Source organism: Oryctolagus cuniculus, chromosome 8, assembly GCF_964237555.1.
Source record: "Oryctolagus cuniculus chromosome 8, mOryCun1.1, whole genome shotgun sequence".
Classification (NCBI taxonomy): Eukaryota; Metazoa; Chordata; class Mammalia; order Lagomorpha; family Leporidae; genus Oryctolagus; species Oryctolagus cuniculus.
Window position 1 is genome coordinate 121,909,481 of NC_091439.1, and position 142,236 is coordinate 122,051,716.

Here is a 142,236-nt window from a genome sequence, read left to right on the forward strand (position 1 = left end):
TGTTACTATTTTTTTGACAAGACTGATTTATTTATTTGAAAGGCAGAATGAAGGAGGGGGGAAAGGGAGGGCTGGAGAGAGTGAGGAAGAGGAGACATCCTTCTTCCATCTACTGGTTCAGTCCCTAAATGACTGCAGAAGCCAGGTCTGGGCAAATCCAGGAACTGGGAACTGTATCCAAGTCCCTCACCTGAGTAACAGGGGTCCAAATATTTGAGCCATCATCCGCTGCCTCCCAGGTTCCTTAACAGAGAGTTATGTTGGACACAGAACAGCTAGGACTGGAACCAGCACCCCGAAGTGGGATATGGGCTTCCAAGTGGTGATGGCCTAACCCAGTGCTCCACAACACACGCCCCAACACTATTTTGATGATGGTGCATCTGCTGTAAAATTTAAGAAAACATACACAAAATTTCTTTGGATTTGTCCACATTGAATTTTCCGTGCCATTACTTCTCTCCATTAGTGTGGTTAAACATGAGTTGATACAACAGAGGCCAACTGAAACCTGATTTTAATGAGGACATGCATCTTGTAGAATAAGGCTTAAAAGCCTGTGTTTACTATGGCAAATAAACAGAAGCAGGAATTCACAATAATTATCAATGTTTTCTTTTCTAGCTCTTGGAAATAAAATTAAAACTTTGCAGAAACCCATGTTTTCAGCACATTAACCTTTTTTCAAAAGAAAAATTTTAGTTATTGAAAAATAAAGAGAGTTAAAAGAAAGGGAAACTGTGGCATTAATTTTGGGCATTAATATCAGCATTAGAATGAGACAGTGAAATCAAAGACTAACAAAAGCAAAAGTCTGACACCTCGGTCTATGCTAAAGAGTTAAATAAGGAAGACACTATTGGGCCTGACGAATTCTAAACAGTCTTGAGAACTGAGACAACAAGTATCCATTGCTGTTTTTAGAGCAGGGATTTGGTGCAAGAGTTGAGAAGCTGCTTGGGACACCCACGTGGTATGTGTGAGTATTCATTTGAGTCCTGGCGCCTCCACTGCTGATCCAGCTTCCTGCTAATGTGCACACCTGGAGATCGCTGGTGATGGCTCTGGTGCTTGGGTCCCCACCACCCATATGATGGGGCAGACCCAGATGAAGTTCCAGGTACCTGGCTTTGGCTTGATCCAGCCCTGGCATCTGTGGGCATTTGAGGAATGAATCCCCCTGTGAAGGATCTCCATTTCTCCCCCCACCTTCCTGCTCCTTCTCCCTCTCCTTCTCTCCCTTTCAAATAAAAATGAATATGTATAAGAACAAAATTAATAAACCATTTCCCCAGAATATGATAGATATTTCAACCTGATACGAAAGAGTTGTAAGTGAAAACATTTTGTTCTTTATTTCTGTGTCTTTACACTCCGGACCGACTGGGAGTTGTTCCTTCTGGTACCTACCATGGCAGTGAATTATACTTAATAAATTGGTAGTCAAGGAGATGCATTTGCATGGATCCAGATATTTCAGAACAATCAGTTCTATGTCACGGGTGTGTTTCCGCTCTCTGGCAGATTCCTGGGCGTATGGGACTAGTTGCACTGCGGGTCAGCATCCACTGATCTTTTTGCAGCAGTTTGAGAAGTACGGCAGCTTCTAAACCAGGGCCTCTCTGTGACTCCTGGGGCACTGTGACTCCTGAGGCTCAGCTAGATCCCATTTCATGTAACAAAACTTCAGAAGGAGAGGAGATACGGGAAGAACCATTCCTAAACTGCAGCTGCTCAAAATGTGCTCTGCAGAATAAATGCAAACCATTGATCTTGCACTTGGCTGAGCCAGTTTTGCAAGGCAGAATGAAGGGCAGGCATACACGCAGCCTTGTACTGGTCAACAGTTTTTTGTTTTTATCTTATTATAATAAGTTCTCAGAGTTTCATCCGATTCCCATCATTTTCCCCATTCATTTGCAGAATGTCTCTCGTGTAACAACAGCCATGGCCTGACAAGTCCCTTTACACCCAGTCTCTGCTACAAGGGAAAAGCGGTTGAGGTTTTGTCTGGAGCTTTGTCTCTCCTTCAGTGAACAAAGCTGATCATAGGAGTACGGCTGTAATTATTTCTGAAACTGAAAAAGACTAGTGTTTGAGAAAATGCAACCCCCAATTTCTGTTTCCCTTTTAATTTGCATTTCCCTACTTAAGGCATAAGTTGCACAGATGAGGCAACATAGGCATTGGCTGTCTCCGAGATGCCTTTAATTTCTACTGGGTTAAGCAGGGATTGTTTACAGTGTGGACCTGTGTGTGTGTGTGTGTGTTCCTAGATGGTAATTATTGGTAGAATTCTGAAACAATAGATAGGTCTGATTCATGCTTCACAATAGAGGCATAGTGGTATCATAATGCTGCTTTGTTTAAGAGCTCCGGCCTTCTGGCGTATTTCTAATGGAGAAATTGGTATTTCCGGAGTTGAAATTCAGTGGGAGCCATATGCAAATATAAATGCCTTTATGTTTGAAAAGTGTAAACTTCGAAATATTGCAATCACAGACCACAACAGAGAGCTGCACCGGAAGTGGAGCAGCCAGGACTCGAACCTGCTCCCATGTGGATGCAGGCGCTGCGGGCGGTGGCTTTACCCGCTCCCCCACAGCGCCGGCCCCTCCTGGGAGCCTTTCCCCGTGGGATCCAGCTGTCTGCTGCCATGCCTGGGAAAGCAGAGGGAGACGGCCCAAGGACTCAGGCCCCTGAACCCAGAGTGGAGCACCGGATACAGTCCCGGGCTTCTGCTTCGGCCCGGCCCGGTCCCGGCCTTAGTAGCCACCTGGGGGTTGAACCCCCAGAGGGACGATCCGTGAGAGAGAGCAAGAGGCAAGAAGGGCTCGCGATGCCCGGTGCTCTGCTTCTCTCCCCAAGCAGCTCCAACGGCCAGCGCCGGGCCAGGCAGAAGCCAGGAGGCTTGACCTCCATTCAGGGCGCCCAGGAGGCCAGGAGGCGTGGTCCCTGGGTCACAGGCTGGAGAGGCCGCCCCGCCTGCAGCCCTGGGGCTTCGGACGCTGGACGCGGCAGGCAGCGCGGAGGTGCGTCCCGCGGCGCCACGGCGGCCGCCCATGGGGAGTGCGCCTGCGCCCGGCGCTGTGCCCCGGAAGTGGCCCCTTGTGCCCCGGAAGTGGCCCCTTGTGGCCCGCGGCGCTCAGGTAGGAGTCCTCGCGGGTCCCGTCCGCTGCTGCCGGAGAGCCCGCGCGAGCCGTCGGGAGCCGTCCTGGACGCTGCCGGCGGAGCCTGCGGGAGACCCAGCGCCCCCGGGGTCAGGCCGGGCTCAGAGAGGCTGCGACCCGAGGCTGCCACGCCGTTTCCCGGGCGCGGTTCTCTTCTTCGGCCCTTCATGGAAGCAGCGGCCTTCGCGGGCCCCTGTGCCGCCAGCAGACCGGGCCCCCTTGGCGGTGAGTGATGCGGGGGCTGTTGGGGTTTCCCGCTGCGAGTCTTCGCTGCCGGCGCGTGCCTGTTGCTCTCGGGTCCCGAAGGCGCGGGTGGAGTCGTGGTCTTGCTGTGCGGACGGTCGGTCTGGAACTTTCCCCAGTGTGCGAGCAGCTGTGCCAGAGCAGAGGGGCTCCGTCTCCTCCTGGAGCGGCCCCGCATTCCCGTCTGTTTGCGTTTTGATGGCCCAGCCGCCCTGCTCGAGACCCCCGAGACTGCTGACGGGGAGGAATAAGAGCGAAAACGCTCGTCTGTTTCCTGGTCTAGGAGGACAGTTTCCGGTTAACTGGCATTTGGTGTGATGTTAGCGCTCGGTGGGTTTTCAGTGAGAGGCCATTGTCAAGCCGAGGTTTACCTTCTGTTCCTGATTTGATGATTCCTTTTTTTTTTTTTTTTTTTAATATCGCCAAAGCGGTGGGAGTTTTTGTGAAATAGGTTTTCTGTGTCTATAGGGATACTTTGTGGGCTTTCCCCATGTTTATTCTGTTCTGTGATATATTGATTGTGTATGGTAGCCATCCTTGCATTCCTGGAGTTGCACCCAGCGTGCTAAGCTTTGGTTGTGCTTCAGGAGCGCGTTTGGTAATATTTTGTTAAGGAATGTGACAGCGCAGTCATGACAGATACGTATGTGCCGTTTTCTTTATGATGCATTTGTTTTGGATGTTGGGAAAATGTTGGTCCGAAGGGATGAGATGGAAGATTTTTCCCCTTCGTCTCCTTTTTGGAAGGGTTTGCAAATCACGGGTTTTAACTATCCTTCCCACAGGAGTTCTGTGTTAATAGGCTAGGTGATGCATATAGTATCAAGTTCGATATAAACTCTAGTAGTTGGCCGTGATGTAGTATTTTATTTATAGCTATGTCTCCCCCCCCCTTTTTTTTTTTATAAAGTTCTTATTTGTTTATTTGAAATTCGGAGTTACATGCAGAGAGAGAGAAAGAGAAAGTAAGTCTTTCATCTGCTGGTCCTCTCCAAATTAGCGCAATGATGGGAGCTGAGCAGATCCGGAGCCAGTATTCAGGAGCCAGGGGCCCGGTGGCAGGTTCTCAGAATGGAGCACCAGATAAAGTCCCTGGCTTCTGTTTCAGCCTGGCCCAGCCCTGGCCTTTGTAGCCACCTGGGAGGAGGGCGAACCACCAGATGGGCAATCACTGAGAGAGAGCAAGAGTGCTTGCGATGCCCCATGCACTGCTTCTCTCCCCAAGTGGCTTCAAAGGCCAGCGCCGGGCCAGGCAGAAGCCAGGAGGCAAGAACTCCATTCAGGACTCCCAGGAGGGAAGGAGGCAGGATCCAAGTACCTGGGCCATCAGCGGCTGCCTCCCTGGTTCCCAACCTGGAGTAGCGGGACTGGAATCGGCTCTTGGGCGCCCCACACTGGACGTAGCAGCATGCAGATGTGTCCCATGGCGCCATGGCAGCTGCCTGTGGGGAGTGAATTTGCGCCCTGCGCTGTGACCAGGAATTGTACCCGTAGGTACATCTCCTGCTCAGCCATCCTCAGATGGAAGTCTGCTCCTCATCTGTTCCTGCCCAAAAGCCTGTTCAAGTCTTGAGGAGCCGTCCTCGATGCTGCTGGCGGAGCCTGAGTGAGACCCAGTGCCTCCGGGGTCAGGCCTGAATCAGAGACACTGCAGCCCGGGACAGCCGCATCAGTTACCTTGCCCTTCTGGAAATGTGTAGGCGCGGTCCTCTTCTTGGGCAGTCTGGAAGTCTACCCCTCGGGCCTCGGCTCCTGTTCCAGAGGAGCAGAAACGCTCTTTGGTGAGTTGGGCGCGATGGCCTTGCTGTCGTCACGGGGTAGGTGGGGCCTGGGGTGCAGATAGCAGGCAAGGGGTGTGCATGTGAGGGGTGGAGGGGAGAGGAGGAGGAGAGAGGCGGCCAAGGGAGATTCGGGAGGAGAGAGGAAGGGGGGAGAAGGAAAAGGTGGCGTGAAGGTGGGGTGGCGTGGAAGGAAGGGGAAGGAAGGCGTGTGGGGCAGCGTCGAGGGAGGGCGAGTGTGACAGGAGTGCCGGTGGGCGGGTGGAGGCGGGGGTTGGGAGAGGAAGAACTTTTCCCACGGCCCGGGTTCCGTTTTGGGGGTTTCCTGGCCCTGGCCGGAATCAGTCTTGGCCGCGTCCGTGAGAAGCGGCCTTGACTCCCGGCCTCTCTTCTCTGGGTGGTTCTGAACCGTAATGTGTGTGCGGGAAAACTGGCCTGGGGCACTCGAATTAACTTGCACGTAATCCGGTGAATTTTCACAGACTGCACACAAGGACTAGACAGCAGAAGCTTAGAGAAACCCCAGGAATCCCTTTGTGCTCTGTTCCAGCCTGTCCAAGGTTCTGACACCTCATGGTAAGTACTGGATTGTTTTTTCTTTTTAAAGACTGGTGTGAAAGGCAGAGTTACTGATGAGGCAGTGGTGGAGAGAGAGTCAGTGTATGGGTTCACACCCCAGGTGGCTACGATGTCCTGGGGCTGCGCCAGGCTGAAGCAGAAGCCAGGTACTTTATCCAGGACTCCAGTGTGGGTTCGGGTGCCCAAGTCCTTGGGCCTCTTGCTCTGCTTTCCTGGGCTTGTTAGCAGCCAGCTGGATCACGAGTGCAACCACCTGGGCATTTGGGGGTGGGGGCGGGCCGAGCCGTGGCAGAGTGGATGAAGCTGCTGCCTGAAGTAGCAGCATCCCATATGGGTGGTGGTTCAAGTCCCAGCACCTCCACTTCCGTCCCAGCACCTCCGCTTCCATTCCAGCTCTGCTGTGGCCCGGCCCAGCAGTAGAAGAGTACCCAAGTCCTTGGTCTCCTGCAACTGTTTGGGAATCCTGGAGGAAGCTGCAGGCTCCTGCTTCAAATCTGCTCAGGCTGAAAATGGAGAGAAGTGGAGAAAGTTTACAGGTGGCACTGATGGCTTGATGGAAATGAAGGAGTGAGAATGATGCTAGGGTTTGACTTGAGCTGCTGGTGAAATGGTGGGTCAGTTATTGCAGGGGAAGATAGGGGGCCAGAGCAAGAGGTTTCATGGGGAAATCAGCAGTTTGGTTTTGATACATTGAGTTTCCTGTGTGTGTGGTTGTGGTTGTGTAAGGACAGATGTTGATGGAATGGTATGACTTTTTATTTTAGACAATTGGGATAGATTTAAATCCAGAGTGAATTTCTGGGAGCAGCTATTGCAGTTATGTAGGTGACACGATGAGACTCTGAACTGGGACAGTGGCTGTGCAGGGGGAGGATGTGCAAGGTCTGTGTGAAATAGGACCAGTTGGCCTTAGTGACAGTTCAGTTGTAGCTACTGGTACAACTTAACCAATTGAACTTAGGTAACATTGGTGGTTCAGGATAACTCTTAGTTCTAATGCTTGGTGATTAGTGGTGCCGGCCTGTCAGGAGAAGGAAGAAGGGAGTGAGTGAGCTCAGCCCAGGAGGTGTGGAGTTTTCCGCCTGTGGGCTCTCACAGGGAAGACACCTGGCAGCCTGCCTGGGCCGTGAGCATGGAAAGGGAGACTCACTGCTCCTAGGATGTCAGATGTGTGTATGATTGCTTTGGAACCTTAAGAGTTGCTGCTTTAGCTTCAGACTTAGTAATCTGGGGTTGCATTGAGAAAAACAGCATTGAAAGAAATGCTCCCCAAGGAAATTAGATATTGCATTCTAGGATCACAAAACAGTTAGTGCTTTATGATCCACTTGTTCTGCAATCTTCTACTCTAAAGAAATAAAAATGCAAACAAACATTCACGTGCAAAGATGTTTAAAGTCACCTTAGTTGTAATGAAGAATGGGATAAATGCACAGAAGGTAATCCTCCATGTTAGCATGCTCATTCTAGTGAAGGGGTTATGGTGGCTTTTATCCTCTCCTCTTTGAATGATTGTGATTTACAGTTTTTCAAAACTGAGCATGTCTTCCTTTCTGATGAGGGAGGAAAAATGAAGTTAGGAATAATATATACATGGAAAAGAATAATATATAAGTAAGTAGCAAATTCTGCTGCATCCATAGAGTAAAATGTTAGAAAGCTATTTAGTTTTTTAAGATTGTATGGATGTAAGTAGGTATGTATGTATTTGAGAGGCAGAGTTACAGACAGTGAGAGGGAGAGACAGAGAGAAAGGCCTTCCGTCTGGTGGTTCACTCCCCAAATGGCCACAACGGCTGGAGCTGTGCCGATCCGAAGCCAGGAGCCAGGAGCTTCTTCCTGTCTCCGGCATGACTGCAGGGGCCCAAGGACTTGAGCCATCTTCCCCTGCTTTCCCAGGCCATAGCAGAGAGCTGGATTGGAAGAGGAGCAGCTGGGACTAGAACCGGCGCCCACATGGGATGCAGGCGCTGCAGGCGGAGGATTAACCCACCCACCCACAACGGCAGCCCCGAAAGCTATTTCTTTTGTTATGAAAAGTTTTTAAGTAGGTGGGTAAATGCTTATAAAGTGTTAAGGATCACCTCTTAGTTGAGCCTGTGATTATATGAGCATATACGTCTTCTGTTGGCAAGCTGGCATCAAAAGGGGTTTTCGTGGGATTGATTTTGAATACTTGTTTTCTTATTTTCCAAAATAGTTTTAAATACATTTATTTTCCTTTTTCTTTTTTAATAGATTTTTTGACCTCTCTTTTAACTTGAAAAATTTTGTTCTATTCCTGTTGATGCTACCATTTGAGAAACTACACATATGCTCTACTGTACCAACATACACACATACTTCAGTTTTTCAACTTCTATTTAATAACTATAAATTTCCAAAGCACAATGTTTGGATTATAGCGGCTTTTCCCCCAGTAACATCCATCCCACCCGCAACCATCCCATCCCCCACTCCTCCTCCCATCCCGTTCTTCATCAAAATTCATTTGCAATTCTCTTCATGTATAGAAGATCAAATTAGTATATACTAAGTAAAGATTCCAACAGACTGCACCCACACAGACACACAAAGTATAGAGTACTGTTTGAGTAGTAGTTTTAGCATTCATTCACAGAGTACAACACATTAAGGACAGAGATGTTACATGGGGAGTAAGTGCACAGTGACTCCTGTTGTTGATTTAACAATGGACACTCTTATTGATGACGTCAGTAATCACCAGAGGTTCTTGTCATGAGCTGCCAAGGCTATGGAAGTTCCTCTGGAGTTCACCAACTCTGATCTTCTTTAGACAAGGCCAGAGTCAAAGTGGAAGTTCTCTCCTCCCTTCAGAGAAAAGTACCTCCTCCTTTGCTGGCCTGTTCTTTCCTCTGGGATCTCACTCACAGCGTTCTTAAATTTAGGTCATTTTTTTCTTTTGCCAGAGTGTCTTGACTTCCCATGCCTGAAATACTCTCATGGGCTTTTTAGCCAGATCCGAATGCCTTAGGGGCCGATTCGGAGGCCAGAGTGCTGTTTAGGGCTTTGGCCGTTCTATGAGTCTGCTGTGTATCCTGCTTCCCATGTTGGATTGTTTTCTCCTTTTTAATTCTATCAGTTAGTAGAAGCAGACAGTAGACTTGTTTATGTGATCCCTTTGACATTTAATCCTCTCATTATGATCAATTATGAACTGAAACTGATCACTTTAGACTAGTAAGATGGCATTGGTACATGCCACATTGATGGGATTGAATTGGAATCCCCTGGCACGTTTCTAGCTCTACCATTAAGGGTAAGTCTGAGTGAGCATGTGCCGAACTGTACATCTCCTCCCTCTCTTATTCCCACTCTTATATTTAACAGGGGTCACTTTTCAGTTGAATTTAAACACCTAAGAATAATTGTGTGTAAATTAAAGAGTTCAGCCAATGGTAAGAAGTAGAACAAACAAATACTAAAAGGAATAAAGTAGTAAGGTGTTCCTGGACAGTCAGGACAAGGGCTGATCAAGTCATTGTTTCTCATCTGAGATATTTCTATCACCAAACATTTTCTACCAGTGATATTCAACCTTTTTTTTTTTTAAGATGTATTTATTTATTCATGTGAAAGGCAGAATTACAGAGAGGCAGAGGCAGACAGAGAGGTCTTCCATCTGCTGGTTCACTCCCCAGATGGCCACAATGGTCAGAGCTATGCCGATTCAAAGGCGGGAGCCAGGACCTTCTGGGTCTCCCATGTGGGTGCAGGGGACCAAGGACTTGAGCCATCTTTTGCTGCTTTCCCAGGCCACAGTAGAGAGCTGGATCGGAAGTGGGGCATATGGGATTCGAACCGGCACCCATATGGGATGCCGATGCTGCAGGTGGCAGCTGTATCTGCTACGCCACAGCGCCAGCCCCTCAACCTCTATCGTTTTTACCTTCAGCTTTTGGAACGTTTTCGGCCGTCATTACTTCCAATATTGCCCCTGTTCCTTCCTTTCTTCTAGTATTCCTGCTTTGTGTGTGTCATACCTTTGTAATTGTCCCATAATCTTAGGCATTCCATTAGCGTTTTCCCCATTTCTTTCTTTGGCTTTTAGTTTAGGAAGTTTTTATCGATACACACCCGCTCACGGATTGTCTTCTCTCTAGTGTCTAGTCTGATAATGAGCCCCTCCAAGACATTCTTCGTTTCTGTCTCAGTGGTTGTTTTGATCTGGCGGCCCCTTTTGATTCTTTGAGAGTTTCCATCTATCTGTGTGCATTATTCACGTGGTCCTGTATATCGTCCAATTTTTCTATTACAGTTGTGTTAATAACCCAGTCAGACAGCTCCAGAATCTTTGCCATGGTAGGGCCTGGTTTTGATGCTTGCTTTGTCTCTTCAGACTGCATTTTTCTTGCTTTAACTTTTTTTTTTTTTTTTTTCTGAAAGCTGGACACAATGTATCAGGTAATAGAAAGCAAAGTAAGCAGGTCACTTAGTGTGAGGTTTATGTTCCTCTGGGTGGGAGTTAGGCTATTTAATGTTTGCTTTGCTGTAGGTATCAGAGGTTTCATTTTCCTTTTGGGCCTTTATTTTGGTGTCTCGCACTCTTTTTTGGGGTTTCCCTAGAAATTCCTTCTTAAATAGAACCTGTGTCTGGTATAGATCTGGAGCCCGGGTGATGTGCTAAAGTATTGAAGGAAGAAAGCATGTATAATCTTAGGATTGAATATTTGGTTTCATTGGCCTACACCCCTAGCCTGTAGCTTTCACAATACTTTTCTAGCCTTTTTCTTTGCTCTTTTATCCCCTGTGTAAGACAGCAAGTCTTCCAGGGGCAGGAGTTGGTTAATTGCCCTTCCCCAAGGTCGATTAGGCTCTAAGGTAGAGTGGTCTCCTTGTTCTCAAGTGGAGAACATATAGGCAGGGCTATTTCAAAATGATGGCCTTTCCTCTCCCCTGCGGTCTGTATATGTATGTGTGGTGTACATGGCCCGTAATTTCTTTCTTCAGTCTTCAGGAGAGCGGCATTTTGGTTGATTGCCTATCTTTGCTGTTGTGAAATGAGCTGCAGTAAATATGACTCTTCCATATGCTGATTTCCTTTCCCTTGTGTATATTCCCCGGGGTGGAACGGCTGGTTTGTCTATATTCAGGTTTCTGAGGTTTCTCATACTGTCTCCCACAGTGGCTATACCAGTTTACATTCCCACCAACAGCGGAGCAGGCCGCCTTTCCCCCCCTGACATCCTCAAGGCTGTTGTAGTATCGCTGTGCATTTCCCTGATGGCTAGTGACCCTGAGCATTTTTGCATGTGTTTGTTGGCCATTTGGATTTCCTTTCTTGAACCATGCCTGCGGAAGTCCTTGGCCCGTTTCTTGAGTGGGTGGTTTGTTTTGCTGCTGTTGAGTTTCTTGAAAACCTCTGGTAGTGAATCCTTTACCAGCTGCATACTTTGCAGATAATTTCTCCCATTCTGTTAGTTGCCTCTGCGCTTTGCCGAGTGTTTTGCTTGCAGTGCAGAAGCTTCTCAATTTGGTTTTTTGCTTTTTGCCCTCTTCTATTCCTTTCTTTAATCTGTTGTGATTCTCAGCTAGTGGACATCCTTGGTTGAAATGGTCCCCAGAGCCTGTATTTTCTTTGTAGCTATGTGGACGGGATTGGTCCTAGACGTTCTTTCTGAGCCACGGCACTGTCTGCGTATACAAAGGCTGTTGATTTTCTATCCTGCCACTTTACCAAACTCTACTCTGAGTTTCGATAGTCTCTCAGTGGAGTCGTGTGGATCTCCTCTGTATGGAATCATGTCCTCTGCCAATAGTGATAGTTTGACTTCCTCCCTCCCAATTTGTATCTAACGTTGAGAAAGGAGAGAAAAAGTACCAACGTGATAACGGGCACGTAGAAAATGCCAAGAGGGACCTTTACGTATTCTATCGTGCTTTGTGGAAGACACGGTTTGTCCTAGTTCAAGCATGCTCCATCCATTAAATGCAGGCCTAGACTGTGGAGGGCGGAGGTTGGGGAGCAGACCTGTGTTCAGTGGAGAACTCTGTAGATCACAGGTGTCTCAAGTCCCTGTGCGAGTGGGTACCCAAGTGTCTGAATAAATAAACTACATTGATTTCCTCATGCGTAAGTCATAGATAATACCACACGGAACGTTTCTAAGGTAGAAGAGAAAGAATGGGTACCAACACCTTTTTTTTTTTTTTTTTTGACAGGCAGAGTGGACAGTGAGAGAGAGAGACAGAGAGAAAGGTCTTCCTTTGCCATTGGTTCACCCTCCAGTGGCTGCCGCTGATCCAAAGGCAGGAGCCAGGTACTTATCCTGGTCTCCCATGCGGGTACAGGGCCCAAGGACTCGGGCCATCCTCTACTGCACTCCTGGGCCATAGCAGAGAGCTGGCCTGGAAGAGGGAGCAACCGGGACAGAATCCGGCACCCTGACCGGGACTAGAACCTGGTGTGCTGGCGCCACTAGGTGGAGGATTAGCCTAGTGAGCGCGCGTTGCCTGCCACCAACACCTTTTCTAAGAGTGAGTTAAATTCCTTTTCAAATTCTATGTTAATAGGGTAGGTAATGTATATAATATCAAATTGTAATGAACTGTAATAGTTGGCCTTGATGTAGTATTTTATTTAAAGCTATGTCTTCCTTTTCTTAATTTTTTATTTTTTTTGAAGATCTTATTTATATGAAATTCAGGGAGGGCTGGAGGGAGGGAGAGAGAGGGGGAGAGAGAGAGAGAGAGAGAGAGAGAGAGAGAGAATCGCTATCGAGAGGTCTTCCATCTGCTGGTCTGCTACCCAATTGGCTGCAATGGGCAGGCCTGAGCGGATCTGAAGCCAGGAGCCAGGAGCCTCCCCGGGGTGTACCGCATGGGTGCAGGGGCCCAAGGATTTGGGCCCTCTTCTGCAGAGAGCTGCACCGGAAGTGGAGCAGCTGGGACTCGAACCTGCGCCCATGTGGATGCAGGCGCTGCGGGCGGTGGCTTTACCCGCTCCCCCACAGCGCCGGCCCCTCCTGGGAGCCTTTCCCCGTGGGATCCAGCTGTCTGCTGCCATGCCTGGGAAAGCAGAGGGAGACGGCCCAAGGACTCAGGCCCCTGAACCCAGAGTGGAGCACCGGATACAGTCCCGGGCTTCTGCTTCGGCCCGGCCCGGTCCCGGCCTTAGTAGCCACCTGGGGGTTGAACCCCCAGAGGGACGATCCGTGAGAGAGAGCAAGAGGCAAGAAGGGCTCGCGATGCCCGGTGCTCTGCTTCTCTCCCCAAGCAGCTCCAACGGCCAGCGCCGGGCCAGGCAGAAGCCAGGAGGCTTGACCTCCATTCAGGGCGCCCAGGAGGCCGGGAGGCGTGGTCCCTGGGTCACAGGCTGGAGAGGCCGCCCCGCCTGCAGCCCTGGGGCTTCGGACGCTGGACGCGGCAGGCAGCGCGGAGGTGCGTCCCGCGGCGCCACGGCGGCCGCCCATGGGGAGTGCGCCTGCGCCCGGCGCTGTGCCCCGGAAGTGGCCCCTTGTGCCCCGGAAGTGGCCCCTTGTGGCCCGCGGCGCTCAGGTAGGAGTCCTCGCGGGTCCCGTCCGCTGCTGCCGGAGAGCCCGCGCGAGCCGTCGGGAGCCGTCCTGGACGCTGCCGGCGGAGCCTGCGGGAGACCCAGCGCCCCCGGGGTCAGGCCGGGCTCAGAGAGGCTGCGGCCCGAGGCTGCCACGCCGTTTCCCGGGCGCGGTTCTCTTCTTCGGCCCTTCGTGGAAGCAGCGGCCTTCGCGGGCCCCTGTGCCGCCAGCAGACCGGGCCCCCTTGGCGGTGAGTGATGCGGGGGCTGTTGGGGTTTCCCGCTGCGAGTCTTCGCTGCCGGCGCGTGCCTGTTGCTCTCGGGTCCCGAAGGCGCGGGTGGAGTCGTGGTCTTGCTGTGCGGACGGTCGGTCTGGAACTTTCCCCAGTGTGCGAGCAGCTGTGCCAGAGCAGAGGGGCTCCGTCTCCTCCTGGAGCGGCCCCGCGTTCCCGTCTGTTTGCGTTTTGATGGCCCAGCCGCCCTGCTCGAGACCCCCGAGACTGCTGACGGGGAGGAATAAGAGCGAAAACGCTCGTCTGTTTCCTGGTCTAGGAGGACAGTTTCCGGTTAACTGGCATTTGGTGTGATGTTAGCGCTCGGTGGGTTTTCAGTGAGAGGCCATTGTCAAGCCGAGGTTTACCTTCTGTTCCTGATTTGATGATTCCTTTTTTTTTTTTTTTTTAATATCGCCAAAGCGGTGGGAGTTTTTGTGAAATAGGTTTTCTGTGTCTATAGGGATACTTTGTGGGCTTTCCCCATGTTTATTCTGTTCTGTGATATATTGATTGTGTATGGTAGCCATCCTTGCATTCCTGGAGTTGCACCCAGCGTGCTAAGCTTTGGTTGTGCTTCAGGAGCGCGTTTGGTAATATTTTGTTAAGGAATGTGACAGCGCAGTCATGACAGATACGTATGTGCCGTTTTCTTTATGATGCATTTGTTTTGGATGTTGGGAAAATGTTGGTCCGAAGGGATGAGATGGAAGATTTTTCCCCTTCGTCTCCTTTTTGGAAGGGTTTGCAAATCACGGGTTTTAACTATCCTTCCCACAGGAGTTCTGTGTTAATAGGCTAGGTGATGCATATAGTATCAAGTTCGATATAAACTCTAGTAGTTGGCCGTGATGTAGTATTTTATTTATAGCTATGTCTCCCCCCCCTTTTTTTTTTTATAAAGTTCTTATTTGTTTATTTGAAATTCGGAGTTACATGCAGAGAGAGAGAAAGAGAAAGTAAGTCTTTCATCTGCTGGTCCTCTCCAAATTAGCGCAATGATGGGAGCTGAGCAGATCCGGAGCCAGTATTCAGGAGCCAGGGGCCCGGTGGCAGGTTCTCAGAATGGAGCACCAGATAAAGTCCCTGGCTTCTGTTTCAGCCTGGCCCAGCCCTGGCCTTTGTAGCCACCTGGGAGGAGGGCGAACCACCAGATGGGCAATCACTGAGAGAGAGCAAGAGTGCTTGCGATGCCCCATGCACTGCTTCTCTCCCCAAGTGGCTTCAAAGGCCAGCGCCGGGCCAGGCAGAAGCCAGGAGGCAAGAACTCCATTCAGGACTCCCAGGAGGGAAGGAGGCAGGATCCAAGTACCTGGGCCATCAGCGGCTGCCTCCCTGGTTCCCAACCTGGAGTAGCGGGACTGGAATCGGCTCTTGGGCGCCCCACACTGGACGTAGCAGCATGCAGATGTGTCCCATGGCGCCATGGCAGCTGCCTGTGGGGAGTGAATTTGCGCCCTGCGCTGTGACCAGGAATTGTACCCGTAGGTACATCTCCTGCTCAGCCATCCTCAGATGGAAGTCTGCTCCTCATCTGTTCCTGCCCAAAAGCCTGTTCAAGTCTTGAGGAGCCGTCCTCGATGCTGCTGGCGGAGCCTGAGTGAGACCCAGTGCCTCCGGGGTCAGGCCTGAATCAGAGACACTGCAGCCCGGGACAGCCGCATCAGTTACCTTGCCCTTCTGGAAATGTGTAGGCGCGATCCTCTTCTTGGGCAGTCTGGAAGTCTACCCCTCGGGCCTCGGCTCCTGTTCCAGAGGAGCAGAAACGCTCTTTGGTGAGTTGGGCGCGATGGCCTTGCTGTCGTCACGGGGTAGGTGGGGCCTGGGGTGCAGATAGCAGGCAAGGGGTGTGCATGTGAGGGGTGGAGGGGAGAGGAGGAGGAGAGAGGCGGCCAAGGGAGATTCGGGAGGAGAGAGGAAGGGGGGAGAAGGAAAAGGTGGCGTGAAGGTGGGGTGGCGTGGAAGGAAGGGGAAGGAAGGCGTGTGGGGCAGCGTCGAGGGAGGGCGAGTGTGACAGGAGTGCCGGTGGGCGGGTGGAGGCGGGGGTTGGGAGAGGAAGAACTTTTCCCACGGCCCGGGTTCCGTTTTGGGGGTTTCCTGGCCCTGGCCGGAATCAGTCTTGGCCGCGTCCGTGAGAAGCGGCCTTGACTCCCGGCCTCTCTTCTCTGGGTGGTTCTGAACCGTAATGTGTGTGCGGGAAAACTGGCCTGGGGCACTCGAATTAACTTGCACGTAATCCGGTGAATTTTCACAGACTGCACACAAGGACTAGACAGCAGAAGCTTAGAGAAACCCCAGGAATCCCTTTGTGCTCTGTTCCAGCCTGTCCAAGGTTCTGACACCTCATGGTAAGTACTGGATTGTTTTTTCTTTTTAAAGACTGGTGTGAAAGGCAGAGTTACTGATGAGGCAGTGGTGGAGAGAGAGTCAGTGTATGGGTTCACACCCCAGGTGGCTACGATGTCCTGGGGCTGCGCCAGGCTGAAGCAGAAGCCAGGTACTTTATCCAGGACTCCAGTGTGGGTTCGGGTGCCCAAGTCCTTGGGCCTCTTGCTCTGCTTTCCTGGGCTTGTTAGCAGCCAGCTGGATCACGAGTGCAACCACCTGGGCATTTGGGGGTGGGGGCGGGCCGAGCCGTGGCAGAGTGGATGAAGCTGCTGCCTGAAGTAGCAGCATCCCATATGGGTGGTGGTTCAAGTCCCAGCACCTCCACTTCCGTCCCAGCACCTCCGCTTCCATTCCAGCTCTGCTGTGGCCCGGCCCAGCAGTAGAAGAGTACCCAAGTCCTTGGTCTCCTGCAACTGTTTGGGAATCCTGGAGGAAGCTGCAGGCTCCTGCTTCAAATCTGCTCAGGCTGAAAATGGAGAGAAGTGGAGAAAGTTTACAGGTGGCACTGATGGCTTGATGGAAATGAAGGAGTGAGAATGATGCTAGGGTTTGACTTGAGCTGCTGGTGAAATGGTGGGTCAGTTATTGCAGGGGAAGATAGGGGGCCAGAGCAAGAGGTTTCATGGGGAAATCAGCAGTTTGGTTTTGATACATTGAGTTTCCTGTGTGTGTGGTTGTGGTTGTGTAAGGACAGATGTTGATGGAATGGTATGACTTTTTATTTTAGACAATTGGGATAGATTTAAATCCAGAGTGAATTTCTGGGAGCAGCTATTGCAGTTATGTAGGTGACACGATGAGACTCTGAACTGGGACAGTGGCTGTGCAGGGGGAGGATGTGCAAGGTCTGTGTGAAATAGGACCAGTTGGCCTTAGTGACAGTTCAGTTGTAGCTACTGGTACAACTTAACCAATTGAACTTAGGTAACATTGGTGGTTCAGGATAACTCTTAGTTCTAATGCTTGGTGATTAGTGGTGCCGGCCTGTCAGGAGAAGGAAGAAGGGAGTGAGTGAGCTCAGCCCAGGAGGTGTGGAGTTTTCCGCCTGTGGGCTCTCACAGGGAAGACACCTGGCAGCCTGCCTGGGCCGTGAGCATGGAAAGGGAGACTCACTGCTCCTAGGATGTCAGATGTGTGTATGATTGCTTTGGAACCTTAAGAGTTGCTGCTTTAGCTTCAGACTTAGTAATCTGGGGTTGCATTGAGAAAAACAGCATTGAAAGAAATGCTCCCCAAGGAAATTAGATATTGCATTCTAGGATCACAAAACAGTTAGTGCTTTATGATCCACTTGTTCTGCAATCTTCTACTCTAAAGAAATAAAAATGCAAACAAACATTCACGTGCAAAGATGTTTAAAGTCACCTTAGTTGTAATGAAGAATGGGATAAATGCACAGAAGGTAATCCTCCATGTTAGCATGCTCATTCTAGTGAAGGGGTTATGGTGGCTTTTATCCTCTCCTCTTTGAATGATTGTGATTTACAGTTTTTCAAAACTGAGCATGTCTTCCTTTCTGATGAGGGAGGAAAAATGAAGTTAGGAATAATATATACATGGAAAAGAATAATATATAAGTAAGTAGCAAATTCTGCTGCATCCATAGAGTAAAATGTTAGAAAGCTATTTAGTTTTTTAAGATTGTATGGATGTAAGTAGGTATGTATGTATTTGAGAGGCAGAGTTACAGACAGTGAGAGGGAGAGACAGAGAGAAAGGCCTTCCGTCTGGTGGTTCACTCCCCAAATGGCCACAACGGCTGGAGCTGTGCCGATCCGAAGCCAGGAGCCAGGAGCTTCTTCCTGTCTCCGGCATGACTGCAGGGGCCCAAGGACTTGAGCCATCTTCCCCTGCTTTCCCAGGCCATAGCAGAGAGCTGGATTGGAAGAGGAGCAGCTGGGACTAGAACCGGCGCCCACATGGGATGCAGGCGCTGCAGGCGGAGGATTAACCCACCCACCCACAACGGCAGCCCCGAAAGCTATTTCTTTTGTTATGAAAAGTTTTTAAGTAGGTGGGTAAATGCTTATAAAGTGTTAAGGATCACCTCTTAGTTGAGCCTGTGATTATATGAGCATATACGTCTTCTGTTGGCAAGCTGGCATCAAAAGGGGTTTTCGTGGGATTGATTTTGAATACTTGTTTTCTTATTTTCCAAAATAGTTTTAAATACATTTATTTTCCTTTTTCTTTTTTAATAGATTTTTTGACCTCTCTTTTAACTTGAAAAATTTTGTTCTATTCCTGTTGATGCTACCATTTGAGAAACTACACATATGCTCTACTGTACCAACATACACACATACTTCAGTTTTTCAACTTCTATTTAATAACTATAAATTTCCAAAGCACAATGTTTGGATTATAGCGGCTTTTCCCCCAGTAACATCCATCCCACCCGCAACCATCCCATCCCCCACTCCTCCTCCCATCCCGTTCTTCATCAAAATTCATTTGCAATTCTCTTCATGTATAGAAGATCAAATTAGTATATACTAAGTAAAGATTCCAACAGACTGCACCCACACAGACACACAAAGTATAGAGTACTGTTTGAGTAGTAGTTTTAGCATTCATTCACAGAGTACAACACATTAAGGACAGAGATGTTACATGGGGAGTAAGTGCACAGTGACTCCTGTTGTTGATTTAACAATGGACACTCTTATTGATGACGTCAGTAATCACCAGAGGTTCTTGTCATGAGCTGCCAAGGCTATGGAAGTTCCTCTGGAGTTCACCAACTCTGATCTTCTTTAGACAAGGCCAGAGTCAAAGTGGAAGTTCTCTCCTCCCTTCAGAGAAAAGTACCTCCTCCTTTGCTGGCCTGTTCTTTCCTCTGGGATCTCACTCACAGCGTTCTTAAATTTAGGTCATTTTTTTCTTTTGCCAGAGTGTCTTGACTTCCCATGCCTGAAATACTCTCATGGGCTTTTTAGCCAGATCCGAATGCCTTAGGGGCCGATTCGGAGGCCAGAGTGCTGTTTAGGGCTTTGGCCATTCTATGAGTCTGCTGTGTATCCTGCTTCCCATGTTGGATTGTTTTCTCCTTTTTAATTCTATCAGTTAGTAGAAGCAGACAGTAGACTTGTTTATGTGATCCCTTTGACATTTAATCCTCTCATTATGATCAATTATGAACTGAAACTGATCACTTTAGACTAGTAAGATGGCATTGGTACATGCCACATTGATGGGATTGAATTGGAATCCCCTGGCACGTTTCTAGCTCTACCATTAAGGGTAAGTCTGAGTGAGCATGTGCCGAACTGTACATCTCCTCCCTCTCTTATTCCCACTCTTATATTTAACAGGGGTCACTTTTCAGTTGAATTTAAACACCTAAGAATAATTGTGTGTAAATTAAAGAGTTCAGCCAATGGTAAGAAGTAGAACAAACAAATACTAAAAGGAATAAAGTAGTAAGGTGTTCCTGGACAGTCAGGACAAGGGCTGATCAAGTCATTGTTTCTCATCTGAGATATTTCTATCACCAAACATTTTCTACCAGTGATATTCAACCTTTTTTTTTTTTAAGATGTATTTATTTATTCATGTGAAAGGCAGAATTACAGAGAGGCAGAGGCAGACAGAGAGGTCTTCCATCTGCTGGTTCACTCCCCAGATGGCCACAATGGTCAGAGCTATGCCGATTCAAAGGCGGGAGCCAGGACCTTCTGGGTCTCCCATGTGGGTGCAGGGGACCAAGGACTTGAGCCATCTTTTGCTGCTTTCCCAGGCCACAGTAGAGAGCTGGATCAGAAGTGGGGCATATGGGATTCGAACCGGCACCCATATGGGATGCCGATGCTGCAGGTGGCAGCTGTATCTGCTACGCCACAGCGCCAGCCCCTCAACCTCTATCGTTTTTACCTTCAGCTTTTGGAACGTTTTCGGCCGTCATTACTTCCAATATTGCCCCTGTTCCTTCCTTTCTTCTAGTATTCCTGCTTTGTGTGTGTCATACCTTTGTAATTGTCCCATAATCTTAGGCATTCCATTAGCGTTTTCCCCATTTCTTTCTTTGGCTTTTAGTTTAGGAAGTTTTTATCGATACACACCCGCTCACGGATTGTCTTCTCTCTAGTGTCTAGTCTGATAATGAGCCCCTCCAAGACATTCTTCGTTTCTGTCTCAGTGGTTGTTTTGATCTGGCGGCCCCTTTTGATTCTTTGAGAGTTTCCATCTATCTGTGTGCATTATTCACGTGGTCCTGTATATCGTCCAATTTTTCTATTACAGTTGTGTTAATAACCCAGTCAGACAGCTCCAGAATCTTTGCCATGGTAGGGCCTGGTTTTGATGCTTGCTTTGTCTCTTCAGACTGCATTTTTCTTGCTTTAACTTTTTTTTTTTTTTTTTTCTGAAAGCTGGACACAATGTATCAGGTAATAGAAAGCAAAGTAAGCAGGTCACTTAGTGTGAGGTTTATGTTCCTCTGGGTGGGAGTTAGGCTATTTAATGTTTGCTTTGCTGTAGGTATCAGAGGTTTCATTTTCCTTTTGGGCCTTTATTTTGGTGTCTCGCACTCTTTTTTGGGGTTTCCCTAGAAATTCCTTCTTAAATAGAACCTGTGTCTGGTATAGATCTGGAGCCCGGGTGATGTGCTAAAGTATTGAAGGAAGAAAGCATGTATAATCTTAGGATTGAATATTTGGTTTCATTGGCCTACACCCCTAGCCTGTAGCTTTCACAATACTTTTCTAGCCTTTTTCTTTGCTCTTTTATCCCCTGTGTAAGACAGCAAGTCTTCCAGGGGCAGGAGTTGGTTAATTGCCCTTCCCCAAGGTCGATTAGGCTCTAAGGTAGAGTGGTCTCCTTGTTCTCAAGTGGAGAACATATAGGCAGGGCTATTTCAAAATGATGGCCTTTCCTCTCCCCTGCGGTCTGTATATGTATGTGTGGTGTACATGGCCCGTAATTTCTTTCTTCAGTCTTCAGGAGAGCGGCATTTTGGTTGATTGCCTATCTTTGCTGTTGTGAAATGAGCTGCAGTAAATATGACTCTTCCATATGCTGATTTCCTTTCCCTTGTGTATATTCCCCGGGGTGGAACGGCTGGTTTGTCTATATTCAGGTTTCTGAGGTTTCTCATACTGTCTCCCACAGTGGCTATACCAGTTTACATTCCCACCAACAGCGGAGCAGGCCGCCTTTCCCCCCCTGACATCCTCAAGGCTGTTGTAGTATCGCTGTGCATTTCCCTGATGGCTAGTGACCCTGAGCATTTTTGCATGTGTTTGTTGGCCATTTGGATTTCCTTTCTTGAACCATGCCTGCGGAAGTCCTTGGCCCGTTTCTTGAGTGGGTGGTTTGTTTTGCTGCTGTTGAGTTTCTTGAAAACCTCTGGTAGTGAATCCTTTACCAGCTGCATACTTTGCAGATAATTTCTCCCATTCTGTTAGTTGCCTCTGCGCTTTGCCGAGTGTTTTGCTTGCAGTGCAGAAGCTTCTCAATTTGGTTTTTTGCTTTTTGCCCTCTTCTATTCCTTTCTTTAATCTGTTGTGATTCTCAGCTAGTGGACATCCTTGGTTGAAATGGTCCCCAGAGCCTGTATTTTCTTTGTAGCTATGTGGACGGGATTGGTCCTAGACGTTCTTTCTGAGCCACGGCACTGTCTGCGTATACAAAGGCTGTTGATTTTCTATCCTGCCACTTTACCAAACTCTACTCTGAGTTTCGATAGTCTCTCAGTGGAGTCGTGTGGATCTCCTCTGTATGGAATCATGTCCTCTGCCAATAGTGATAGTTTGACTTCCTCCCTCCCAATTTGTATCTAACGTTGAGAAAGGAGAGAAAAAGTACCAACGTGATAACGGGCACGTAGAAAATGCCAAGAGGGACCTCAGACGCTACATTTACGTATTCTATCGTGCTTTGTGGAAGACACGGTTTGTCCTAGTTCAAGCATGCTCCATCCATTAAATGCAGGCCTAGACTGTGGAGGGCGGAGGTTGGGGAGCAGACCTGTGTTCAGTGGAGAACTCTGTAGATCACAGGTGTCTCAAGTCCCTGTGCGAGTGGGTACCCAAGTGTCTGAATAAATAAACTACATTGATTTCCTCATGCGTAAGTCATAGATAATACCACACGGAACGTTTCTAAGGTAGAAGAGAAAGAATGGGTACCAACACCTTTTTTTTTTTTTTTTTTTTGACAGGCAGAGTGGACAGTGAGAGAGAGAGACAGAGAGAAAGGTCTTCCTTTGCCATTGGTTCACCCTCCAGTGGCTGCCGCTGATCCAAAGGCAGGAGCCAGGTACTTATCCTGGTCTCCCATGCGGGTACAGGGCCCAAGGACTCGGGCCATCCTCTACTGCACTCCTGGGCCATAGCAGAGAGCTGGCCTGGAAGAGGGAGCAACCGGGACAGAATCCGGCACCCTGACCGGGACTAGAACCTGGTGTGCTGGCGCCACTAGGTGGAGGATTAGCCTAGTGAGCGCGCGTTGCCTGCCACCAACACCTTTTCTAAGAGTGAGTTAAATTCCTTTTCAAATTCTATGTTAATAGGGTAGGTAATGTATATAATATCAAATTGTAATGAACTGTAATAGTTGGCCTTGATGTAGTATTTTATTTAAAGCTATGTCTTCCTTTTCTTAATTTTTTATTTTTTTTGAAGATCTTATTTATATGAAATTCAGGGAGGGCTGGAGGGAGGGAGAGAGAGGGGGAGAGAGAGAGAGAGAGAGAGAGAGAGAGAGAGAATCGCTATCGAGAGGTCTTCCATCTGCTGGTCTGCTACCCAATTGGCTGCAATGGGCAGGCCTGAGCGGATCTGAAGCCAGGAGCCAGGAGCCTCCCCGGGGTGTACCGCATGGGTGCAGGGGCCCAAGGATTTGGGCCCTCTTCTGCAGAGAGCTGCACCGGAAGTGGAGCAGCTGGGACTCGAACCTGCGCCCATGTGGATGCAGGCGCTGCGGGCGGTGGCTTTACCCGCTCCCCCACAGCGCCGGCCCCTCCTGGGAGCCTTTCCCCGTGGGATCCAGCTGTCTGCTGCCATGCCTGGGAAAGCAGAGGGAGACGGCCCAAGGACTCAGGCCCCTGAACCCAGAGTGGAGCACCGGATACAGTCCCGGGCTTCTGCTTCGGCCCGGCCCGGTCCCGGCCTTAGTAGCCACCTGGGGGTTGAACCCCCAGAGGGACGATCCGTGAGAGAGAGCAAGAGGCAAGAAGGGCTCGCGATGCCCGGTGCTCTGCTTCTCTCCCCAAGCAGCTCCAACGGCCAGCGCCGGGCCAGGCAGAAGCCAGGAGGCTTGACCTCCATTCAGGGCGCCCAGGAGGCCGGGAGGCGTGGTCCCTGGGTCACAGGCTGGAGAGGCCGCCCCGCCTGCAGCCCTGGGGCTTCGGACGCTGGACGCGGCAGGCAGCGCGGAGGTGCGTCCCGCGGCGCCACGGCGGCCGCCCATGGGGAGTGCGCCTGCGCCCGGCGCTGTGCCCCGGAAGTGGCCCCTTGTGCCCCGGAAGTGGCCCCTTGTGGCCCGCGGCGCTCAGGTAGGAGTCCTCGCGGGTCCCGTCCGCTGCTGCCGGAGAGCCCGCGCGAGCCGTCGGGAGCCGTCCTGGACGCTGCCGGCGGAGCCTGCGGGAGACCCAGCGCCCCCGGGGTCAGGCCGGGCTCAGAGAGGCTGCGGCCCGAGGCTGCCGCGCCGTTTCCCGGGCGCGGTTCTCTTCTTCGGCCCTTCGTGGAAGCAGCGGCCTTCGCGGGCCCCTGTGCCGCCAGCAGACCGGGCCCCCTTGGCGGTGAGTGATGCGGGGGCTGTTGGGGTTTCCCGCTGCGAGTCTTCGCTGCCGGCGCGTGCCTGTTGCTCTCGGGTCCCGAAGGCGCGGGTGGAGTCGTGGTCTTGCTGTGCGGACGGTCGGTCTGGAACTTTCCCCAGTGTGCGAGCAGCTGTGCCAGAGCAGAGGGGCTCCGTCTCCTCCTGGAGCGGCCCCGCGTTCCCGTCTGTTTGCGTTTTGATGGCCCAGCCGCCCTGCTCGAGACCCCCGAGACTGCTGACGGGGAGGAATAAGAGCGAAAACGCTCGTCTGTTTCCTGGTCTAGGAGGACAGTTTCCGGTTAACTGGCATTTGGTGTGATGTTAGCGCTCGGTGGGTTTTCAGTGAGAGGCCATTGTCAAGCCGAGGTTTACCTTCTGTTCCTGATTTGATGATTCCTTTTTTTTTTTTTTTTTAATATCGCCAAAGCGGTGGGAGTTTTTGTGAAATAGGTTTTCTGTGTCTATAGGGATACTTTGTGGGCTTTCCCCATGTTTATTCTGTTCTGTGATATATTGATTGTGTATGGTAGCCATCCTTGCATTCCTGGAGTTGCACCCAGTGTGCTAAGCTTTGGTTGTGCTTCAGGAGCGCGTTTGGTAATATTTTGTTAAGGAATGTGACAGCGCAGTCATGACAGATACGTATGTGCCGTTTTCTTTATGATGCATTTGTTTTGGATGTTGGGAAAATGTTGGTCCGAAGGGATGAGATGGAAGATTTTTCCCCTTCGTCTCCTTTTTGGAAGGGTTTGCAAATCACGGGTTTTAACTATCCTTCCCACAGGAGTTCTGTGTTAATAGGCCAGGTGATGCATATAGTATCAAGTTCGATATAAACTCTAGTAGTTGGCCGTGATGTAGTATTTTATTTATAGCTATGTCTTCCCCCCCCTTTTTTTTATATAAAGTTCTTATTTGTTTATTTGAAATTCAGAGTTATATGCAGAGAGAGAGAGAGAGAAAGAAAAAGTAAGTCTTCCATCTGCTGGTCCTCTGCAAATTGGCTCAATGATGGGGGCTGAGCAGATCCGGAGCCAGTATTCAGGAGCCAGGGGCCCGGTGGCAGGTTCTCATAATGGGGCACCAGATAAAGTCCCTGGCTTCTGTTTCAGCCTGGCCCAGCCCTGGCCTTTGTAGCCACCTGGGAGGGGGGCGAACCACCAGATGGGCAATTACTGAGAGAGAGCAAGAGTGCTTGCGATGCCCCATGCACTGCTTCTCTCCCCAGGCGGCTTCAAAGGCCAGCGCTGGGCCAGGCAGAAGCCAGGAGGCAAGGACTCCTTTCAGGACTCCCAGGAGGGAAGGAGGCAGGATCCAAGTACCTGGGCCATCAGCGGCTGCCTCCCTGGTTCCCAACCTGGAGTAGCGGGACTGGAATCGGCTCTTGGGCGCCCCACACTGGACGTAGCAGCATGCAGATGTGTCCCATGGCGCCATGGCAGCTGCCTGTGGGGAGTGAATTTGCGCCCTGCGCTGTGACCAGGAATTGTACCCGTAGGTACATCTCCTGCTCAGCCATCCTCAGATGGAAGTCTGCTCCTCATCTGTTCCTGCCCAAAAGCCTGTTCAAGTCTTGAGGAGCCGTCCTCGATGCTGCTGGCGGAGCCTGAGTGAGACCCAGTGCCTCCGGGGTCAGGCCTGAATCAGAGACACTGCAGCCCGGGACAGCCGCATCAGTTACCTTGCCCTTCTGGAAATGTGTAGGCGCGGTCCTCTTCTTGGGCAGTCTGGAAGTCTACCCCTCGGGCCTCGGCTCCTGTTCCAGAGGAGCAGAAACGCTCTTTGGTGAGTTGGGCGCGATGGCCTTGCTGTCGTCACGGGATAGGTGGGGCCTGGGGTGCAGATAGCAGGCAAGGGGTGTGCATGTGAGGGGTGGAGGGGAGAGGAGGAGGAGAGAGGTGGCCAAGGGAGATTTGGGAGGAGAGAGGAAGGGGGGAGAAGGAAAAGGTGGCGTGAAGGTGGGGTGGCGTGGAAGGAAGGGGAAGGAAGGAGTGTGGGGCAGCGTCGAGGGAGGGCGAGTGTGACAGGAGTGCCGGTGGGCGGGTGGAGGCGGGGGTTGGGAGAGGAAGAACTTTTCCCACGGCCCGGGTTCCGTTTTGGGGGTTTCCTGGCCCTGGCCGGAATCAGTCTTGGCCGCGTCTGTGAGAAGCGGCCTTGACTCCTGGCCTCTCTTCTCTGGGTGGTTCTGAACCGTAATGTGTGTGCGGGAACACTGGCCTGGGGCACTCGAATCAACTCGAGGTGATCGTACTGCTGTGGCTTGAACCGACGTCTCTATGAGACTACCTGCCAAAGCAGTGTCTCCATCCTCAGCCTCTACCATGGGATCTACATCTCCGTTTGCATTGCCTCTTAGACACACACTTGAGTGTCCTGCAGGTACCGCAGACTTCCTGTTCCATTCAAACCTGCTCCACACATTGCACTGATCTCTCTATTGGCGGCTCCATCTGACTTGCCTTCCAAGTTGGCAAGCTTGGCAGCACCCTCTTTACCAGCATCTGTCTCCTAGTAGTCACCGAATCTATGTCAGTGGTGTCTCAGGTCCTACACAAGCCCTCAGGCTGAGGCTGCCTGCTGCCAAGTCTCATTGCTCTCCGGATCCTTTCTTCCAGGCTTTTCTGCTTCAGGCCTGCATACCACCTGCATTTCCCTAGAAAGCACAGGGGACTGTCTGATCTTTTCTCATCTCCTCTTGCATACTTTCAAAAGCCCTAATCCCTTAGGGGGGCATTCCAAGGCCTTGTTCTCAGGTCTGTTCACAGCTTCCTTTTCCAAGCTGCACAGCCCCTGCTTCTGTCATGCCAGACTTGCCACTGCTCTGCAGATAGGCAGCCACTACTTGATGTTCCTCAGTGTTTTCAGCTTGAGAAAGTCGTAGCCATGTTTCAAAATATCCAACTCAAGGGTCTTCCTTCTCTGTGATACTTTTCTCTCATCCTCCCAGGCAGGGATACGTTTCCAGAACTTGCATAACACACTGCTTATCTTCGTAAAGCGCTTAACCCATTTTATCAGCATGTATTTGCTAAATACCTGTATCTCATAGAAGACTGTGAGCTTGTCCAGGGCAGGCCTTTTCTCTCTGCTTTCATTCCTGTAGTCCCTGGTACACAGTTGGTATTCAGCCTATGCAGAACTAACAATACACTCACTGGTGGGTCTTGGGACAGGAACTGATGGTTTATGAAGGGTCTGGTCTCAAGAACAAGGGCACGAGGGCCAAGGAAGGAGACAGCAACAGAATCAGCATTCTTGAAGCACTTTCACTTGTCAGGGTTCTTAGTGTACCATCGTCTCATTTCTAAATAACAGCACAAGGAGGGAAAGCAAGAGTTTTACTTAATTATACCACATTGTACTGTTTAATCCTCTTCAAAGCTCTGTGAGGAAGGCACTGCTGATCCCCTTTGAAATAGGAGGCTAAAGGAGGTGGGGACCTGCCCTAGGCCATATATCAAAAACAGTAAAGCCCCAGTTTAAAACCTGCTCTGCTGTGTCCCTCCTGGGGTTGGAACCCCAGGTTCCAGTAGTTCTAGAGGTGGCGTATCAGAGAGGTGTAGCTCATGAAAACCAGTGGTACTTTTCTTTTGGGCTTGTCTTTGTATGGAGCAGAACCACAGGCACTTGTCCTATGTTACTAAGGACCCTTCTTAATAACTCTGTGGCCTCATGCTGTGATTTGTTAATATAGGTCCTGTGTCCTGGTTCCCACCAGTGGTCATCTTTCTTTGAGCTATCGGAGGAGTCTGAGGTGGGCATCTTGCCACCCGGGGACTGGAACTGACTTTTGAGAGGGACCCTTAGGTATGAAAGGAGATTTGCTGGTAGGGTTAAGACCAGAGGGTTTGAGGGGTCCACAAGGTCCCTGGCGATTAGTCTTTGTTTCTTATTTCTTTATTTCAAAGGAAGAGAGAAATATTTCATCCCTTAGTTTCCTTCCCTAGTGCCCACAACAGCTGGAACTGTATCTGAAGCCAGGGCCTGGGAACTCAATCCAAGTCTCCTATGTGAGTGGCAGGGATGTAAGTACTTGAGCCTTCACCTGCTGCCTCCCAGGGTGGATTAGCAGGAAGCTGGAATCAGGACTTCAGCCAGGACTTGATCCTGGGCACTCTAACATGGGCTGTGGGGATTCCAGCAGTGGCTTAGCCACTATACCAGAAGCCATTCCTTGATTAGTCTTCCGTTCCCTCCTTCACAGGGTGGCTGGCTGCTTGGGAGGGGTTTGCATCACCACTGCTAACAGGGCCTGCTGCATAATTTTGTGAGCGCCTTGTTCCTAAGGCAGGGATAAAGTGCCACTAAAGGTACTAAGTCATAAAGCTCTTTCCTTTCTCCCGCATACCTCCTTGGCTCAGCCTCATGTTCTTTGGACTCGCTTACAAACCGAGGATTTTGAGTCACCACCAGCAGAGGTTTACACCCAGTGAAGGCCCTTCTGAGTACCAGCGCTGTGTGATGGCTCCTTTGTGACCATGTAGGCTGCGCCCGTGAGGTTGGCCTTGGCTGCTGAGTATAACCCATTGGCTGTGACTGTATAAGATTACATTGTATTCCAACATAAGCGGTTGCTATTTTGTATGATAATTCTGATATTTCACCATTAAAGCAATGCTGCAGGGAGCAACGTGGATTATCCATACCAGAGCATTCCTGGAACTGTTTTGATGACTTGTGTTAGTTCAGAATCACTAGGTCTTTGCTAGCATTCTGCAGTAGGCAATGGCATTGCAGGCCAGCTCTCTCCCTAGCACAAGGCTGACCGCGTTGAAATTTACACAGGTGTTGAACAGATCTCCGCACCTGCAGTGTGGAAAAGACTAGAGCAGTGCCCTCTTGTGCCTGACTGCCCTTCTTTCTGCCTCTTTGCTTTGTACATTATTAAATGTGCTCTCAAACCTCTAGGACTCACAGCTGAAAATAAAGTAGGTTGGTGGACAGTCACAGACAGCACTGTCCACTCACCAGGCCCAGGTTGTTTCTCCTTAAGCACTGTACCAGATGCCCTACTCCACCCATTAATAACTCTTGTCCTTTCCGAGTTGTTAGCTGTGTCATAAAATTTCTAGATTTCTGAGGGGTTTTGTAAATCTTAAAGTAGAAGATAAGAACTTTTGCTGCCAGTGTTTTGGCTTAGCTGGTAAAGCCGCCCCCCATGATACCAGCGTCCCATATGGACGCTGATTCAGATTCCCAGATCCACTTCCAATCCAGCTCTCTGCTAATGCACTTGGGAGGGCAGCACAAGATAGCCCCAGTGCTTGGGCTCCTGCACCCACGTGGGAAAGCCAGAAGAGGCTCCTGGCCATTGTGGCCATCTGGGGAGTGAACTAGTGTATGGAAGACCTCTCTCTTTCTCTTTCTCTTTCTCTCCCTCTCTTTCTGTAACTGTGCCTTTAAAATAAATAAAATGTTTTTTTTTTTAAAAAAGAACTTTTAACCATTCAAAGAAAGCCTCAAGTAGAAAGAAGAAGAATCTTGCAGACCCACAGTACTCACTGACCTAAAATCTTGCCTGAGATTCTTGTTGAAGTTTGCTGATATTTATAATTTCTGATGATTATAATTTCTGATGATCATCAGAAATGACACATACTGACTTGTGTGAAGTGAGCTAGTAGATATTCTTGGCCTGTGTAAAAGTCACGTCTGCTAGTTTTACAAGATGTAACTGCTACGCTCCTGAGCTACTCGAGAGCTGTTGGGTAGAGATGTTATTACTGGCAGAGTCGTCACACTGCACAGCCCCCGTGGGCATCGTTACGCCCTGTGACTGGCATTTCCAGGGCTAGTGCTGTGCACACTGGGGAGGCCTTACCCACAGGTGGTGTGGTGTCTGCACAATGTCTGCATGATGGTTCTCCCTCATTTGGATGGCTGGTAGGGTTCTGTTAGTACACAGCCCCTCAACTTGTGACTTTTCAAAATTGCTCAAGCACGCGTTTTTGAGTCACCTCGGAGGGGAACAGTTGGGGCCCTGGGGGATTGATTGCCCACTGTTCTAGAGACTAGAACAGACCTACCCTTGCCTCCTGGAACTTTCTCTGAGTTAGAAACCTCTTAGAGTTATTATAAATCCTTGAAATATTTTATTTCATGGTGTATCTTTAAGCAGAGGTATCTTACAATTAGTGCAGCAATCATAGACTTATTTTTATTATATTTTTATTAAGTAGGAGGGAGGAAAGCATTGTTGGTCAGCGCACATGGTGCTTAACGTGGAATCTGGAGGTGGAGATGGTGTTTTCTTACTTACAGAGTTTGTGATTTCCAACTCTCGCCAAGGGTAAACACTAGAATTAGGTCTAGGCTGTGGTTCTAGCTGGTATGCCTCTGTTTCAGATTTCATCTCGCTTCTGCTTGGCATCAAGATTTCCAGCTTTCCAAGGCTGGCCACAAATTCAAATCAAGTGTCTAAACCAGTAGTTAGAGGAAAAGATCCCGCAGTGGTAATGGTACTGCTAAATGAATTATTTGTTGTATATCAGACTCCTCATCACCTAGTTGAAATATCTTTGTGTTTTCTTGTTTTCTGCAATAAAAGTCATTCAGACTTACCGAAACTATACATTTGCATTCCTTCCACATGTGAGACAGTCTTTTTCTAAATCATTGGGCTTCTAAATTCCTGTGGGTAGGGGCTAGTGTTGTGCAGTGGGTCAAGCCACCACCCGTAATGCCAGCATCCCATACTTGTTTTCTTTCTGTAATCCAGTCGTTGAAAAACAAAACCACTCCCAATGCATGAGTCCTATAAAAGCAGTTTCACTTTATTTGAACACTCTAGGGAGAAAATCAGAGGAGTATGTACTGTACCTAAAGAGAAAATCTCTGTCAAATTTTAAATCGAATGGTGGAATAAATTCCATGGCAAAAGTGAAGCAAACAGCTGACCCGCGGCCCCACCGCACTGGAGCCTGGCCTCGCTGTCTACTTGGTACAGACAGCAGGAGCTCCGGAGAAGCCTGGAGCCACATCCCGTGTGCAAGCCTGTGTGGGCTTGGTCTTTGTTTTCTGATTGGTTGGTGCCTGAAGGGAATCCAATCAGAATTGACGCATGCTGTCGAATACCGAGTTTATAAAAAGGGTGCTCAGTGTTGCTGTTTCCCTTTTCTCTTCTTAGCATCCAGCGTCGTGGAGTTCTTTGTTGGAACATGTGCTGAGCACTGGCGCCAAGCCTTCGAACAAGGAGGTGAGCAGCCAAGAGCAACACCTGCAGGAAGGGCCGGGCTGCTGGTGTCGGAGGAGTGGCAGTAGGTTCAACAGGACCCTCAGGTTTGTCCCTCCTCGCCTGGTGAGTCTTCTTGAAATGTTTGTGCGTATCATATGCCGGCCCTGGCCACAGGCAGGGGACACTCGGGCCTTCAGGAGCCAGGGGAAAGGAAGGATAAATTGTGTATTATATTGTATGTTATAAATTGAATGCTGTATATTCAATTTGTATTATATATTATAAATTTCATGTCACATGTTCTAAATAGGCTTTACATTGTATATCGTAAAATGTGTATGTGCTCGGAGGTATCACATACGGTTCCAGAAGGAATGGGCCTACCTGGCTGAATTGTCATGCCAGGATGGGTGAACCAGCAGGTGAGTCATCTTCTGTCGGGTGGGCACTTACGATGCCCAGCGACTGCGTTAATTTCCAGGTTTCTTGTGTTATTTTCTGGATTTATAGTTCTGCTTGGTGGATAGGAGCTGAGAAAACGGATCTAGTCATCCAGAAAGGAAGTTCCTGCTCACAGGCTTTGACTCCTGTTTTTCCTAATTTGCTAAGCTAGTTTATCTCAGTTTACATGGAAGGTTCTGCAACACAGCAGTGATAGCATTGACTGGGAAACCCCCCAAAATGGTTGTATATCGATGTCATTGCCCCACTGAATTGTAATTCTGCCTCTGTGATATCCAGTGTTGCCCTAATTTTATGAAAAAGTTCTTTAGCAAGATATTGTTAGATCGTCTTAACGAATGCGGCTATATGGGGAGACATACGATGTAAACTTCACATATCCCAGTCATATTATTACATTAGCTAGGACTGTGGGGACTCTGTTTATCATCAGAGGCAAGTAGATCAGAGGATGGCACCGAAAGTTTGAGAAGGAAGCATTATTCCCTAAGTATATTTGTTGCAGGTATAAAACTATAAGGTTCTGAATAACTCAATACTGGTTCTTTTTATTTCTAAGTTAGATTTTGAAATATTGAAATCACTTGGATTATGATATTTTTCGGTCGGAGAGGAGAGGGGTATTGTTTCTGCACAGTATCCACAATGGTTGCCATGCCATTGGTTGTGAAACTTTGGTTGACGAAATGAAATCCCTGTTAGTCCGTGTGTTTAAACAACACAGAATTTCAGAATCCCTAGGTATTGTGTTTTGTGGTTTGGTTCTTATAGTATGTGGAGAATCGAGTCTTCCTTCCTGCTGGTTAGCATTCACTAGTGTTGACATCCAAGGATCATTCCTTGGTTTTCATTTTAGGAGATGCTGAGCAGGGACTAATCGGTAACAACCCCTTGAGGCGAGTCATCATGGATGTTCCAGTTTCCTCATTATCCACTCTTGGTGTTCCTCTTAGTCCTGATTATTCAAATCCAGATGTTGAAATGACCCCATGTTCAGTCTAAGTGTTTGTTCTCACTGGTCTTCTCATCCTAGACAGCCTCATCTCTGTACCGTGTTTCAGGAGGGTCTTGGCTTTTTCTCCCATCATTAGCTAGACCTGTTTATGTTGCTCACGGTTTTCTCATTTTGGCTATTTTCAAACTTGATTCCTTGATTCCATAATTCTTTTCCCTCACACACAACAAACCCGGAAAAATCTGTTCTCTTGTTTTCTCATGCTCCCAGTCCACACATGTTCTCTGATAACGTTCACCAGGCATCTCAAAGGCTGGCTGGTCCCCACACCCTTCTGGAAGCCACATGAATACGTGATTCTTTGGCTTTTCGCTTTTGTGTCTCAATTCCTTTTCCACAACCTCTGCTCCTGTGACCACCATAGAACTTTATCATCTCCCATAAGCCTAGCCTCTCCCTAGGCTAGCAACTACTAGTGTACTACTAACAGGAAGTTAAAATTTAGAAACTTTCTGGGGAAATTCCAAAATTAAAGTGGTTTACGCCAAACGTCTTAAGATGCTTTCCCTGTGTTTGACTAGAATCGTATCTATGGGGGGGGGGGAACTAGATGGAGTGTTCACCTCACACAATGCCTTTGTTTTGTTTGTGAGTTATGTACACCTCAGTAATTATGAATGGGAAAACTAAAACTGACTTGCAATTCAATGTTGCAAATATTTGGGAGTTCTGTAGTGAGAGAACAGGCATGGAGTCCAGGAAATCCTTCAATGAATTGGTATATCTGTGGTTTTCAGAGTGCTACTTTAAAGACATTTAAATTATGTTAACATTTTCTTGCAGTGTCACTGGTCGCCTACTGATGAAGCAGGCCCTGCATTTTCCATTCCATAGTTTAATTGGGCTAATTCACAACCTGCCTATAATAGTAGCTATGTTAAATGCACATAGGAATGTGCACACATTGGTGGGAGAATAGCACATAGTCATTTAGGATTCTCGTTTCACTTTTCACTTTCCTGGTTTCCTTCAGATACATTTCCTTTCATGTTGTATTTCTGAGTTTTCAGTTTGAGGGAGGTGGGGTGGGGCGACAATGCATTATGTTACTTGGATATTGTCTTAAATATTCTCTTGATGGAATTCCCGAATCTTTATTTTCAAGATATGAATCTCCTGAAATTTAGTTTAGTCAAGTTGTGAATGTTCTTTTTAAGGATTTATGTATTTGAAAGTCAGACTTCCACAGAGATAGAAGGAGAGGCAGAGAGAGAGAGAGGTCTTCCACCTGCTGGTTCACTCCCCAGTTGGCTGCAAGGGCCGGAACTGTGCCAGTGTGAAGCCAGGAGCCAGGAACCTCTTCTGGGTCTCCCACGTGGGTTCAGGGGCCCAAGGACTTGGGCCGTCTTTCACTGCTTTCCCAGGCCATAGCAGAGAGCTGGATTGGAAGTGGAGCAGCCGGGACTTGAACTGGTGCCCGTGTAGGATGCCAGCACTGCATTTGGTGGCCTCACCCACTATGCCACAGTGCCAGCCCCAATCATGAATGTTTTAGCATCATTTCTGTCCCATAAAGCCTACCAAAACCCCACAATATTAACCTAAGTTCCTTAACTTTTATGATGCATTTTAAGTATAGGAACCTATTTTTGAATGCTTTATTTTTTCCAGCCTTTTCACAGTGTAACTGAGAAACAAAAATTCTATCTATTCAAGGCACGTTCTCTGTGTTTCGATGTGAGTCTGATCTGCATATTGCATTTTCACACAAACCGTTCGACTCTCCTGGTACTTACAGTACACTATGAAAGGATTAGTACAATGAGGCCACTTAACAAATTTATCACTTTTACCGTGTTTTGTAACTTTTTCAAATTTTATTTCTTTATGTATTTTCCCAGACAACTTTTATTTAAGGTATACATACTTTATGCATTCAATAATTGCAGCTTTAGCAGCTGTATTTATTGGTAGCAGTAATTCTTCTACCGTACCTGCCCTCTCATTGACACTCCTATGCTTTTTTTTTTTTTTGACAGGCAGAGTGGACAGTGACAGAGAGAGAGAGAGAGAGAGAGAGAGAGAGAGAGAGAGAGAGAAGGTCTTCCTTTTGCCGTTGGTTCACCCTCCAATGGCCGCCGCGGCTGGCGTGCTGCGCTGATCCAATGGCAGGAGCCAGGTACTTCTCCTGGTCTCCCGTGGGGTACAGGGCCCAAGCACTTGGGCCATCCTCCACTGCACTCCCTGGCCACAGCAGAGAGCTGGACTGGAAGAGGGGCAACCGGGACTAGAACCGGTGCCCATATGGGATGCCGGGCGTCGCAGGTGGAGGATTAACCTAGTGAGCCACGGTGCCGACCCCTGTACATTTCTTTTGAAAGGCAGGAAACAGAGAAAAGGGGAGAGAGGGATAAAGAGAGTAAGGCAGAGACAGACAGGGTGAGCGAGAGGATGAGGGATATCTCATCTCATGCATTATTTCCCTCCTCAGATGTCCTCAGTGGCAGGGCTCTGCCCCAGGTCTCCCACTTTGGCACTGGGGCCCACGTCCTTGGGTCATCTTCTAGTGCTTTCCCAGGCACGTTAGCGGGGAGGGGAATGGTAAGTGGAGCACTTGGGACCTGGTCTGGTGCTTATACGCGATGCTGGCAGTGCCGGTGGAGGCTCAGGCTTTTTTTTACACCCCAGCTCCAGCCCCATCACCATATGTTTGTATCGTTTGACTGCCCTCTCTTCAGTTTCATGCTCCCAGTTCATCACAGACACCATCCTGCTCTCTGACTGTGTTAGTTGGACTTTGTATATTCCACATGGAAGTGTGATCGTGTAGTAGTGCTCATTTCTGTGTGTCTTGTTTCCCTCATGGTCATGTCCTATAGTTCCATACTTTTGGATCCATCTGTGACAAGTAGTAATATTTCCTTTCTTTTTAAGGTTTGGCGAGGATGCCACTGTGTGTGTATCCCATTTTTCCTTATGGGTCCATCAGCAAACATTTGGATTATTTCCATATCGTGGAATTGTGAATGATGCTGAAGTGATGTGGGGGTGCGGACAGTTCATTGAGATGGTGATTTTCTTTTGGATTCATGGTCAATAAAGGTTGTTCCTTTTTAAATTGTATTTGAGGAACTTCCATATTGTTTTTCATAATGGACGGTACAGTGTACCTTCCCTCCAATAATGTGTGTTCGTTTTCTCTACGTTGTGCCCAATACTTGTTATCTCTTAGCTTTTTAACAGTAGCCATTTAACAGATAGGAGATAATAACCATTGTCATCTTGGTTTGCATTTTGCTGATGTTAGCAATGTTCAGAACTTTTTCACATACCCACTGGGTACATTGTATGTCTTTGCTGGAAAACATTGATTCAGTCCTTTGTCCCTTTTTAATTGTATTCTTTGCTTCTTAGTGGTGCACATTCCTTGTATTACTCCCTTGATCGCACATCTGGTTTGCTAACATTCTCTCCTATTCATTGGTTTGCCTTTTCATTTCATTGATCCTTGCTTTACTAGTTTGTTGTAGTTTCATTTCCTTATATTTGCTTTTGCTCTGTGTGCTTAATTGTTAACACATGAGCAACCACTCTTGAGGCTAATGTCAAGGATTTTTCTATTTTATAAGTTGTAAGGGTTCAGATCTTCTGTGTGGACTCTCAGTTCATTTTGAGTTGATTTTAATATGTGGTGTGACAGTGCCGTGCCACAGTTTCAGTTTTGTACATGTGGATAGCTAGGTTGCTTCTGCCTCAGATGTGGGCCCTTACGTCCAGTGACTGCATGTTTGGCAGCCCTGGTGGGCCAGGGTTCCCAGTGTCTTCCGTTGGATCCGTTTAACCAGATGCTGTGGCTGGAGTTGAGCAGGAGCTTGGCAGAAGCTGGCAGAAGCCAGGTTGGCCCTTACTGCTGGCTCGTGGTCCGAGTCCCGTGCCGCCGTCCTAGCTTCAGTGCTCTGATGTTCTGTTCTATCTGTGGTACTAGGTCCCCAGGTGACACTGGGCCTCATTGCACACTGGGGTTGTTAAGTGTACACTCAGCAGACCCGGGTACCCATATCTCAGGCAGAACCAAACTGAGTATCCACATACAGATATCTGAAGCTGTATTATGATGTGGCCCTTATGCCAGAGAAGACAGTGGGCTGGTTGAAGTTAGGGAGGTTGTGGGAGGCACACATGGGGGCATGTGTGGTGATTGGGGAGTAGGAGACCATGCAGGGATGGCGTCAAGACAGGGGACTGTGGCCTCCTTCTCTGGAAGCCAGGGCTATATGAGGCTATGTCAGAGTTTTTTGAAGGATGGATGTTTGGCCTAGTGGGAAAGACAATGCTCAGGATACCAGTGGCAGCCGTGATGGTTTAAGTAGTGGGATTCTTGCTACCACATTGGAGACCATCTCCCAGCTCAGCCTGGGTCAGATCAGCCCTTGTGGGCATTTGGGTAATGAACTGCTAGACGGGTGGGTATCTTTCTCTCTTTGTCTCTCCCCCTCTCCCCTTTATTGTTTCTCTGTGTTTTGTTTTTGAAACCAGTTGCGATATTAAAACGAGGTGGAAAAAAGGGTTTACGGATGATGCTGTATCCTAGTGGCAGTAGATCATTGAGTCATTTCCTAAAGTCACACAGTGGGCTGTGTGTAGCTCACAGTAATCTCTGTTAGATCTTTTATTAGCAAACCAAGTACACGAGCTCAAGGCTCTAAGCGTAAAATAATGTCCAAAGAGAAATGTAGATTTGATCAGTACAAATTTTATATAAGTATTGAAATGTCACACTAGCCCATACATATGTACAACTCTTGTGGATAAAATGTAAGTAAAAATACCAACATGTTACTTGGTGTATAAGGTTAAGGGGTTTTAAATGATTAATGTCACAACTAATATTATGGTATTTGAAAAAGGTTAATCAATACAAAAACATAGCCTGTAAATGACTGAATGGTTCTTTCTTGACGTGCTCAGTCAAAAGGCTATTATGCTGCATTTTGCCGGCGCCGTGGCTCAATAGGCTAATCCTCCACCTTGCGGCGCCGGCACACCGGGTTCTAGTCCCGGTCGGGGCGCCGGATTCTGTCCCGGTTGCCCCTCTTCCAGGCCAGCTCTCTGCTATGGCCAGGGAGTGCAGTGGAGGATGGCCCAGGTGCTTGGGCCCTGCACCCCATGGGAGACCAGGAAAAGCACCTGGCTCCTGGCTCCTGCCAGGATCAGCGCGGTGCGCCGGCTGCAGCGGCGGCCATTGGAGGGTGAACCAGCGGCAAAGGAAGACCTTTCTCTCTCTGTCTCTCTCTCTCACTGTCCACTCTGCCTGTAAAAAAAAAAAAAAAAAAAAAAAAGGCTATTATGCTGCATTTTAAGTTGGTGATGAATATTTATTTTAGATTGTTTCCTTTAATTAAGAAAATGGTAGTATGTTTTCACGTGTATGTGAAATTGAATAGCATCAGAGCAATACAATGAATACGAGATAAGCTTTTTTTCATAATTGAGACTTTATTGGATTTTGAGAATCACTACAGAGACATTTCAGTTTGTATACTATTCTTAACAAACCAAAAATTTAGAAAGTAAGGGCTTGTCATTCTCTTTAAATCTTTTATTATTTTTGAAATAGTGTATTTTTTTTAACTTGCCTCCTAAGAGCTTTATATTTCACTCATAAAGAGTTCAGCTAGTAAGGAAGAATATAGGCAAGGGCCATAAAAATTATCAAACAAACGAAGTCCCATCTTTAGGATCAGTTGTATACTCGAATTGATCACTTTAACTAGTAAGATGGCATTAAGTGTCAAAGGGATCACATAAATAAGACCAAGTGTCTGCTAATAGTAATAGAATTAAAAAGGAGAGAATGATCCAACATGGGAAGCAGGCCACACAGCAGACTCATAGAATGACAAATACCCTGAACAGCACTCTAGCTCAGAGTCAGCCGTTAAGGCATTCGGATCTGGCTAAAAAGCCCATGAGAGCATTCCAGGCATGGAAAGCTGAGACACTGTGGCAAAAAGTCACCCACATGAAAGATCTCTGGGAGTAAGATCCCAGGAGAAAGGAAGGGCTGTCAGAGCGGTCAGTACCTATCTCTGAAGGAAGGAGAGAACTTGCACTTTGATTATGGCCTTGTCTAAATCATGTTGGAGTTTGTGGACTCAAGAGGCTTCCATAGCCTTGGCAGCTCATGACCAAGAGCCTAGGGTGCTCACTGATGTCAAATATAAGAGTGTCAGTTGTTACATCAACAACAGGTGTCGCTGTGCACGTGCTCCCCATGTAGGACCTGTGTCCTTAAAGTGTTGTACTATGAGAATTAACGGTAAAACTAGTCCTCAAACAGTACTTTCAACTTTGTGTGTCTGTGTGGGTGCAGTCTGTTGAAATCTTTACTTTGTATAGAGTTGATCTTCTGTATGTAAAGATAATTAAAAATGAATCTCAATGAAGAATGGGATGGAAGAGGGAGTAGGAGTTGGGATGGTTTGTGGGTGGGAGGGAGGGTATGGGGGGAAGAATGACTATAATCCAAAAGGTGTGCTTACGAGATTTATATTTATTAAATCAGAGGTTTGTATACAAATGTCAGCTACGCTCATACACAGTAAATTTTAAAACGATCATGAATTATTAAAATTATAGTAGCATATCATTCTTTTCTCTCTCTCTTTTTTTTTTTTTTTTTTTTTTGACAGGCAGAGTGGATAGAGAGAGAGGAGAGAGAAAGGTCTTTCTTTTTGCTGTTGGTTCACCCTCCAGTGGCCGCCAGGGCCGTCACGCTGTGGCCGATGCATCATGCTGATCCTGATCCGAAGCCAGGAGCCAGGTGCTTCTCCTGGTCTCCCATGCGGGTGCAGGGCCCAAGCACCCGGGCCATCCTCCACTGCACTCCTGGGCCATAGCAGAGAGCTGGCCTGGAAGAGGGGCAACCGGGACAGAATCCGGCGCCCGGACCGGGACTAGAACCCACGGTGTGCTGGCGCCTCAGGTGGAGGATTAGCCTATTGAGCCACGGCACCGGCCAGCATATCATTCTTAAGAATTTGTTTGACAAAGATATAAAAGAAAGTGTGACAAAACTGTATTTGCAGCAATACTGATACACACAGGCATTATTTTCTTTTTTGTATTTTTTGTTGTTTTCTCATTTTTTAAAAGAAAATTTTAGCTCCCATATATAAAGGAGAACATCTAATATTTGTCTTACTGTGTCTGGATAATTTCACTGAGCGTGAAGTCCTTCAGTTGCAACGATTTTGATAGAAATAACAGCGTTTTAATTTTTTTATGGTTCTGTAGTATTCAGTTCTACATATATGCATCCAGTTTTGCCAGCACCATTTACTGAATAGATTGTACGTTTTTCCAATGTATAGTCTGGGCACTTTCATGAAAAATCAGTTGGCTCTCCCTGTGTGGATTAATTAATTAATTAATTAATTTTCCATGATCATGCTGCTTTGATTGCTATAGCTTTGTAGTAAGCTTTGAAGTCTGGTATTCTGACATGTCCAAGTTGATTTTTTTATTTTGCTAAGGATCATTTTGGCTGTTATTGATATTTTGTGATTTCTTATGGAATTTAGGATTATTTTCTCATTCTGTAAAAAAAATGTCATTGGTGTTTGATAGGAATTTCATTTAACTTGTAGGTTGCTTTATAGGTATTTTAATTATACTAATTCTTGCCATCCATGAGCAAGTTCTATTTTTTTCCATTTTGGGAGTCCTTGATGATTTATTTCTTCAATGTTTTAGAATTTTCATTGTAGATATCTTTTTATTTATTTGGGTACATTTATTCCTAAATGTTTTATTTTTGTCCCTATTATGTATGGGATTAATTTTTAAATTTCATTTTTGGCAAGTTGGTTATTAGAATATAAAGAAGCTACTGTATTTTGTATGTTGATTATGTAACCTGTGACTTTACTGAATTGGTTTTTCATCTTGAAGCATTTTTTGGTGGAGTGTTTAGATTTTTCCATGCACAACATCATGTATTCTACAATGTTGTTGAATTCAGTTATTGTTAATAGTTGTGTTGAGGAATATTTCATGTTATGAATATAAGAGCATGTCATAGAGGCTTAAAAGTTTACCTGTGGAAAATTTCTCTGTTGTTTGCCATGGGGGAATTAGAGTGTAGTACCTGGCAGACTTGTGGACTGACATTGCTGATGAAGTGCATGGGTTCACCCATTGGTTTATCACTGCTTTCTGTGCCCCCCCCCCCCGACTCCCAGTGAGACAGTGAGGCTTCTTACAAGGTTGTGTGCTGAGTGTTGCTGTCCGCAGCATATAAGTAACATGATCTCATGGGATCATTTCAGACATTTGTACCTGCACCTGGGTGATGCAGAGTCTTGTGTGCTGTGAGATGGTGAGTCTGGCTGCACCAGATGACTGCCGGCTGCCCCTCACATGCTGCCAGGCACCACCCAGGACATGTAAGAAAGTAGTTGCCTCCTCTGCAGCTGTCTCAGATGAAGTGCCGTATCTCAGACACCAAGGAAGTCCACATAGAGGTACACACCTTGCTGTGGATGGAGACACAAAGCCTGCTCAAAGACTGGACAGGGGCACATTGAGAAGGGCAACCTTGCCGTGTTCCTGACAGGAAGTAGTCTATAAATCACCGGGCAACAGAGTTGACAGCTGGCAGCTCTCACGGAACTACATCAAGATCCTGTCCGACTTGTCTGGAAAGCACAAACAGATGGCGTCATGTTTGCACAGAGGGTGACCATAAACTGTCCCTTTTTCTACTGCAGTGGGTGTCCAGAGCATGTTAAACACCACACTACAGAAGGAGCCTCTATATTTCCGTGTATGGCGTACAATTAAGAACAAAAGAGAGCTACTGAGGCTGTTAGGCATTCTTCAGCGACTATGTGCAGCCCCCACCCCTGAATGGCAAAGCTGCCCATAGGACAGTCCCATACAAGGTACCTTGGACCCAGTGGAATTATTCATTCACTTGCTTAAGCGTTATTCATTGTTTCATTGAAAGACAAGAAGACAAATTTCCCATTGGCTGGATCACTCCACTTGAGTGGCAAGGGCCCAAATATCTGAGCCATCCTCTGTTGTTTCCCAGGGTATGCTTAAGCAGGAACCTGGATTTGAATGCACGACCAGGTGTTGATCCTCTGTAATTACTCTGTAATGGGATGCTGGCACCAAAGATGATGTCTTTAATTGCCATGCCAAATACAATGTATTGATGCGTTTATATTCTAATTTATTAGAATGGCAGTGTGAGATAGAGAAAAATGTTTCCATCTGTTGACCTCAACCCCGGAGCCTGCAAACATTATGGAAGGGCTAGGCCAAAGTCGGAAGCCAAGAGCTCCATCCACTTCTCTCACGGGGGTGGAGGAGACCTAAGTATCTGACCCAGTGCCTGCTACCCATCAGAGTGTACATTAGCAGGAAACTGGACTGCAAGAAGATTGTACGGAAATCCAGGCACTCTGATATGGGGCGTTGATAACCCAAATGGCATCTTAACAACTCTATCTCAGTTCCTTGGCTATTGTTATATTGTAATGATTTTTTATTTGAAAAAAAAAAAACAAACATTACGGAGGGAGAGATATCGGGATATTGTCCAATCCACTACCTCGCTCTCCAAATGGCTGCGTCAGCTACAGATTAGCCAAGGTGAAGCCAGGAGCAGGAACTCCATCTTCTTCTCCTACATGGGTTGCAGAGGCCTGAGATCTTCAGACATGATCCACTGTCTTTCCTTGCACCTTAGGAGGAAGCTGGAGTGGAAGCATAGCAGCCGGGGCATGACCCAGCACTACAATATGAAATGGAAGCTTTGTTAGCTGACGCCTTACCTGCAGTTCCACAACGTCAGCATTCCCGTCGTTATTTGTAAGAGCGGTCCCACCACAGGACCAAGCAAAATTTCTGGCCCTGTTGGTGTCCACTTCAGAAGTTCATCAAGCTATGCAAACGCTACGCACCCTGGGAAATAGCAAGGTGGACACGTAGAGTGTTCACAGCCAGAGTTTCCTTCAACATCTCCCTGCAGTCCAGTGCTATGTAATCGAATGTGGTGCTCTCTGACTTGCTCTGATCCATTGTGCACATGATGGGACCTATTGTGAGCATCAACAACAAAGTCAGTGGCTTTGCAGGCTGCACTGCTGCCTACTGGCTCACTTCAGGCAAGTCTCATGAGTTTCTCCAGACCCTCTGGACACCACGGATGCCTTCTAGACAGAAGACCACCAGAGATTCAACAATGGTAGGCTTCTTCTGCACACGAAGGTAAGCTGTCATCACCAGGCAACTTTATGGATGGCAACCACCGTGTAGTAGGGTCACATTATAGAGCCTTGTGGATCATTGGGCACTAACTCCTACGGCATTGTGATCTTTCCCAGTAGAGTGCATCTGCCCAGCAATATTCATTGACAGACTATGGAGAGGACATGCCCTTGGGTCGACTGCCATGGCCATCATTAAGACAGGACCCAACCTCTTCCCATGAGTCCTTGTGTTGCTTCTGCCCACTGCTCAGCTGTCATTTCTGTTCCTTGGTATGGACAGCCTAACACTTCTGTTCTTCACCTAGATCAAGCCCAAGTCTTTTGTACTGATGTGGCATGCTTGCCTAGAGCCTGGACATTTACCACACACCTCCCTATATTGTCAGCACCCTAAAATAGCCACTCAGGCAAGACAAGTGGGGAATTGGCATAGCTGTCCCTGACGTAGTAGAAGTATTGTCTGAAATACGCTGAGTCATCTATTAACCCACTCATCAAGCACCTTCTCAAAGCTAGAGGATAGGATTGGAGGCATCCTGCAGATTACCACGACCTCAAGAAGGTCATGCCTCGCTTTGAATTCGCCTTACTTGACATTACCAGGCTGCCCCTGAGAATTTTGCCATTATTGGTGTGGCAAGCATTTTATTGTGTCCCGTGGAGATTTGGGGCCATTTACTTTTTAACTTGAAGGCCAACACTACACCTTTCTGAGACTTCTGTGGGCTGCCTCTGGTCCCCCAGGGCTCGTGGTCTGTGTTAACAGGCTCTGGCTGGCCTTCAGTTGTCATCTAGCATCCACCTGTGACACTATGTTGAGGACATTGTTTCAACTGGTAATCAAGAGGAGGAGGAAAAATGGGCCTCAAACATCAGCATCTGACGCCTTGTGCCAGTCAGTGTGGACCTTAGTCCCATAGGAGGTGAGAGCTTGCAACCTCAAATTTTTGGTGTACGTTTTGAAAAAGGAATTCAGAAAAATTCCTCAGCAAATCCCCATATAACTCCTTCTCCTCAGTGACTCGGTTTCAACCAAGGAAGCCCAGCACATTTTCACTTTGTGATAACACCAACATCCTCACCTCTAGTGAACCCTAAGACCCACCTATCTCACCAGTCACCCACAAGCATGCACCTTGGCGGATAGTTTGTGGTTCTGAGGCTCACATGGGTAAAGGACTTGAACTTAGCTGTGAGCTTTTAGTGACACTACTGTTTGACTCACAGAGAGTTTGGACTACCTCACTCAGCATCATGAGCTGTGTCCTGGCCTCCAGCCACTGGGAATCTCTAGTTAGATGGAAGTGGGCAGAACGTGTGATCATCCTACTGGTCCTTGAGCAGCCCACCCTCACTCAAGGCCATCTTGAAATTCACATGTCCACCAATTCTTGGGACATCACCAATTGCTAGTGGCCTTTGTGTGGCCTCAAACTGGATAGTCCATACCCTTACATTGGAGTACCCCCTTTGGTGGGACACTGTTGATATCTGTGCTACGGGCCTAACCTCACTGACCAACTCTCAGCTATTTTGATTGCCAAAATTCTACTGCCTTTTAATGTAGCAAAACCGCACTATGTATTATCTGCATCCTTGCTTTCATAGTGGAGTCTCCCTGGCTTATATTATTTGGGACATCATAGGCCTGTCGACTTGGATTTCAGCTTGTAGCTTTCCTATTGTATCCAAGTCAGTTGTGGAAGTCCCCAAGGAATGCCTGCTGTGTAGACAAAACTGTCATTCCTCTTTGTTGCACGGTTGCACTTGGAGTGGTGATTATTCACATGCTACCTGGCAAGTGGAATTTATTGACCTGCTGTAGCAAATGGCACGTGCTTCCTGTTATGTAAGCCAACACCAGACTTCTCCTTGCTGCTTTCTTCATGGCTGAAAATGTCATCAGAGTCTAAGTACGTCATCCCTGGTGCATTACACATGGGACCAAAAGTATCTGAAATACTTAGTTCCTGTCCATTTGGTGTATACACAGCGATGGAGTTTCTAGTTCATGTGAAGGTTATGTTTTTTTTTTTTTTTTAATTTTGAAGTTAACAATAATTGTACCTACTTAAGGGCTGCTGTATGATGTTTTGGTACATGTCTGTAATGTGTCCTGATTAAAAATGGGGTGATCAGTATTTCCCTTTGTTTCTCAGTACTTATGATTGAAGTCTTGGGATTTCTTCTGTATGTTCATACAACACATACTCCGTTATTGTGAGCTATCCTCTCCATTATTCTGTGTAACATTAGGAAGTTATTTCTTTGATCTTACTCTGACTTGGTACCCATCATCCAAACTCCTTGCATTTTCCCTCCAACCTCTTACATCCTTTATTAATTAGTATATATTCAGATTGGTGTATTTTAAAGATTTATTTATTTTTATTTGAAAGGCAGAGCTGCAGAGAGAGGGAGAGACAGAGAGATGTTTTCCTTCTGCTCCTTCACTACCCAAATGGCTGCAACAGCTGCAGCAGAGCAAATTCAAAGCCAGGAGCCAGGAGCTTTTTGTGGGTCTCCCAAAGTGGATGTAGGGGCCCAAGCACTAGGGCCACCTTCCATTGCTTTCTCAACCCATAACCAGAGAGCTGGTTCAGAAGAGGAGCAGCAGGGGTAAGAACCGGTGCCCACATGGGATTCTGGCACCACAGGCAGAGCCTTAACCTATCGTGCCACAGCACTGGCCCCCGATTGTTTTTAGCTTGTGTTTGTGAGGGAGTGGGTACAGTATTTGTCTTTCTGTGTCTGGATTGTTTTCACTTACTTCCAGTTCCATACTTCTTGCTTCAAGTGACAGGACTTCATTCTTTTCAAATGGCTGGATAGTATTCCATTTTGCATATATACAACAAACTCCTGACCACTTCGTCTGATGAACTCTCCGCTCATTTTGTTTGCCAAGATACTATTCCCTTTTAGTGAGACAGAAATGCAGTCTACTTTATCTGCATCCTTGCCCTCCTAGTGGGGACTGTGGTATGAGAATGAGTTTCTGCTCCCGAGCATATCTGATTTGGGGACATCTTATGCCTGTCAATTTGGAGTTCTGATTGTGGTTTTCCTATTCCATCCAACCCAGTTGGAAAAGTCCCCCAGGAATGTCTGCTTTGCAGACAAAACTTAAATCATTCCTTTTTCTCCCACGGTGGCATTTGGAGAAGTGGTTACTCTCACATGCCGTTTGGCAGGTGGGTTTTATTGGTCTGCTGTTTCAAGAGGCAAGTGATTATCGTTGTTGATGGGCACACCAGATGCTCCTTGCTTTTTCCTTCATGGCTGAAAATGTGCTTCAAACATGGGACTGTAGATGTATGAACTGCTCCCTGGTGCTTCAGACACGGAGCTATAGATACACAGAACTACTTACACTTAGTTCCTTTCTGTGGGACATGTACCCAGTGGTGGTGTTGCTGGTGCACGGTATGGTTCTGTTTTCTGAAAATTTTGACATTAGCAATAATTTCACATACCTAGGGTCTACAGGATGATGTCTCGGTGCATGTCTGCACTGTGTCCTGTTGAAAAATGGGATAATCAGCATTTCCCTTTCTTTGTCACTATTTTATGACAGAAGGCCTGGAATTTCTTCTGTGTGTTCATGTAACATATACTAGGTTATTGTGAGCTAGTCTCCTCACTGTGCTGTGTAACGATAGGAACTTATTCCATTGATCCGACTCTGATATTGTGCCCCTCGTCGAAACTCCCTTCATCCGCCGCAGTGCCTGCCATCCTTTATTCATCATTATGCAGTCAGGTTCTTAGCTTGCGTATGTGAAGCCGTGCACGTGTTATTTGTCTTTCTGTGTCTGGCCTTTTTCACTTAACATGATATCCTCCAGTTGCATACATTTTGCTGCAAAGGACAGGATTTCATTTTTAAATGGCTGAATAGTATTCCATTTGGTAGATACACAACAAATTCTTGATCTCTTTATCAGATGATGGATTCGTTGGTTGATTCCATAATTTGGCCGTTGTTAACAGTGCTGCAGTAATCATGGTGGAGCAGGTGTCTCTTAGATCCAGTGATTTCATGTCTTTTGGATGTATACAGAGTATTGAGATTGTCGAGTCATATGGCAGTGCTATTCTTAGTTTTTAAGAGATCTCCACGGTGTTTTCCTCAGTGCTTGTACTCATTTGGATTCCCACACTCAGTATAGGAGAGTTCTCCTTTCTCCATATCCTTGCTAGAATTTTTTACTTTTTCTTTTTGATAGGCATTCTAGCGTTATGAGGTGATATCTTTTTGGGGTTTTGATTTGCATTTCTTCTTTAAAAAAAAAAAAAAGATTTACTTGAGAGGCAGAGTTACAGACAGAGAGGTAGGCACACAAAGGTCTTCCATACACTGGTTCAGTCCCCAGATGGCCACATTGGTGAGAGCTGAGCCCATCCAAAACCAGGAGCCAGGAGCTTCTTCCCAGGTGGTTGCAGGGACCCAAGCACTTTGGCCATCTTCCACTGCTTTCCAAGGCCATATGCAGAGAGCTGGATCAGAAGAACAGCCAGGACATGAACCAGTGCTCACATGGAACGCCAGCCCTGTGGGCGTAGGCTTAGCCTAGAATGCTGCAGTGTGGGCCCCTATTTTCATTTCTCTGATGGCTCGTAAGAGTTTTTTTCATATATTTGTTGCTCATTTCCTTTTTTTTTTTTCTTTTGAGAATTGTCTTTTTAGGCCCCTTGTGCCCATTTCTTAACTGTATTGGATGCTTGATTTTGAATTTGTTGAGTTCCTGATATTCTGGCTATTAATCCTTTGTTGGATAAGTAAGTAGTTTGCAAGTATTTTATCCCTTTCCATTGGTGGTTTATTCACTCTGTTACTGTTTTCTTTGCTGTACAGAAGCTTCAGAGTTTGATCTAGTTTTACTTTTGCTACCTGAACTTCTGGGGTTTTAAACAAAAAGTCATTGCCTCTGCCTCTTTTAAGAGGTGTCTCCCTATGTTGTATTCCAGCAATTTCGTATTTTCGGGTCTTTGATCCATCTGAGTTGATTTTTATATGTTGTGAAAGACAGGCATTTAATTTCATTCTTCTATATATGTCTATCTAGTATTGTCAGCACCACTTATTGAAAAGACTTCGGGATTTTCATCAAAAAATCAGGTAGCTGTTATGTATGTATGTTTGTATTTATATATTTTTTTCTCTTTTCATTGATCTTTGTATCTATTTTCATGCCAGTTTCATCCTATTTTAGTTACTATAACTTTGTGAAATCAAGTATTGTTACGCCCCCAGGTGTGTATAGGATCACTTTGACTTCTCTGGGCCTTCTCTGGTTCCATATGAATGTTAGAAGCTTTTTTTCTGACGGTTTAAAGAATGTCATTGGTATTTGGATAGGACTTGCATTGAATCTGTAGATTTCCTAGGGAATATGAAGATTTAAATGTTAATTCTTCTAATTCATGAACAGGGGAAGTCTTCACATTTTCATGTGTCTGACGATTTATTTCAGCAGTGCTTTATAATTTTATTGTGATCTTTCACTTATTTGGTTGTATTTATTACTAAATATTTAATTTTTGTAGCTATTATAAATTTAGGTTTCTTTTTTCCTGTTTCCTACTTTTTATTTAAAATATACAAATTTCATATACTTCATATATAGAGGTTCAGGAAGATGGTGATACTTTCCATTCAACTCTCCATCCCACCTCCACCCTCCTTCCTTTTCCCTCTCCTCTTCCCATGCTTACTTTTTACAAAGATCTTAAACTAACCTTTTCAGAGGATCATTATTGGTGTGTAAGAATGCAACTTTTTTTTTTTTAACATTGATTTGGTATCCTGTGACTTATTGGTTTATCACTTCCAACATATTTTGACTGCGGTGTTTTAAGTTTTTCCGTCTAAAATCAGGTCTTCTGAAAAAACAGGTATTTTGATTTCCTCCTTCCCAATTTTCATCCTTTATTTCTTTACTTTACCTGAGTACTCTGGTGAGTACTTGAGATACTGTATTGACTAAGAATGGTCTATGTGGAGTTCTTATCTTGCTCCAAAACTCTGGTGAAATATTTTCAGCTTTTTCCCATTCAGTATGATATTGGCTATTGTTTATCATTTAGCTTTGATAATTTTGAGCTATATTTCTCCTGTACCTTGTTAGTAGAATTTTTTTTTTATCATTAAGGGATTTTGACGGGAGCATTCCCTTAATTTGTTGAGATGTTCATTTATTTTTTGTTGTTCGTTCTGCTGATGTGATTTCATTGATTTTTTTTTTATAGATGCTGAACCACACTTGCATTCCTGTGATAAAACATACTTCGTCACATTACATGTTGTGTGTGTGTTTGTATATATGCATATATCATACATATGTGTATATATGTATATATCATACATATGTGTATATATATATCATGCGTGTGTGTGTGTGTGTGTGTGTGTATATATATGGTATCTTTTTGATGCATTGTTGCATTCATCACGTTTGCAAAGACTCACAGCCTAGAAAGTGGTTGAAATAAGAAAGCTTGAAATCACTACCCATGCTTTTTCAATCCCAGAAAATCCAAAACATTTTCCCTAGGCCACAGAGTGACAGACTATACTAAAGAAAATATTCAAAACCTAATTCCAGGGACTGGCACCGTGGTGTAGTAGGCTAAACCTCCACGTGCAGCACTGACATCCCATATGGGTACCAGTGCATGTCCTTCCTACTCCTGTTCCATTCGAGCTCTCTGCTATGGCCTGGGAAAGCAGTAGAAGATGGCCCAAGTGCTTGAGCCCCTGCACCCATGTGGGAGACCCGGAGGAAGCTCCTGGATCCTGGATTCAATTCGGCCCACCTTTGGCAGTTGTGGCCATTTGTGGAGGGAAGCAGTGGATTTAAAACCTTTCTCTCTGTCTTTCCCACTCTTTGTCTATAACTCTCTCAATTAACTACATAAATCTTCCCCCCCACCAAAAAAAAAAAAAAAAACTGCTTCCAATGGCAGTAAAGCTTTCTGTATAGATAGAACAATGTGAAATTCCTTCTGTATGGATAAGAATAAGTTGCATGGTCTAGTTTTGTATTCATTCAATAAATGTTTCTTCATATATTTCAAACTGAACCATTAAAAATTCATAAATTGGGAATTTAAGTCAAATGAATACAGTCTCATATAAATTTCAGCCTGTCAATGGACTTCCTTGGATGCTGGAGACTGCCCCTCTGCACCTGGATTCTGGAATCCTTCGGGCGGGTACCCATCCTTCTCTTCTCTGACTTCTCTTTCTATTTACACTCCCCAGATCATTGAGATGATAAATAGCATAGGACTCAGGGGAGATTCTCTATCTCTCTGAATTTCAGATGTCTCATCTGTAGAATTATTTTTAAGTGTTTTTTTTTTAAGGTGGAAGTAATTTAAAGTATAATACCATGATGTACACACTAGGTGCTCCAGAAATTAAAAAAAGTATGTTTACCTCAGGAAAATAAAATTAGGTTTAACTAGGAAACTGAACGTCAAAGAAGGAAAACAAATCATCACTGAACAACAGAACAGCCATTGTAGTTTTTTTGTTTATAAGCTGGGTCCCCTTTTTGTTTTTGAAATCCTTCTTGTGATTCAGCTGACCTTTCCTTTTTTTTATTTTAAGGGTTTTATTTTATTTTCAGTTAGTCTTAACAGATTCAATATAGTTCATAGATACAGTTCTTGGGAATAATAGAGGAAGGAGGAGAATGGGTGGGAGAGTGGATGGGAAGAAGGGTAGGGTGGGAGGTATCACTATGTTCCTAAATTTGTATGTGTGAAATACATGAATTTTGTTTACCTTAAATGAAATCTAATGAAAATGTTAAGTGAACAAATGTCATGTATTTAATATATATGCAGACTTAGGAGCATAGTAATGTTTCTTCCTGGTCTCCCACATGGTGGGCATAGGGGCCAAAAAACCTGGGCCATTCTTTTCTGCTTTCCAAGGCACATTAGGAAGGAGCTGGATCAGAAGTGGAACAACTGCTACTCGAACCAGCATTCGTATGGGGTGCCAGTGCTGCAAGTGGCAGCTTAACTCCCTACACCACAAAGCCAGGCCCAGTTCCCCTTTCATAGCAGCTGTCACAGTTAGAATTTTACATTTTTAGTGGGGTGATTGCATGAATAACCATCTCTGGTGCTCTTCTCTAGCATCAGGGTGTTCATAATGCACCCGTCATCCAGTATTTTGTGTGGTATGAACACTGTGAGTTTTTTAAGAAAGATTTTGTTTAATGAATACAAATTTCATAGGTACATCTTTAGGAATATAGCAGTTCTTGCCCCCATACCCACCCTCCCACCCCCCCCCCAGTCTCATCCCACCTCCTGCTCCTTCGCCCATGCCGTTCTTCATTAATACTAACTTTTACTTATCTTTATATACAGAAGCCCAACTCTATATTAAGTAAAGATTTCAACAGTTTACCCTAATGCACACACACGAAGTATAAAGTACTGTTTGAAGACAAGTTTTACAGTTAATTCTCATAGTACAACTCATTAAGGACAGAGGTCCTACATGGGGAGTAAGTGCACAGTGACTCCTGTAATGTTGATTTAACAGTTGACACTCGTATTGATGACATCAGTAATCACCCGAGGCTCTTGACATGAGCTGCCAAGGCTATGGAGGCATTTTGAGTCCACAAACTCTGGCAGTATTTAGACAAGGCCATAAGCAAAGTGGAAGTTCTCTCCTCCCTTCAAAGAAAAGCTCATCCTTCTTTGATGGCCTCTTCTTTACCCTGGAACCTCATTCACAGACATCCTTCATGGTGATCTTTTTTTTTTTTTTTTTTTTGCCACAGTATCTTGGTTTTCCATGCCTGAAATGCTCTCATGGGCCTTTCAGTCAGATCCAAATGCCTTAAGGGCTGATTCTGAGGTCAGAGTGCTGTTTAGGGCATTTGTCATTATGTGAGTCTGCTGTGTGGACTACTTTCCATGTTGGATCATTCTCTCCTTTTTAATTCTCTCTATTGTCATTAGCAGACACTTGGTCTTGTTTATGTGATTCCTTTGACACTTCATCCTATCTATATGATCAGTTACACACCTAATATGATCACTTTGATTAGTAAGGTGGCATTAGTACCACCCAGCTTCATGTGATTTGGTGTCCCATGGCAAGTTTTTAGCTTTACCCTCAGGGGTAAGTCCATGGGAACTTTTTGCTGAACTGTACATCTCTTCTCTTTCTTATTCCATTTCTTATTTTTTTTAACTGGGATCTATTTTCAAATGGATTTAAACTTCTATGATTAATTCTATGTTAAGTAAAGAGCTCAACCAGTGGCATTAAGTAGAAAAAGAGCATAGTGAAAACAATAAAAGCATAAACTGTTTCTCGACAGTCAAGACAAGGGCTGTTCAAGTCATTGCTTCTCTTAGTGTCAATTTCACTTCTAGAGGTTTCCTTTTAGGTGTCACAGATCAGGGAGAAAGTGATATTTGTCCCTTTGGGACTGGCTTATTTCACTAAGTATGGTGTTTTCAAGATTCCTCCATTTTGTTTCAAATGATGGGATTTTTTTTTTTTTTACTGCAATGTAGTATTCCATAGAGTACATATCCCTTAATTTCTCTATGCAGTTTTCCATTGATTGGCATTTAGGTTAATTCCATGTCTTAGCTATTGTGAATTGAGCTGCAATAAACATGGAGATACAGATAGCTCTTTTGTGTGATGATTTCATTTCTCTTTGGTAACTTACAAGGAGTGGGATGGCTGGGTCATATGGTAGGAATATATTCAGACTTCTGAGGTTTCTCCAAAGTGTCTTCTATAGTGGTTTTCACCAGTTTGCATTCCCACCAACAGTGGATTAGGGTACCTTTTCCCCCACATCCTCACCAGCATTTGTTGTTTGCTGATTTCTTTATGTGAGCCATTCTAACCGGGGTGAGGCGAAACCTCATTGTGGTTTTGATTTGCAGTTCCCTGATGGTTAGTGATCCTAAACATTTTTTCATGTGTCTGTTAGCCATTTGGATTTCCTCTTTTGAAAAATGTTTGTTTAAGTCCTTGGCCCATCTCTTAACTGGGTTGTTTTTTGTTGTTATGGAGTTTCTTGACCTCTTTGTAGATTCTGGTTATTAATCCTTCTTAAGTTATATAGTTTGCAAATAATTTCTCCCATTCCTTTGGTTGCCTCTACACTTTCCTGACTGTTTCTTTCGCCATACAGAAAGTTCTCAATTTGAAGTAATCTTATGTTTAATTTTGGCTTTGACTGCATGCACCTCTGGGGTATTTTCCAAGTACTCTTTGCTTGTGCCAATGTCTTGCAGGGTTTTTCCACTGTTCTCTAATAATTTGATGGTGTTGGGTCATAGATTTACGTCTCCAATCCATGTTGAGTGGATTTTTGTGTAAGGGGATAAGGTAGGGGCCTTGCTTCAAACTTCTGTGTATGGAAGTCGAGTTTTTCCAGCACCATTTCAGGAAGAGACTGTCCTTGCTCCTGGGATCAGTTTTTTGGCTCCTTAATCAAATATAAATTGGTTGTAGATGTGCAGATTGATTTCTGGTGTGTCTAGTCTGTGTGTTTCATTGTTCTATCCATCTGTTTTTGTACCAGTACCAGACTATTTTGATTATAACTGCCTTGGAGTATGTCTGGAAAACTGGTATCGTGCTGCCTCTGGCTTTATTTTTGTTGTATAAGCTGACTTGAGCTATTCGAGGTCTCCTGTGTCTTCATATGCATTTCAGCATCATTTTTCTAGATCTGAGAAGATTGTCTTTGGTGTTTTGATCAGAATTGCACTGAATTTTTAAATTGATTTCAGAAGAATGGACATTTTGATGATATTGCCTCCACCAAACCATGAACATGGAAGGTTTTTCCATTTTTTGGTATCTTCTTCTATTTCTTTCTGTAATGTTTTGTTATTCTCATTGGAGAGATCTGTGACATCCTTGCTTATATTTATTCCAAAGTATTTGACTTTTTGTAGCTATTATGAATGGGTTCGATCTTAGAAGTTCTTTCTCAGCTGGAATTGTTTGTGTATACAAAGGCTGTTGATTTTTGTGTGTTGAATTTATATCCTGCTACTTTACCAAACTCTCCTATAAGTTCCAGTAGAGTCTTGGTGGCATTTTTTTGAATCCCCTACGTATAGAATCATGTCATCTGTAGCTAGGAAATTTTGATTTCCTCTTTTCTAATTGGTATCCGTTTGATTTCTTTTTCTTGCCTTAAGGCTCTGGCTGAAACTTCCAGGACTATATTGAGTAGCAGTGGTGAGAGTGGCCATCCCTGTCTGGTACTGTATCTCAGTGGGAATGCTTCCAAGTTTTGCCCAATTTGCTTAGAGTTTTCATCATGAATGGCTGTTGTATTTTATGAGATGCTTTCTCTGCATCTATTGAGATAGTCATACGGTTTTTGTCAGCATTTTTCTAATGTGATGTATCACATGGATTGATTTGTGAATGTTAAGCCATCCCTGCATACCAGGGATAAATCCCAGTTGTTCTGGGTGAGTGATCTTTCTGATGTTGGATTCAATTGGCTAGAAGTTGTTGAGGATTTTTGCATGTATGTTTTTCAGGGAAGTTGGCCTGTAATTCTCTTTCTCTGTTGCATCTTTTTCAGGTTTAGGAATTAAGGTGGTGCTGGTTTTGTAGAATGAATTTGGGAGGATTCCCTCTCAACTGTTTTGAATAGCTTCAGAAGAATTGCAGTGAATTCTTCTTTAAATGTCTGGTAGTTTTATTCAGCAGTGCAGCCATCCAGTCCTGGGCTTTTCTTTGTGGGGAGGGCCTTTATTAATGATTCAACTTCTGTCTTGGTTACGAGTCTGTTTAAGTTTCCTATGTCTTCATGCCTCAATTTAGGTAGCTTATATGTGTCTAGGAATTTCTTCTACATTTCCCAGTTTGTTGGTATACAGCTCTTTGTAGTCATTTCTGAGGATTTTGTTTTATTTCTGTGGTGTGTGTTGTCCATTTCCTTTTTCATCTCTAATTTTATTGAATTGGGTCTTTTTTTTTTTGGTTAGTTGGGCAATGGTGTGTCAGTTTTGTTTATTTTTTTTTTAAAGAAATTAGCTCTTCGTTTTGCTGATCTTTTATATTTTTTAATTCAATTTTGTTGATTTCTCCTCTAATTTTTTTCTTGTTTCCTACTAGTTTTGGGTTTGGTTTACTGTTGTTTTTTCCAGATCCTTGAGATGCACGTAGCTCATTTATTTGGTGCTTTTCCAGTTTTGTGATTTCGGCAGCTATTGCTATAAACTTTGTTTTTAACACTGTTTTGCTATATCCCATAAGTTTTGATATGTTATGTTGTTGTCTTCCTTTGTTTCCAGAAATTTTTTGATTTCTCTGTTGACTTGTTGTTTGACCCACTGTTCATTCAGGAGCATGTTGTTCAGTCTCCATGTTTGTATATGCTCTAGAGATTCCTGAGTTGCTGATTTCCAGCTTCATTCCATTGTGGTCTTAGAAGACGCATGGTATGATTTTGATTTTTTTGGAATTTGCTAAAACTTCCTTTATGGCCTCATATGTGGTCAGTCCTAGAGAAAGTTTCATGCACTGCTGATAAGAATGTGTATTCTGCGACTGTAGGGCGAAAAGTTTTCTAGATCTCTGTTAGGTCCATTTGGTGTATAGCGTCGATTAAATCTGCTCTTCTCCTGTTGATGTTCTTTCTGGTTGATCTGTCCATTGCTTAAAGTGGAGTAGTGAAGTTCCCCATTACTATTGCACTGGAGTCTAAGTCTCCCTTTAAATCCTTTAACATTTCTTTTAAATAGCCAGTTGCCCTGTGATTAGGTGCATATATATTTATAGTAGTTACATGTTCCTGTTGAATTGATTCCCCTAATCATTACACAGTGCCCCCCCTTAAAGATTTATTTATTTGATAAAAGATCTGTCTGCACTTCAGTGTTTATTGCAGCTCAATTCACAATAGCTAAAACATGGAATCATCCTAAATGCCCATCAACAGTAGACTGGCTAAAGAAATATGGAATATGTACTCTATAGAATACTATACAGCAGTAAAAAATGAAATTTGGTCATTTGAAACAGAATGGAGGAATCTGGAAAACACCATACTTAGTGAAATAAGCCAGTCCCAAAGGGACAAATATCATATGTTCTCCCTGAGCAGTGACAACTAACTTAGCATCTAAAAGGAAATCTGTAGAAGTGAAATGGACACTATGAGAAACAATGACTCGATCAGTGCTTGTCCTGACTGTCAAGGAAAAACTTACTGTTTTATTCCCTTTAGTATTTTTTTTCTACTTAATACTATTGGTTGAACTCTTTCATTTACACACGAATATTCTTAGGTGTTTAAATTTAACTGAAAAGTGATCCCTGTTAAATATAAGAGTGGGAATAAGAGAGGGAAGAGATGTATAGTTTGGCACATGTTCTCTCGGACTTACCCCAATGGTAGAGCTAGAAATGTTCCATGGGATTCCAAATCAGTCCCATCAAGGTGGCATGTACCAATGCCATCTTACTAGCCAAAGTGATCAGTTGCAGTTCATAATTGATCAAAAAGATAGGATTAAATGTCAAAGGGACCACATAAACAAGACTAGTGTCATAAATAAGAGTGTCAATTGTTATATCAACAACAGGAGTCACTGTACACTTGCTCCCCATGTAGGATCTCTGTCCCTAATATGTTGTACTATGCAAATTAATGGTAAAACTAATCTTCAAACAGTACTATATACATTGTGTATCTGTGTAGGTGCAAACTGTTGAAATCTTAGTATATACCAAGTTGACCTTCTGTACATAAAAATAATTGAAAATGAATCTTGATGAAGAATGGGATAGGAGAGGGAGTGGGAGATGGGAGGAAGGTTATGGGGGGGAAAGCCGCTATAATCCAAAAGTTGTGCTTTCAGAATTTATATTTATATTTAAAAATAAAAGTTTTTAAAAAAGAAAAAAGATTGATTTATTTGAAAGAGTTACATAGAGAGAGGCAGAGGCAGAGAGAGAGAGATCGGGAGAGAGAGAGAGAGAGAGATCGGGAGAGAGCGGTCAGTCAGTCTTCCATCTGCTGGTTCACTCCCCAATTGGCTACAATGACTGGAGCTGCGCTGATGGACTTGGGCCACCTTTCTCCTGCTTTCCCAGGCCATAGCAGAGAGCTGGATTGGAAGTGGAGCAGTGAGGTTTCAAACCGGTGTCCATATGGGATGCTGGCGCTTCAGACCAGGGTGTTAACCCACTGTGCCACAGCACCAAGCCTATCCTTTGTCTCTTTCAACAGTTTTTGTGTTAAAGTCTATTTTGTCTAATATTAGGATGGCTACACTACCTCCTTTTGGATTCTGTTGGCATGGCATATCTTTTTCCACCCTTACACTTTCAGTCTGCATGCATCTTTCTTGATGAGATGTGAATCTTGTAGGCAGCAAATAGATGTTTTTTTAAATCCATTCAGCCAGTCTGTGCCTTTTAATGGGGGAGTTGAGGCCATTTATATTCAAGGTGACTATTGATATGTAATCACTTTTTCCTGCCGTTTTTCCAAAAACATTCCCATTTTTTAGTTTGAATTTTCTTTGAGCTTTCACTGATTGATTTCCTTCCTTCACCTTCTTTCATAGTGATGACAGTGTTTCTGTGTGCGACTCATCCTTAAGCATTTTTTGTTGGGCTGGACAGGTGGCAACAGATTGTTTTAATTTCTCTTTGTTAGGGAAGGTCTTTATTTCATTTTCATTCATAAATGAGATCTTTTTGCAGGGTATAATATTCTGGGATGACAGTTTTTTTCTCTTAAGACTTGGACTAAGTTTCACCATTCTCTCCTAGCTTGTAGGGTTTCTGATGAGATGTCTGCTGTGAGTCTAACTGGAGATTCTCTGAAAGTAATCTGGCGTTTCTCTCATGCATGTTTTAGAATCTTCTCTTTAGGTTTTACTGTGGTGAGTTTGATTACAGTGTGTTGTGGTGAGGGTATTTTTTGGCCATGTCTATTAGATTTCCTGTGTGTTCCCTGTACTTGGATGTCTTTTTATCTCTCCAGACTAGGGAGGTTTCTGTTAATATTTCCCTAAAAAGGCTTTCTAATCCTTTCTCTCTCTCCATGCCTTCAGGAACTCCTAGAACCCAAATGTGTGTGTGTGTGTGTGTGTGTGTGTGTGTGTGTTTATAGTATCCTGTATATTCCCAACCGTGTTTTTTAGGTTTCTAATTTCCTCTTCTTGTCTTTGGTTTGACTGTATTCTTTCCTGTGCTTTGTCTTCTAAGTCTTATAGTCTTTCTTCTGCTTCACCAATTCTATTGTTAAGGCTCTCAGTTGCATTTTTGTATTTGTTCTGTTGAATTCTTCATTTCGTTTGGATTTCTCCTTCTGATCTCAATTTCATGGGAGAAATTTCCTTTCATATGCTGTATGGATTTCAGTAGTTTGTGCGTTTGCTTCTGATTATTTCTGTGTAATCTTATGATCAATTTTTTGAGCTCCGTTTCTTGCATTTCTTCCATCTCATCATCTTCACAATCTAGCATGGAAGCATTGTGTTCTTTTGGGGACTTCATGTTGTCTTCCTCCTTCTTGTTTCTTGAATTGCTGCATTTGTTGTTTGGCATTTGTGGAGATACTCATTGTTCTTTTTTTTTTTTTTCCTTTTTTGCTCTGGTGTGTTTTATATTTGTACTGTGACTGTGTAGATAAGTGGAATGTCTGCTTTTGAATCTCTATAGAGGCTTGTAGTGGATGTGGCCGGAGAGCTCTGTTCAGTTCTCCAGGGTTGAGGGCATGCCTATGTTGACACACCCAGGTTGGGCATGATAAATCTCGCTCTCTCTTTTTTATCAGAAGGGAAAGTTTTTCTGCTCAGGTGAGCTCCTCTCCTTAATGGAGTCCAGTACCTCAGCGCTAGCCCCAGTGGCTATAATATTCATCCACTCTGTCCCAAGGAGCACACAAAGGATCTGTGCAGTCCTCAGTGTAAGTTCAGATTCTCCAGCGATGTCTCTCTCCAGGTAACCAGGAAGCCCTGAGCGTGTGGAGTCTCCCAGTGTGAGTGCCCAGAGTCCCAGCCATGCTCCCTCCCACACTCCCTCAGTTTTTTTCACAGTCCCAGTACAGAAGCCTCACATAGTCACAGGCTCCTATCCCCCTGTTAGTTCTCCCCACCAGTCAGGGTCTGCACTCAACTAGTTGCTGGGCATGGACACAAGCTGGCACAGCTGTTATAAATGTCCCTAATGGCACCTGCTCTATTAGCTTGTTACAGGATGCCATTGTAAAGTGATTGTCCTTTTTCATTTCCCTCCTCTAGTTTAGCCGGTACACTATCCCCCATGGGGTTCCAAGCTGGGTTCCCTCTAGGTTCTTCTTGCAGCTATTTTTGCCACTGGCTTGGGCTGCTGCAGTCTGGTCTCACCCCCACCCCCTTTCCAATGCTGGTGTGTAGGCTCTGCTGCTGGAGACCTGAGCCTGGGCACCCACACCATCTATGTATGTCCACCATGTCCCTTTAATTTTGGTAGTGTTTCCTTTGCTGTTTTCTCCCTAACTCGTCTCTGAGACTATACTCTGTCCACTTTTTTTAAAGCCATCTTCTCCTGGGCTACTCCGCCATCTTGGAACCCAAGACCAAGTACTGTGAATGTGAAAACCAGAGCTTGACCATGTATGGGGCAAGTTCTCTTGCTTTTGAAAGGAGATACAAAATAACAGTGGTGGAAATGTGCTGATGGTGGAATGTGGGGCATGAGAAGAGTGAACACAGAGTACCTGTGTTCAGTTCTGCCTCTGCCTCTGCTTCTAATGCGCATTCTGAGAGGCATCCATTGTTGATTCAAATACTTGGACTCTGCCACCCTCCCAGGAGACTTGGCTGGAGATCCAGGCTTCTGAACTTGGCCAAGTGTAGCCACAGCTGCTGTGGGCATTTGGAGAGTGATCCTGCAGATGGAAAACCACTTTCTTTCCCTATAGATTTCAAAAATTAGAGATAATTGAACAATGTAAAGGAATATGTTGCTGTGTGTTATGGATTGGTTATCAAAGTATTCGGCTCAGGAACTGGTGGGAGTCACCTCATATATTAAAAGTGGTTGGGGTCAGGCTGGTGCCATGGCTCACTATCTAATCCTCTGCCTGCAGCACCAGCACCCGGGTTCTAGTCCTGGTTGGGGCGCCAGTCCAGTCCAACTCTCTGCTGTGGCCCGGGAAGGCAGTGGAGGATGGCCCAAGTGCTTGGGCCCTGCACCCACGTGGGAGACCAGGAGGAAGCACCTGATCCTGGCTTCGGATCGACGCGGCGCACCAGCCGTAGCAGCCATTTGGGGGGTGAACCAACAGTAAAGGAAGACCTTTCTCTGTGTCTCTTTGACTGTTTAACTCTGCCTGTCCAAAAAAAAAGTGGTTGGGGTCCTTGAAAGATGGCACTTTGATATTGAGTGTGATCAGACTATGATGATGAACGGTTTGGCAGGAATAAGAGTATCCTACTTTGGTAATTTCCTCCTAAATTTCCTTTTATTACCACATGAGTCCTAATTATTTGGAATTAGATTCATATGAAGTACCATTTGTTTCTCAGGTATGTTTTATGAGATATGAATTTTCTTCTGTAAACATTGCTTTGTCTCCTTTAGACTGGCAGAGGACAGTGCAGCAGCCAACACACAAAACTACAATTTGCACATGGCTAAAGTCCGTGGTTATCTTACAGCATCCTGGGCACTTGACATCCGTGAAGTGGGAATTGGGTCTCTGCAGCAGGTGCTGCTTCTTGCATTTCCTGTTCATTTCTGTAGAGAGATGGAGGAGCTCCTTTGCTTGAGGTGAGTTCACCTGGAGAGTCATCATGGCTAGAAAGGCTAGTGAGTCTGTCATTTATTTATCTAGGTAGGATACTTTTAACATAATTGCTTTTAGTCTATAGCATTGGATTTTGAACTTAACTATTCATATACGCGTGGTATACTAGATGGCCCATTTAATCAATTGTTCAGACACATTTTTACCTATAAAGGATGATTGCAGATGCTTTCCTAGATTGACATGTATCGTTATGATACTCATACTTCATTTAAATGTATGCAATTCCCAATATATTGTGTAAACTTCTGAAGGTCTCAGTCACCCTGGGTGGAGAATGCTCATGCTTCTATGAACATTATACTGTTGAGCATCATTCTAGACATACTTTGCTATGAAATCAGAGCATTCCTCTTAGTTACTTCGGGAGTCTTTGAATAACTCCGAAGATACTTTCAGTTGATTAGATAAGTGTTAATTTACATCCCCCTTCCTCTCCTAACAACAGTTTTAAAGTATGCATTATTTTGAAATAAAAAATGTTATTTGGGTTTTGCTTAACAAATGTTGGATTGCAGTGCTATTATACACCTTTAGTCTTTATGTATTTAAACACCATGCTTAATACATTGCCTTCATCAATAGTGTCATAAGGTGTATTCTTTCTGTTATCACCTATTTTTTCCAAGGTCACTTTAAAATAAATTTTAGAATGTCTATTCTAATCTCTATTCTAAATCTTATCCATTTGATAATATTTTACTATAATTTTTTTTATATTTTATTTTTTCAATTTTTTTTTAACAGGCAGAGTGGACAGTGAGAGGGAGAGAGAGAGAGAGAGAGAGAGAGAGAGAGAGAGAAGGGTTTTCCTTTACTGTTGGTTCACCCTCCAGTGGCTGCTGCGGCCGCTGCACTGCGCTGATCCGAAGCCAGGAGCCAGGTGCTTCTTCCTGGTCTCCCATGCGGGTGCAGGGCCCAAGCACCCGGGCCATCCTCCACTGCCTTCCTGGGCCACAGCAGAGAGCTGGCCTGGAAGAGGAGCAACCGGGACAGAATCCAGCGCCCAGACTGGGACTAGAACCCGGTGTGCCGGCGCCGCAGGCGGAGGATTAGCCTTTTGATCCACAGCGCCGGCCAATATTTTACTATATTAATGTCTTAATAATAGATGTTGTCCTAAGGTCTTCATGTATGTAACTCATTTAATCTTCACCTTTATTAAGCAAATGCACATCCATTCATCAAAAATGACTTATTGAGCATCTGTGAATGTGCAGAATACTGTGTGCCAAGTGCCAGGACGAATTCAGCAAGGTCCTGGCCTCTCTGGAACTTGAGATCTGAAAAGAGGAAAATACGTGACTGAGGATCATGCAGTAAGCAAACTGGTTCATTTAATTATGCATCTTTTTCTGTTTGTAATTATGCAAGATTGTGGTTTAACCGTAATTATAGCCAAATAATTATGGTATTAACCAAGATTACGGTTCTAATCCAATTGTGTGCTTTTTAAGAATAGAGGGGAATCTCTTGCATTCCTTCATCTCATAGTGCTAAACAAATAGATATCAATATGTAATGATGGTTACAGGAATGCTTTTATGAAACACCATAACCTGAGAGTTGTTGGAATTACCTAGTGGGATTTCAGGGGGCTAGAACAGATCACCCAACAAATGGAGTTTGCTGATAAGGGAATTACTCATACACAAATGGAAGTAGCGTTGATTAGGAGCAGTCAGACATCTAGGTTTCCAAATAGCCTCAGTGAGCTCTGTTAAGACTGAAACATTCAGTTGAACTCTAGGGCTGTTCAGTACCTCTAACACTTGAAACGTGGATTCAGAAGGAAAGCAGGCATGGTGTTTTAGTAAAACATGGAGATAAAAATTCTGGTAGTCTTTTTATGAAATATGTTAAAAAATTCTTCTAGAAAGCAGAGACTGCCTGAAACATTATATGTCAATTTGGTAAACAATGGCAATAATGAGATCTTCCCCAAAACACTCCATGACACTTTAAATGTCAGTCTTTCCTGTCTATATTTGGCAAAGCAATGATCTTATTATTACTACATATCTGATTAATTATAGTAGTGCATCTAGAAGTGAAGTCCAGAAAGTAATGCCCTAGAATGAAATGTTGGTCTCAGTAGTAGGAGATGGCAACCAGTCTGTTGTTTCCAGCTCCTTCTGTAGCACCAGTTTTGCTTTAGCTGAGCCATTCACCTTTAAAACAGCCCAAACTGGGTTCAGAAAGGTAGCAAAAGGAATGACAGGAAAGGCTGAAAACCTGAGAGCAAGGGCAGCTTCTGGGTTCTCATTGCAAATGTGTGGACCCTGAAAATCGTTATGAAGTAAGGGAGCTATTGACGTTAGTGAGCTTGATCATTTCAGGAAAAGTGGCAATGAAAGCTCTGTATGCCTTTTCACATCATGAGGTGTTTCACTAGGCATTCTGTGAAATGACATTTTTAAAGGTTGACATGCATTTTGTTCATTCCCTGTCAGCTAGCATCTTTAGCACAAATTCTTAGAGCTTTATATCATCTATGTGTTGCTGTACACTCTTGTGGGGTTTTCAATGTCCTATTTTATTTATTTAGTTGAAATTTAGAATGACTAAGGACAGAGGGAGAGAGAGGGATGGAGAGAGAGAGAGAGAGAGAGAGAGAGAGAGATATGTATACCTCAAAACCAGTGGTTCACTACCCAAATATCTACAATAGACAGCACTGGACCAAGTCAGATCAAGATCCTAGAACTACGGCAGGGCTTCCCACGTAAGTAGCTAGGGGCCCAAGTCCTTGGACCATAGTCCATTGCTTTTCTAGGTTCTTTAGTAAGGGGCTAGATAGAAGGGCAGCTGGATCTCAAATCAGCATTCCAATATGGAGTGTGGCATCACAAGTGGTGGTGGACTAATCCACTGCAACATCAAGCAAACTTGTCTCAACCTCCTGTGCTGGGAGGCTTCCCTTATGTAGAAGACATTTAAACCAAACGCTGAGGAGTCACGGCTGACATCCACACATTGCTCTACACAGAAAATGCAGCATTCTAAGAGTGTGGTGGGCCGCTGGTCTGGATTAGCTATCACTCAGTTTTTCTTATCATAGGTAGAGGAATGAACACCTGTTGCAGTTGAGCCCATCAACATCAGAAGTTGAGACTTAAACCACACCTGAACTTTGAGTGAGATGCTTTTCCTAGTGTTGTCAATCTGAGAAGCCAGCCTCTATGGGAAAGCTTAAGCAGAGTATACTCACCCATGAAATTTGGATTTTGCTACATTCAAACAGAGAATATCAACAGTAAGTATTTTTTGTTCTGTCTGTTTACTTTTTGAAAGTCCGAGTGATGCACATATGCATACATATACACATATATGCACACACGGAGGGGATAGAGAAAGAGAGGTAGGTAGATAGGTAGATAGATAGAGATATCAAAAATCTGTTCCCTCCTCCAAATGCCTGCAACAGCTAGGTCTGGGCCAGGCTGAAAAAAAGGATCATGGATCTACCCCCGGGTCTCCCACATGGGTAGCAATGAGCCCAAGAGCTTGGGGCATGATCCATCAGTCTCACAGGTACGTTTGCAGGGAGCTGGATTGGAAGCAGAGCAGCTGGGACTTGTACCACCATTTTGACTTGGGCATCACAAATGGTGGCTTAACCCACTGTGACACCAGGCTGACTCAATGAGTGTTTTGTTTCTCATGCAAATTTGTAGATAGCTAGAGTGGGTCTCTTTCACAGTTCTCATTCTGCCATTGGAGGGCTAGTGGCTACCCTGGACTCTTAAGATTAACTCAGAATCATTCACACTACCTTTCGCCAACGTTTCCATATTTGCCATGTCTCATGGCCAAGCCAGAGAGTACAGTTGTCTCTCTGGTCCTTGAGGATCGGTTGCACTCACCTGTGGATAATAAATTCCAAAGATACTCACATTCCTTATGTATAATGGTATATTACTTCCATTTCATCTGGTCATATATTCCTGCATACTCTAGACCAACTCTGGATGACATTATAATATCTAGTACAGTGTAAATCGTTAACTATTTTGGGGGGAGGACTGACAAGAAAAAGAATCTTTACATGTTGTTATCTTTCACTTTACTTGGGTAGGCCGAAACTTTACCTTGTAGCCTGAAACTGTCAGAGACAATATTGTGTGAGTGAATGACCATGGGTAACGTTAAGTATTTGACCTGTTTTTGACCCAGTAGTTGTCATTTGCCAGCCTTGTAACAGATCACAATTTACTCTTGGGCACCACTATTGAAGACTCCCCCAGCTCAGAGAGTTGTTGATTTCTTTCAAGTTTAAGCTCTCTTGAAAAATATCATGATTTGTTTTCATCCATACCATCTCACGTTGGAGATTTCTCCAAATTTATGTCAATTCCATATTTTTCTAAACCACAGCTTGCCATTTCTTTGAGGTATTATCTGGGAGAATTTTGATCTGAAAACTTGGGCAGGAAGGTTTTTAAAAATGTAGTATTTTGCTTAGAGTGTATAAAAAGGCTCATAGTAGAACAAGGGTTCCACACCTGTCTTGTTAATCATTTTCTCACTATATAAACATACGTGCTGAACGGAAGCTGCCTTTATAATTAGAATGCAGTGAAGCTTCTTCTGATCATTATCACGACCCTGTTTTAAAATATAGGCTCAGAGACCATTAGCATCATAGGGTACATATTCCCACAGAGACATTTTTCCCTTCTGCTTCCATTTGCAATTTCATTTCAATTGTAGTGTTTAATATTTTCCCCATGTCTTGTATGTGAAAGAACAGAATGGTGGTAGAATGCTACGCTGTAACGCCTAAATTCCCAACCAGGTGTGACTAATGCTGTCAGGTTTAAATTAAGATGAATTTCTTCAAGCTCACTAAGACTGTGATATTCAGCTTTTCGAGTAGGAAGTTCACATGGGGGATTTCTCAATTCAAGAATATTAACACACTGAGTAACACACTGCTTTGTTGTTTCTAGGTTCTTTATTTGAGTAATTTCATTTAATGTCATGCATTACTGAGGAAGCTGAACTGTGGGCTCGATGGGTATCCCAGTTGTGCTGTAGTTTGACATTTCCATGGTCCCTCCCTTCATTCCCCAGCCAAGGAAGTTCATCCTGTGGCTTCCCAACAGCACATCCAATAAAGTGTTTCTGAACCATTTTCTTTTCACCTTTTGCATCCTTTGAGCAATTGAGTGTCCAGGACACAGGAGATTCCCTTCACATGCTTTCAAAATTTACCCATGTCTGATTGTGTGATTTCTATTTACACTTTCCTCAGGTGTTCCACTATTAGATGATTGACTAAAGAATGGAAGGAAACAGAAGACAGAAGCCTTTATCTTAATCTTTCTTTGCTTAAAGAATCCATCAGGTAAGATCTGTGACTGGTGTGAAACTGAATTTTCTATCTACTCAGAAAAGTATTCAAATGAGCATCAGATCCAGAGAGTCCTTGAGGAATTTGAGGAATTCTGTTTTGATTACTTGTAAATAATCTGTGAAATATCTGAAATTGTATTTCAAGTAATTTTGTTCACTATCACCATAATAAGCATTTATGTTGGAATAACTGTAGAATGGATACTCTCCTCTCTCTTTCAGATTTTTTATTTATATTTTGTAAAATTGGAACAGTAGGGATCCTTCCATTCTGCATCATTGAAAGCCAGCAGTATTTGCTGGTGCCTGTTTTTAAAGTGTACATAGAAAAGCTACCTTGTGTCTATGAGTGTTGACAATTGTGTTCCAGTCTGGCCAAAACCTTGTGACCCAGCAATAAGATCATAATAAACCATCTAGGTAGGAAAATGAGTTGACCTTCTGATAACCCAAGTCAACTTTTGTTACCATGTTACCTATTTTTGTCCTCTATCATTGGATCTATTTTTAAATAAGAGAAACATGGTGTATTTTCAGTTATTTGTATGAAATACATTTTCATCTATGTTTATTTGTTCCCTTTGCTATGCAACTTGTCTCCACAAAGGGACTTAACCAGATCAAAATCTTTTTTTTCAGTTGTCATTCATGTTCTGTGTTTGAAAGACAGAGAGGGTAACAAGTAGAGTTCTTCCATTTGCTGGTTCTTTGCTCAAGTTCCTGGAGTAGTGAGGGGGTAGATTAGGCTGATGCCAGGTTTAAAGAACTCAGCTCAGGTGTCCCACATTGGTGGCAGGGATCCAGGCACTTGAGCCAGCAGTCCTGCCTCCTAGAAGGAGTATATGTAGTAAGGTGGAATGGGCAGTTGATCTGGGACTTGATACTGGCACTGTGGTAGAAGATGCTGGCATCTTAACTGCTGAGCCAAACACCCGTTCTGAATCTGTGTTGTCTTAGAATATTATCTGTGTACCCAAAACCCTGCAAGTATAAACTGGACAACCCCTAATCTAAGTCCATGCAAGAATACTATCTCAAACACCCTTGAAAACTGTCTGCATATGGATATACTTGCTGGAAGCCAAGAGGTAGGTGTGTATTACTTTGTGATAAAGCAGCTCTTCTGATACCCAGCGAGCCCCAGAGCGGGAACCATCCAGCAGAGCGGCAGAGAAACCCTATCTAGACACTGAGAGAATACTTCCAGGGTTTCTGGAGTGCTGTTTGTGGGTCAGGCAGGCATCAGGGATTGAATTATCTTATTCCATGCTTTATCTCACACTTCATCACAACACTTTGAAAGTCATTATCTTCTTTTTACAGATATAAGAACTGAGATGCGGAAATATGAAGTAGTTTGCCAAAACTCAAACATCCATAATCTATCTCCAGTCCCAATTCCAAAGACCCTACTATTTTACCATCTGCCCTTGCCTCCCAGAGGTGAGGTGACAGGAGAGGGTCCCCTGCATCAGCACACAAGCTTAGCTGCAAGAAGAATAGAATGCTATGTACATCTCATTCCAAGTTGGAGAAGTGAAGACCAGGCAGTTACAATATTTGTGTATCCAATTGCCAGTCTACTCTATGAAGACATAAGGAATGGAGTAACTAACACCCTGCTCCCTCAGCACTGTTTCAATAGGCAGTATTGTGAGAAAATCTTTTTCGTGAGACATTGCCTTGAGTAGTTTATGAGCCCAGGGTATTATAGTCATAGCATCACTACATTTCTTCCATCATGATTTTCTTCTCTCATTCCTTTATGCATTTTTGTAGCCAAATTGTGTGTTTAATTTGTGTTTACCGTATTATCCTATCCCCCTCTACTCTGTTTCAATCAACTTGAGAAACAGACATGGGAACTAGGAGATCTGATTTAATGTGTATATTATCATCACCATTAATCGTTTCTTTAGGAAGGCTGAGTAGGATATGCTTTATCGCTTTATCCTCCATTTTGTGATTTCTTTTGCTCATTTCTATAAACTATGGGAATGATGATTAATATTGGGAGCCTGATTTTCCACTGTGATGTTGGAACTCTGCCTTGAATGAAAAGATAGAGGACAGATGCAGCTAGAAGCAGCATTTCAGGGTGCACTTAGATATTTTACAATGGTTTTGATTTGTTCAAAAATGTTCTCAAATAGTATTCATTTTATGGACTTAGTTTTGTGACAGCACTTCCAATTTGGTGTTCCAGAATTGACTCATCTCAATGAAGTACCTGCCCTGTGCCATGGTCCTGAGAGGTAAAATATGACTTCCTATTCTTGCCAGCAGAGGGCAGCAAGGAACACTGGAGCAGGTGCTTGATATCAGCTACTGAGGATGTTTCCCTTGGTGGAGGCAAAAATGAGGGTGTTCAGAGGACCAACATGAGAAAGGATAATTACAGGGATTCAGGAGGGAGACCAGAACATATGGGGAGTGTAAGGGTTCTCCCAAGGGCTCATAACTGCCAGCACAAGTAGACATCTGGAGAGTCATTGATTATAACCTTTTCTTGGTATTGACTGCTATTCCCAGCCTGTCTGATGCCAAGGTGTGGCTGGCTGCCTAAGGTAACAGGCAACTAAAAGCATATCTGGGCACTAATACAGACTGGCTGCCTGTGAGTTATCAACAAGCTGCCCACAGAGGCCGAGGGGTCCAGAAGCAGCCCTGTGAGGGTGAAGGATGAATGGGTGTGAGGGCTCACCAAATCCAGCTGCAGAAGATACTGAGGCCCCGGGTACATGCCAGGAAGATGATTCTGCAAAATATATATACATGCATATGTATATAATACCAAGGATATTTTCCCCTTGTCTTGGGGGTGGGGGGCACTGCTTAGCTATGGAAACACTGTGTGATTTAGGACTTAGAGAGTTCTCACTTTACCAACTGTTAGGTATCTGGCCCCCAGTCACACAACTTCACTGAGCTTCAGTTTCTCCACCTGTCAAATGGAATTACTAATTTTTACCCCAGAAGCTGATGTTGAGGCAAGGGGAGGCTATATATAAACTACCTTGCAAGAAGCTTGACGTTTTGTCGTTGCTCAGTGGATTTGATTGCGTGACATATTCTCCCTCCTTTCTCTTTGGCCATGGACAAACATCCATGATAGTGTTCACTATTTTGGAAAATAATGTCTCCCTGTCTTTTCTAAGCAGCCTTGGTATTAAGCAAGAATTATTCTGTGAGTTAGCTTGCTAAATTTTCTATACTGTTATCCCATTTTATAGTTGCAGCAATCCTTTGAGGTGCACTATCATCTCTGTTGTGCAGGTGGAGACACTGAGACTCTTCTAGAATAACTCCTTTTACCAGCACCCTCTACATGGCGAATGCTGAAGGAGGGGGGGTTCAAAAACTACTTAGTTTGGTTGCAGCCCTCCTGCCAGTGTTGCTACAAAACCTTCTTTCCTGTGTAGATAGTTCATCACCATTTACTTTTTTAGAGGTTTAATTTATATATGTATGTATGTATGTATATATATTTGAGAAAATCAACTTTGAAGAACCCAAGCATAGTGCATCCTTTGTGAGCACTTAGACATTACTATAGCTTATGAGACATAGATAACATCCTCCACTTAATACATTAAAATGAAGTAAATCTTTGCAAACAAGTTTTACTATTAACTCTCATAATCCAACAATTTGAGGACAGAGGTCCTGCATGGGAAGTTAATGCACAGTGACTCCTGTTGTTAATTTCACAATTAACACCCTTATGTGTGATGTGAGAGATCACCCATTTAAACACTTAAGGGGGGAAATTGAATAAAAGAATTTTGTGTTTGTGATATGTTAAAATAACCTTATAATTGACACAGCATCACATTGATACTGTCTCTCCATTTGGTATGTAGGGCCGAAAGGTCAGTGTTCAATGACAGAAGTGAAAATAGACTGCTATGGTCAGAGTTCTTCCCCCACCCACCCAGTTCTCCTGTTGAAGCCCTTACCTCCTTCTCTTTGTGTGCCATGCAAGGACACAGTGTGAAGATGGTTGTCTATAAGCCAGGAAAAGAGGCTGAGTCAGTGGGTCCCCATGCTCTTGGACTTTTCAACCTCCAAAACCGTCAGACAAGTAAACTTCTTTCTTTGACACATTACCTAGCCTAAGGGGTTTTGCTACAAGAACAGAAAATGGGTGAATCATGTATTCATTTTAATGTTGTACATATTATTTTTGTATAAAATATTATATAATTATACTAAAATATGCAAAGAAATAATATTGCACTATAGCTTTGAAATATATTGCCGCTTGGGCAAACTGGAGGGAAGGTTGCTGAAATCTCTCTGTGTTTCTTACAACTGCATGCAAATGAACCATCATCTCAGTTTAATTTTGAAGAATTGAATGATGGTGCCAAAATCTAGAAAACCACTATATCAGTTTGAGAGTTTGTCAGTTATGGCATGAGCCTTAGAACCTTGACATCACAATGATGGGTGATCTTGACTACTGCGGAACCCACAGTCTTCAGGGACTTGTTCATGGTCTCTGTTGAATAGTGTCGACAGAGTCTAGAGTTGTAACACATGGAAAGTAATGTTGTCAGAGCTTCTGGAAGTCATCCGCCAGTCCCCAGCGCAAGGTAGCCTTTTCCTGTACTACTTGTGATCATTTAAGCAGACTGGTCACCCCAGGAGGAGTTCTGTCCTGTTTTCCTTAAAACAGAGGAAGTAATTCCTGACTTTGGTGCTGGTTTCATGAGAAGCTACTTTTGTTCTTTGGTTTAGTGCTACTGAGCTCAAAAGAGCAGGCTTTGTACTGTCAGGGGAGACACTTCCTTGGCTTCATGGCAAAGAGTTTTCTCTGAAAAGATCTCGAAAGAGGCTGTCCTGTTTATGAAAGAGTTTTGTGTTCTGCTCAGTCTAACTGGTTTTACCTATTATGGCCACAGAGCCCCATTGGTACATGGTCCCAACTCAACCAGTTATATCTAAGCCTGGGTGATGTTAAGAAATGTTTGTGGATGTGTCCAGCATTATTTCATGTTGTCTAGCACTTCTCTCCCCTCGCCTCCCAATTTGAACACTAATTTAGATAAGATAGGAAGCATTTTACTAAGTGGGAATCAATGTATCCCTATTATGTAAATTGTCATGCTAACAGGGGACCACGTTACAATGACTTCTTTACCAATCGCTGTGTCATTTTGTTTTACATGTGATAGGCTGAAAATTGCCTTGTGTTCCCTCTTCTGAAACCATGTTGTAAGAGCTTGGTGAGTGACAGCTGTGGTGTCCATCTTAGTGTTCTTTCCAGAGGGCAGTGTGGTAGTTGAATGGAAATACTCTTTAGAGATGTAAACTGCTTTAGAATATCAGGGATATGTGATTTAATTTTCCTTTGAAAAGGCAGAAGACATGCCTGTTGCTTTTACTTAGAATGAATTAGCAGCAGATATGTATGGAGAACTTCACAGTTGAAGATTGCTTTCGATATTTTACTTTAACTTGCACTAAAACCAGGCAGATTGATACTATTGTTCCAGATTACATGTTCTCTTTTATGATACATGCTCCCTTTCATACACAGCCAGTTAGAAACAGTCAGACTCTGAAATTTTCAATAATCTTCAGTACTTTCTTTTTTTATTCTTAAAATCTATCTATTAAGGGATACAAATTTTCATAAGTGCAACTTTAGGAGTATAGTTATTCTTCTCACTATATCAGTCCTCCCACCCACACTCCCATGCCTCATCCCCCTCACTCTCCCCTTCCCAGTTCTATTCTCCATTAAGATTCATTTTCAATTAACTTTGTACATAGAAGACCAACTCTATATTAAGGAAAGATGTCAACAATTTTCACACATACACGCACACATATGCACATACACAAACTGTTTGAAAACTGGTTTTACAGTTAACTCTCAATACAACTCATTGAGGACAGAGGTCCTGCATGGGGAGTCAGTGCACAGTGACTTCTGCTGTTAATTTTTTTTTAACTTTTATTTAATGAATATAAATTTCCAAAGTACGATTTATGGATTACAATGGCTTCCCCCACATACCGTCCCTCCCACCCACTACCCTCCCCTTTCCCACTCCCTCTCCCCTTCCATTCACATCAAGATTCATTTTCGATTATCTTAATATACAGAAGATCAGCTTAGTATACATTAAGTAAGGATTTCAACAGTTTGCTCTCACACAGAAACATAAAGTGAAAAATAATAGATGATATTTTTTAAATGATGATGAAATCAGATCAGACCTATTGTCATGTTTAATCCCAGTGAGAGTCAAGTTGGGAGTTGATAATTTTTTTTTTTTTTTTTTACAGAGGATCAGTTTAGTATACATTAAGTAAAGATTTCAACAGTTTGCACCCCCATAAAAACACAAAGTGAAATATATTGTTTGAGTACTCGTACCAGGGGATTCCAATTCTGCTGTTAATTTAACAATGAACACTCTCATGGATGACGTCAGTGACCACCCGAGGCTCTTGAAATGAGCTGTCTAGGCTATGGAAGCCTTTTTTAATAGAAAACGTTTATTTCATAAATACAGATTTCAAAAGGAAAACTTTTGGATTATAGCGGTTTTTTCCCCTATGGACAAGGCCATAAGCAAAGTGGAAGTTCTCTCTTCCCTTTAGAGATAAGTGCACTCTTCTTTGATTGCCACTTTTTTCCACTGGGGTCTACAGAGATCGTTCGTGTAGACTATGTTTTTGCCACAGTGTCTTGGCTTTCCATGCCTGAAATGCTCTCACAGACTTTTGATCCTCAATACTGCCAAGTGCACACCAGCAGAATCTTTCGTATGCACATTTCTGCTAACTGTGTATTCCACAGAATTTCAGCTTTTTCTTTCTCATGCTCCTCAGACGTGTTGCAGCCTTCGCTTATTGCTGATTGCAAATCCGCATTCCAATTTTTAGATGCTTATGGCAATGGCACCTAGTCTCAGGAAGCAACATTCTTTTTGTTAAAATAATAGAGGTACAACAATGACCAGAAACGGAGAGATTGAAAACCACAGGAATTCCTTGTTACGGACCTGTAGGGCACAGGTTTATTTGGGATTCTCTGGGTCCACTTCATAGGGTCCTCTAAGCTTGGTCCACATGTTGGGAGATTGCTCTGGGCTAGGATCTGCTTCTGAGCTAATTCAGAACATTGTTTGAATCCCCTTACTTGTAGTTGAGGTACCTTCCTCCTCCAGCTGTCACCTGGGGGCTGACTACATCTAGTCTCATGTTTCTGTGTAGCTCCTGCCCATATGACAGATTCATTCTCCCTTGCCCTTCAACTCTTTCTGGCTTCCCCTTCTGTGCCATGTCCTGAGTCAGTGTAGATGATAATCTCTGATTTGGGGACCTCTTGGGGGTTAGTTTAGGCCTCCTAAACTAGGGAATGTACTCTCCCTATTTGAAGGTTCATCACATTCATTCTGTCTTCACAGTCTCTTTTTGCAGATAGCACAGTCATAGGCTGCAATCATTAGGGTGTGCGGCTTTTGGATGGGTTGTTTTAGAACCCTCTGTGTACCACAGACTTTGTGGAAAACATCCCTTCCATCATTCCACCAGCAGTTGTCCATGGTTACCAAGACCTCCGTGTTAGTAAGTCCAATGATGAGTCCTCAGTAACCACCTGCCTTACCTTCCATAGCGTTTGATGGGAGCGATGGCTCCCTTCTTGTTATCCTCTCAGTTCTCCACTTACCTGACACCTCTTGGTCTGAGCGGCTGTCTTCTTTGGCACTCCTGTAAGACGATACTTGCCCTAGGTTCTCCCTTGGATGTGTTCCCTGTCCAACTCTCTCAGTGCCACCTGCTCTTTGAGACCTGTAAAACCTGAAACCCCATTGGCATCTGTAGTTGGAGAGCCTTGTCTGAGGAATTGAGATGACAGTTTTATCATGTGTCACTCCTAATGACTGGCATCAAACTAGTCTGTGACCATTGACTAGCTACTCTTTGGTGTTTGCTGTTGAGCAGGGACGATGATTTTCAAGAGGCTGGGACTTCAGAGGATGCAAGTGCTTCAAAGGGACGTGAACGAAGACTACTGGTGCACGGTCCGATAAAGTTAAGAACGGGTAATAAGAAAACAAAGCATCAGGCTTTTTTGTACAAGGACGTACTGAAAATCTCGAACATTCGGTAGGTGCATATGCTGCATGCTGTCCTGATCATCGTGAAATATATTGTCTCTAACAAAATTCATTTTCATGCACTCTTTCTCAGCAAGTAGCATGTTTTTACTTTGTTTTTGCCAGTGATTTCATTCTTCACTTATTAAACAAGTAGTCATGGAAGTTTTATTCTGTATTGTGCCCCTGTAGACAGTGGAATCAAGAATGGGAGAGACAGGGTTCCTCTCTCTCTCTCTCTCTCTCTCTGAACATTTATTTATTTATTTTAAAGGAAGAGTTAGAGAGAGGTAGAGGCAGTGAGAGAAAGAGAAGGGCGGGGGAGAAAGAGACACAGAGAGAGACAGAGACAGTCTTCCATCTGCTGGTTCACTCTCCAGATGGCAGCAAATGCCGAAGCTGCACCAGTTGGAAGCCAGGATCCAGGATCCAGGATGCAGGATCCAGGAGCTTCTTCCAGATCTTCCACATGGGTACAGGCGCCCAAGGACTTGGGCCATCTTCTAATGCTTTCCCAGGCCATAGCAGAGAGCTGTATTGGATGTTGAGCAGCCGGGACTGGAACTGGCACCCACATGGCATGCTGGCACTGCAGGCAGTGGCTCTACCTGCTACGCCACAGTGCTGGTCCCAGGATTCTTCTTTCTTGAGTCTTGCCTAGAGATGATCAAACTAAGAAAGAGACAATTGAAGATTGTAGTAATGTGCATCTGATAGTAGGAAATAAACAGTGCCATGTGGAGAGTGTCAGAGAAGAGTCCCACTAGGGTGCCTCTGTGAGATGCAACATTGAAACCATTCCTCTGGTGTGAGAAGCAGCCACCTGTTCTATAGACTGGGTGTCCCGATTTGCCTGGCTGAGGGGACTGCAGGCCATCGTGTATGCAGCTTGACCCTTTGGGAGCAGGGCTTCAGCAAGGCTGATGTTTCTGGAGCTCATTGTAATTGACCAGGTCAGAGGTGAGACTGAATAAGTGCTCAGGGTTCTGGTCACAGAGGATCTTGACAGATCCCAGTAAGGGGTTGAGAAATGCCTTTGAAGGGGTTTCCTTATGGAAATGGCCATATCAGGTAAATATTGTAGTATATCATTGTGGCTGCTGGGAGATAATGGATTGGAGAGCTGGCAGCAATATAGGAGGGAGACTATGTCCTGGAGATGATAACCCAGATCACTGATACCAAGGGCCCCAACTTGGGAGGGACAGTGAAAGCAAAAGGTACAGGAGGCAGATTTGGTGTGCCGGTTGGAGATAGACACAAGTGGTCACTCCCACTGTCAGCCTTGAGCACAAATGCAACCAGTACACAGCCTGGAATAAGGCAACTGCTTAATACACGTGTGCAGGGAAGGAGTAGGCAGGAATAGACTGATCTGGACATCTGCTTATCTGCTCCACCTGTGTTTTCATAATTTATGAAATATTATATAAGACAAAGACTAGTTCCACAAACAAAATCTCACCAGGAAGTGAGTAAAGAAAAATAAAAGTTGCCAGTGCTGCCCTCCCCTTGGCTTCCAGTTCTGCCCTGTCCTAGAGCAGAGAAGCAAGACTCAGGCCCAGTTTTATAAAATGCAGTCTCATCTTAGTGACAATCATATGAGGTATGTTGGATCAGGGGTGTGTTAAGCGCAATCTGTGTGTTCAGGATATCTTGTACCTCCTCTTGCCTAATCCTTGCTTTCACTATCTGAGATGGGTCTGTATTCTTGTTTTCCAACAGGCTCTGATGCTAAGAGAGCCCCAGTGGCTGCCTCAAGGTCACCACAGTAGTCGTGGGTCCATGATTTTTTTTTTTTTAAGATTTATTTTATTTATTTGAAAGTCAGTTAGAGAGAGATGTAGAGACAGAGAGAGAGGTCTTCCCTCCATTGGTTCACTCCGTAGATGGCCGCAACAGCCAGAGTTGTGCCGATCTGAAGCCAGGAGCCAGGAGCTTCTTCCAGGTCTCCCACATGGGTGCAGGGGCCCAAGGACTTGGGCCATCTTCTACTGCTATCTCAGGCCATAGCAGAGAGCTGGATTGGAAGAGTAGCAGCCGGAAGTAGAACTGGCGTCCATATGGGATTCCGGTGCTTCAGCAGGCCAGGGCTTTACCCACTGTGCCACAGCGCTGGTCCTGTGAGCCCATGTTTAAAACTAGATCTCTTTATTATAGTACCGGCTCTCACCCAGCTGCCTCAACACTTTGTATTCTTTTGGATCCCATGGCAGATTTTATGACAATTTCATTTCAATCGCTTTAAATCATAGGGAGCCCTGTGGCCAAATCCTTGAACATCCTCCTTAAGGCTTAGAGCTCTTCACGTCTACCACTCACCTGAGAGTTAGATTTGTAAATGAACAAGGCAGCATGCCGGAGGGCGAAAGTGGGGTGGACCAAACCAGTACTGAGCAATATCACTGCTGAAGCTGCGATATTGTCACCTTGTGCTCTCTGCAGAAAAAAATGGGAGGTGTTTTCTTCCCTTATGGATAAGACGTTGAGCACTTGGACTAAGGTACATTTTGTTTTGTGCTTTTATTTTGGCTGCAGTCTGTAGGACACAGTATTTTTTTAAGCCAGAATCTGTGGGGCAGATGATCTGAACCAAATCTTAAGAAGGAAATTTGAGCTGGTGTCATGGCTCATCTGGCTAATCCTCCGCCGGCGGCGCCGGCACCCCGGGTTCTAGTCCCGGTTGGGGCACCCAATTCTGTCCTGGTTGCTCCTCTTCCAGTCCAGCTCTCTGCTGTGGCCCGGGAAGGCAGTGGAGGACGGCCCGGGTGCTTGGGCCCTGCACCCGCATGGGAGACCAGGAAGAAGCACCTGCTCCTGGCTTCGGATTGGCAGAGCACCGGCCATAGCAGCCATTTTGGGGATGAACCAAGGGAAGGAAGACCTTTTTCTCTCTCTCACTGTCTAACTCTGCCTTTAAAAAAAAAAGGAAATTTGAAAGAAGCTGTCTTTAGAGAAGGAGTGGAGAGGGTCCCCCCACCCCGCCAGGATCATTTTGAATATTTATAGCACCTTTCACGGGCTGGAGAAAATCATCAACTTAAAAATTTAGCCTGTTACGGATTTATTGAATTTTGAATCCAGCTTGCAGTTAGTTGCCTTGGCAGTGCCAGCCTCAGTGACTTCACAGGCTTTGTACAGCCCAGGGACCAGACATTCACCATCCCAGCTTTCAAGATGCAAAATTTGTATAAGAATTAAGATTCAAAGGTATTTGTAATATCTGAAACTAAGGTTATTCCGAGATTATGTATGTATAGTCTATCTCTGTGAAGAAGAAAATTTTATAAATAATTCATCCATGATTTAATCTTTGTTCAACCCCTCAGCCACTCTGTTGAAGTCAATCAGATGTGCATGACCAGAGAGTGAGTGATTCTCTTAAGATGTAACACCTTTAAAATACAGAGTATGGCCTCAAGTCCATAGTCAGCATTCAGAAACAGACCAGTCCACCTGTTGCCACTGGCTGCCATTAATCTTGTGTGTGTGGGCCCCTTGTGGGCCAGCCTTCACTGAGCACATGATTTTGTCCAGGTCCACCTGACTCTTGCCTGTGCTGTGCACTGAGAGGGAATAGATGGATGTGAGCTTTTCTTGGTTATGGAACATGGAGGATTGGGGTTTGCTCAGGAGAGGATGTGCTCTCATTACATTTAAGAAAAAAACATCTTGCTTGATGATCTTTTTAGGTACAGCAAAAATATTTACTACAAATATGTCATCCCTGTCAATGAAATATGGATTTCCAAATGCATTGTTGAGGAAGGTGATACCAGTGCCTCCAGGTGCCTGAATATTGGCTGGCCCATGGCGAATTATAGGGCCAAGTTCTTGTAAGTATCACTGCTGAGTCTTGTAATTTTACTTTGATATAGAAGGATATAACCCTTATTGCCTTTTCTAGCAAAGATAGAGAAATGCACCTAAATTTTCTTCCAAACTTGTTTTTTTTGGGGGGGGGGGGATTGGTAAGCATTTTAATTTGACCCTATAATAATCTGCTGCCTCATGCTTTGACTTCCAGCCATGGCACTTGTATGACACATATTTTCCCCAAGAGGTTTTTATGTGCCAATATGTGTGGAGAGAATGAAATGGGAACTGTTGGAATGATTTGCTTTGGTCTGAAGCAATGGTTTTCCAAGGGCTCCATGAGCTACTTGGGGAGTGGGTATTTTGGATTAATAAAAATAGATTTGAGAGAGCAAGGCTCTGGGGCCCCTCTCCAATATCCTCCAGCCTCTAGGTCTAGGCTTTTGTGTGTTTCAACTAGTAGAGTAGATCAATTCAGCTTGAAAAAGTCCTTTTATTCTCCCAAAGTAATGACCTAAAGAAATAATACTTGATATACAAATTAAATTATATCCTGGGTTGCTAGAATTGCTATTTGGTGTCTTCAGTGATACGGCCACCTGAAACAAAGATTTGATTCATGCGATGTGGGTGAGTTTTCCAAGGCCCACTTTGAGGCTGGTATGAGGAAAGGAAACGGGGCTCCATTTCCTAGACATCTTGTGTGTCTGTTTTTGTGTACGCAGGTACCTTGCAACCTCTGCCTGCTGCTCTGAACAGGCACAAACCCAATGTCCTGTGTGTTTTTCACATAGACAGTTCATCCCAGGTGCTTGGTGCTCTTTTTTGCTCTCCTCCTCTCCTCACTCCCTCCAGGTCTGTCAGGTCATATTGAAGTTGATACAATGGAGATATATCCAAACTGTTAATCAACTCAGTTCTGTGATGGAACTGCTTGCAAATATTACTGAGAACAAAGCCATGCTTGTACCACTGTCTGCATGTCTTCTTTGCCATGACAAATTTTCTCCCTAGGTTCTCAGATTCTATTGCTTAATGTCTTCTTAATCTTGCAGGTGATAGGAAGCTGCCTATTTGTGGTGCCTTTGATGAGGAGTTCCACTAGACAGTTTTTTGAATGAGGGAGAAGCGTGGGCACGAGGTGGACATAGGCTATATTGGCTGTGAAGCTATGTAAACACATACAACACATTTACAACAATGCCCAGCACCGAGTACATTTGCTGTTGGCTGTTATCACTCTTATGCAAATTGGCATAAGTAACCCGTGGTGTTCAAGTCCATATGAAGGTGGAAAGCCAAGGAAATGTCCACTTTGCTGTGGAAGCATGTCCTGAGAAGGCATAGAAATGCCGCGTGGGTGAGCTCTCGCTGGTAGAAATAGGAAATGTGGCAGCCCCTGCAGAAAAACCTGTTGCTTCCGTGAGTTCAATGTAGGACGACTGAGCAGGACTGAGCAATTCCACTGTGGAATATAGGTCCAAGAAAAGTGTAAACATACATACACTCTGTTTGTTCCTAACTCTGACTTTTGGGCACAAATGTTCCTAGCAGTGTTGTTCATTAGAGCCAGAAGTTAGCAACAAATTACATGTTCATGACCTGATGAATGGATAGTTATGACATGGTGTAGGATCTGGGGGTGGTGGAGAATAGCGTGTGGCTGCTTACTAGAGATTAGGGTTTACTCTCGGGATAATGAAAATATTCATGAGCAAGGTATTACAGGTGCTGCCGGCACAGGACCCAGTCATATAAATGGTCAGTTTTATTTTCCATGTAGTCAATCACTCCCCAGCTGTTTTGAATGCTAGTAAATTATAAGCCCATGTATGTTTGCGACTGCAGATCTTTTTCACTTTGGATTTCAAATACATTAATGATGTAGCAGAAAGGATATAAAACATTAGTCACCAAACACTAGGTGCTTTGACATCCTTCAGCACATCATAGCACTAAAATTATTTTCTAGGTATTTATTTGACATCTGACAATTCTGCAGCCTCTGTGAAGTACAGTGGTATGGATTTCCCCCCTAAAGTGAGCCCAGAGCATTCCATTCACATGCCCAGTCTCTTCAGTGTGACATAATCTGATCATAATGCTTTTTCCATTTGAATAGCACTTCAAGCTACAGGAGCACTCTGAGGTTTAATGACCTCCACTTTCGATGGTGGATACTGAGACTCCTGTCAGTTCAGTGACTCCTGTGATCACTGAGCTAGCATCCCATAGTTGCAATCCAGGGTTTCATTTCAAGTCAGCTTCTCCTTCCCTTGAAGAACTCTTTCCCATCGCTGTAATGTTGCTGTACAAGAGCAGACTCCACCCAGAGCCCTTGTGTGAGAGGGCACTACTTACGCCTGAGTCCCCGTCACCCACACTTGCCTGCTGCTGTGTTTGTCTGCAATGGTAGTCTTAATCAGATGGAATTAGTCTTTTATGTAGCTTACTATTTTCTCTGACTTCTCTGCTTGCAGTTCGAAGACATTTATGGAAAAATGGGAACGTCTGCTGGACAGGTATTTCTCTAGCATACAGATTTTGAATCTTTCGTTTGTGATAGGAGGCATAAATCTCTGCAAGCAGTGCCCCTACATGATTCCCACTTAAAAATGCTCTTCCCACTTGAAAATACTCTTAGATGATCTTGCAATCCTTGGTTTCTCTACATGTGCTGTAAGTCATGTTCCCTCATTCACATGAGTGTTCTGTTCACTGTTGAAGAAGTTCAAGATGTATCTTTCATCTTTCCCTCCATACAGCCTATGGATCAGAGCTAACAATATTCCCAATATGTATTAAATGTCTATAAATGTAGCTAGTACTGAGCTACTCAGTAGCTGAGTGGATCTACTCAGTGCTCTACTGAGTGAGTCTGAAAGCACCTGTTGCTTCCTACACTTGAAGCCATGAAGGCGGTCCAGATAGGAAAACGTTGAGGGGTGGATCTGCTGCCCAAACCACACATCAAGACACTCCCTGTTATTTTCCAGGCCATGCCGTCTTTCCCAGAATTATTTTCCTACTCATCTGGTTTTGTTGTTGTTCTTGTTTTGGCTTTTTAAAGATTTATTTATTTATCTGTTTGAGAGGTAGAGTTACAGAAAGAAGGAAAGGTGGAGGGTAAGCTCTTCCATCCACTGGTTCACTCCCCAAGTGGCCGCAATGGCTAGAGCTGGGCTGATCTGAAGCTAGGAGCCAGGAGCTTTTTCCTGGTCTACTGTGGAGCTACAGGGGCCCAGGCCTTGGGCCATCTTCTACTGCTTTCGCAGGCCATAGCCAGGAGCTGGATTGGAAGAGGAGCAGCCGGGCCTGGAACCGGTGCCCATATGGGCTGCCGGTGCCACAGGCGGTGATGTTACCTCGTATGCCACAGCGATGCCACTCCTCATCTTTTGACCTTGCTGAGAAGTTCTACAAATCTAAATCTAAATAATATAAAAGTTATTTATAGATGAATATAAATATTTATATCCTGTAAGTATGCTATAGATATCTGTGCACAGAAATGCATATGTATGTCTCTGTATCAGTATATGTATTAGCTACCTCAAACAAGAGTTTCGTGTGTGTGTGTGTGTGTGTGTATATGTGTATATATAGGTACATATCAATGATGAGAAATATATAGAACATTTTGCCACATGAATTGATTTGAAGAGAAACATTAGCTAATTCATTAATTTTTGTTTCTTAATGATTTTGATTAGGTGTATAACTGAGTCGAAAGAGAAAGATCAAAAGCAGACGACAGTTCTACAGATAGAGTCAGATACCGTTAGCAACGTTCCTTATGTAAGTGTGTTTTGGACTCAACATTTTAAATTCCAATTTCCTGACTTTGACTGAAAGAGAGGTAGAGACAATGGGGATAGAGATTTTAGGTAGAGAAACAGATAGAGATCAAGAAGTATGGGAAGAGGAACAATATAATGGAACAGAGGAGAGGAGAGAGGAGGGGATGAGAAGAAGAGGGAGGAGAGAGTGAGATTGGAGTGACAGAGAGAGATGGGAGAGTGAGAGTATTCCGAAGGGAACATGGAGAAATATATCTTCACCTACACATGCAATTTTTTTGTGTACATAAAAAAGTAAATGTTAGGTTATATGAAGCATTGGGAATCCACGATAACTCAGTGCTTATGCTTAGAAAGACTATTTCGTGTTAAATATCCACAGAGTTTCACATTTTCATAAAGTGTTTTTCCCAAGCCAGTATTCTGGGAATTAAATATTTCTCTTCATTTGTCACTACTTTCAAACAGTGTTTTTGTTTGTTCCCAGTTTTTCAATATTTATTTCATGTTAAAATATTTTTATTTATTTGGAAGGAATTTTAAAACCCTGAAATGTGTGAAAGAGTGATAGGACTATCACATCCAAATGTGCTGATTTGATGACATCTTGTCCTATTTTTGTTCCATAATTTATTTTCTCTGTCTGTCTCTTGATATGTGTCTGGATATGCTTCTTTCTGAAGGCAGTTACATATGCTGCATGCCTTTATCTTCGAATACCTGTGTATTCCCAAGATCAAGATATAGTTTAGATAAACACCATACAGTCCTCACCTGGAAATGGAACATTGGTATAAATACTATTGCCACCTGTTGTTCATTTCATGTTCCAATTGATTGTTTGCTCTAGTAATGCTCCCTTTGTGGAACAGAATCCACTCTCTGAGTTAGGTGTTGCATTGAGCTGGTTACGTCCCACACCAAAGTCTGTCAGGATTGAATTAAACTTGGAGGGGTGAACCTTTGGAGAGATCGGTGTGTGTCTTCCTCATTTTTGTATGTTGTAGGGAAGAATATCTTCAGTTGGATCACATTTGATTTCTAAAATCATGACACACTAGCGCAGATCTTCATAACGGTGACCATGATAACACTGATACGCTATTTGACTTTTTTCTTTACAGCAGCTTCAGATCACAAAACATGGTATTCGCAGTGGAAAAAGCCTAGTCCAGCACAGCCATTTCCCAGCAGCTAATCAGAGCCAGGCATCTTTTATGAGCTGTTTTCCATAACCAGAGGAATTGCTTGAAGAAGTTGAAGTGGAGTTCTCCTGTAGGGAGGAGCACCCTTGTCTCAAGCTGCTTTGGTTTTAGTTATGGCAAATGGTTGCTCATCCTGGAATTTTTCAAAATCAATTTCATTTATGTATGGTTTTCATAAAATAATCATACCTAATGCTATTCATTCACACTTGAAAATCTGAGTTTTCTCTAATTTTCTCTTGATTTTATCTTACGGAAACTTGCCATTTCCTGTAGTAAAGTTCTGGTGCCAACCAATTTTCTAATTTGCTTTCATCCAAAAATGTGTAGATTTCAGCTTCACTTTAAAAAAAAAAGATTTATTTATTTTATTTATTTGAAAATCAGACTTACACAGAGAGAGGAAATGCAGAGAGAGAGAGAGAGAGAGAGAGAGGGGTCTTACATCCGATGGTTCACCCCCCAATTGGCTGCAATGGCCAGAGCTGCACGGATCCGAAGCCAGGAGCCAGGAACTTTTTCCAGGTCTCCCACACAGGTGCAGGGGCCTAGGGACTTGGGCCATCCCACTGCTTTCCCAGGCCACAGAGGAGAGCTGGACTGGAAGCGGAGCAGCCAAGTCTTGAACCAGCGCCCATATGGGATGCCAGTACTTCAGGCCAGGGCATTCACCCACTGCACCACAGCGCCAGCCCCTCAGCTTCACTCTTGAAAGGCACTTTTGCTGAACCTGGAAAGAATATCCTAGCTAATATTTCTCTCTCTACGCCTTGCAGATATTCCACTGTGTTCTGGTCACGATGCTTTCTGATAGCTTGAGTGATCCATGGTGACTGTCTTATTTGCCTATTTTTGTGTCCCTGCTTTCAGGATCTGTGCTCCTTCTCTGACTTACAGTAATATGACCACAATGTGCCAAAACATGGCTTTCTTTGAATCTATTTTGTTTGATATTTTCTGAGTTCCTTTAATTTGTAACTTTTTAAAAAAGATTTATTTATTTACTTGAAAGTCAAATTACACAGAGGGAGAAGGAGAGGCGTGGAGAGAGAGAGAGGTCTTCCATCCACTGGTTCACTCCCCAGATGGCCGCAACGCCTGGAGGCACTGCAATCCGAAGCCAGGAGCCAGGAGCTTCCTCCGGGTCTCCCACGTGGGTACAGGGGCCCAAGGACTTGGGCCATCTTCTACTGCTTTCCCAGGCCACAGCAGAGAGCTGGATGGGAAGTGGAGCAGCCAGGACTTGAACTGGCACCCATATGGGATGCCGGCATACAGGCAGCGACCTTACCCGCTATGCCACAGCACCAGCTGCTAATTTGTAACTTTTTATTTTTGTCAAATTTGGGGAAATTTCACAGTGACTGCAAACATTTTTTCCTTCCTGTAGGCAGCAAATAGATGGGTTTTGTTTGTTAATCCATTCAGCCAGTCTGTGTCTTTTAACGGGGGATTTGAAGGCATTTAGATTGAAGATGACTATTAATAAGTAACTACTTTTCCCTGCCATTTTCCCAAAAATATTCCTGTTTTTTACGTTGAATTTCCTTTGAACTTTTACTGAGGGATTTTCTTCCTTTACCTTCTTTTGTAGTGATGACCATGTTTCTGTGTGCAACAAATCCTTAAGCATCTTTTGTGGGGCTGGACGGGTGGTGATAAATTCTTTGAATTTCTGTTTGTTATGGAAGGTCTTTATTTCACCTTCGTTCATAAATGAGATCTTTGCAGGTATAATATTGTTGGATGACATTTTTTTTCTTTTAAGCCTTGGAGTATATCTGGCCATTCTCTCCTAGCTTGTAGGGTTTCTGATGAGATGTCTGCTGTGAGTCTAACTGGAGATCCTCTAAAAGTACCATGACATTTCTCACATGCACATTTTAGAATCTTCTCCTTCTGTTTTACTGTGGTGAGTTTGATTACAATGTGGCATGATGAGGATATTTTCTGGTTATGTCTATTAGGAGTTTCATGTGCTTCCTTACTTGGATGTCCCTTTCTTTCTCCAAATTAGGAAAGTTTTCCGTTACTATTTCATTCAAAAGGCCTTCTAATCTTTTCTCTCTTTCCATGCCTTCAGGAACTTCTAGAACCTGTATGTTGGGTCACTTTATAGTATCTTGTAGATTTCCAACAGTGTTTTTTAGGTTTCTAATTTCCTCTTCTTGTGTTTGGTTTGACTGTATTCTTTCCTGTGCTTTGTCTCCTAAGTCTTATATTCTTTCTTCTTTTTTTTTTTTTTCTACAGGCAGAGTGGGCAGTGAGACAGACAGAGAGAAAGGTCTTCCTTTGCCATTGGTTCACCCTCCAATGGCCGTTGCGGCCGGCACGCTGCAGCCAGCGCACCGCGCCGATCCGAAGGCTGGAGCCAGGTGCTTCTCCTGGTCTCCCTTGGGGTGCAGGGCCCAAGAACTTGGGCCATCCTCTACTGCACTCCCAGGCCACAGCAGAGAGCTGGCCTGGAAGAGGGGCAACCGGGACAGAATCCGGTGCCCCGACCAGGACTAGAACCTGGTGTGCTGGCGCCGCTAGGTGGAGGATTATCCTATTGAGCCGTGGTGCCGGCCCATATTCTTTCTTCTTCACTGATTATGTTGTTAAGGCTCCCCACTGCATTTTTAATTCATTTTATTATATTCTTCATTTCATTTTGATTTCCCTTTAAGGTCTCAATTTCATGGAGGAAATTTTATTTCATGTCCTGTACAGATTTCAGTAGTTTGTGCATTTGTGTCCGATAACTTCTGTGTAATGTTACGATCAATTTTTAAACTTCCATTTCCTACATTTCTTCTGCCTCAATGTATTCACAATCTACTGTTGAAGGGTTTTACTCTTTTCAGGGTGTCATGTCGTGTTCCTTATTCTTGTTTCTTGAATTGGTGGGTTTGTTGTTTGGCATGTGTGGAGATACTTGTTGGTTTCTTCCTTTTCTTCTTCTTCTTCTTCTTCTTCTTCTTCTTCTTCTTCTTCTTCTTCTTCTTCTTCTTTTTTTTTTTTTGGTCTAGTGGATTTTATCTGTGTACTGTGGCTCTGTAGATAAGTGGAATGTCTACTTTAAGTGAATATCTAGCTTGTAGTGGGTGTGATCAGGGAGCTCTGTTCAGTTCTCCAGGGTTAAGGGCATGTCTGAGGTGATACACCCAGGTTTGGCACAGGAAATCTCTCTCTCTGTTTTTTATCAGAAGGGAAATTTTTTCTGCTCAGCTGAGCTCCTCTCCTTAATGGAGACCAGTGCCTTAGCGCTAGCCCCAGTGGCTATAATATTCATCCACTCTGTCGCAGGGAGCACACAAAGGATCTGTGCAGTCCTCAGTGTAAGTTTAGATTCTCCAGCGATGTCTCTCACCAGGTAACCAGGAAGCCCTGAGCATGTGGAGTCTCCCAGTGTGAGTGCCCAAAGTCCCAGCCTCACCGTGGATCCTGCCTCACACCCTCAGTTTTTTTCACAGTCCCAGTAGAGAAGCCTCACAAAGTCACAGGCTCCTATCCCCCTGTTAGTTCTTCCCACTAGTCAGGGGTCTCCACTCAACTAGTTGCTGGGCATGGACACGAGCTGGCACAGCTGTTACATATGTCCAAAATGGCACCTGCTCTATTGGCTTGTTACAGAATGGCATTGTAAAGTGATTGGGGAAAGAGAAATTGTGTCCATACTTTTTTTTCTCTTCTAGTTTGGAAAGTACACTTTCCTCGTTGGGGCTGCAAGCCAAGTTTTCTCTAGGCTCTCTTTGCAGCTTAATCACCAGTGCCTTGGACTACTGCTAGTACTGTCTGGTCTCACCTCACTTTCCAATGCCAGTGCGTAGGCTCTCGGCTGCTGGGCAGGCTCTCGGCTATTGGAGTCCCAAGTTGTGGGCATCCGTGCCATCCACAGGAGGTCCACCATGTCCCTCTAATTTTGGTAGAGTTTCCTCTGGCATTTTCTCCCCAACTCTTCCCTGAGACTACACTCTTTCCACTTTTTAAAAACTATCTTCTCCTGGACTAGGGCAGTAAGCTCTAATTTTTTCAATCGTACCTTTCTTCCTTTTTCAGACTGACTGTTTCCAATTGATGTATTTTCAAATTCATTGTCTTCCATTTGCCATCTCACTTGTGCTTTTTAGTCCACCCACTGCATTGTTCTTTCAGATATTTTTCACAGCTAAAGTTCCCATTTTGAAATATCTTCTGTTTTTGTGCTGGGACAGCCTCTACTTTTTTAAATTTTTTTTTCATTTTCAGCACATTTGTTTTAATGTCTTGGAGCACATAGCTGCTTTTGTTGCATAATTTTCATATGAAACTCTTAGAGATCTGGTCACATTTCCCTGGCCGTTATATATGGAGTAACATCTCATATGGAAAAGAAATGAAACTCATTTCCATATTTTCTAATTATTGAATAGTTTAAATTACATGCTTATAAGCAGTTCCATCTATGTGTTCATAGAGAGAACAGGATCAGAAAAGAAGGCCCATACCCTTGTACTGCTTATTTTGAATTTAATGATTTCCATATACCATGAAAATCCATTATGTTACAAACCAGATAAATTGGAAAAAGATGAGTAATCCTTCAAAAGAGTTTTTTTCCTTAAAAAATTCTGTGAAAGTGTTCATGTACAGTTTTAAAATTCTATGGGTATCTCAAAAAAGAACTCAGATGTCTAGAATTTTCAGCCTTGAATTCTGGGTTCATGGTCTCAATACATTTTGACAATGAAAATCTAAAAGGGGTGATCTGACTAGGAGAAGGTATTCCCTACATAGTGGTTTATGGAGCAAGAATGCCTGTGAGAGCCAGTTCTTACTCTCATTTGACGAGGACTGAATATATGGTATGCAAAGAAATCAATCTAAACATAAAAACACAACTCATCAAGAGAAGGAGAGAGACTGACTCCTTGTTGAACTATTCCCTGCATGATGGAAATAGTCTTTGGGTGTTGGGCTCTTTCTGAATTGAGGTTCTTTCTGTTTGGGCCTAAGCAGTTATATTTTTAGTATCATAACTCCTCTATTAGAAACATGTTAATTAATTGAAATTCTTTCTTCTGGCTTTGTGTTACGTAAAGTAATAAAAATCAGTTATCATTAAGGTTTGGTGCTTCATATGTATTTTGCTTTGTCATTACTCAAACTTTACCCTGAAACCAAGAGTTTCATAATTATGTAACCATATACTTTAACATTCTCCTGTATCAGCAGTTTTTTCTTCTTTTCCCTTTTACAGTCTGGAATTATAACAGTTACCAATTTAGACACAGTGAGTGACGTTATCCATATGGCACTACCAGTGCTAGGATTAAGTGTAAGTAATCTGAAAGATACTTTGAGTTAAATAACAACTTTGGTTTTTGAGATGAATGTATTTTCCCTTTGATCCAGATACATGCACACATGCTTACAGTGTATATTTGTAAAATACAGTTCCGGGCAAAGAGACCAATTGTAGGCAGCAATATATTTTGTCCCCAGAACCATGTGCACATGTGGGAATGGAAAACGTCGGAGATGTATTTGTCTATGTATGGGTATTGCTCTTCTGTTCCGATTTTAAATTTCATGTGAACTGAAAGCCATAATTTAATGAAATTGGAGTATAATTTCAGATTGCTATTGTCATGTATTTTATTTTTTTTGTGTGTATATATATAAATGTATATATATATACACACAAAAATATCTTACATGCTTCCTAATAACCTTGTCTGTTGGATTGCTATTTCTGTATATTCTGGTTTCTCCAATCCCACACCTATCATCTCAGTGTACACAAACCTAATAGACATGTCTAGTTGAATTTTTTTTTTTAATTTTTGAGGGTCGGAGAGGACAGAGATAGCAAGAGGGATGAAGACAGACACAGAGAGAGGAAGACACAGAAATACATAGAGAGGGTGCTCGCCTCTGTTGGTTCAATCTCTGGATGCCCACAGCACCTAAGGGTGGTCTGAAGCTAAGGTCTGGATGCAGGAGTACGATTCAGGTACCCCACGTGGGTGGCAGGAACCCAGTTACTTGAGAATTCATAGCTGCTTCCCAGAATGCACATTAGCAGGGAGCTGGAATCAGGACCTAGAACTTGGATTGGAACCCAGCTATTGTGGCGTGAGTCTCAGGCATCTTCAAACCACCATGCTAAAATCTCACTCCTTGTAAATTTGGACATGAAGAACACCTGCATAAAAGCTGTATGCCTTAGATGCTGATTCAGGGAATGATATATCTGGTGCCTCTAATAAATTATTAAAGAGCAAGATAAGAGTTGAATGAAAGCTTGCTCTTTGGGGAATGTGTGTGCACACCACATACATGTCTTTTTTAAAAACTTGTTTTATTTGAGAGACATAGACAGACAGAAGAGTTTATGTCTATGGTTTCACTCGACAAGTGCCTACAGCAGCAGTAGAGCTGATGCCTGGAGCTGAGAACTTAATCCAGGTCTCTTGTGTAGATGATAGAAAGCCAGCTAAGTCCAGTAAAACACAGCATTCTTCAAAGAGACTGGAGATAGCTGAGAGTGGAATGATCAGGATTAGACTTACCTTTACTAGTGAAGTGGCATAAATATGATTCTTTATTCCTTAGGTCACTTGGGATAATAGCATTGTGATCCTTGTCAAAAGTCATATGGCATGAATCTGGGGTGTAGTCTTGGAGGCTCAGAAAGGGACCGAAGTTATTTCGGTCAGTCCTGTTAACTCGAATAGCATTGGCACTGGTCCCAATTATTTTCTTGTTTGGAAATGTAGAAATGCTAAAGAAATACATCCTTGATCTGGCTAAAAAGCCCATGAGAGTTTCTCAGGCATGGAAAGCCAAGACACTGTGGCAAAAAAATGACCTAAATGGAAGATCTCTGTGAGTGCGATCCCAGTGGAAAGAACAGGCCATCAAAGAAGGAGGCACCTTTCTCTGAAGGGAGGAGAGAACTTTCACTTTGACTCTGGCCTTGTCTAATAAGGCCGGAGTTTGTGAACCCAAGAGGTTTCCATAGCCTTGGCAGCTCATGACAAGAGCCTCGGGTGATTACTGACGTCATAAATAAGAGTGTCAACTGTTAAATCAATAATAGGAGTCACTGTGCACTTGCTGCCCATGTAGGATCTGTGTTTTTAATGTGTTGTACTATGTGAATGAATGGTAAGACTTATCTTCAAACAGTACTTTATGCTTTGTATGTCTGTGTGGGTACAAAGTGTTGAAATCTTTACTTAGTATATACTAAGTTGATCTTCTGTATATAAAGAGAATTAAAAATGAATCTTACTGAAGAGTTGGTTGGGAGAGGGAGTAGGAGATGGGATGGTTTGCGAGTGGGAGGGTGGTTATGGGGGGAAAATGCTTTCAAAATTTATATTTATTAAAGTTTTCTAAAAAACAAAAGAAATACATCCTTGAAGTATGCCCTGACAAAGACTTGTGATACTTAGTTCTTTTTGTCTCTAAGGGCTCAGAAATGGACTACCAATTGTGGGTCTATTCAAACCAGAGAAAGACCTCTTACCCGCTCATCGGTAAGTGTCCAGCAAAATAAAAAATGAAATGTATTGCTTCAAAATGGTAACTATTAATTTCCAGACTATGCATTGTTTGTTCTTAAGCTTAAATATCTTTACAAGGGAGAAAACAACCTCATGTAGTCAGTACTCATTTATAAAAGGAATTGCCAAGTGTATACTCTACCCTGGGTGCCTGACAACATATCTTCATACAGCAATTTAAGTTGTAGTTGGAAAAGAAACTGAAGTTTTATTCTCTGCTTTTCCATGTGGATAGCACAACTGTCTTGGAATAGTCCTTTTTTTTTTCTTTTTTTGTAATGAAATGAAAATGGGGTCGAATTTCATCTCTCCAAACATTTGATTGATGCCCATATACTGGTTTGTATTCCCCTTTCCATTTCTAGTCTCATAGGTAATCTCTATTTTTAAGTCTTGCAAAATCTGTCAGGTCTATGTCCAAGTATACCACTCTCCCTCCTCCTTCCTTTCTTATTCTTTCTTTTAAGTTTTATAATAACATACTTTCAGTTTACTTTAAAATCATATGCTTAACCCTCCACTAAGTAAAAAATTTACCAGTAGTAAGAAAGAACAACAACACTGTTCTAAATAGTAGAGGAACAGGTTATTATTTACAGACAAGGGCTTTAAACAATAATCACATCTCAAAATGTGAATTTTACTCATATACATTAAATTTTTGTACTCTATTTGGTACCACAGATCAAGGAAAGCATATGATATTTGTCTTTTTGGGACTGGCTTATTTAACTAAATATAATGGTTTTCCGATGCATCCATTTTCTTGCAAAAGACAGAATGTTGTTCTTTTTTGTGGTTGAATAGTATGTATATAGCACATTTTCTTTATCCAGTCATTGGTTGATGGACAGTTGGGTTGATTTTATATCCTAGCTATTGTGCAATTGAGCGACAATAAACATGGGGGTACAGATAACTCTTTCATGCACTGATTTCCTTTCCCTTGGTAAATTCCCAGGTGTGGGATGGCTGGGTCACATGATAGGTGTATTTTCCTGTTTTTGAGGAATCTTCATACTGTGTTCCATAATGGCTGTATTAATCTACATTTCCACAGATGTGTATTAGGGTACCTTTTTCCTACGTCCTCACCAACATTTATTGTTGATTTCTGCATGAAAGCCAATTTAATTAAGGTAAGGTGAAACCTCATGGTGGTTTTGTTTGCATGTCTCTGGTAGCTAGTGATCCTGAGGATTTTTCTTGTGTCTCTTGGCCACGTGAATGTCCTCTTTTGAAAAATGCCTGTTCAAGTCCTTTGAGCATTTTGTAGCTGGGTTGCTTGTTTTGTTGTTGTTGAGTTTCTTGAGCTCTTTATAGATTATGGATCTTAATCCTTTATCTGTTGTATAGTTTGCCAGTGTTTTATTCCATTCTGTCGGTTGCTTCTTCACTTTGTTGAGTGTTTCCTTTGTAGAAGCTTCTTACTTTGATGTAATCCCATTTGTGTATTTTTGCTTTGATCTCCTTGCTTCCAGGGTCTTTTTCAAGAGGTGTTTGCCTATGCCAGTGTCTTGCAGAGGTTCTCCAATGTTCTCTAGCAGTTTGATGGTATCATGTCATAGATTGAGATTCTTGATCCATTTTGAGTGGACTTTTGTATAGGGTATATAGGTATATAGGTAGGGTTCTTACCTCATACTTCTGCACATGTATATACAACTTTCCAGCACCATTTGTTGAAGATACTGACCATTCTGTAGGTATTGATTTTAGCTCATTTGTCCAAAGATTAGTTGGTTGTACATGTTGGATTGGTTTATGAAGATTCTATTCTGTTTCATTGATCTATGTATTTATTTTAGTGTCAGATCCAAGCTGTTTTGATTATCAATGCCTTGTAGTATGCTTTTTTAAAAAAAGATTTATTTATTTACTTATTTGAAAGTCAGAGTTTCACAGAGAGAGGAGGGGCAGAGAAAGAGAGAGATCTTCCATCTGATGGTTCACTCCCCAGTTGGCCACAACGGCCGGCGCTGTGCTGATCCAAAGCCAGGAGCCAGTAGCTTCTTCCAGGTCTCCTACGTGGGTGCAGGAGCCCAAGGACTTGGGCCATCTTCTGCTGCTTCTCCAGGCCATAGCAGAGAGCTGGATTGGAAGTGCAGCAGCGGGGTCTTGAACCGGCATCCATATGGGATTCCGGCACTTTAGGCCAGGGTGTTAACCCACTGCACCACAGTGCTGGCCCCTGTAGTATGCTTTTAAATCTAGTATTGTAATGCTCCCAGTTTTGTTTTTGTTGTTTAGTATTGTTTGAGCTTGTTGGGCTCTCTTGTTTTTCTGTATGAATTTTAGCATCATAGTCTCTAGATCTGAGGAGAATGCCTTTGGTATTTTCATTGGATCACATTGAATCTGTAAATTTCTTTCTGTCATATGGACATTATGATGATAAGTCTTCTGATCCATGAACATGGAAGATTTTTCCATTTTTCTCTGTTTTCTATTTCTTTAATGCTCAATAATTTTCATTGTAGAGATCTTTCACCTTCTTGGTTCAGTTTATTTCAAGGTGTTGACATTTTTGTAGCTATTGTGAATGGGACTGATCTTACCAGTTCTTTGTCAGGCTTGGCATTGTCTGGGTACACAAAGTCTATTACTTTTTTGCATTGATTTTATATCCTGCAACTTTACCAAGCTCTCTTATGAGTTCCAGTAGTCTTTTAGTGGAGTTTCTGGTTCCCCTGTGTTTATGAATGTATGTGTGTGTGTGTGTGTGTGTGTGTGTGTATACATGCATGCATGTCATCTGCAAACACATATATATTTATTGTGAAATTATGTCAAGAAGTTATTTGAGCATGATTAAAAATTAAGATAATCACATTCAAACTCCTAAAAGGTTTTTTGATTAACAAACATGTACAGTTCAGCCATTCTTTTTGTTGAATTTTCTAGCACTTGATCTTGAGGTTGTTGATAAAAACATTATACTTCTCCTAAAATAGTTGTTGAATTAACCTATATAAAGAAGAGACCATTCATGAATCATCATGTGTTTCAGTGTCTCTCACAGAAACAAGCCCTGGAAAGGAAGGGAGGCATACTATTTGTCATAGACTTTGTAATATAATGCTGGTGATTTCTATGAAAATCAAACAGTATTACTTACCTGGGCAATCTTCCTATTCTTCTTTCAACAGTCATGTAAAGGAACTAATGTGTAATTTATAATGTTTTCAAGTCACTTACAAAATTTGAAAATAAAGTTTCTGTTCTTTCTGAATGTACTTTGTCAGTCTCAAAATTCAGGAATTGCTAAATACATCTGAGGACAAAAGCCAACCACCTATTTTATGATGTTTCTCCTTAATTTTGACATCTTTGTAACAAGATAGCAATAGAGGCCGGCGCCATGGCTCACTAGGCTAATCCTCCGCCTTGCGGCGCCGGCACAGCGGGTTCTAGTCCTGGTCAGGGCGCCGGATTCTGTCCCGGTTGCCCCTCTTCCAGGCCAGCTCTCTGCTGTGGCCAGGGAGTGCAGTGGAGGATGGCCCAAGTTCTTGGGCCCCGCACCCCATGGGAGACCAGGATAAGTACCTGGCTCCTGCCATCGGATCAGTGCGGTGCGCCAGCCGCAGCGCGCTGGCCACGGCGGCCATTGGAGGGTGAACCAATGGCAAAAAGGAAGACCTTCCTCTCTGTCTCTCTCTCTCTCTCTCTCTCACTGTCCACTCCGTCTGTCAAAAAATAAAAAAAAATTAAAATAAAGATAGCAGTAGAGTTAGTGTGCAAATCAAATACTGTAAATGAATTTATTGAGTAGATGGCATTTGTTTATGTAAAATGTTTTTTCTGGAGGATGATTTGGACCCGAACAATGGCATGCACTGTGACTGGCTCCAAGAAATCCTAAGAGTGTATCTGTCGTTGGTGACTCCTAGCGGTCATTATGGATGTGTGTTTAATATGCTCTCAGTTCCTGATCATCTTTTTCTGTCCTGGTTATGCCGATGGTTTTGTTTTGTTAATATTGCAGTTGTAGAAGCTTCTTTTACCATGAAAGAGACAAGTTGCTATAATTCTTGCTCTGAACAGGGTATTAATGTCCCATGAAATGGAAAATTTAACTAATATGTCAGAAATTGAATAAAGGGAGCTTTCACTTTGTTGTTGAAAAGAAAATCCCTTTGACAGCACAGAATCGTGAAAACATGTTCGAAGTTTAGTTTTTGAGAGGCAAAAATAGACACAGAATGTTAAATTGCTAGTTCTATCCTTAAAGGTCCACGAAGATTGGAGGTGTCCTAGGGCAAGGGCCAGGAGCCAGAAGGCAGGTCATCAGTCCAGTCTTGCACGTGAGTGGCAGGAACATCAGTGTTCAAGACAACAGCTCTGCATCTTAGGGTCTGATCTGCATTTGCAGAGAGCTTCAGTCAGGATCCATGATCAAGGACCAAACCAGGTGGTCCAATGTGGGACAGAGGTGTCTTCATGGACATCCCAATTGCTAATACCCACCAGGAGCAGAGGATCTTGAAAATTTCTTGGGTTGCCAGCAATTTAAAAATGAGAGAGGAAAGCAATGACATTACATGTACTCCGTGAACATCAGTTGGTAGGATGGCTCTGGGTCTCTAACACTCTGCAGCACTCCCTCAGCTAGTGAGCTGTGAGGGGCTCCCGAGAGGGCCAAAGTAGGAGGGAAGTGTAACAGCAGACCATGGCCCCAGTGCTCTTGAGAATCACAGGCTATAAAACTGACAGAGAAATGAAGTCTCTTTTCATGATCTAACATCGTGGGAGAGAGATTCTAGATTACAGCAACTCATGACATATATGGCCCAATCATTTAAAAAATGCAGACCACTGATGTTTACTCATGTTTACTCATATGAGGACGTTAAAAATCTAGTTGGAGTCAAGGCAGATTTTAGCAGGCCTTCTACTTTACAACGGAAATAACAAGTCATCAGTGTGCAGTGCACTGAGGGATCTTGGTCTTCTAAGCTAGGCAATGGGCTACTACTTCTGTTTGCGTTGGAAAGGTCCTCTGCCTGGGTGCCTGCTTTATGCAGTGCCTCCCCAGAGAGAGCACACCTGATGCTCACTCCCAAGACACAGCTCTCTTCCTTGCAGAAGCCCCAGGAGAACTTGAGCTGTCCCCGGTGCTGTACCCACACTGACAACAAGGCATGTTTGATCATACCTGTCACCATCAGCCTGATGTGTATTGAGATTTTTCTCTGCCTAGGGCATGAGTGTCCATATGCTATCCAAGCAAGCTACCATCGAGCTGCCTTTCATAATCAGGAACCGGGGAAGTCCACCTCCGCCCTGAGCATGGAGGATCCCGTTCTGGAGATCTTGTCTGATGGAGGGATCCAGTTCGTGTTGAAGCCCAGGCACATGGCTAAAAGGCAGCGCCGGTGCGGTAAGTCTAATTTCCAGCAGGGTTCTGCTCTCTGCTCATCCATGCATTCCTGAGAAAAAAATTCATGACAGAGAGCTGTTCTCCATGAGGGAGGAGGTGTGCATAAGTACAGGGACCCAGTACTCACCAAGAACCAGGCTTAGAGAAACTGTTCAAAGTCAGAACCCATCTCACTTCCAGGAGGATTGTGGTGGTTCTTCTACATTAGAACTTTTGTGTCCTCTGGATACCCTGAGCATTTGCTCCATAAAATAATGCATGCACAAACTTATGTGTCTGTAGAGAGAAGTTTCTTGTGGCCTGGCATCATGGTACAGTGGGTTAAGCTGCATCCTGCAATCCACATCAGAGCATTGGCTTGAGTCCTGGCTCTCCCAGTTCGGATGAAGCTCGCTGGCTTTATCAGAATGTGCCCGGGAAGGAAGCAGAAAATGACCCAAATACCTGGGTCCTTTGTCTCGCATGTGGGAGACCCAGGTGGAGTTCTAATCTCCAGCCCTGTCCCTGGTTGTTGTGGCCATTTGGGAAAAAAACAAAGTGATGAAAGATGTCTTTCTCTGTGTGTTATTCTGTATTACAAATAAATCTTTACAATGAAGAGCATCATGTGTGAAGGCCTGGAAATGAAGACTAAGCATTCCAGAGGGTAACCCTGAACCTGGAGTGAGAGCAGGAAGTAATCAATGTACTGCATGCCTTAGACTTACCTTATATGGAAGATCTCCAGGATGGTGAGAAACTGTGGCATTGAATTTGGATCTCTTCTGGCTTGGGCTGAAGTGGCTAGGGGGTTGCTTCCTGAATTGATCTCTTCATTATGCCCACGGCATGCTGACTTCCTCCAGGCTTCAGATGCATATCTAGACCAGACATGGACTGAACAGTTACGATCAGGGATGTTTCAGCTTTTTGCTTTCCAGTCTCTCCCTACTTGTCAATATTCTTTTGAGAGACCTTTCTCTGAAGAACAGTTTTTAGTAAGGTGGGAAATATTGTGGCAAGAATATAATGATTTCCACTGTGAATGGTGTTCGTACTTTTCTTGTGAGGATATTCTGTGATTTATATAGCTTATAAATGTGTTTTTGGTCGTAATTTTGAGCATATAGCAATATTCTATAAATGTTGCTCCTATGAAAGATTGTGAATCTGAACTTTGTAAACATCCACAACCCCCATTTGGGCAAGAGAATGCCACCACCAGAAGTATCGCCAGGAGTGTCAGAAAGGCTCAGTGTTTTTGAAGTGAGCTTGTTGAATTATGCAACGTGTCTCATGGAAAATGGCTGCTGTTTCCATTGGTCACAGAAGCAGCATGCGCTCTCAGTAAATAATGTACCTTATGAAAGCCTCAGCTAAGCACCGAAAGTATTTTTGTTTGAGAAAGATTGTAATGGCACTCATCTCTCTCTGTTCCCATATGTTCTGGATGTATAGATTCATATCAAGGTATGGAGCATGATGCTTCATTGCTTAGCTGTGTGACAACTAAGTAGTGGATTATGTCCCAATAGATTTTTAAATAATGAAATCAGGTGAGTCCTAGGTGTACCAGGTTGCGCACGAGTTAAACCATGTATTCTTGCCTGTTTTAAAGAAAGAGTTGGATATGGTAGTATGTATGAGCAGCCTCCTGCATTTGAGATGGCATTTGCTTTTTTCTTGTCTCCTTTTAAAAGGTGGAATTTTGAATGCTTGGTGTTGGATTACTTTGTGACTGCATGCTATCTGGAGAGTACTAACTAACCAGAAAGAGAATGGAGATAAAGTTTACTTTAGGGTGAGGAAACTGATGTGTGGGATCCCTTACACCATTTGATTGTAAATGATTACAGAAGAAAGTAATTCTCTTCACGGTTGTGATGAGTTGTGTGCCATGCTGAGTAATACATTATATTAGTGCAATGAGGTGTAGATAGCATCATTCTTAAACAAGTTGAGTCAAAGGAAAGTCCAAAGAATTGAGTAACTGGACTGGCTGATGAAGTGGCACATCTTGGAGCCTATCCTGGCTTCCTCAGTGATATAGCACCATGAGGATTGCCCTCCCTTGTTTGTCTGATGGTGATGCATTCAGGGGCCCAGAAATGCCAAGAAGATGGCTGATGAATGATATTTGGGGAGGGGGCCGGTGCTGTGGCACAGCGGGTTAAAGCCCTGGCCTGAAGCGCAGCTGTCCCATATGGGCACCAGTTCTTGTCCCGGCTGCTCCTCTTCCGATCCAGCTCTGTGCTATGGCCTGGGAAAGCAGAAGAAGATGACCCAAGTCCTTGGGCCCCTGCACCCATGTGGGAGACCCAGAAAAAGCTCCTGGCTCCTGGCTTCGGGTCAGCATAGCTCTAGCCGTTGTGGCCATCTGGGGAGTGAACCAGTGGATGGAAGTCCTTTCTCTGTCTCTACCTCTCTCTGTAATTCTGTCAAAATTAATCTTAAAAAAAACAAAAAAACAAAAAAACAAAAACAGATTGTTTTTGGCAACTTCACCCATCTGTCTATCACACTGCACCTTGACTCCTCTGGTGCCTTTTATGATATTCAGCATAAATCGGTCATTTAAGAAGAAAAGTTTAGGTGCCTTCTTAAGAAAACGTGCACAGCTGAGCAGTAGATACTCCAAACTCATGTTTTCCTTGGTGATCCTCTTGTCTGTGGAAAATTCCTCTTCAGCGTTCAGCTGGCAGAGCTTGATGGGTAGCTAAAATATAGGCTGTATAGCTTGGCAGGGTGGCACAAGGAACAAGGCCCCACGGGATCCTGCCACTCATTTGGGAACCAAGTGAAGAAGGTGAAATCAAATCACCTGGGGAACAGGTTAAGCTTTGTAACCCTGAAGAGTGAGGGAGGTAGAGGCTGGTTGAGTGATATCAGGGAGCTTGTGTCATGAAGTGCAGATCTCTTTGATGGGAGTGAGTTGCTGGTGGTTGGGCATTCAGACTACCAAACAGGAAATCTCATAGGGAAAGGTGACTTAGCATGAAGTAGATTATGAGACTCCACTTAGTTTGAATGTCAACTGTATTTTTTTGCTTTTCAAATGAGTTCTGACACCTGACTCCACTGGGTAAACTTAAGAGGATGTGTATAACTCAATGTGAGGTGTCTCATTATGCAAAAAAATAAAAAGCAAAAACTGTAGGTAGCACTGCCAGAATTGAACCTGAGCAGCTTCCTCAAGTCTTTATATTTCATTTCTGGTTGATGAATTGATTGTTTGATTTGAGAGACCATCACACACATGCACAAGAGAAGGAGAGAGAGAGAGAGAAAAGAAGAGAAGAGTTGAGTTGAGTTTCCTATCCTCTGATTCACTCCCTAAATGTCAGCCGTGGCCATGGGCCAGGGACAGAACTGGAATCTGGTATTTACATCATGTCTCCTTTGTGACAGGCAGGACTAGAGCTGGAATTTGGGAACTTATTCCATGTTGTGCTTGTGAGAGGTAGGAACCCAAATTTGTTAGCCATGCATACTGCCTCAGAGGGCCTGCATTTGCAAGAAGCTGGAATTGGGAGCCAAAGATGGACATCAGGTCCAGATGCTCTGATATGAGCCTAGGGCATCTTAACAATTAGGCTAAACACCTGATTCTAACTGCCAGCTTATAGGAAATTGGGAAGAAAAGTTCATGAACGTCACGTGGATGGTACTAGCCAATTTCAGATCGTAAGCTCTTGTACACCACAAATGGATCAGTTTCTGTCTTTTCTAAGGCTGGAAACAGTCACCTGTCAAATGGAAAGGGTGGAAACAGAATCTGTCAATGATCCTCTACAGCTAATGGTCTCACTTTCTCCTCAGGCTTTCCCACAAACTGTCTGTCTTGCTGGGGCATTACCAGAAGCCATAATGACCTGCCCCAGGACTCCCCTCCTGCTATTTCGGTGCCAACACTCCTGAGAGTGTCTGGTGTTGAGGACCTGACCCTCACACTCTGGGTAGGTATCATTTTGATCTTCTGAAGCCCTCCTCAGGAGTGAGCGTTCTGAGGGCTTGGTGTCATCATCCAAAAGTGTTTCAAATGAGGCCATCATTTGTCAGTCCCTGGCTTTGGCTGACATGCCTTCTTAATGTGACCTCAAAGAAGAACAGTCAGCTCAGTTATCGTGGTCTTACTTCAAAGGCAACAGGAGAAAGAACCGTTCCGTTTATTCTGCTGGTTTCAGCGATGTTACCCAGTCACCTGCTCACACACAGCAAAAGGAATGTTTCTGAATCTCTTGGAGTCGACATCCCCCCATGTTCCCCTTTTAGCCTCTTCCTTGAAGTGTTCCTTCATTTCCTTTTTGTCTAGATGACTCAAACTTAGAACTCAACGTCCCTCACTGTGGGCGTGGTTTGTATTTCAGATGATTAGATGGATCACCTGCCATTTATGTATCCTTCTATCATAAGAGAATGTGTCAGAGGAAAGCCACAGAACGTGGCCTATGTTATTTCCCAGGAGGGCATTTAAGAGTTGGCACATTGATTGTCCAGCACATCTACATACACTATGCTAGATGTAGGGCATTTTTTGCGAGGTGGGGAGGAATGTATCAAGTTAGTTCCATGCTAGATGGTGCCCCAGCCCTTGCAGCATTCACAAGTTGAAGGAGTTGCTAGGATCCTCATCACTGTGACATCATTCATGGATAAAAGGAAAGCATGAGTAAGGTGATGTCCTATGCCCAAGGTCTCATGAAAAGTAAGGGACCTAATAGATGACAGATTCCTGGAGATACCTGACTGTGACACTCCTGTTCCCCTCTTGGCATGAAGATGAGGCAGAAGGACATGAAAGTCAACAAGTTTGGCAACAAGTGTGGCAACGAGATTTTCCTAGTTGGGAAAGGCCATCAGTACTAGGAAATAATGAGAACAGCATGGTAAAACAGGAGAGAGTGATTCACTAAAAGCTTGAAGCAGAGAAGTTTGGTGTACAAGTTTCATTCCTTGAAAAGGAAACTAGGTTAAAGCCAGCATTCAAAACAATTTAGTGGGTGGACACAGATCAGATGGATGGGTTGAACATATATTTAGAGACACTGAACAAAATTTTCTTCCCTCACTTCAGCTGCTGCTGTGTCAGTTCCCATACTCTTCTCTACAGGGGGCTAGCTTTTGTTCTGGGCTTGTGGATATGAAATGTCCTTTAATTAGCTTTCCTTTTTCTTTTCCACAGGAAGTGATTCGTATTATCAAGCAGAAAGGGCCAAAGACAGAGAATATTTTTCAAAAAGTTGGTGACATAAAGTCATTTATAGCCCTAAAGGAAAGATTTAACACAGGAGATAGAGGCGACTGGGGCAATGAATCGCCACTTGTGTTAGCAACACTGTTAAAGGTAGGGGGATTCTGGCATCATCTATGCACAATATGGAAGCTGTGTGATGGGTTTCATTCCTCGTGACATCTCAAGAAGAGCAATAGGCCTAATCAGTTAAGCGTCTGAGAAACTGAAAAACACATCAGAAACTCCAGGTTGTAGGCAGCTACTCCCTTCATTGGACAGACTCTGCTTGTTAGATAGCTTTCCCAGTCTTCAGACTCCATGCTTGCTGTCCTCATCTGAATGCTCCATGTAGAATTATGCTAGCATAGTTATAATTGCCCAAGCATCTTCCAAATAAACCCTGGTTATTCATATAGAATTTTGGCCAGTACAAATCTCCTGCATTTGCCAGATTTGACAGTGTCTTCCTAATGACATCAGAGTTTCCCAAAGAAACTTTATTTGAAATTTTGAAAACCATTCTAGGTGTTTTCCACAATAAGCAAACATTGCTCTTAAAATGAATTAAAAATACATACAAATGCCAAGAAAATTCCATTCTTTTCATTGCCATTCTTTCCCCTGTCTCTTATGCCTTTGCTTCACATGTGGTGTCAGGACTCTGCTATTTGGAGCTGCCTTCATTTTGACTACTGTTGGCATCTTATGTTCATTTCCATTGTACTTAAGCCAATACTCCTAGTTATAGTTACATAGTAACGAGCCCCAGCACAAAGCTCAGCTTGTGAATCTGACTTTGAAAGTGTTGCAGCAGGCAAAGCTAGGTTAGAAGTTTTAAAATGTTGGGCCTGTGTTTGGCATAGCAGGGTATGCTGGGGGTTGGAATGCTGGCGTCGTATATCAGAGCCCCAATTCAAGTCCTGGCTGCTGTGCTGCTGATCCAGCATCCTGTTAATGCATCTGGGAAGGCAGTGGAAGATGGCCAAGGTACTGAGGTTCTTGCCTCCCATGTGAGAGGCAAGGATGATGCTCTTGGCTTCAACCAGGGTCTGAACTGGATATTGCAGCCATTCATTTATGTAGGATCTCTCTCTGTCTCTCTTCCTCATTCATGAACAGTGTGCGTGTATGTGCATGTGTGTCTCACTCTCTGTGCCTCTGCCCATTGAGCACAGAATTCTCTTTTTTTATTTATTTGAAAGTCAGAATTACAGAGAGAGGAGAGGCAGAGAGAGAGAGAGAGAGAAGTCCTCCATGCGATGGTTCACTCCCCAATTGGCCGCAATGGCCAGAGCTGCAGCGATCTGAAGCCAGGAGCCAGGAGCCTCCTCTGGGTCTCCCACGTGGGTGCAGGGGCCAAAGGACTTGGGCCATCTTCCACTGCTTTCCCAGGCCATAGCAGAGAACCTGGCCGGAAGAGGAGCAGCCGGGCCTTGAACCGGCACCCATACCATATGGGATTCTGGCACTTCAGGCCAAGGCGTTAACCTGCTGCGAAACAGTGCCATCCCTGAGCAAAGAATTCTAAAATCCAAGGTGATGCAAAATACACATGTATTTCAAAATTGTATGGTAAAATCACAAGTATCCAGGTACATTTCTGTAAGGGAAAATTGAATTGTTGGTCATTTCAACAGCTGTGAAACAAAAATCTGGCAATGCCGTAATCACTACAAAAAATATCCTTACATTCTTTGAAACGCTCAGTACACTTGCTCTTTCCTTACCCTCCATCAATGCTTGGCCACATGTTAAATGGTTACACTTCTGTAATGACTTCCGGGCCCACACGTACATCACTCAGATCATAAAAATATACACTAGGTTAGACAGTCACATGTTTGTGTTGTTTCTGTTGTACATGAAGTTGATGCCATTTTTCAACAAGATATAGTGGTTACCCCTCTGAGGACTTTGGAGTCTGATTTTTGATAAATACCATGGGAATCACCTGGAGAGTTGGTCCAGGCTAAACATAAATACAGTCATGGAGTTGGATTTGCCATTGAGCTCCCTAGAAGCAGAGGTGCAACAGCAAATCGTCTTCACATGATCTCCTTGGCTCACAGTGTGACTTCCACAACATGCCCCGTCTAGTCATCCTGCAGCACAGGGAAAGCCAAGAGAGGACACATACCCCACGTGCATGGAAGTAAGTACCCAGCAGACAAAGCTGCTCCTGAGCCATCCCAGACTTCCCCATCATTCAGAGCTCCACACATACTGGACATACTCCTTGGGAGACAGTCAAAGGCTGTAACTACAGTGGGAGAGTATTGGACGCCAGTGACATAGTCAGGGTATAAGAGGGCTTGGATTTTGTCCGTTTTCTTCACTGTTCTATCCCCAGTAGTCCAAACTGGATATGACATAAATGACTACTCAAGAACTACTAGAATGAGTGAGCAATGTCTGGATTATGAACACAACACTTACTGAGAGGCATTTCCTACACTCACTGCTATTGAAAAGTGTCATGGGCCATATAGTGAGACCAGTGGAAAGAAAGCTAGCAAGGGGATATGAACTGGAAATATAAATCCCACCATCTTCTGGTTATATTTGTAAAGAGTTGATCAATGAGCTAGTGAAAAGGAAAGTAGAATGAGGCTATTAGGAGAGTATTTTGCCCCAGGGAACAGACATAGTCAAAATGTCCAGTCCTTACTTCCTATTTTCTGTGAGTACATGTGTGTATATTTAGTTCATTTGGTTCGGAACCTTTGCTGCTAAGACTTAAAAGGATTAGTCTGAAATCAAAATGTGAAGTATGTATGTTTACATGTCCACAGTGCATAATATGATTTAGGATGACCCATAAGCAGATCTGTCAGTTTGTACTATTTTGCTAAAATATAGGCAAAGAAGACTATATAGATTTGTTTTATATATTTGAATGGCAGAGTGAAAGAGAGAGACACGTATGGGTCTGGCAATGTAGCGCAGTGCATTTACCTACTACCTGCAACACAGACAACCTGTATGTGCACTGATTTGAGTCCCAGCTGCTTGGTTCTGGTTGAACTTACCACGAATGGACATGGGAAGGCAGCCAAAGATGGCCCAAATACTGTGGTCCCTGCCACTCACATAGCAGAGCTGGGTGGAGTTCCTGGCTTCCGGATTCAATGTGGACATTTGCAGAGTAAATTCGTGTATGGAAGATTCCTCTCTGTCTCTGTTTCCCTCACTGTCTCTCTGTTTCTTTCTCTCTCTCCTCTCTCCCTCTCTCCCTCTCTCCCTCTCTCCCTCTGTGTGTGTGTGTTTCAACTCCATCTTTTACATAAATAAATAAGCTTACAATGACACAAACACACACACATGCTCATACAGAGATGTCAATCTTCCACATGTTTTCTGAGTGGCCCAGGTTGGGCTGGGCCAACCTGAAGCCAGAACCGAAAACTTGTTTCAGGTCTCTGAAGTAGGGCAGAGCCCCAAGTACTTGGGCAGTTACCCACTGCTTTCTCGGGCACTTTAGCAATGTGCTGGATCAGAAGTAGAGCAGCCAGGAATTGAAGTGACCCTCTGATAAGAGTTGATGGCATCCCTGGCAGCAGATTAATCCACTATGCCATAATAACTACCCTCCAAAAGATGATTGAGACAATAAGATGAGGTTTTTCTTCCCTTCCAAAACTTCTCAGACTGTGTACACCTCTAGAGTAAGTCAGAAGAAATGGAAGCACCCGTTTCTGCATGTACACAATGGTGGGAATTAGAGGCCAAACTCTATGGAGGTCACAGTTTGAACGTCTAGAGAAAAAGCGGAGATTAAATGAAATATTGCAATTAAATGTTTTCTTTGTAATTTCTCAAGTCTATATTTGCCAACAAATTGATATAACTTCTTTTTTAATCTCTATAAGGAGTGTCTTCGAGCCTTTCCTGGCACTCTCTTTTCAACCGACCTCTATGATCAGTGGCTGGATGTTCTTGATAAAGGGAATGACGAGGAGGCCAGAGACATCCAGAGGTGATTCTATATAATTGGTACTGCATTCCAGACATGCCTCAGAAGGCAACCGACATAGTCTGAGAAAAAGATTTTCTGCTCTCGAGCATGAACCACTAGAAGAGTGCACATTGTGAAGAGGGTTCTTGTAGTCCCACACACCACAGCCAGAATCAGAAGACATGTAGACTCTACCATTGTCATTGAGTTCTTATTTCTCCCCAAATGTTATTATGGAGTTGTTGATATTGTACACATTCTGAATGTATGACATCGGTGGGGAGGAAGTCCGCTGGTGTCAGAGACATGCTACAAGAACAGTTGACCACTGGTCTGACCGTCATATTGTCAGAAGCAACTAAGTGCAGATCTCTGTGTGTGCTTATAGAATTGAAGTCAGTCAAGCGCTTTTGTATGTATTCATGCCCGGGATGTGTTTGTTCCATCACTGCTTTAGACTCTTGTCTTGAGGCAGCATTCTTGTACTATTACCTTTCAAAGAAGGGCAATGCTTTCAATTAATTGCTGTTGAATTTCCTCAGTAAGCTCTCACCTGAGAACATTCTGTAACACAACATCTGTTTTTAATATACCTGTGTTCAATTAGATATTTACAAAGTTATCCCAAATGAAAACACATTGTGATTTCAGCAAAAAAAGCATAGGAATTTTTTTTAAGACTTACAGCTCCTTTTGTCTGTATTTTCATTGGATTATGTCAATGGCATTAAAACTACTGTATTTCCTTTTTTTTATCTACAAATTCCTGAGGAAAATGACTTGTTATAAGACTGCATTTTTTTGTGTTTAGGCTTTTAGCCCATCTGCCCAGAACTAACACAGCTCTCATAAGACACTTGTTTTCATCATTATATGCAATCTCATGTAATGCATCATACAATCAGATGACTACATCAAAGTTAGCTTTGTGCATCACCCCGAGCCTTCTGTGTGTCTGGCGATCTACTTCAAGAAGCCCAGCCCTCGAAGATGAAATAAGGAGAAAGGTAATGAGTACCCTGTTTGTTTGTGTTGGAAAAGTGAAAGTCAGGATTTGCATTCTTGCCAAAGAAGCGAGTGATATCAAAATATTAGCCATTCAACTAGGCCACAAAATATGTTGGTCTTCTAATGAGAAATGTTTTTGGACAAGTTACATAGTATTCTTGGAAGTGTAACTGTCATTTAAGAGATAAAACTGGTTCGTATGTGTTACTGTCAAGTGCAAATTTTTGTTAGAATCCAGAATTTCACATTTTTGTGATGTTCACGGTTCACATAGGACTTGTGACTCCTAAATAGGCCAAGTGGAAAAGAGCACCCCATGTTCATCCTTTTGTGTCACAGCTTTCCCTCGTGGAGTTTCTGATTGCAAGTTATCCCAGAATATTTGCAGTTGACCAGAAGTCTAAGAAGAGCTGTATGAAATCCAAAAGAAACATTGGAGAGAGTACCCGGCAAGTCATCGCCACTGCGGGGCAGAGTGCTGCCAGCCCAGGTGAGAGTTCCCTGAGGTGGGATCTTAGGGCCAGCGTGCCAGGTTCTCTGGGAGAATTTCACTCCTTTGCTAAGAACCAGACCGCAAGCCTGCCAGGTGTCACAGGAGAAGCTTGAGTGATGTCCTGTAGCTCAGGGCTAACCCCAAGAGTAATGCCACCCCTCCCATGACTCCACCTGCTCTGTCTTCACAAGGGTAGCACAGATCAGGAGGTTTTATGGTGTCCTGAGACCAAAGCACAGATAAGATGATGTACTTGACTTACCACGCCACTCTTGCAAATGATGTGTGCATCAGAGAGATCGTGTGTTGATCTAGTCTATGGAACCATTTTCTAACCAAATGTAAGTGTAGCCCTTACAAATGAGAGTGCCTCATGTGCTGAGGAAACGTGGACTTAAAGTAGTATGTGACTTCGCTGCTAAACATATTCAGATGAATGCACACTTTTTCATTATAGGTATTTATGATACAACTAGAAACAGTGTGTGCATAGACAAGTTCATTCTTTGAAATGCATTTCCACATACACTTCTGAATTACTCTCTCCCATATAATCAGTGTGTTCCTGTTGAAGCATCGGCGAGGCTTGGTACTCTGTGGTAGCTGACACATCCCAAGTCCCAGTGCTCTTTGAAACCCTTTGAAAGGGAATAGTGTTAGGGATGAACAGAAAAGACCTCATGTCATAGAGGCTTCTTGCCAGTGTTCCAAATTTGGTGCCTTCATGTACCAACGTGTCACCTTTGTATGTTGTGTACATAAATAGTACTCAAAGTTAAAAATAAAAACCTTAGAATAAATGAAAGATAGGGATTTGTTTTGCTCAAGAAAGTAGTACATCTATAAATCATTTTTTCATTAATTGTTCTTTCATAAACTTGTCTTCATGATGTCTCAGAAACTGCAAGACAATCTCCAATATGAGTCAATGATGTTATTCTATCCTTGGCTCCCTGTGGAAAACTAATGGGTACTTTTCCAAAGTACAAGATTCTTCATTTAAATGATTTCAAGGATTAAACCTCAAACTTTCAATTCAAAACAAGAATTGGTTTGATTCACAATGAGTATTCAACTTGGGCATCATTTTCTCAGAGACATACTTTGATATACTTAGTTTGATGATGTCTCAGAACTTAAAGAAACCCACATTGGGAGCAAATGATATTTACATTCCAAACAAATTCTTCTCCTGCAATCAGATACTGAAAAGTGACTGAAAATAGACTAACACTACTTTTGTTTTCTCGTCAATGGAAAAGATGACACTGTCACCGGAGTCTGAACCCATTAAAGGTATGGTGTCTGGCCAGAACTTTCCAAAGGAAAAAGAAGTCAAGCTTGAGCTTGTAAAGGGACCACCTGCGTCTTCTGTCCTCGCAATCTGAGTTACTGAAGAGTACCAAGAGCGTGCTTCCTTTAAATGTCCCTAAAATTCCTTTCACCTAACGCCAAAGGATAGTTTATAAAAGGTTTGCGCCTTGTTATCGATGTGCTTGAAATCTTCAGTTTCTTTCCTGGAAGGATAGAATTCCTTGGTAGAAAATTGCCCACGAGGCACCTACCCTAAGACAAACGTTTTGAATCCAGTTATTCTGTAACTGTCTCACAGTTGCAAAATTCAATCATTGATTTTCAAGATAGATTTTCAGTATTTCTGTCCTTATCCTTTTTGCGCCTCTTAAAGTAATTCTCATGTTTTGTATATAAGTGGAATTTAAATAAAAATAAAACACCTGAAATGAATTTAGAAAGGAATTTTCCTGCTCAAAATATTGAAATGGCCAATAGACAGGTGAACAGATGCTCAGGATCACTAGTCTGCAGGGAGATGCAAATCAAAGCCACAATGATTTTTCACTTCAGCCCAGTTAGATGGCTATCATCCAAAAATCAAAAAGCAATCAATGCTGGTGATGATGTGGGGAAAAGGTACCCTAACCCACTGCTTGTGGGAATGTAAACTAGTAGAACCATTATGGAAGACAGTATGGAGATTCCTCAGAAATCTGAAAATAGATCTACCATATGACTGATCCATTCCACTCCTGGGAATGAACCCAAAGAAAATGAAATCAGCATGTGAAGTGTCATCTGTACCCCCATGTTTATTGCAGCTGAATTCACAACAACTAAGATGTGGAGTCAACCCAGATATCCATCAACTGATAATGGAATTAAGAAAATGTGGTATATACACACTGTGGAATACTCCTCAGCCATAAAAAGAAAAGAATGAAATCCTGTCTTTTGTATAGAAATGGATACAAGTGGGGACCATTAAGCCTAATGATACAAGCCAGTCCCTAAAAGACAAATATATTTATTTTCTCTGCTATGTGGCAGGTGATGTAGAATACAAAAAATACTTAGGAATAAAATGGATACTTTGTGATATGATTGCTCTTCTTAGGCCTTGTGTATACTTGTGTGGAACTGTAGTCTTCCGACTTTGTTACTTGTTGAATATATGGTTAGTGATAAATTAAGCCTGTGACTATAGAGTGGACTGAAAGCTTTTCTTTGTAAAACTTAAAGGAAAAGTAGGGAAGAAAAGGAGGGGGTTGAGAGAGTGAGAGGGGGAGGGGGGAATTATGATTCTCTTCTTAGAACTGTAGCTGTGAAATACACGAAATCTGTTCTCTTTATATTAGTAACAATTCTAAAAAATGATTCAATTTGTGCAGTGGGTTCTCATCGTATCTATTTTCCTTTTCTTCAGTCTAACACTCTCCCAACTGAGCTATTTTGGCTGCCCCCAGTACGTTTTCTTTTTCTTTTCTTCATGAGGTCTCTGAAACCTCAGGAAAATCCCCTTTATGAGTACATGAAGTTGAGATTTCAGAGTTGATTTTACTTGTATCTTACACTGAGATGAGTCTGTTTTCTGAACATATTCTAAAACAGCTTTAGATTTTTCCACAGTGGAATCAATAAAACCAACATGAGAATCGGATCCAATGTCAAAGAATGTGACTGACCCAAACCCTCCACTTGGCAAAAAGGCTAGGCCCGAGTTTCAGATTGGCCTGTGCGTGCCTTCTGAACCTTGTCTTCTGAGTTACTGAAGAGAACAATTGGTGTGGTTCCTAAGCATGTACTTGAATCTTCCTTGCACTGCCTTGAACGCCTGCTACAAACCAACTTGCCAAAATGTATAATTTTCCTAACTGGAATTGAACTCCTCCATTAATAACTCTCTTGCTAGAGAATGACCAGTGTGACTACCAAACTAAGGCAATGGTTTTGACTTCATATTTTTCTTGACTTGGCTTCCACGGGAACACTGACTATGCCGTTTGCCTTTATTTTTCTTGTGCTTATATTTTCTGGAAGGAAAATTACAGTTCAAAATGATATCCAAGGACAAACAGGAAACATGTAAGAGAATTTAGAATAGGAATCTTTTTTTCTTGAGCAAAAGGAAGTTCACACAGCATTTTCCCATAATGCATGTTTGCATGTATCTCCTTTCATGTGCTTGTATCGTATTTGGATTCAGAATAACTTCATTACCAGTTATCTGATGTTGAGAAGGGTCTGCTGTTGGAAAATGTACTATGATAGGTTTTGTTTTTCCTTCAACATGAAAGTTCACACTTCACTTGGAGTGTGGCACAGTGTAAGATGTGGTGACTGAACAAAATCGTCTACTGGCAAATAATGCCAAGCCCGAGCTGGCCAGGGCCCACATCTGTCTTTTGACCTCTGCATTCTGAACACTGGATGTGTTCAGTTAGCAGAATTACTTAGGATTTCATTTTATGTTCTCTGCCCATCTTTTAATGTGACATTAAGAGCTTCTTTTTCACAAATGTTTGAATGTGTGTTTCCTAACTAGCTTGACATCTTCAGTTTCTGCCTTGGAAGGGCAGATTCCCTTGAAAGAAAATTGCTGATGAGGCACAAACACTGAGACAACCATTTGCTTCTGCTGGAATCATGACTGCTTCACAATCGTACACCAAATCAGCACTCAATTTGCCGAGACTTTCATTTTCTGTATCCTCACACGTTTGCTACCTCAAATCGTAACTCCAAAGTTTGGTAGACTAGTGCTACTCAAATAAAAATAATATATCTGCAATGAATTTAGAAAATCTTTTGTTTAGCTCCAAAAGAATTCCGTCTTTGCATCTTGTACTCATGATATGTATTTCCCTCTCCTTTCCTTCACGAGGTCTCAGAAACCTCAAGGAAATCTCCATGATGATTGCCTGATGCTGGGGTGTTAAATCGTTGCCTTGACCTCTCATAGGGTCTGTTTTCCAAAGTTATCCCAAGACAACTATAGATTTTTCTTCAATGGATTAAATAAAATCTACCTGAGAATTGGACCCAGTGTCTGGGAGTGTGACTGGCACAAACACTTCCTTCATTGGGCAAGGAGACCAAGACTAAGCATGGAATGAGCCCACCTATGTCATTTGTCCTCTGTCTTCTGAGTTACTGAAAATAACAGTTGTCAGGGTTTTTGAGGATTTTATCCCATCTTTCCTAAAATTCCTTGAAACCTCCTCAAGAACTAACTTGCCGAAATGGTTGAGCAACTTTCCTAACTTGGATTGAAGTCGTCTTTTGCTGTGCAGGAGGGATAAAATGCCTAGAGAGTGAGTCACCCTTGTTGTCTCTATGCCAAGACAGTGGGTTAGCAAAGTGGCACATTTTCCTTGGCTCTCACTGGGATACTGGCCATTTCCCTAATTACTGGATCTTTTCATTTCATCTATGCCTATCCTCTTACTTTTCTGAAAGGGGAAGGGCAATTCTTAGCACAGAAATGACCTGAGGAAGGGCCCATCTGTATAGAGTCACAGGAATTGGTTCCATAATCACTGGAATCATCAAGGTTTGCCAGTAGGACAAGGGGGAGGTCAACTTTGTCTCTCTCAGCACCAAGAACAAGGTCCTGGCTGTCACACTCTCTGGCAAGACTGAAATTGAACTCTCGGTGCACCAAAGATATACAGATAAAGAAACCCATATTCAGCTCAAGCCCAACTTCTATCCTTATGAACTGCAGCAGACTATACCACTGCAACACTCATAGACACAGTTACCATTGATGAACGTTGATGAACGCTGAGAGCCTAGACTCCTAGAGCAGCTTCACTCCAACACAAAGCAAAAATCAAAGTGCTAACCCTGCATTTGGCTAAACCATGAACTCTTTTCAATAAAAACTAATTCATAAAGAGGAGAAATGAAGAAACATTTCTATGCCCAGACATGCTCCTTTTCTCTGACAACTGAGATACTGAATTAGAGAGATGGCATGGTGGTTTTGCATTTTCACCTTTCATCCCTAAATGCTTGGAGCCATCCACCAAATACTGAATTTACCAATTATATGAGGGCAAGGCTAATGGCACTTGAGGTTTTCAGTTGCAGTGAAGGAGGGAAAAGATTAATTCACAGAGACTGTCACCAGGATCCCTACTAAGAAAGTGAACTGGGCATCATATTGTACTTTGTTGGCTCCCTAGCACAACAAATAGACAAATGATAGTTAAAAGAAATTTCATTACATCTGTGACTTACAGTGTTACCGCCTGAAAAGAGATGCACTAATTGAAACATGGAACGAGTGGGTTCCCCAATCCTGCCTAAGACATTTATATTTGTTTTCTATGGAGTTTGAAACCCAACATGACAATCATTTTTTTTTTTTTTTTGCTTCGGCTGGTCTCAGAACCCCGGGAAACGTGTCCACGAAGCGTGGCTGTTGCCTGACGTGAAGTCATGGATTTGATCTCTGCTGCTGGAATGAGTGTGTTCTTAAAGCATGCCTAAACACTTTGAGATTTGTCTGACATGGAGTACATGAACCCAACATGAGCCTCAAAGAGTGCCCTGAATGGGACAGGCCCCAATCCTCCACTAGGGAAAAAGACCGGACCAAACAGCGGTGCGGCCACGCTTGCCTTCTGCCCTGTGAGTGAACACAGAGGAGATTGTGCAGCTGCATAAGAATTTCTCCCACATGGCGGGAGCGTCAACGAGGGAGTGACATGACTAAGCATGTGCTGAACATGGTTCATGAGAACTGGGGTTGGCAGTAGTGTCCTGCAGGGACCAGAGAATTCCTAGAGGTATACTCACGTAGCCCCTCAGAGGGGACTGTGGTCTGGGTGAAATAAGGTTCTTTGCTCCCACTGGAACACCAAGGTGGCACTTGCAAGTTCCTGCATCCTTTCACTTCACATGCTCTTTAACGTTCCGATTTGTTGCAAAGTGATTCCTTCTCAAGAAATAAGTGCCTCTGCTCTCAAGCTGTGAAGGAACCTTGGATATGTGCCCAGGAAGGACGTGTCTTCTGGGAAAAGAGTGCCAGAATGCTAGTCAGGTTAACTGAGATTACAAATTGTACTTCCCATTACACCCAGAGCGTACATACACCACTGGTGCATGAGGGTCTCCACATGGCTTGAGCCTTTTAGACACTGTACAGGTGGCCAAACAAAATGGAGAGTAGGGTGAAATCAAACCATGAGCGACCCAACTACTCGACCCTGACACAGGCCCAAACCCACCCCCAATCCCCCTAGTTTCCCTGGGAAGAGAACCGTCCAGCAGGCCATGGCTGGACTGAGCCCGTGCAGGACATGGTGCTCAGTTGCCATCCTGGAGGGCCCAGAGGATTGCTCTGCCTGGTTTCCTAGGCGGAGGCAGGTGTGTTGTCGGCAAAGACCCTCACTCAGGCCAAGTGTGTGATGTCTCTTCTTCTTCCGCAGACGCCGAGCCCGGCACCCGGGAACCTGTTCCGGACGTGCCGCTCCCAACCATGACTCCCAGCACCGAGGCTGACCTCGACCACGGTAGGGGCCCGTGTGCCTTGTGTCCTCTGCCCCTGGGAGCCCGCTGGGCTGCCGGGGCTCCTTGAGCGAGAACGGGCTTTCCTATTGCCTCCGGGACCGGGAAGGTGTCGCCATGCGATTCCTTGTCCCGAAACGCTGGCCTGTGCTCTGGAGCTGCGGGGACGTCCTCGGGGCTCTGCCCGGGAAGGATGTGCTCCCTGGGGAGAGAGGGGCCGCGGTGCGAGTCAGGCGCTCCGAGACGGGGCCGTGTGTCCTCCCGGGTTCTCTGGTTGGCTGCACGCTGCCTGGGCCTGTGCGCAGGTTGTCCGTTTCTCTGCGTGGTGGTCTGCTAAGCCGTGCGGGAGGGGCGTAGGCTTCCCCGCCCCCCACGTCTGCTCCCGCCATGACCCACCCCGGGGGTCTGGTGCAGCACGCCCAGCCCGCATGCCTGGCGTTGCCACGGAGGCTGCGAGTGCAGAAGCCTCATGGGACCCGGCGTGGAGTGCCCCACTGCCCCTGGTGGCCCAGTGTGCGCAGCGGACTTAGGCGCGGGCACGCTGGGCTCCGCGAGGATGGTGCTCTGTGCCTCTGCCTCTCCTGAGACGTCCTTGCCTTCCTCTTGGCGTTGGCTGGTCTCCGAGCTCCCGGGACAGCGTCCAGGAGGCGTGGCCGCTGCCTGAGGACAAGTCCTCGATGTGCCCTCTGATGCTGGCACGAGCGTGTTCTGGACCCGTGCCGTGCCCCCAGGCAGCTGGGGAGTTGTCTGCCGTGTAGTCCGGCGGGCCACCAGGAGAATCTGACCCAGTGTCCTGGATGGGCCAGTTCCCAGTCGTGCGCTCGTGGCCCAGACCAGACCCGGGCTGGTGTGTGGAGCCAGCCACGCGGGCCCGTCTGTCCTCCGTGCCCTGAGTGGGCGCAGATGAGAGAGGGCGCGGTTGCTCCGTCCGCTTTTCTCCCCTCTCGCCCCCGTGCGGGGAGCCGTCCAGCGGGGCCTGGCTGGACTGAGCCCGTGCCGGACACGGTGCTCAGTTGCCGTCCTGGAGGGCCCAGAGGATTGCTCGAGGTGTGCCCACCAGGCCCCTCCCCTGAGACAGGGGGCTGGCTGGGTGCCGTCAGGCTCTTTCTTGGCTCCCCCTGGAACCCGGAGGTGGCCCTTGCCTGGTTCCTGGATCCTTTCACTTCCCCTTCCTCGTCGCCTTGCCGTGTGGAAGGGAAGGGCCGCTCTTAGCCCGCCAGCCCTGGCCAAGGAGGGGAACCCACTTGGAGGGTGGGGTGGCACCAAGGCCTTGCGCGGCCCAACACACAAGGGGGGACGGCGCGCCCTCGCCCTGGCCCCGGTGCCACCAGTTTCCCTTGGTCGGGATTCTTTGTGGCCTAGGCAGGCAGGCGCCCATGCTGTCTCCGCACTGACCTAGGCACCCACCCACATGAGGCGTCGGGAGGTGTGGGGCCGGGAGAACATTTCTCTGCCTGGTTTCCTAGGCGGAGGCAGGTGTGTTGTCGGCAAAGACCCTCACTCAGGCCAAGTGTGTGATGTCTCTTCTTCTTCCGCAGACGCCGAGCCCGGCACCCAGGAACCTGTTCCGGACGTGCCGCTCCCAACCATGACTCCCAGCACCGAGGCTGACCACGACCACGACCACGACCACGACCACGACCACGACCACGGTAGGGGCCCGTGTGCCTTGTGTCCTCTGCCCCTGGGAGCCCGCTGGGCTGCCGGGGCTCCTTGAGCGAGAACGGGCTTTCCTATTGCCTCCGGGACCGGGAAGGTGTCGCCATGCGATTCCTTGTCCCGAAACGCTGGCCTGTGCTCTGGAGCTGCGGGGACGTCCTCGGGGCTCTGCCCGGGAAGGATGTGCTCCCTGGGGAGAGAGGGGCCGCGGTGCGAGTCAGGCGCTCCGAGACGGGGCCGTGTGTCCTCCCGGGTTCTCTGGTTGGCTGCACGCTGCCTGGGCCTGTCCGCAGGTTGTCCGTTTCTCTGCGTGGTGGTCTGCTAAGCCGTGCGGGAGGGGCGTAGGCTTCCCCGCCCCCCACGTCTGCTCCCGCCATGACCCACCCCGGGGGTCTGGTGCAGCACGCCCAGCCCGCATGCCTGGCGTTGCCACGGAGGCTGCGAGTGCAGAAGCCTCATGGGACCCGGCGTGGAGTGCCCCACTGCCCCTGGTGGCCCAGTGTGCGCAGCGGACTTAGGCGCGGGCACGCTGGGCTCCGCGAGGATGGTGCTCTGTGCCTCTGCCTCTCCTGAGACGTCCTTGCCTTCCTCTTGGCGTTGGCTGGTCTCCGAGCTCCCGGGACAGCGTCCAGGAGGCGTGGCCGCTGCCTGAGGACAAGTCCTCGATGTGCCCTCTGACGCTGGCACGAGCGTGTTCTGGACCCGTGCCGTGCCCCCAGGCAGCTGGGGAGTTGTCTGCCGTGTAGTCCGGCGGGCCACCAGGAGAATCTGACCCAGTGTCCTGGATGGGCCAGTTCCCAGTCGTGCGCTCGTGGCCCAGACCAGACCCGGGCTGGTGTGTGGAGCCAGCCACGCGGGCCCGTCTGTCCTCCGTGCCCTGAGTGGGCGCAGATGAGAGAGGGCGCGGTTGCTCCGTCCGCTTTTCTCCCCTCTCGCCCCCGTGCGGGGAGCCGTCCAGCGGGGCCTGGCTGGACTGAGCCCGTGCCGGACACGGTGCTCAGTTGCCGTCCTGGAGGGCCCAGAGGATTGCTCGAGGTGTGCCCACCAGGCCCCTCCCCTGAGACAGGGGGCTGGCTGGGTGCCGTCAGGCTCTTTCTTGGCTCCCCCTGGAACCCGGAGGTGGCCCTTGCCTGGTTCCTGGATCCTTTCACTTCCCCTTCCTCGTCGCCTTGCCGTGTGGAAGGGAAGGGCCGCTCTTAGCCCGCCAGCCCTGGCCAAGGAGGGGAACCCACTTGGAGGGTGGGGTGGCACCAAGGCCTTGCGCGGCCCAACGCACAAGGGGGGACGGCGCGCCCTCGCCCTGGCCCCGGTGCCACCAGTTTCCCTTGGTCGGGATTCTTTGTGGCCTAGGCAGGCAGGCGCCCATGCTGTCTCCGCACTGACCTAGGCACCCACCCACATGAGGCGTCGGGAGGTGTGGGGCCGGGAGAACATTTCTCTGCCTGGTTTCCTAGGCGGAGGCAGGTGTGTTGTCGGCAAAGACCCTCACTCAGGCCAAGTGTGTGATGTCTCTTCTTCTTCCGCAGACGCCGAGCCCGGCACCCGGGAACCTGTTCCGGACGTGCCGCTCCCAACCATGACTCCCAGCACCGAGGCTGACCACGACCACGACCACGACCACGACCACGGTAGGGGCCCGAGTGCCTTGTGTCCTCTGCCCCTGGGAGCCCGCTGGGCTGCCGGGGCTCCTTGAGCGAGAACGGGCTTTCCTATTGCCTCCGGGACCGGGAAGGTGTCGCCATGCGATTCCTTGTCCCGAAACGCTGGCCTGTGCTCTGGAGCTGCGGGGACGTCCTCGGGGCTCTGCCCGGGAAGGATGTGCTCCCTGGGGAGAGAGGGGCCGCGGTGCGAGTCAGGCGCTCCGAGACGGGGCCGTGTGTCCTCCCGGGTTCTCTGGTTGGCTGCACGCTGCCTGGGCCTGTCCGCAGGTTGTCCGTTTCTCTGCGTGGTGGTCTGCTAAGCCGTGCGGGAGGGGCGTAGGCTTCCCCGCCCCCCACGTCTGCTCCCGCCATGACCCACCCCGGGGGTCTGGTGCAGCACGCCCAGCCCGCATGCCTGGCGTTGCCACGGAGGCTGCGAGTGCAGAAGCCTCATGGGACCCGGCGTGGAGTGCCCCACTGCCCCTGGTGGCCCAGTGTGCGCAGCGGACTTAGGCGCGGGCACGCTGGGCTCCGCGAGGATGGTGCTCTGTGCCTCTGCCTCTCCTGAGACGTCCTTGCCTTCCTCTTGGCGTTGGCTGGTCTCCGAGCTCCCGGGACAGCGTCCAGGAGGCGTGGCCGCTGCCTGAGGACAAGTCCTCGATGTGCCCTCTGACGCTGGCACGAGCGTGTTCTGGACCCGTGCCGTGCCCCCAGGCAGCTGGGGAGTTGTCTGCCGTGTAGTCCGGCGGGCCACCAGGAGAATCTGACCCAGTGTCCTGGATGGGCCAGTTCCCAGTCGTGCGCTCGTGGCCCAGACCAGACCCGGGCTGGTGTGTGGAGCCAGCCACGCGGGCCCGTCTGTCCTCCGTGCCCTGAGTGGGCGCAGATGAGAGAGGGCGCGGTTGCTCCGTCCGCTTTTCTCCCCTCTCGCCCCCGTGCGGGGAGCCGTCCAGCGGGGCCTGGCTGGACTGAGCCCGTGCCGGACACGGTGCTCAGTTGCCGTCCTGGAGGGCCCAGAGGATTGCTCGAGGTGTGCCCACCAGGCCCCTCCCCTGAGACAGGGGGCTGGCTGGGTGCCGTCAGGCTCTTTCTTGGCTCCCCCTGGAACCCGGAGGTGGCCCTTGCCTGGTTCCTGGATCCTTTCACTTCCCCTTCCTCGTCGCCTTGCCGTGTGGAAGGGAAGGGCCGCTCTTAGCCCGCCAGCCCTGGCCAAGGAGGGGAACCCACTTGGAGGGTGGGGTGGCACCAAGGCCTTGCGCGGCCCAACGCACAAGGGGGGGACGGAACGCCCTGCTGCGGGCCCTCGCCCTGGCCCCGGTGCCACCCGTTTCCCTTGGTCGGGACTCTTTGTGGCCTAGGCAGGCAGGCGCCCGTGCTGTCTCCGCACTGACCTAGGCACCCACCCACATGAGGCGTCGGGAGGTGTGGGGCCGGGAGAACATTTCTCTGCCTGGTTTCCTAGGCGGAGGCAGGTGTGTTGTCGGCAAAGACCCTCACTCAGGCCAAGTGTGTGATGTCTCTTCTTCTTCCGCAGACGCCGAGCCCGGCACCCAGGAACCTGTTCCGGACGTGCCGCTCCCAACCATGACTCCCAGCACCGAGGCTGACCACGACCACGACCACGACCACGACCACGACCACGACCACGGTAGGGGCCCGTGTGCCTTGTGTCCTCTGCCCCTGGGAGCCCGCTGGGCTGCCGGGGCTCCTTATGCGAGAACGGGCTTTCCTATTGCCTCCGGGACCGGGAAGGTGTCGCCATGCGATTCCTTGTCCCGAAACGCTGGCCTGTGCTCTGGAGCTGCGGGGACGTCCTCGGGGCTCTGCCCGGGAAGGATGTGCTCCCTGGGGAGAGAGGGGCCGCGGTGCGAGTCAGGCGCTCCGAGACGGGGCCGTGTGTCCTCCCGGGTTCTCTGGTTGGCTGCACGCTGCCTGGGCCTGTGCGCAGGTTGTCCGTTTCTCTGCGTGGTGGTCTGCTAAGCCGTGCGGGAGGGGCGTAGGCTTCCCCGCCCCCCACGTCTGCTCCCGCCATGACCCACCCCGGGGGTCTGGTGCAGCACGCCCAGCCCGCATGCCTGGCGTTGCCACGGAGGCTGCGAGTGCAGAAGCCTCATGGGACCCGGCGTGGAGTGCCCCACTGCCCCTGGTGGCCCAGTGTGCGCAGCGGACTTAGGCGCGGGCACGCTGGGCTCCGCGAGGATGGTGCTCTGTGCCTCTGCCTCTCCTGAGACGTCCTTGCCTTCCTCTTGGCGTTGGCTGGTCTCCGAGCTCCCGGGACAGCGTCCAGGAGGCGTGGCCGCTGCCTGAGGACAAGTCCTCGATGTGCCCTCTGACGCTGGCACGAGCGTGTTCTGGACCCGTGCCGTGCCCCCAGGCAGCTGGGGAGTTGTCTGCCGTGTAGTCCGGCGGGCCACCAGGAGAATCTGACCCAGTGTCCTGGATGGGCCAGTTCCCAGTCGTGCGCTCGTGGCCCAGACCAGACCCGGGCTGGTGTGTGGAGCCAGCCACGCGGGCCCGTCTGTCCTCCGTGCCCTGAGTGGGCGCAGATGAGAGAGGGCGCGGTTGCTCCGTCCGCTTTTCTCCCCTCTCGCCCCCGTGCGGGGAGCCGTCCAGCGGGGCCTGGCTGGACTGAGCCCGTGCCGGACACGGTGCTCAGTTGCCGTCCTGGAGGGCCCAGAGGATTGCTCGAGGTGTGCCAACCAGGCCCCTCCCCTGAGACAGGGGGCTGGCTGGGTGCCGTCAGGCTCTTTCTTGGCTCCCCCTGGAACCCGGAGGTGGCCCTTGCCTGGTTCCTGGATCCTTTCACTTCCCCTTCCTCGTCGCCTTGCCGTGTGGAAGGGAAGGGCCGCTCTTAGCCCGCCAGCCCTGGCCAAGGAGGGGAACCCACTTGGAGGGTGGGGTGGCACCAAGGCCTTGCGCGGCCCAACGCACAAGGGGGGACGGCGCGCCCTCGCCCTGGCCCCGGTGCCACCAGTTTCCCTTGGTCGGGATTCTTTGTGGCCTAGGCAGGCAGGCGCCCATGCTGTCTCCGCACTGACCTAGGCACCCACCCACATGAGGCGTCGGGAGGTGTGGGGCCGGGAGAACATTTCTCTGCCTGGTTTCCTAGGCGGAGGCAGGTGTGTTGTCGGCAAAGACCCTCACTCAGGCCAAGTGTGTGATGTCTCTTCTTCTTCCGCAGACGCCGAGCCCGGCACCCGGGAACCTGTTCCGGACGTGCCGCTCCCAACCATGACTCCCAGCACCGAGGCTGACCACGACCACGACCACGACCACGACCACGACCACGACCACGGTAGGGGCCCGTGTGCCTTGTGTCCTCTGCCCCTGGGAGCCCGCTGGGCTGCCGGGGCTCCTTGAGCGAGAACGGGCTTTCCTATTGCCTCCGGGACCGGGAAGGTGTCGCCATGCGATTCCTTGTCCCGAAACGCTGGCCTGTGCTCTGGAGCTGCGGGGACGTCCTCGGGGCTCTGCCCGGGAAGGATGTGCTCCCTGGGGAGAGAGGGGCCGCGGTGCGAGTCAGGCGCTCCGAGACGGGGCCGTGTGTCCTCCCGGGTTCTCTGGTTGGCTGCACGCTGCCTGGGCCTGTCCGCAGGTTGTCCGTTTCTCTGCGTGGTGGTCTGCTAAGCCGTGCGGGAGGGGCGTAGGCTTCCCCGCCCCCCACGTCTGCTCCCGCCATGACCCACCCCGGGGGTCTGGTGCAGCACGCCCAGCCCGCATGCCTGGCGTTGCCACGGAGGCTGCGAGTGCAGAAGCCTCATGGGACCCGGCGTGGAGTGCCCCACTGCCCCTGGTGGCCCAGTGTGCGCAGCGGACTTAGGCGCGGGCACGCTGGGCTCCGCGAGGATGGTGCTCTGTGCCTCTGCCTCTCCTGAGACGTCCTTGCCTTCCTCTTGGCGTTGGCTGGTCTCCGAGCTCCCGGGACAGCGTCCAGGAGGCGTGGCCGCTGCCTGAGGACAAGTCCTCGATGTGCCCTCTGATGCTGGCACGAGCGTGTTCTGGACCCGTGCTGTGCCCCCAGGCAGCTGGGGAGTTGTCTGCCGTGTAGTCCGGCGGGCCACCAGGAGAATCTGACCCAGTGTCCTGGATGGGCCAGTTCCCAGTCGTGCGCTCGTGGCCCAGACCAGACCCGGGCTGGTGTGTGGAGCCAGCCACGCGGGCCCGTCTGTCCTCCGTGCCCTGAGTGGGCGCAGATGAGAGAGGGCGCGGTTGCTCCGTCCGCTTTTCTCCCCTCTCGCCCCCGTGCGGGGAGCCGTCCAGCGGGGCCTGGCTGGACTGAGCCCGTGCCGGACACGGTGCTCAGTTGCCGTCCTGGAGGGCCCAGAGGATTGCTCGAGGTGTGCCCACCAGGCCCCTCCCCTGAGACAGGGGGCTGGCTGGGTGCCGTCAGGCTCTTTCTTGGCTCCCCCTGGAACCCGGAGGTGGCCCTTGCCTGGTTCCTGGATCCTTTCACTTCCCCTTCCTCGTCGCCTTGCCGTGTGGAAGGGAAGGGCCGCTCTTAGCCCGCCAGCCCTGGCCAAGGAGGGGAACCCACTTGGAGGGTGGGGTGGCACCAAGGCCTTGCGCGGCCCAACACACAAGGGGGGACGGCGCGCCCTCGCCCTGGCCCCGGTGCCACCAGTTTCCCTTGGTCGGGATTCTTTGTGGCCTAGGCAGGCAGGCGCCCGTGCTGTCTCCGCACTGACCTAGGCACCCACCCACACGAGGCGTCGGGAGGTGTGGGGCCGGGAGAACATTTCTCTGCCTGGTTTCCTAGGCGGAGGCAGGTGTGTTGTCGGCAAAGACCCTCACTCAGGCCAAGTGTGTGATGTCTCTTCTTCTTCCGCAGACGCCGAGCCCGGCACCCGGGAACCTGTTCCGGACGTGCCGCTCCCAACCATGACTCCCAGCACCGAGGCTGACCACGACCACGACCACGACCACGACCACGACCACGGTAGGGGCCCGTGTGCCTTGTGTCCTCTGCCCCTGGGAGCCCGCTGGGCTGCCGGGGCTCCTTGAGCGAGAACGGGCTTTCCTATTGCCTCCGGGACCGGGAAGGTGTCGCCATGCGATTCCTTGTCCCGAAACGCTGGCCTGTGCTCTGGAGCTGCGGGGACGTCCTCGGGGCTCTGCCCGGGAAGGATGTGCTCCCTGGGGAGAGAGGGGCCGCGGTGCGAGTCAGGCGCTCCGAGACGGGGCCGTGTGTCCTCCCGGGTTCTCTGGTTGGCTGCACGCTGCCTGGGCCTGTCCGCAGGTTGTCCGTTTCTCTGCGTGGTGGTCTGCTAAGCCGTGCGGGAGGGGCGTAGGCTTCCCCGCCCCCCACGTCTGCTCCCGCCATGACCCACCCCGGGGGTCTGGTGCAGCACGCCCAGCCCGCATGCCTGGCGTTGCCACGGAGGCTGCGAGTGCAGAAGCCTCATGGGACCCGGCGTGGAGTGCCCCACTGCCCCTGGTGGCCCAGTGTGCGCAGCGGACTTAGGCGCGGGCACGCTGGGCTCCGCGAGGATGGTGCTCTGTGCCTCTGCCTCTCCTGAGACGTCCTTGCCTTCCTCTTGGCGTTGGCTGGTCTCCGAGCTCCCGGGACAGCGTCCAGGAGGCGTGGCCGCTGCCTGAGGACAAGTCCTCGATGTGCCCTCTGACGCTGGCACGAGCGTGTTCTGGACCCGTGCCGTGCCCCCAGGCAGCTGGGGAGTTGTCTGCCGTGTAGTCCGGCGGGCCACCAGGAGAATCTGACCCAGTGTCCTGGATGGGCCAGTTCCCAGTCGTGCGCTCGTGGCCCAGACCAGACCCGGGCTGGTGTGTGGAGCCAGCCACGCGGGCCCGTCTGTCCTCCGTGCCCTGAGTGGGCGCAGATGAGAGAGGGCGCGGTTGCTCCATCCGCTTTTCTCCCCTCTCGCCCCCGTGCGGGGAGCCGTCCAGCGGGGCCTGGCTGGACTGAGCCCGTGCCGGACACGGTGCTCAGTTGCCGTCCTGGAGGGCCCAGAGGATTGCTCGAGGTGTGCCCACCAGGCCCCTCCCCTGAGACAGGGGGCTGGCTGGGTGCCGTCAGGCTCTTTCTTGGCTCCCCCTGGAACCCGGAGGTGGCCCTTGCCTGGTTCCTGGATCCTTTCACTTCCCCTTCCTCGTCGCCTTGCCGTGTGGAAGGGAAGGGCCGCTCTTAGCCCGCCAGCCCTGGCCAAGGAGGGGAACCCACTTGGAGGGTGGGGTGGCACCAAGGCCTTGCGCGGCCCAACGCACAAGGGGGGACGGCGCGCCCTCGCCCTGGCCCCGGTGCCACCAGTTTCCCTTGGTCGGGATTCTTTGTGGCCTAGGCAGGCAGGCGCCCATGCTGTCTCCGCACTGACCTAGGCACCCACCCACACGAGGCGTCGGGAGGTGTGGGGCCGGGAGAACATTTCTCTGCCTGGTTTCCTAGGCGGAGGCAGGTGTGTTGTCGGCAAAGACCCTCACTCAGGCCAAGTGTGTGATGTCTCTTCTTCTTCCGCAGACGCCGAGCCCGGCACCCGGGAACCTGTTCCGGACGTGCCGCTCCCAACCATGACTCCCAGCACCGAGGCTGACCACGACCACGACCACGACCACGACCACGGTAGGGGCCCGTGTGCCTTGTGTCCTCTGCCCCTGGGAGCCCGCTGGGCTGCCGGGGCTCCTTGAGCGAGAACGGGCTTTCCTATTGCCTCCGGGACCGGGAAGGTGTCGCCATGCGATTCCTTGTCCCGAAACGCTGGCCTGTGCTCTGGAGCTGCGGGGACGTCCTCGGGGCTCTGCCCGGGAAGGATGTGCTCCCTGGGGAGAGAGGGGCCGCGGTGCGAGTCAGGCGCTCCGAGACGGGGCCGTGTGTCCTCCCGGGTTCTCTGGTTGGCTGCACGCTGCCTGGGCCTGTCCGCAGGTTGTCCGTTTCTCTGCGTGGTGGTCTGCTAAGCCGTGCGGGAGGGGCGTAGGCTTCCCCGCCCCCCACGTCTGCTCCCGCCATGACCCACCCCGGGGGTCTGGTGCAGCACGCCCAGCCCGCATGCCTGGCGTTGCCACGGAGGCTGCGAGTGCAGAAGCCTCATGGGACCCGGCGTGGAGTGCCCCACTGCCCCTGGTGGCCCAGTGTGCGCAGCGGACTTAGGCGCGGGCACGCTGGGCTCCGCGAGGATGGTGCTCTGTGCCTCTGCCTCTCCTGAGACGTCCTTGCCTTCCTCTTGGCGTTGGCTGGTCTCCGAGCTCCCGGGACAGCGTCCAGGAGGCGTGGCCGCTGCCTGAGGACAAGTCCTCGATGTGCCCTCTGACGCTGGCACGAGCGTGTTCTGGACCCGTGCCGTGCCCCCAGGCAGCTGGGGAGTTGTCTGCCGTGTAGTCCGGCGGGCCACCAGGAGAATCTGACCCAGTGTCCTGGATGGGCCAGTTCCCAGTCGTGCGCTCGTGGCCCAGACCAGACCCGGGCTGGTGTGTGGAGCCAGCCACGCGGGCCCGTCTGTCCTCCGTGCCCTGAGTGGGCGCAGATGAGAGAGGGCGCGGTTGCTCCGTCCGCTTTTCTCCCCTCTCGCCCCCGTGCGGGGAGCCGTCCAGCGGGGCCTGGCTGGACTGAGCCCGTGCCGGACACGGTGCTCAGTTGCCGTCCTGGAGGGCCCAGAGGATTGCTCGAGGTGTGCCCACCAGGCCCCTCCCCTGAGACAGGGGGCTGGCTGGGTGCCGTCAGGCTCTTTCTTGGCTCCCCCTGGAACCCGGAGGTGGCCCTTGCCTGGTTCCTGGATCCTTTCACTTCCCCTTCCTCGTCGCCTTGCCGTGTGGAAGGGAAGGGCCGCTCTTAGCCCGCCAGCCCTGGCCAAGGAGGGGAACCCACTTGGAGGGTGGGGTGGCACCAAGGCCTTGCGCGGCCCAACGCACAAGGGGGGACGGCGCGCCCTCGCCCTGGCCCCGGTGCCACCAGTTTCCCTTGGTCGGGATTCTTTGTGGCCTAGGCAGGCAGGCGCCCATGCTGTCTCCGCACTGACCTAGGCACCCACCCACACGAGGCGTCGGGAGGTGTGGGGCCGGGAGAACATTTCTCTGCCTGGTTTCCTAGGCGGAGGCAGGTGTGTTGTCGGCAAAGACCCTCACTCAGGCCAAGTGTGTGATGTCTCTTCTTCTTCCGCAGACGCCGAGCCCGGCACCCGGGAACCTGTTCCGGACGTGCCGCTCCCAACCATGACTCCCAGCACCGAGGCTGACCACGACCACGACCACGACCACGACCACGGTAGGGGCCCGTGTGCCTTGTGTCCTCTGCCCCTGGGAGCCCGCTGGGCTGCCGGGGCTCCTTGAGCGAGAACGGGCTTTCCTATTGCCTCCGGGACCGGGAAGGTGTCGCCATGCGATTCCTTGTCCCGAAACGCTGGCCTGTGCTCTGGAGCTGCGGGGACGTCCTCGGGGCTCTGCCCGGGAAGGATGTGCTCCCTGGGGAGAGAGGGGCCGCGGTGCGAGTCAGGCGCTCCGAGACGGGGCCGTGTGTCCTCCCGGGTTCTCTGGTTGGCTGCACGCTGCCTGGGCCTGTCCGCAGGTTGTCCGTTTCTCTGCGTGGTGGTCTGCTAAGCCGTGCGGGAGGGGCGTAGGCTTCCCCGCCCCCCACGTCTGCTCCCGCCATGACCCACCCCGGGGGTCTGGTGCAGCACGCCCAGCCCGCATGCCTGGCGTTGCCACGGAGGCTGCGAGTGCAGAAGCCTCATGGGACCCGGCGTGGAGTGCCCCACTGCCCCTGGTGGCCCAGTGTGCGCAGCGGACTTAGGCGCGGGCACGCTGGGCTCCGCGAGGATGGTGCTCTGTGCCTCTGCCTCTCCTGAGACGTCCTTGCCTTCCTCTTGGCGTTGGCTGGTCTCCGAGCTCCCGGGACAGCGTCCAGGAGGCGTGGCCGCTGCCTGAGGACAAGTCCTCGATGTGCCCTCTGACGCTGGCACGAGCGTGTTCTGGACCCGTGCCGTGCCCCCAGGCAGCTGGGGAGTTGTCTGCCGTGTAGTCCGGCGGGCCACCAGGAGAATCTGACCCAGTGTCCTGGATGGGCCAGTTCCCAGTCGTGCGCTCGTGGCCCAGACCAGACCCGGGCTGGTGTGTGGAGCCAGCCACGCGGGCCCGTCTGTCCTCCGTGCCCTGAGTGGGCGCAGATGAGAGAGGGCGCGGTTGCTCCGTCCGCTTTTCTCCCCTCTCGCCCCCGTGCGGGGAGCCGTCCAGCGGGGCCTGGCTGGACTGAGCCCGTGCCGGACACGGTGCTCAGTTGCCGTCCTGGAGGGCCCAGAGGATTGCTCGAGGTGTGCCCACCAGGCCCCTCCCCTGAGACAGGGGGCTGGCTGGGTGCCGTCAGGCTCTTTCTTGGCTCCCCCTGGAACCCGGAGGTGGCCCTTGCCTGGTTCCTGGATCCTTTCACTTCCCCTTCCTCGTCGCCTTGCCGTGTGGAAGGGAAGGGCCGCTCTTAGCCCGCCAGCCCTGGCCAAGGAGGGGAACCCACTTGGAGGGTGGGGTGGCACCAAGGCCTTGCGCGGCCCAACGCACAAGGGGGGACGGCGCGCCCTCGCCCTGGCCCCGGTGCCACCAGTTTCCCTTGGTCGGGATTCTTTGTGGCCTAGGCAGGCAGGCGCCCATGCTGTCTCCGCACTGACCTAGGCACCCACCCACACGAGGCGTCGGGAGGTGTGGGGCCGGGAGAACATTTCTCTGCCTGGTTTCCTAGGCGGAGGCAGGTGTGTTGTCGGCAAAGACCCTCACTCAGGCCAAGTGTGTGATGTCTCTTCTTCTTCCGCAGACGCCGAGCCCGGCACCCGGGAACCTGTTCCGGACGTGCCGCTCCCAACCATGACTCCCAGCACCGAGGCTGACCACGACCACGACCACGACCACGACCACGACCACGACCACGGTAGGGGCCCGTGTGCCTTGTGTCCTCTGCCCCTGGGAGCCCGCTGGGCTGCCGGGGCTCCTTGAGCGAGAACGGGCTTTCCTATTGCCTCCGGGACCGGGAAGGTGTCGCCATGCGATTCCTTGTCCCGAAACGCTGGCCTGTGCTCTGGAGCTGCGGGGACGTCCTCGGGGCTCTGCCCGGGAAGGATGTGCTCCCTGGGGAGAGAGGGGCCGCGGTGCGAGTCAGGCGCTCCGAGACGGGGCCGTGTGTCCTCCCGGGTTCTCTGGTTGGCTGCACGCTGCCTGGGCCTGTCCGCAGGTTGTCCGTTTCTCTGCGTGGTGGTCTGCTAAGCCGTGCGGGAGGGGCGTAGGCTTCCCCGCCCCCCACGTCTGCTCCCGCCATGACCCACCCCGGGGGTCTGGTGCAGCACGCCCAGCCCGCATGCCTGGCGTTGCCACGGAGGCTGCGAGTGCAGAAGCCTCATGGGACCCGGCGTGGAGTGCCCCACTGCCCCTGGTGGCCCAGTGTGCGCAGCGGACTTAGGCGCGGGCACGCTGGGCTCCGCGAGGATGGTGCTCTGTGCCTCTGCCTCTCCTGAGACGTCCTTGCCTTCCTCTTGGCGTTGGCTGGTCTCCGAGCTCCCGGGACAGCGTCCAGGAGGCGTGGCCGCTGCCTGAGGACAAGTCCTCGATGTGCCCTCTGACGCTGGCACGAGCGTGTTCTGGACCCGTGCCGTGCCCCCAGGCAGCTGGGGAGTTGTCTGCCGTGTAGTCCGGCGGGCCACCAGGAGAATCTGACCCAGTGTCCTGGATGGGCCAGTTCCCAGTCGTGCGCTCGTGGCCCAGACCAGACCCGGGCTGGTGTGTGGAGCCAGCCACGCGGGCCCGTCTGTCCTCCGTGCCCTGAGTGGGCGCAGATGAGAGAGGGCGCGGTTGCTCCGTCCGCTTTTCTCCCCTCTCGCCCCCGTGCGGGGAGCCGTCCAGCGGGGCCTGGCTGGACTGAGCCCGTGCCGGACACGGTGCTCAGTTGCCGTCCTGGAGGGCCCAGAGGATTGCTCGAGGTGTGCCCACCAGGCCCCTCCCCTGAGACAGGGGGCTGGCTGGGTGCCGTCAGGCTCTTTCTTGGCTCCCCCTGGAACCCGGAGGTGGCCCTTGCCTGGTTCCTGGATCCTTTCACTTCCCCTTCCTCGTCGCCTTGCCGTGTGGAAGGGAAGGGCCGCTCTTAGCCCGCCAGCCCTGGCCAAGGAGGGGAACCCACTTGGAGGGTGGGGTGGCACCAAGGCCTTGCGCGGCCCAACGCACAAGGGGGGACGGCGCGCCCTCGCCCTGGCCCCGGTGCCACCAGTTTCCCTTGGTCGGGATTCTTTGTGGCCTAGGCAGGCAGGCGCCCATGCTGTCTCCGCACTGACCTAGGCACCCACCCACACGAGGCGTCGGGAGGTGTGGGGCCGGGAGAACATTTCTCTGCCTGGTTTCCTAGGCGGAGGCAGGTGTGTTGTCGGCAAAGACCCTCACTCAGGCCAAGTGTGTGATGTCTCTTCTTCTTCCGCAGACGCCGAGCCCGGCACCCGGGAACCTGTTCCGGACGTGCCGCTCCCAACCATGACTCCCAGCACCGAGGCTGACCACGACCACGACCACGACCACGACCACGACCACGGTAGGGGCCCGTGTGCCTTGTGTCCTCTGCCCCTGGGAGCCCGCTGGGCTGCCGGGGCTCCTTGAGCGAGAACGGGCTTTCCTATTGCCTCCGGGACCGGGAAGGTGTCGCCATGCGATTCCTTGTCCCGAAACGCTGGCCTGTGCTCTGGAGCTGCGGGGACGTCCTCGGGGCTCTGCCCGGGAAGGATGTGCTCCCTGGGGAGAGAGGGGCCGCGGTGCGAGTCAGGCGCTCCGAGACGGGGCCGTGTGTCCTCCCGGGTTCTCTGGTTGGCTGCACGCTGCCTGGGCCTGTCCGCAGGTTGTCCGTTTCTCTGCGTGGTGGTCTGCTAAGCCGTGCGGGAGGGGCGTAGGCTTCCCCGCCCCCCACGTCTGCTCCCGCCATGACCCACCCCGGGGGTCTGGTGCAGCACGCCCAGCCCGCATGCCTGGCGTTGCCACGGAGGCTGCGAGTGCAGAAGCCTCATGGGACCCGGCGTGGAGTGCCCCACTGCCCCTGGTGGCCCAGTGTGCGCAGCGGACTTAGGCGCGGGCACGCTGGGCTCCGCGAGGATGGTGCTCTGTGCCTCTGCCTCTCCTGAGACGTCCTTGCCTTCCTCTTGGCGTTGGCTGGTCTCCGAGCTCCCGGGACAGCGTCCAGGAGGCGTGGCCGCTGCCTGAGGACAAGTCCTCGATGTGCCCTCTGACGCTGGCACGAGCGTGTTCTGGACCCGTGCCGTGCCCCCAGGCAGCTGGGGAGTTGTCTGCCGTGTAGTCCGGCGGGCCACCAGGAGAATCTGACCCAGTGTCCTGGATGGGCCAGTTCCCAGTCGTGCGCTCGTGGCCCAGACCAGACCCGGGCTGGTGTGTGGAGCCAGCCACGCGGGCCCGTCTGTCCTCCGTGCCCTGAGTGGGCGCAGATGAGAGAGGGCGCGGTTGCTCCGTCCGCTTTTCTCCCCTCTCGCCCCCGTGCGGGGAGCCGTCCAGCGGGGCCTGGCTGGACTGAGCCCGTGCCGGACACGGTGCTCAGTTGCCGTCCTGGAGGGCCCAGAGGATTGCTCGAGGTGTGCCCACCAGGCCCCTCCCCTGAGACAGGGGGCTGGCTGGGTGCCGTCAGGCTCTTTCTTGGCTCCCCCTGGAACCCGGAGGTGGCCCTTGCCTGGTTCCTGGATCCTTTCACTTCCCCTTCCTCGTCGCCTTGCCGTGTGGAAGGGAAGGGCCGCTCTTAGCCCGCCAGCCCTGGCCAAGGAGGGGAACCCACTTGGAGGGTGGGGTGGCACCAAGGCCTTGCGCGGCCCAACGCACAAGGGGGGACGGCGCGCCCTCGCCCTGGCCCCGGTGCCACCAGTTTCCCTTGGTCGGGATTCTTTGTGGCCTAGGCAGGCAGGCGCCCATGCTGTCTCCGCACTGACCTAGGCACCCACCCACATGAGGCGTCGGGAGGTGTGGGGCCGGGAGAACATTTCTCTGCCTGGTTTCCTAGGCGGAGGCAGGTGTGTTGTCGGCAAAGACCCTCACTCAGGCCAAGTGTGTGATGTCTCTTCTTCTTCCGCAGACGCCGAGCCCGGCACCCGGGAACCTGTTCCGGACGTGCCGCTCCCAACCATGACTCCCAGCACCGAGGCTGACCACGACCACGACCACGACCACGACCACGACCACGGTAGGGGCCCGTGTGCCTTGTGTCCTCTGCCCCTGGGAGCCCGCTGGGCTGCCGGGGCTCCTTGAGCGAGAACGGGCTTTCCTATTGCCTCCGGGACCGGGAAGGTGTCGCCATGCGATTCCTTGTCCCGAAACGCTGGCCTGTGCTCTGGAGCTGCGGGGACGTCCTCGGGGCTCTGCCCGGGAAGGATGTGCTCCCTGGGGAGAGAGGGGCCGCGGTGCGAGTCAGGCGCTCCGAGACGGGGCCGTGTGTCCTCCCGGGTTCTCTGGTTGGCTGCACGCTGCCTGGGCCTGTCCGCAGGTTGTCCGTTTCTCTGCGTGGTGGTCTGCTAAGCCGTGCGGGAGGGGCGTAGGCTTCCCCGCCCCCCACGTCTGCTCCCGCCATGACCCACCCCGGGGGTCTGGTGCAGCACGCCCAGCCCGCATGCCTGGCGTTGCCACGGAGGCTGCGAGTGCAGAAGCCTCATGGGACCCGGCGTGGAGTGCCCCACTGCCCCTGGTGGCCCAGTGTGCGCAGCGGACTTAGGCGCGGGCACGCTGGGCTCCGCGAGGATGGTGCTCTGTGCCTCTGCCTCTCCTGAGACGTCCTTGCCTTCCTCTTGGCGTTGGCTGGTCTCCGAGCTCCCGGGACAGCGTCCAGGAGGCGTGGCCGCTGCCTGAGGACAAGTCCTCGATGTGCCCTCTGACGCTGGCACGAGCGTGTTCTGGACCCGTGCCGTGCCCCCAGGCAGCTGGGGAGTTGTCTGCCGTGTAGTCCGGCGGGCCACCAGGAGAATCTGACCCAGTGTCCTGGATGGGGCAGTTCCCAGTCGTGCGCTCGTGGCCCAGACCAGACCCGGGCTGGTGTGTGGAGCCAGCCACGCGGGCCCGTCTGTCCTCCGTGCCCTGAGTGGGCGCAGATGAGAGAGGGCGCGGTTGCTCCGTCCGCTTTTCTCCCCTCTCGCCCCCGTGCGGGGAGCCGTCCAGCGGGGCCTGGCTGGACTGAGCCCGTGCCGGACACGGTGCTCAGTTGCCGTCCTGGAGGGCCCAGAGGATTGCTCGAGGTGTGCCCACCAGGCCCCTCCCCTGAGACAGGGGGCTGGCTGGGTGCCGTCAGGCTCTTTCTTGGCTCCCCCTGGAACCCGGAGGTGGCCCTTGCCTGGTTCCTGGATCCTTTCACTTCCCCTTCCTCGTCGCCTTGCCGTGTGGAAGGGAAGGGCCGCTCTTAGCCCGCCAGCCCTGGCCAAGGAGGGGAACCCACTTGGAGGGTGGGGTGGCACCAAGGCCTTGCGCGGCCCAACGCACAAGGGGGGACGGCGCGCCCTCGCCCTGGCCCCGGTGCCACCAGTTTCCCTTGGTCGGGATTCTTTGTGGCCTAGGCAGGCAGGCGCCCATGCTGTCTCCGCACTGACCTAGGCACCCACCCACATGAGGCGTCGGGAGGTGTGGGGCCGGGAGAACATTTCTCTGCCTGGTTTCCTAGGCGGAGGCAGGTGTGTTGTCGGCAAAGACCCTCACTCAGGCCAAGTGTGTGATGTCTCTTCTTCTTCCGCAGACGCCGAGCCCGGCACCCGGGAACCTGTTCCGGACGTGCCGCTCCCAACCATGACTCCCAGCACCGAGGCTGACCACGACCACGACCACGACCACGACCACGACCACGACCACGGTAGGGGCCCGTGTGCCTTGTGTCCTCTGCCCCTGGGAGCCCGCTGGGCTGCCGGGGCTCCTTGAGCGAGAACGGGCTTTCCTATTGCCTCCGGGACCGGGAAGGTGTCGCCATGCGATTCCTTGTCCCGAAACGCTGGCCTGTGCTCTGGAGCTGCGGGGACGTCCTCGGGGCTCTGCCCGGGAAGGATGTGCTCCCTGGGGAGAGAGGGGCCGCGGTGCGAGTCAGGCGCTCCGAGACGGGGCCGTGTGTCCTCCCGGGTTCTCTGGTTGGCTGCACGCTGCCTGGGCCTGTCCGCAGGTTGTCCGTTTCTCTGCGTGGTGGTCTGCTAAGCCGTGCGGGAGGGGCGTAGGCTTCCCCGCCCCCCACGTCTGCTCCCGCCATGACCCACCCCGGGGGTCTGGTGCAGCACGCCCAGCCCGCATGCCTGGCGTTGCCACGGAGGCTGCGAGTGCAGAAGCCTCATGGGACCCGGCGTGGAGTGCCCCACTGCCCCTGGTGGCCCAGTGTGCGCAGCGGACTTAGGCGCGGGCACGCTGGGCTCCGCGAGGATGGTGCTCTGTGCCTCTGCCTCTCCTGAGACGTCCTTGCCTTCCTCTTGGCGTTGGCTGGTCTCCGAGCTCCCGGGACAGCGTCCAGGAGGCGTGGCCGCTGCCTGAGGACAAGTCCTCGATGTGCCCTCTGACGCTGGCACGAGCGTGTTCTGGACCCGTGCCGTGCCCCCAGGCAGCTGGGGAGTTGTCTGCCGTGTAGTCCGGCGGGCCACCAGGAGAATCTGACCCAGTGTCCTGGATGGGCCAGTTCCCAGTCGTGCGCTCGTGGCCCAGACCAGACCCGGGCTGGTGTGTGGAGCCAGCCACGCGGGCCCGTCTGTCCTCCGTGCCCTGAGTGGGCGCAGATGAGAGAGGGCGCGGTTGCTCCGTCCGCTTTTCTCCCCTCTCGCCCCCGTGCGGGGAGCCGTCCAGCGGGGCCTGGCTGGACTGAGCCCGTGCCGGACACGGTGCTCAGTTGCCGTCCTGGAGGGCCCAGAGGATTGCTCGAGGTGTGCCCACCAGGCCCCTCCCCTGAGACAGGGGGCTGGCTGGGTGCCGTCAGGCTCTTTCTTGGCTCCCCCTGGAACCCGGAGGTGGCCCTTGCCTGGTTCCTGGATCCTTTCACTTCCCCTTCCTCGTCGCCTTGCCGTGTGGAAGGGAAGGGCCGCTCTTAGCCCGCCAGCCCTGGCCAAGGAGGGGAACCCACTTGGAGGGTGGGGTGGCACCAAGGCCTTGCGCGGCCCAACGCACAAGGGGGGACGGCGCGCCCTCGCCCTGGCCCAGGTGCCACCAGTTTCCCTTGGTCGGGATTCTTTGTGGCCTAGGCAGGCAGGCGCCCATGCTGTCTCCGCACTGACCTAGGCACCCACCCACATGAGGCGTCGGGAGGTGTGGGGCCGGGAGAACATTTCTCTGCCTGGTTTCCTAGGCGGAGGCAGGTGTGTTGTCGGCAAAGACCCTCACTCAGGCCAAGTGTGTGATGTCTCTTCTTCTTCCGCAGACGCCGAGCCCGGCACCCGGGAACCTGTTCCGGACGTGCCGCTCCCAACCATGACTCCCAGCACCGAGGCTGACCACGACCACGACCACGACCACGACCACGACCACGGTAGGGGCCCGTGTGCCTTGTGTCCTCTGCCCCTGGGAGCCCGCTGGGCTGCCGGGGCTCCTTGAGCGAGAACGGGCTTTCCTATTGCCTCCGGGACCGGGAAGGTGTCGCCATGCGATTCCTTGTCCCGAAACGCTGGCCTGTGCTCTGGAGCTGCGGGGACGTCCTCGGGGCTCTGCCCGGGAAGGATGTGCTCCCTGGGGAGAGAGGGGCCGCGGTGCGAGTCAGGCGCTCCGAGACGGGGCCGTGTGTCCTCCCGGGTTCTCTGGTTGGCTGCACGCTGCCTGGGCCTGTCCGCAGGTTGTCCGTTTCTCTGCGTGGTGGTCTGCTAAGCCGTGCGGGAGGGGCGTAGGCTTCCCCGCCCCCCACGTCTGCTCCCGCCATGACCCACCCCGGGGGTCTGGTGCAGCACGCCCAGCCCGCATGCCTGGCGTTGCCACGGAGGCTGCGAGTGCAGAAGCCTCATGGGACCCGGCGTGGAGTGCCCCACTGCCCCTGGTGGCCCAGTGTGCGCAGCGGACTTAGGCGCGGGCACGCTGGGCTCCGCGAGGATGGTGCTCTGTGCCTCTGCCTCTCCTGAGACGTCCTTGCCTTCCTCTTGGCGTTGGCTGGTCTCCGAGCTCCCGGGACAGCGTCCAGGAGGCGTGGCCGCTGCCTGAGGACAAGTCCTCGATGTGCCCTCTGACGCTGGCACGAGCGTGTTCTGGACCCGTGCCGTGCCCCCAGGCAGCTGGGGAGTTGTCTGCCATGTAGTCCGGCGGGCCACCAGGAGAATCTGACCCAGTGTCCTGGATGGGCCAGTTCCCAGTCGTGCGCTCGTGGCCCAGACCAGACCCGGGCTGGTGTGTGGAGCCAGCCACGCGGGCCCGTCTGTCCTCCGTGCCCTGAGTGGGCGCAGATGAGAGAGGGCGCGGTTGCTCCGTCCGCTTTTCTCCCCTCTCGCCCCCGTGCGGGGAGCCGTCCAGCGGGGCCTGGCTGGACTGAGCCCGTGCCGGACACGGTGCTCAGTTGCCGTCCTGGAGGGCCCAGAGGATTGCTCGAGGTGTGCCCACCAGGCCCCTCCCCTGAGACAGGGGGCTGGCTGGGTGCCGTCAGGCTCTTTCTTGGCTCCCCCTGGAACCCGGAGGTGGCCCTTGCCTGGTTCCTGGATCCTTTCACTTCCCCTTCCTCGTCGCCTTGCCGTGTGGAAGGGAAGGGCCGCTCTTAGCCCGCCAGCCCTGGCCAAGGAGGGGAACCCACTTGGAGGGTGGGGTGGCACCAAGGCCTTGCGCGGCCCAACGCACAAGGGGGGACGGCGCGCCCTCGCCCTGGCCCCGGTGCCACCAGTTTCCCTTGGTCGGGATTCTTTGTGGCCTAGGCAGGCAGGCGCCCATGCTGTCTCCGCACTGACCTAGGCACCCACCCACATGAGGCGTCGGGAGGTGTGGGGCCGGGAGAACATTTCTCTGCCTGGTTTCCTAGGCGGAGGCAGGTGTGTTGTCGGCAAAGACCCTCACTCAGGCCAAGTGTGTGATGTCTCTTCTTCTTCCGCAGACGCCGAGCCCGGCACCCGGGAACCTGTTCCGGACGTGCCGCTCCCAACCATGACTCCCAGCACCGAGGCTGACCACGACCACGACCACGACCACGACCACGACCACGGTAGGGGCCCGTGTGCCTTGTGTCCTCTGCCCCTGGGAGCCCGCTGGGCTGCCGGGGCTCCTTGAGCGAGAACGGGCTTTCCTATTGCCTCCGGGACCGGGAAGGTGTCGCCATGCGATTCCTTGTCCCGAAACGCTGGCCTGTGCTCTGGAGCTGCGGGGACGTCCTCGGGGCTCTGCCCGGGAAGGATGTGCTCCCTGGGGAGAGAGGGGCCGCGGTGCGAGTCAGGCGCTCCGAGACGGGGCCGTGTGTCCTCCCGGGTTCTCTGGTTGGCTGCACGCTGCCTGGGCCTGTCCGCAGGTTGTCCGTTTCTCTGCGTGGTGGTCTGCTAAGCCGTGCGGGAGGGGCGTAGGCTTCCCCGCCCCCCACGTCTGCTCCCGCCATGACCCACCCCGGGGGTCTGGTGCAGCACGCCCAGCCCGCATGCCTGGCGTTGCCACGGAGGCTGCGAGTGCAGAAGCCTCATGGGACCCGGCGTGGAGTGCCCCACTGCCCCTGGTGGCCCAGTGTGCGCAGCGGACTTAGGCGCGGGCACGCTGGGCTCCGCGAGGATGGTGCTCTGTGCCTCTGCCTCTCCTGAGACGTCCTTGCCTTCCTCTTGGCGTTGGCTGGTCTCCGAGCTCCCGGGACAGCGTCCAGGAGGCGTGGCCGCTGCCTGAGGACAAGTCCTCGATGTGCCCTCTGACGCTGGCACGAGCGTGTTCTGGACCCGTGCCGTGCCCCCAGGCAGCTGGGGAGTTGTCTGCCGTGTAGTCCGGCGGGCCACCAGGAGAATCTGACCCAGTGTCCTGGATGGGCCAGTTCCCAGTCGTGCGCTCGTGGCCCAGACCAGACCCGGGCTGGTGTGTGGAGCCAGCCACGCGGGCCCGTCTGTCCTCCGTGCCCTGAGTGGGCGCAGATGAGAGAGGGCGCGGTTGCTCCGTCCGCTTTTCTCCCCTCTCGCCCCCGTGCGGGGAGCCGTCCAGCGGGGCCTGGCTGGACTGAGCCCGTGCCGGACACGGTGCTCAGTTGCCGTCCTGGAGGGCCCAGAGGATTGCTCGAGGTGTGCCCACCAGGCCCCTCCCCTGAGACAGGGGGCTGGCTGGGTGCCGTCAGGCTCTTTCTTGGCTCCCCCTGGAACCCGGAGGTGGCCCTTGCCTGGTTCCTGGATCCTTTCACTTCCCCTTCCTCGTCGCCTTGCCGTGTGGAAGGGAAGGGCCGCTCTTAGCCCGCCAGCCCTGGCCAAGGAGGGGAACCCACTTGGAGGGTGGGGTGGCACCAAGGCCTTGCGCGGCCCAACGCACAAGGGGGGACGGCGCGCCCTCGCCCTGGCCCCGGTGCCACCAGTTTCCCTTGGTCGGGATTCTTTGTGGCCTAGGCAGGCAGGCGCCCATGCTGTCTCCGCACTGACCTAGGCACCCACCCACATGAGGCGTCGGGAGGTGTGGGGCCGGGAGAACATTTCTCTGCCTGGTTTCCTAGGCGGAGGCAGGTGTGTTGTCGGCAAAGACCCTCACTCAGGCCAAGTGTGTGATGTCTCTTCTTCTTCCGCAGACGCCGAGCCCGGCACCCGGGAACCTGTTCCGGACGTGCCGCTCCCAACCATGACTCCCAGCACCGAGGCTGACCACGACCACGACCACGACCACGACCACGACCACGGTAGGGGCCCGTGTGCCTTGTGTCCTCTGCCCCTGGGAGCCCGCTGGGCTGCCGGGGCTCCTTGAGCGAGAACGGGCTTTCCTATTGCCTCCGGGACCGGGAAGGTGTCGCCATGCGATTCCTTGTCCCGAAACGCTGGCCTGTGCTCTGGAGCTGCGGGGACGTCCTCGGGGCTCTGCCCGGGAAGGATGTGCTCCCTGGGGAGAGAGGGGCCGCGGTGCGAGTCAGGCGCTCCGAGACGGGGCCGTGTGTCCTCCCGGGTTCTCTGGTTGGCTGCACGCTGCCTGGGCCTGTCCGCAGGTTGTCCGTTTCTCTGCGTGGTGGTCTGCTAAGCCGTGCGGGAGGGGCGTAGGCTTCCCCGCCCCCCACGTCTGCTCCCGCCATGACCCACCCCGGGGGTCTGGTGCAGCACGCCCAGCCCGCATGCCTGGCGTTGCCACGGAGGCTGCGAGTGCAGAAGCCTCATGGGACCCGGCGTGGAGTGCCCCACTGCCCCTGGTGGCCCAGTGTGCGCAGCGGACTTAGGCGCGGGCACGCTGGGCTCCGCGAGGATGGTGCTCTGTGCCTCTGCCTCTCCTGAGACGTCCTTGCCTTCCTCTTGGCGTTGGCTGGTCTCCGAGCTCCCGGGACAGCGTCCAGGAGGCGTGGCCGCTGCCTGAGGACAAGTCCTCGATGTGCCCTCTGACGCTGGCACGAGCGTGTTCTGGACCCGTGCCGTGCCCCCAGGCAGCTGGGGAGTTGTCTGCCGTGTAGTCCGGCGGGCCACCAGGAGAATCTGACCCAGTGTCCTGGATGGGCCAGTTCCCAGTCGTGCGCTCGTGGCCCAGACCAGACCCGGGCTGGTGTGTGGAGCCAGCCACGCGGGCCCGTCTGTCCTCCGTGCCCTGAGTGGGCGCAGATGAGAGAGGGCGCGGTTGCTCCGTCCGCTTTTCTCCCCTCTCGCCCCCGTGCGGGGAGCCGTCCAGCGGGGCCTGGCTGGACTGAGCCCGTGCCGGACACGGTGCTCAGTTGCCGTCCTGGAGGGCCCAGAGGATTGCTCGAGGTGTGCCCACCAGGCCCCTCCCCTGAGACAGGGGGCTGGCTGGGTGCCGTCAGGCTCTTTCTTGGCTCCCCCTGGAACCCGGAGGTGGCCCTTGCCTGGTTCCTGGATCCTTTCACTTCCCCTTCCTCGTCGCCTTGCCGTGTGGAAGGGAAGGGCCGCTCTTAGCCCGCCAGCCCTGGCCAAGGAGGGGAACCCACTTGGAGGGTGGGGTGGCACCAAGGCCTTGCGCGGCCCAACGCACAAGGGGGGACGGCGCGCCCTCGCCCTGGCCCCGGTGCCACCAGTTTCCCTTGGTCGGGATTCTTTGTGGCCTAGGCAGGCAGGCGCCCATGCTGTCTCCGCACTGACCTAGGCACCCACCCACATGAGGCGTCGGGAGGTGTGGGGCCGGGAGAACATTTCTCTGCCTGGTTTCCTAGGCGGAGGCAGGTGTGTTGTCGGCAAAGACCCTCACTCAGGCCAAGTGTGTGATGTCTCTTCTTCTTCCGCAGACGCCGAGCCCGGCACCCGGGAACCTGTTCCGGACGTGCCGCTCCCAACCATGACTCCCAGCACCGAGGCTGACCACGACCACGACCACGACCACGACCACGACCACGGTAGGGGCCCGTGTGCCTTGTGTCCTCTGCCCCTGGGAGCCCGCTGGGCTGCCGGGGCTCCTTGAGCGAGAACGGGCTTTCCTATTGCCTCCGGGACCGGGAAGGTGTCGCCATGCGATTCCTTGTCCCGAAACGCTGGCCTGTGCTCTGGAGCTGCGGGGACGTCCTCGGGGCTCTGCCCGGGAAGGATGTGCTCCCTGGGGAGAGAGGGGCCGCGGTGCGAGTCAGGCGCTCCGAGACGGGGCCGTGTGTCCTCCCGGGTTCTCTGGTTGGCTGCACGCTGCCTGGGCCTGTCCGCAGGTTGTCCGTTTCTCTGCGTGGTGGTCTGCTAAGCCGTGCGGGAGGGGCGTAGGCTTCCCCGCCCCCCACGTCTGCTCCCGCCATGACCCACCCCGGGGGTCTGGTGCAGCACGCCCAGCCCGCATGCCTGGCGTTGCCACGGAGGCTGCGAGTGCAGAAGCCTCATGGGACCCGGCGTGGAGTGCCCCACTGCCCCTGGTGGCCCAGTGTGCGCAGCGGACTTAGGCGCGGGCACGCTGGGCTCCGCGAGGATGGTGCTCTGTGCCTCTGCCTCTCCTGAGACGTCCTTGCCTTCCTCTTGGCGTTGGCTGGTCTCCGAGCTCCCGGGACAGCGTCCAGGAGGCGTGGCCGCTGCCTGAGGACAAGTCCTCGATGTGCCCTCTGACGCTGGCACGAGCGTGTTCTGGACCCGTGCCGTGCCCCCAGGCAGCTGGGGAGTTGTCTGCCGTGTAGTCCGGCGGGCCACCAGGAGAATCTGACCCAGTGTCCTGGATGGGCCAGTTCCCAGTCGTGCGCTCGTGGCCCAGACCAGACCCGGGCTGGTGTGTGGAGCCAGCCACGCGGGCCCGTCTGTCCTCCGTGCCCTGAGTGGGCGCAGATGAGAGAGGGCGCGGTTGCTCCGTCCGCTTTTCTCCCCTCTCGCCCCCGTGCGGGGAGCCGTCCAGCGGGGCCTGGCTGGACTGAGCCCGTGCCGGACACGGTGCTCAGTTGCCGTCCTGGAGGGCCCAGAGGATTGCTCGAGGTGTGCCCACCAGGCCCCTCCCCTGAGACAGGGGGCTGGCTGGGTGCCGTCAGGCTCTTTCTTGGCTCCCCCTGGAACCCGGAGGTGGCCCTTGCCTGGTTCCTGGATCCTTTCACTTCCCCTTCCTCGTCGCCTTGCCGTGTGGAAGGGAAGGGCCGCTCTTAGCCCGCCAGCCCTGGCCAAGGAGGGGAACCCACTTGGAGGGTGGGGTGGCACCAAGGCCTTGCGCGGCCCAACGCACAAGGGGGGACGGCGCGCCCTCGCCCTGGCCCCGGTGCCACCAGTTTCCCTTGGTCGGGATTCTTTGTGGCCTAGGCAGGCAGGCGCCCATGCTGTCTCCGCACTGACCTAGGCACCCACCCACATGAGGCGTCGGGAGGTGTGGGGCCGGGAGAACATTTCTCTGCCTGGTTTCCTAGGCGGAGGCAGGTGTGTTGTCGGCAAAGACCCTCACTCAGGCCAAGTGTGTGATGTCTCTTCTTCTTCCGCAGACGCCGAGCCCGGCACCCGGGAACCTGTTCCGGACGTGCCGCTCCCAACCATGACTCCCAGCACCGAGGCTGACCACGACCACGACCACGACCACGACCACGACCACGGTAGGGGCCCGTGTGCCTTGTGTCCTCTGCCCCTGGGAGCCCGCTGGGCTGCCGGGGCTCCTTGAGCGAGAACGGGCTTTCCTATTGCCTCCGGGACCGGGAAGGTGTCGCCATGCGATTCCTTGTCCCGAAACGCTGGCCTGTGCTCTGGAGCTGCGGGGACGTCCTCGGGGCTCTGCCCGGGAAGGATGTGCTCCCTGGGGAGAGAGGGGCCGCGGTGCGAGTCAGGCGCTCCGAGACGGGGCCGTGTGTCCTCCCGGGTTCTCTGGTTGGCTGCACGCTGCCTGGGCCTGTCCGCAGGTTGTCCGTTTCTCTGCGTGGTGGTCTGCTAAGCCGTGCGGGAGGGGCGTAGGCTTCCCCGCCCCCCACGTCTGCTCCCGCCATGACCCACCCCGGGGGTCTGGTGCAGCACGCCCAGCCCGCATGCCTGGCGTTGCCACGGAGGCTGCGAGTGCAGAAGCCTCATGGGACCCGGCGTGGAGTGCCCCACTGCCCCTGGTGGCCCAGTGTGCGCAGCGGACTTAGGCGCGGGCACGCTGGGCTCCGCGAGGATGGTGCTCTGTGCCTCTGCCTCTCCTGAGACGTCCTTGCCTTCCTCTTGGCGTTGGCTGGTCTCCGAGCTCCCGGGACAGCGTCCAGGAGGCGTGGCCGCTGCCTGAGGACAAGTCCTCGATGTGCCCTCTGACGCTGGCACGAGCGTGTTCTGGACCCGTGCCGTGCCCCCAGGCAGCTGGGGAGTTGTCTGCCGTGTAGTCCGGCGGGCCACCAGGAGAATCTGACCCAGTGTCCTGGATGGGCCAGTTCCCAGTCGTGCGCTCGTGGCCCAGACCAGACCCGGGCTGGTGTGTGGAGCCAGCCACGCGGGCCCGTCTGTCCTCCGTGCCCTGAGTGGGCGCAGATGAGAGAGGGCGCGGTTGCTCCGTCCGCTTTTCTCCCCTCTCGCCCCCGTGCGGGGAGCCGTCCAGCGGGGCCTGGCTGGACTGAGCCCGTGCCGGACACGGTGCTCAGTTGCCGTCCTGGAGGGCCCAGAGGATTGCTCGAGGTGTGCCCACCAGGCCCCTCCCCTGAGACAGGGGGCTGGCTGGGTGCCGTCAGGCTCTTTCTTGGCTCCCCCTGGAACCCGGAGGTGGCCCTTGCCTGGTTCCTGGATCCTTTCACTTCCCCTTCCTCGTCGCCTTGCCGTGTGGAAGGGAAGGGCCGCTCTTAGCCCGCCAGCCCTGGCCAAGGAGGGGAACCCACTTGGAGGGTGGGGTGGCACCAAGGCCTTGCGCGGCCCAACGCACAAGGGGGGACGGCGCGCCCTCGCCCTGGCCCCGGTGCCACCAGTTTCCCTTGGTCGGGATTCTTTGTGGCCTAGGCAGGCAGGCGCCCATGCTGTCTCCGCACTGACCTAGGCACCCACCCACATGAGGCGTCGGGAGGTGTGGGGCCGGGAGAACATTTCTCTGCCTGGTTTCCTAGGCGGAGGCAGGTGTGTTGTCGGCAAAGACCCTCACTCAGGCCAAGTGTGTGATGTCTCTTCTTCTTCCGCAGACGCCGAGCCCGGCACCCGGGAACCTGTTCCGGACGTGCCGCTCCCAACCATGACTCCCAGCACCGAGGCTGACCACGACCACGACCACGACCACGACCACGACCACGGTAGGGGCCCGTGTGCCTTGTGTCCTCTGCCCCTGGGAGCCCGCTGGGCTGCCGGGGCTCCTTGAGCGAGAACGGGCTTTCCTATTGCCTCCGGGACCGGGAAGGTGTCGCCATGCGATTCCTTGTCCCGAAACGCTGGCCTGTGCTCTGGAGCTGCGGGGACGTCCTCGGGGCTCTGCCCGGGAAGGATGTGCTCCCTGGGGAGAGAGGGGCCGCGGTGCGAGTCAGGCGCTCCGAGACGGGGCCGTGTGTCCTCCCGGGTTCTCTGGTTGGCTGCACGCTGCCTGGGCCTGTCCGCAGGTTGTCCGTTTCTCTGCGTGGTGGTCTGCTAAGCCGTGCGGGAGGGGCGTAGGCTTCCCCGCCCCCCACGTCTGCTCCCGCCATGACCCACCCCGGGGGTCTGGTGCAGCACGCCCAGCCCGCATGCCTGGCGTTGCCACGGAGGCTGCGAGTGCAGAAGCCTCATGGGACCCGGCGTGGAGTGCCCCACTGCCCCTGGTGGCCCAGTGTGCGCAGCGGACTTAGGCGCGGGCACGCTGGGCTCCGCGAGGATGGTGCTCTGTGCCTCTGCCTCTCCTGAGACGTCCTTGCCTTCCTCTTGGCGTTGGCTGGTCTCCGAGCTCCCGGGACAGCGTCCAGGAGGCGTGGCCGCTGCCTGAGGACAAGTCCTCGATGTGCCCTCTGACGCTGGCACGAGCGTGTTCTGGACCCGTGCCGTGCCCCCAGGCAGCTGGGGAGTTGTCTGCCGTGTAGTCCGGCGGGCCACCAGGAGAATCTGACCCAGTGTCCTGGATGGGCCAGTTCCCAGTCGTGCGCTCGTGGCCCAGACCAGACCCGGGCTGGTGTGTGGAGCCAGCCACGCGGGCCCGTCTGTCCTCCGTGCCCTGAGTGGGCGCAGATGAGAGAGGGCGCGGTTGCTCCGTCCGCTTTTCTCCCCTCTCGCCCCCGTGCGGGGAGCCGTCCAGCGGGGCCTGGCTGGACTGAGCCCGTGCCGGACACGGTGCTCAGTTGCCGTCCTGGAGGGCCCAGAGGATTGCTCGAGGTGTGCCCACCAGGCCCCTCCCCTGAGACAGGGGGCTGGCTGGGTGCCGTCAGGCTCTTTCTTGGCTCCCCCTGGAACCCGGAGGTGGCCCTTGCCTGGTTCCTGGATCCTTTCACTTCCCCTTCCTCGTCGCCTTGCCGTGTGGAAGGGAAGGGCCGCT

At 48.9% G+C, this 142,236-nt stretch overlaps 1 protein-coding gene across 18 annotated transcripts; it reads left to right on the plus strand.

Moving 5' to 3' along the window:
• The first annotated feature begins 3,813 nt into the window (after positions 1–3,813).
• Positions 3,814–114,839, plus strand: LOC138843571 (rho GTPase-activating protein 20-like). Of its 18 annotated transcripts, none has more exons than XM_070048149.1 (26): positions 3,814–5,194; positions 5,674–5,767; positions 15,044–15,330; positions 15,810–15,903; positions 25,200–25,486; positions 30,828–30,998; positions 60,187–60,375; positions 61,579–61,731; positions 63,474–63,668; positions 65,670–65,762; positions 67,094–67,213; positions 67,977–68,025; positions 73,736–73,900; positions 77,583–77,726; positions 80,187–80,228; positions 81,420–81,504; positions 87,933–88,010; positions 90,153–90,219; positions 95,447–95,626; positions 99,425–99,561; positions 100,788–100,949; positions 104,708–104,814; positions 105,605–105,800; positions 106,141–106,291; positions 113,029–113,112; positions 114,646–114,839. In XM_070048149.1, exons 11-26 carry the CDS (start codon positions 67,108–67,110, stop codon positions 114,822–114,824), a joined length of 1,932 nt encoding a protein of 643 aa, XP_069904250.1. In that variant the 5' UTR covers positions 3,814–5,194; positions 5,674–5,767; positions 15,044–15,330; positions 15,810–15,903; positions 25,200–25,486; positions 30,828–30,998; positions 60,187–60,375; positions 61,579–61,731; positions 63,474–63,668; positions 65,670–65,762; positions 67,094–67,107; the 3' UTR covers positions 114,825–114,839. The 18 variants fall into 18 exon arrangements, with proteins under 18 accessions (XP_069904250.1, XP_069904252.1, XP_069904251.1 ...); XM_070048151.1 differs by having other exon boundaries at positions 60,264–60,375; XM_070048150.1 differs by having other exon boundaries at positions 30,828–30,979.
• The last annotated feature ends 27,397 nt before the right edge of the window (positions 114,840–142,236 follow it).

What these genes read in the sequence shown, in the direction of transcription:
- LOC138843571 (XM_070048149.1), top strand. Translation starts at nt 67,108, where the DNA reads ATGCGGAAATATGAAGTAGTTTGCCAAAACTCAAACATCCATAATCTA. An exon ending in ACCTGACCCTCACACTCTGG is followed by an intron (nt 99,562 to 100,787) that starts GTAGGTATCATT and finishes TCTTTTCCACAG; the next exon opens with GAAGTGATTCGTATTATCAA. An exon ending in AAGATGAAATAAGGAGAAAG is followed by an intron (nt 105,801 to 106,140) that starts GTAATGAGTACC and finishes TTTGTGTCACAG; the next exon opens with CTTTCCCTCGTGGAGTTTCT.